Source organism: Quercus lobata, chromosome 2 (assembly GCF_001633185.2).
Source record: "Quercus lobata isolate SW786 chromosome 2, ValleyOak3.0 Primary Assembly, whole genome shotgun sequence".
NCBI classification, from domain to species: Eukaryota; Viridiplantae; Streptophyta; class Magnoliopsida; order Fagales; family Fagaceae; genus Quercus; species Quercus lobata.
The window spans coordinates 64,157,905-64,300,762 of NC_044905.1; the positions used below are offsets into that span (position 1 = coordinate 64,157,905).

Sequence of the window (142,858 nt, forward strand, 5' to 3'; positions counted from 1 at the left end):
GCATGTAGATGTCATACGTATCAGTTTGTACTCCAGTACGGTTCACGCACTGTTTATCTGTTTACAGCACTGTTCATACACTAAAAAATATTAAAAATGGATCCTACTGTACTATTCACAAATTTAAAAATTATTTTGCGATAGTATTTTCAGTTTCAGTAATAATAAATCAAATCCAAACGAACCTTTAGACTATTGGAAGATTAAGTGCCCGAACCCAAAAAGTTGGGAACGTAGACTACAAAACACTTCGAATTTTCTGTTAAAAAAAAGGCCCAAAAACCACGACTTTCCTTTTATTTTAATTAAAGAGAGATTGGTTTTCAACCAAAGCGAAGAGTCTTAAACCCTTTGAAAGTGCGCTCTAGGCCCATTAGAGCCATGGCCTCTTGTGAATTGTGATATGAGTTTTTTTCTGCATACGTGTTCACTTTGGCCACCTCATCTAAGTCGGCAAAGGAAAAATCCAAATTATGGAACAGCTGTGCCGAAAGTTGATAGATAGGTTGGCGAAGCGAAATAGAATCAAGGAGACCGTGAAATACTTTATGCGTGACACCTCCCCTTTTTTGGGACTCGGTATCCAAAGTACGAACGAGAAGGATTTTGTTGTACCAACCATTCTTGTTAATCCCAATCCCGATAAGGAAAGGGGATAATTTCTAACAAAGTTTTCGTTTTTTTTTTAATTCCTAGGCGTAGTGCTTTTTCTCCTATGCCGCCTATTGGTACTAGTGGAGTAGAGTTGGCTTACAATAAAGAATCCATAAGTGTAACCTTTCGCTCAATACTAAAATCGACAATGGAAGCATCTAAAGCTGCATTAATCGAGAATACACGATAGAAGGAATTGGTTTATTTACAAACCTGAGATCGAAGTAGAAGTGCCTCAAATATAAAAAACGTGATGTTTTTGTTTTTGGCTGTGTTTGTAGGGTTGGGTCTGTAATTAACATTTTTGTTGTGTTGTTGTATTTCTGAGGTCATCAACTTAGTCCTTTCCTTTTCGTTTGGTTAATAAATTTCAGTCATTTTCATAAAAAATTTAAAAATAAAAAGTATACAAAGCACTACAAATTTTACAACGGTCTAAGATGAAAAATTATTAATTGTAAATAATAATTGATCATCTATAATGAGTTCGTCTCATAATTAATAATAACCTATCAACTTAATAATTGAAATTTGTTATGAAAATTGTTGAGTCTATAGTGATTGAGTGGTTTGTCTCTATAGGCAAGATTCACAACTTGCATCGTTAGATTGCTGATAATGACTTGACCTTCTCTGTCGGTATACTAAATTGGGGATCCTCCAATTTAGGTATTGTGTAATATTTTTGGATCCAATAAAAGCGAAGATGGAAGAAACAACTGTAGAGATTTGCCGTTGTAGAAGTTTTGTCAAAATAAATTTGACACTAAAAAAAATGTATTTTGTTAAATATTTTGTGATAAATCTCACCACACTTAAATAAAATATACAAAAGAGTTATCAATAAAATAGAAGTTTTTGTGGATTCTAGTTGGTTTAACTGGTAAAGTCTCTGATAGTTGAATAAGAGATCTGAGATTTAATTCTCACCTACACTAAAAACCAATTAGTGTTTTGGTCTAATGATAAAGAAATATTATCAAGAGTAGACGCCATAAGTTGAAACTATCTCAAAGAAAAAAAATATATATATAGAAGTTTTTATTGATACTTATTACAGGGAGGTTTTTAGTGTAGGTGAGAACCTAAATGGATAAATTTAAGTGGCCTAATTCTAACCAAACTTAAAAAAAAAAAAAAAAAAAAAAAAAAAAAAAAAATCAACACGCCTCCGCTTCACCCATATTGTAATGGATAAATTTTCTCAGACTCCAACAGTCCAACGATGCTGGGAAGTTGACGGAGATGATTATGGTCCTTTTCAGATTTTGTTGTTTTTAAGCTCTAATAAATGTATTTATTCCCAAAAAAAAAAAAAAAAAAATCTCAGGTCTCATGTGCCAACCATCTTGACCAAACCTAAAGTTTGGTTTGTTTCAATTACAAGCCTTACATGCACCCAAAAGTCGTACCTAAAATGTTACAATGAGTTGCCAGATTCAGCTCACTTAAACCCAAGACAATGTGATTCTTAAAAAGAAAATAATAATAATAATAATAATAATAAGTAAAAGGAACAAATGAAACCGTCTATGCATTAGTTTTGGCCTCAATCTAAACTCGACCCGCTCAGGTCGGGTGGAAGAAGAAGGGACCCGCAACCGACTGCAGACCACCACGGGTCAAGTCAAATCGGGCTCAAGAGAGTGATCGATTGGTTTGGTCGGGTCCAATGAGGAGCGATGGTGGTTGAATTTGAGTAGATCTTAGCTAGATTTGAGCTAGCGAAACTAAGTGAAGGAAGGCCAAACGCAGTCAGATCGAAGCTGAAGAGCACCAAATTGTCACCAGATTTAGGTAATTTAGCCTGATTTAGCGTTTGTTGATCAGGTTAGGTGGCTCGAGTTTTAGAGAACGAAACCCACCGAAGTCGGTTTGGGTTGTGACCCATCATTGACCGCCGGAGGTGTCAAATTCAACTATGACGGGTCGGTTTTGATCAAGTCTCTAGGTTGCTTGGACAGCCCTAGTTGCCACATTCATTTAGGTCATTTTACAACTTGTACAATCCTAACTATAAGAGCAATGCTACATACACTCCAAAAAAAATTGATAACATTTTTTACCCTTATTGATGTGACAAGCTTGTATTAGTTCTCATCTAAGCTCATTACATACATCATTTTTTTACCTACCACTAACAATCTGCCACATAAGCGGGTGTTAAATTTTTTGTGTCAGTAAACTTTCTCAAACTATAATTGCATCTATGAGTTGTCAATATTCAACTGGATGATCCACTCACGTGGCTGACTCGCCGTGTGGGTTAAAATTGAGTGAAGACTTTGCTACCGAATTTGAAGTACATTACTTTCACGCAGTTAGAAAGTTTTGGTTTTGGCATTTTGCTCATACCCACCACTCCGCCAGTTGATGATGCAGTAGCATGTGACAACCCCCAAAGCCACCATGCAGTAACAACAACTAAAATGGAACATCAATGTCATCTTTCTGAGAACTCACGTGGCAACCCCCAAGCCTAGCAGGATGATAAAAACTCACAACATATCTCTCTCTCTCGATCTGCTATAAATAACAGTTTGGATCTTGGCAAGATTCAAAGAGCTTTCTCGTAGTTAATACAAACTGTTGTGCGGTGCCTTTTTTATTTAGAAAAGATGGTAGTGAAAGTGTATGGTACAGTTGAGTCAGCGTGTACACAGAGAGTGATAGCTTGCCTTTTGGAGATGGGGGTGGACTTTGAACTTGTACATATTGCTCTTGATGCCGGAGAACATAAGCGACCTGAGTTCCTCGTCCGTCAGGTAATAATAATAATAATTAAGATTGCTGATTAGAATTTCTGGCTCCCAATACTTCCACTAAAGTGTGCATATATATATATATATATGTGTGTGTGTGTGTGTGTGTTGGAAACCCATTTGTTTATATTACAATGTTGATAAAAGTACAATCATAAAATATGAGGTTGTTAAAAATTATAGACCGGAAGACTTCTGTCTTGCCAAACATATATTAGACGCTGCTTGTATTTGTCCGTGAAAGAAATAATATGCATAATAAATTCTTATATGTATATGTATATGCATGAACTTTGTTTTGTCAACTAAAAGAAAAAGAAAAGGCATGTAGCCTATGTAAAGAAAAGATTAAATTAAGTTCCTTCACAATTTCACAACAGATATGTAGTTGTTTGTGAATAATTTATTTAGTTTTTTAATTGAAAGTATGTTAAAATATACTTATATTTAGAAAATATGAATAAAAAAAATGTGAGATTTTAAAAAACTGTATATAAAACTAAAAGCTAAAAGTTGAGTTAATAAACTTGGTTAGCTTGTTTTTCATTATTTATTTGTGTATAATACTTTAAAGTTTTTCTTTTTTTAAATACAACTTATATAGAACTTCACTTATTAAAATGAGTTTTTATCTTTAAAAATAAACTCCCCAAAATAAGCCATCATGACCGACACAAAAAATAAGTAATGGTTAGAGCTTAAATAATGGACCCCATAATAGATTATGGGTAGAGCTTAAATTTTGTTTCTTAAGGTTTATTAATGGTTTTTGATATTAATTATAAAAATTTTAAATAAAAAAAAAGTTTATTGATTGGAGATGTTCTAATTCTTTGGCACAGCCTTTTGGACAAGTTCCGGTCATAGAGGATGGCGACTTCAGACTTTACGGTGAGAACCCGGATCATCACTTTCACAAATATAGATGCATACATGGTCCCTTAACCTTTCTTGGGAACAATATTTCATTATTCTAAAGAGAAAATAATATTCCGAGCTTATAATAAATGTGTACCAACATATTCTCATGTAACAATAAATTTTACTGTTCATGTGAGAGGAAAATATGTATTTATGATATTGCAAAAGTATTATTTTATATTTATATATATATTAAAAAAAAAAAGTATTTCCTAGAGGAGACAGACCACACATTGACAGACATATGGCTACTATTAGACATTAATTATAAATTACATTGTTTCTTTAAAACTTTATCTCATTTTCTTGTGTGTGTTAAAAATACTTAGTATTCTCAAAAAAATTATCATCTACATTGAATGTAATCTAATTAAGTTCACTACCAATTTTTATTCCTCAAAATCTCTTCATTCATAATAAGAGATATGAAAAATGTGAAAAATACCAGGAATTTTGCATGTAGTCTTACAAATTGATGATTGTGATTAATGGAGTGAAACACACAATAAATAAATTTTTGATTTTTGATTTTATTTTTTGTGACTAGCAACACGTCAATTTATAAAGACTCTTAAGTCGTAATAACATACTTATTTAGAGAAAACTATATATGAATGTTGCCTCTTTTTAATTTTCCCTTTTTTGGGTTCAAAAAAAAAAATCCCCTTTTTTATTCTCTTAAAGGTGTTGTCATCATCTGCTAGATGAATAAATCTTTTTTCTGTATAAGAATATAAAGGGAAAAAAATAGTAATGTGAAAGTTCTTCCAAAATGATTCTTAAATTTTCCTCTTCTCTTTTTTAATCTTTTTTTTTTTTTTAAGTAAAGATTTAATTCCTTAAACCTTAAAGTCCAAACTTTCCCCATTTTATTCGTTCAATCCAACTTTTGCCCTAGTTTTAATTTCAAGTTTAAAAGTAACAATATATAAAAGTCCTTTCTTGAGACCCATAAAGGAGACAGCGAAAACCACTACAAAGGACGGCAAAATGCCCACAAACAGGACAGAGAGAGGCTCACACTGAAGCACAGCTCACAACAAAACCTAGGAGGTTCCAAAAATTAGCCATACCGCTATATGATTGATCAATTTACAAAAACATATAAATGGTTTAGTTTTGTTTATCTAGCTATAAACTAATATATATATATATATAAACTAAAAACATCTTTTGGTTGACCTCCTAATATATTGCCACATAAACTTTTAAGCCTTCAGAATTTTATAATTCATTATTTTAATTTTGTTAATTAAGTTTAAATTCTATTTTATATTTAAATGTTTGGTTAAAATCATATTATATCATTTTTTTTTTAAAATGGTACAATAGATTGTTCCATATACACTTTCTCAAAAAATAGGATTGTTCCATATACAAATACAGTCATAATAAATACCTATTAATAACAATCATAATTATCAAATTTCATGTTTAGACAAAAAAATTTATATTTTAATAAACTTTCTTGTGCATTGCACTGACTAGTTATCTAACAAATTTACAAGTGAATCTAATATCTTTACACCTATGTCATGTTAATCTGGCAATTGAGTACCATTTTAAATATTTTTAACTGCCTTTTTTTTATTCCCTTGACTTTTGTTTTTGTTTAACATGGTAACAGTCATACTATAATCCAATCATAATCATGTTTTTAAAGGATTTTGGTCCTTCTGGAGGGAGGAAAATGGATAAAATAAAAAAAGCCTAGGGTAGTTAAGAGATATTCTTTCCCTTATCAGAAAGTCTTGCAGGAAAGAATGAAATGGCTATAAATAAATGCTCATTAAAATTATGAGATTAAATTTTGTAAGGATGTAGTGTTAAACCCATATCTTATCCTTTCAATCCCAACATGTCACATTATCTTATGAAATATTTAAAAATAAGCACAATTACACTCAATCAATTCTAATATCCATATATAAATCTAACCAAATTGGAAGTTTATTGAGATGTTATTAGATATGGTAGGATATATTGAATATTAAGCGAAATGCTGATGTGACAATCTCTTATTGGATAGTATAAAACATGAGTTTTACACCTCATCCTTACCAAATTCGAACTCTAAAATTATATATTTATTTCCTTTGCATTATCTTCTTATGTATATATTTATTACTTGATTCATAATTTAGATGAAAGAATTATTGATTTTTGATTGTCTTGACATTTTATAAAGATGGAAGATATAAGAAAATAATAAAATGGCTGAAGATAAAAAATATATTCAATAAAAAGTTATTAAGTTAATATTATATAATATTAAGATTCTAAAAAAAAAAGTATAATAATATTAGATTATATAGCCCTAAATAGTACAACTTTAGCTCAGGCAGTGATGGAGAGTTGGAGAGGTGGAGTCCACGCAACACAAAGCTTATCTGATGAGAACCAATACCCTAATACAATTCGGATCTTATTGAAAGTCTCTAGCTAAGATTTTGGATCACTTGATTGAAAATTCTTAAGTACTTTTGAAATATGGAAAAATTGTGCTATCTCATTTCATATCTATGGTGGACTCCACCATAAATTTAATGAGTAGACCCTATCATAAATGTGAAAAGAAGAAGCACAATTTTTCATACTCGAGAAGTATCTAAAAATTACTCCATGTGAATTGTGATGCAACCCAAGCCCAACCTCCGAAGTCCGAATTGATTGAGCACTTAAAAATGGACATCTTTCCCTTTTTAGCCAAATCAATAGAGGATTTTTCTTTTAATTTAATAATTTTATGATATACAATGTAACTTATCTTCAAACATAAATAAATTTATGGATCTATTTAATTACGTAACACATCATGTGTCACATCCATCTCTAATTACAATATTGTTTGTAGTTATAAATATACAAAATAGATTAGTTGGAAAAGAAAATTGGATGGGAAAATGAAAATCTAGTTTTCTTTTCTTACCCGAGTGGCTCTAAGAAATTTTTTTTGGTCACAATTTTGATATAACAGATTGTGAGTAGTTGATTATCATTTTCATACAGACTTGCTTTTTTTTTTTTTTCATTATTCACAATTTGCTTCGTCACAAGTGTGAAAAATCTTGTTTTTTTTCTTCTCTTGCATATGGTTACTCTTTTTTTCATTTTTATTTTAGAGTCAAGGGCAATTATAAGGTACTACGTGGCAAAGTACGCGGACCGTGTTCCCAGCCTAATGGGAAATAATTTGGAAGAGAGAGCTATGGTGGATCAGTGGCTGGAAGTGGAAGCACACAACTTCAATGACCTGATTTTCACACTTGTGTTTCAGCTTGTGATCCTTCCACGGATGGGAAAGCCTGGGGACTTGGCCTTGGCTCATAGCTGTGAACAAAAGCTAGAGAAGGTGTTGGATGTGTATGAGCAAAGGTTATCAAAATGCAACTACCTTGCTGGAGACTCTTTCACTTTGGCTGATCTTAGCCATCTTCCTGGCATTAGATATCTTATGAATGAAGCTAATATGGGGCACTTAATCACAGAGAAAAAGAATGTCAATGCATGGTGGCAGGACATCTCAAACAGACCTTCTTGGAAGAAGTTAATGAACCTTGCTGGTTACTAGTTACCTCTTGAACCTTGCCCAAGATATAATGTTGGTCCCAGAATTGTTTCATGTGTGGTGCAAAACATAAAATAAAGGACAATTTTTTTTTTTCACTCTAAACTGTCACCCGGATTACGCTTGAGCCTCTGAACCTATTGAAACAAACGATCGACTCCCCAATTCAGAAGATTCAGTATAATTGGATTGATAGTTTATAATAGATAAGTGTAATTTGTCCTAAAATAAGAAAGTGTGCAAGTTTGATTTCAAAAGGGATCTGTCATATGTTTACTGTAATCCGATGGTGCTACTTAACTATTATTAGCAATAGCATAATTTAGTTTGTTTGGATTTTATTTTTAATAAGTTCAACCAAAGTACTTCAGTACTTTCTATCACATTGGTCAAAAATTGTTCATGTGCGGTGCAAAAAAATAAAATAAAAATGGTGTGCAGATATAATTTCAGAAAGGCATCTCTTTCATTCCCTCTCCTCCCCTCTCATTTTCCTTTTTTTTTTTTTTTTCCCCTTCCCTCTTACACCTTGCCAAACATAGAGTTAGTTTTTACTTTTTTACCACCATTCCTTGATATATGGCTGCAGCATAAGTGGCATTTCTTGTGTACGTTTTAGCCCTTTTGTAGGATTTAAGGAATTTAACAACAAATTTCATCTTAAAAAAAATTACATCTGACTAAAGTATTCGATTATTAAACTATAATTAGCCACCTTAAAGATTGTGAAAAATAAAGGCTTCTGGTTTAGTGATGTAATTGTGGGTTTTTGGCCCGATATTCTAGTAAAGTGAAATAGGTCCAAAATCGTTTTGGTGTAGGAAATAATTTGTAAAGACTACTTATGCTTTTTTTTTTCTTTTTTGGTGACTAGGTAGGTGAAATCCAACGAGGTTGGGACATGTGGCATGTTGAAAAAATTGTCCCTCAACAATGGAAAACCATTTATCTCACCGTCCTTTACTACTTGGTCTAGCTGAGCATGTAGGCCCTCTACCCAAAATAAGAATAATTATGGAGACATCGAGTCTCCTTAGCGTAATCCTCTCGAGGGATTGATAAGTCCTTAGGGACTCTAACATAATAGAGGGTATAATCCTTTTCAACCTCTTAAGCTTCATTTGTTTTGAAATAAAATATTTTTTGGAAAATGTTTTCCCATTTTCAAGTATTTGTTTGCAAGTAAAATATGGTCAAACTAGTAAAATAATTTCTATTGACCATAAAATCTTTTATAAAATGTGGTAAAACGTTTTACCTTTAAAATTTTGGTAAAATATTTCACAAAAACACACAGTGACTTTTCTCACCTCATCTGGTGGCTAGGTCACTGGTCTAGTAGTCCGGTGGCTGAAGCCACCACTTTGATGTCTAGATATGCTAGTGTGACCGATGCTAGTGGTTTGGTGGCTAAAGTTGCCACTTTAGCAACTTGTGTCAGGGATTGATGGCCAAATTCGTCTCTCTGACAACTGATGCCCAAGGTTCAGTCATTGGAGCCACCGCTACAACGATTGATATCAACGATCTAGTCACCAGAGACCCCTTTTCAAACACCAGTGCTAGCTGTCTAGTGGTCAAATACACTACTTCGGCCACTAATGTTGGCTATCCAATCAAGACACCAATCTAGCAGAGATCTCTAAAGCCACCGTTCACCAGACCTCTAGCACCAGTGGCTCCAATGGCTATAAGACATCGATTTTAGTGGTTAACTTTAAAAAAAAAAAAAATTTAAAAAAAAATTTACTTGTCATACCAAACACCTGAAAATGTTTTACATGTAAAATTTTTTACCTGTAAAACATTTGAAGATATTCTACTTCAAAACAAGCGAAACATTATTAATCACTTTACTAATAATATTATAAAACATTACACAAGCTTATAGCCCGAATGTTCGTTGCCTTTTGAGGACTTTTAACTTTGGGGTTAGGGTAACAAAGGTATGGTTTATGGACTTCAAAATATTTCTTAAAAAAAAAGGATGTAATTTGGATTCTAACAAAAAAAATTAAATAAAAGAAAAAAAAATAAAAAAACTGAAAATGGGTTAATAACATATGTTACAAGGAAAATTAAAAGTTATGAAAAGTGTATGATAAATATTTTTTTTTCTCTGGAAATAGTTTTTTTTCCCTTTTATGACAACTAAACCTCTAAATCTCTTCATTTCAATATCATTTAAAAAATTGAAAAAAAAAATACCTGTAATTTGAATTTTGTTAGAATCCTCGAAAATCAAATTATTTACAATAGTGGCAAGTGGTTTTTTTTTTTCACAGGATTGGCCCAAGACTTTCTATGTTGCGTGTAAAGTTAACGTTCAGAAAATGGCTTATTTTGTTTTGCTCAATTTCCGTTTGATTAAGGAATTTAGCTTTCAGAATCCAGAAACTGCAATTCTGAAGTATAAATTGAATCACATATAATCTCAATCACACACACACACACACACACACACAAAATACTTAAAAAGGGTGGACGATAGACACTAGCTGCAAATATAAGATTTCATAATATACAATTTTTTTTACAATATTTTTCCATGTATAACAAAGTAGTAGAATTTTATACAATGTTCAAGATTAATTCATGCCTTAGTCAACAGAGACAGTGTCGTTGATGGTGGGATGAGAGCTCTTGTATATGCAATCGGCAAAGCAAGCAACTTCTTGCCTTTGCTTACATAAGCCCTCTTGGTGAAGTTGTTGTAGTCATTAGCTTCAATCTCATCCAATATTTGGCTGTACAATAGCAAGGACGCCCATACCTGCAATATACAAGACCATTATGCATTCATACGGTACAATGGGAAGCTCAGAAACAATCTCACACACAAAGATTAACCCAACAATCCTTTCCAAACATTTTATCGACCAGAGACATAAATTAGTCTTTTTCGTTTCTTTCATATGACCAATAATGGAGGAAAGGAAACTTTTATAAAAATAACTATATAAACCAGATATCAAAATAACTCTTAAAAGATTTCAAGAACATCATTATTTCAACCCACGAGCCAATTAGCCAAGCTTAGACAAATTCTAACATAATCTCTTGAAGAACTTCATTTCCTGACCTCAGATAATTTTGATAGCTAAGCTTTTGCATGGCAAGGCGACATGCCAAGTTTCCAACACATTACATGTAAAAATATTGTCATTCTAACATACATTTATAAACCATCATAACTTTTATATGGTTAATAAAATGGCATAATATTATCAGTTTATCATATACATAAATCAACATAAGACATTTGCTAGTAAAACAAATTGGCTTTGTGTTAATTTTTTAACATGATCGCAAGGGATTCCCTTCTACCTTATTCTATTAACTATATAAGATAGGGAAAAATAGCGAAAATCGGTTATCATAAAACAACCATTTTAACCCCCTTTCTCCATTTGTTTTCTTGGATACCAAAATGAACTTGGTGGATGTTCCACTGCATATTTTCCTATTAATAAAAGTTTTAGATTGTTTACCGGCCATCTACTAGCTGCACTCAGCTCTTTCACCCCTTTCTCTGCAACGTCAAAGAACATCCTTGCCCTCTTTATTTGATTCTTCATGAAGTTTCTCCATTTGTCTGTCACCTTTCCAGCAAATATGTCCTCATCTGAAAGCCCTGCCTGAGCAAGCTCATCCTGTGGTAGATAAATTCTTCCTCTTGTAGCACTGAATAAAGATAAATTCAGGAGAAGATGATATGAAGAGAAGTGTCAGATCATTACTAAAGATAGAGTAAGTAGCTTCCATCAAGAGATGTTTATTAAAGCACCAGACATTTAATTGATGTTCAATTTGATTCTCAAGAAGACAAAGGAAAATAAAATTTGTCCCCAGAGTAGGATTAAAATTAAAAAACAAAAGTACAGAAGAGCAAGTAAAAATTTACTATAGAATGGCTGCCATAAAATTTCAAGTTGACTTTAATCACTGCTAGTCTTCTATAGGGAACTAAATGGAGCATAAGCATATATTAAACAGACTCGGATCTAGATCACTTCAAATATTCAATATAAATGTAAGGAACCTCAAAGGCCAGATTGGACTAGGCAGCCTGGTTGAACAGCATGAACCAGTTTCAATAAAAAAATAACAAATAAAAAAAGTTGGAAATTCCAGTTTTGCAACTAAGCTAGGTGCCATATAACCAGTTGAACAATATATGTCACTTAATTATATACTTCACTGGATAAATTATTTTTACTATTTCAAATATTTTGATATTACATTTTCAAAACATTCTAATACTTTTCAGAATATGATTCTTTACAACTGGATGCCCCAACCATTCAAGCCAAGGATCAACCTCTGCGTTTTGAGCATTTTTGTTGTGATAACATTGATAATAAGACAGAAAAGTTGCAGCATATCCATTTCTAAAGCACTGCACTTACTCTTCTCCAACGTCCCTGAGTATGTTGGTTAGCTGATTTGCAATCCCTAATGCCAAGGCAGCATTATATACACTCTCTGTCGTTGCTTGTGACTCAGGTGCAATGCCCATAACCGGAACACTCATTAATCCAACGGTCCCAGCAACATAATAACAATAGAGATAAAGATCATCAAAATTTTTGTATCTTGACTTCCTTAGGTCCATTCTCATTCCTTCAATCATATCTTTGAATGGCTGCAATAATATATATCATACAATTGTGTTAGAAGATGTGTAACAATAAAAGCCACAAACTTCAAGTGCTATATATTGTGTCAAGGGTACTATCAGTAAAATGGAAGATATCAATTAAACCTTAAATGAGATTGAGTATAGTAAGAGTAGCCGTAGGCTACAAAGATGGTGTTCCCAAATACCTTCCCCCTTAACCCAAGAATTTTTGGCTTGTTAGAGAATGCCAGACCCTTTGTGGGTGGCAACATGCTGACCGAACCTCAGGGTTCAGCTCCAAATGTCTTTGCATTTGGCAATGTGTGGGTTCAGAGTGAAAGGTAATAATGGTCAACTTAATAAAAACATGGAAAAAATAGAATATTGGCTGGATTGTGAATCAACGATGCAAATGCTAAAGAAACTAAAGTATGTAAATTTGGCATGTTCAAGAACGTGTTATGAAGAATACAGATGGATGTAGGAATCAAATCGAAGAGGGCAGGGCAAGCCTAACTAAAGACTTTAGTTTTATTATTGAGACCTGATCTGATGTTTAATGTATTTCTCAAAAGTAATGTCTAACCTGGATATCAACAGGGAATTTGGCAACTGTATCTGATAAAGCAGCATCAAGCATATCAAATGGGTGACCTTGAAAAAGATCTTCCAACCGTGACTCCCATCTATCTAAAGCTGTTGGTGTGATGTGTGAAGCATTAGGTCCATCAACAAGCTCATCTGTCCTCCTACACCACACTGTATGTACAAGCACCATCACAGGATATAAAAAAAGTCAACTCAACTTCGCTAAACCTTAATAGATGGAACAACTTTATCTTTCTTTGTATTGGATTCACATACATAGAAATTGCTTACAAACGCATGGATTATAAGGAAAACAAGTAACACTCCTGTTCACCTATCTGGTATATTGAATAAAGCCAAACAATGGGCAGATGTAAAGGTGATACAATTTATTCTAGGATTGAAAGAGAAGCACTAGAACTTCTCTCGCAGTGCTGGTAGCAGTTGTCACAGTCTTGGACACTAGAATAAAATTCTCATTTTGTTGATACATTTTCCAATTTGTTTTCTAAATTTTCACCAGAAGTAAAAACCTAAAACTTTCCTTCATCTTTTAATGAACCTCCAAGCTTGCTTCCAGATATCATATGGTAAAAACTGTCCTCACAGGCTCACAGCAATAGCTGGGCCCATCCTTACTGAGATTAAATCAATTAGTGTTGCCTTTTTATTTTAGTTTGTCTATCTGAAAAGACCTTAAGATTGGATTTATAACATGTAAAATAATTTAAGATTTGAAAGTAATTTACTAGCACTCATCCAAATATTGGAGAATGATTATGGGTATCTTCAAGTCCTCATGTCCTAATAATCTTTACGTTTGTATCATGATGAGGACCTACTTTTATGCTAAATTAACTATTAATTAGGAAACACAATGAAGAGAACTAAAAGCTTCTTTGGAGGCAAGACACTACTTAATGATCATCACCATCTCATATATTTGTTCTTAGTAAAGGAAGAACTATATGCGTTTAAAACAGTAACCAAAGGTGCCTAACTTCTTCTTAAGCAAAAGGGAAAGAAGTCATAAACCAGATAGTTACAAAAGTCATTCAGAACAAAAGTTAAAAAGCATGAAATGTCAAATAGTGGAACTAATCCATGGGCATCATTGTGTTAGCTTTGACAAGTATTGCCGCAAAAATTTCATGCAGATATTCAGAACATATCTGGCAATCATCCAATGTTTATGCGTTAGCACAACTAAGAACAAAGAAAGCAGTATTACTCATGTTTCAGAAACTAGACTTAAAGATTGAGTATGAGCCCCACCTGGTGAGGAATATTATATGTTTTTTACTAAAGCAAGATCCTTTGATATAACCCTTGCAGAAAATCCACCAGAGTTTACTATTATAATCATTGCCCTCTTAACTTCTACATTCCTATTAGAGTTAAAAATCAGTAAACTATTTCTACATCATAACAAGAAAGATGTTTTCTGATTAAAGGTCACCACCACTCACCATATATTGCCCAGATAGCCCTTCGCCTTTCAGGGGTCATTAGCAGAGTTCCTGAAACAGCAAAAGCAAAGAAGAATTGAATTTCAAAGTACTACTGATTCCACATTTAAATCTCAAATTGAACCTCAAAGTAAAATTCCTTAAGTTAAATGATAGATATGAGAAGACTAACCCAGGTAAAACGTTTTTGCGTACTCTGCGCAGATTTCTCCACAACGATCATAAGCTTCACTCAACAAGCTCAGATTTCCGGGAAGTACAATATCCGGTCTCACATCAAGATCCACACTAGACCTCAATTGCTTCTTAACCAGGGCTGCCTGCTTCAGCACCACATCATAAACCTTCTGTTCTGATGAGATTGTCATTTCTCCTGCAGTGTTGGCTACCATGCTTGATAATACACGGAAGTTGTTTCCGCTCTCTAAGCCCGACTCACCAACACATGAATACTTCAAATCTGTACTAAGAGAGCAAGACCTCCATTTCTGTTTCCTACTCTTCTTTGCTCTAATCGATCCCCAATCTCGGGATATAAATCTTGATGACCCTAAAAGCCAGTTTCCATCTCGGACTGAATCGAAGAAACCAAAGCAATTGGATAGCTCTACATTTGGGGTGACAACCCATAGTAATGCTACTGACATGATTAAACTTCTAAGTCTCAATCACTTATACCCTGGAATATACTTCTCCTTCTTGCCTTCCTATTTCTCCAACCTTAATTTAAACTAAACCAATTATACTATATGTTCCTTGAAACAAACATAGTTCAGCCTGTAGGAAAAGGATCAAAAGAAATCAGCTTGTCTATTGAAACCACCCACGGAGGACAACAATTCAGTTATTGAAAAACAATGAAAGCTCAGCCAAAACTATCTGTAATTGAACAAAAAAACAAAGTATAGAAACACTTAATACATATCAAAGAACACGTACACTCAATGTTACAAGAATATCATATTACCAGCATCTATAACTCACAAAATGGGATCTTTAATAAGTTCAGCTAACTGCTTGACATTATTTCTCTTAAAGTTTTCAATTGGGTTTACCTTTTTTTCACTCTCAGTCTGACTAAAACAAAGATTTTCCTCAGCAGTTCATTAGAACTTTGTTTTTTTTTACATTCCAAAATCAGAGCAGAGACGAAGGACTATACAAAAGAAAAAAAAATTAAAATAACAATCTTGCATTGATATATACAAAAATAATGAAAGAGAAGCTTACCCGCAAATTGCTGTTGCTATAGACCCACGCACAGGAGATTCCAAACTAATAAAGACTCTTAAGCTCATGTCATCAACATCATGGAAACAAAAACAAACAAATGAACTACCACTAATAACAATATCTGACCCCCCCACTTCCACTTCTTCCACTCACACACACACTCACACTGAAACCTTTTTGTTGTTCTCTATTCTTCCAGACTCCCTCTAATCTAATTATTACAATGTTTATTTTTTACTTTTGGTTTTGTCCCTATTCTTCTTCTTTTTTTCTCTGCTCATAAAAATGTCATATTTTTTGTTCTGTTTAAAGCACATTTTATTCATGGCTTTTGTAAGTTTGTTTGAATTGGGATTTGGGTTATTTTCAGTTTTTTCCTATTTGGCTTTTGGTGTGCTCGTTAATTGCAAAGTTAAAATGGGGACTGAGATCAGCGCTGGACAAGCCTGACAGGACTGGAGACTAGGAATATGATCCTACGAGTGTAATTCTTGAACCCGCCCATTTTACAAAGGTCCATACGGGTAACCCGGATATTCTAAACTACTTTGAACATTTGTTTGTTACTTTTTGTATTTTTTTTTCCCTCTTTTTTTAAATTTTTTTAAACTATAGGAATTCCACATCCAAAGTTAATAAAACCTAAAAAGAGGATGAGTGTCATTTTATTTTATTTTTAAAATTTTTTTAAACTATAAAAATTCCACACTCAAAATTAATAAATCCTATAAAGAGGATAAGAGTCATTTTATTTAATTTTTTAATTTTTTTAAACTATAAGAATTCCACACTCAAAATTAACAAATCTTAAAAAGAAGATAAGTGTTATTTTTCTAAAAGCTTTAAGAATTCCACACTCAAAATTAATAAATCCTAAAAAGAGGATAAGTATCATTTTATTTAATTTTTTAATATAAGGAAGCTGTGCGTAATCTTGATGGAATTTGGATATGGTGCAATAGCCTGCAATACTTCCTAATTTACTCACGAAAGTTTGAAACATTTTCATCTTTTTATCTTTTGTAACTTTTAACTTTTTTACTCTTTTAACCACTTTGATCTAATGGCTCATATTAAAAGTAATCTTCTTAACTTTGATGATTATAATCTTTGAGATTACTCCTTTTGAGTTCATTGAATTTATCGCTGAAATTACTTTTCTACCCTACCAATAACAACTCGTAATAACCTACCACATAAGATTTGTTAGGAAAATGTTGTAAAAATAGCATTTTTTTTATATGATTGAATCTTCCATTTGGGTGTTCCCATGGAAATTAATAGGTGTCATTGGTCATTACATTACATCATCGTTTATTAATCATTTAAGGCATAAAATTAGCTATAGTTTTCTTTATTTTTTTAGAACAAAATTTAGGTACAATGTCTTAACTACTATTCTTTAGGTTTTCCTCTTAAAATTCAGTCATATGGTTTTTTTCCATTGATGGAAGTATATTTTAGTTAAGTACAACCACGTGACTAAATTTTAAAAGGAAATTTAAGGAATAACATCTAAGTTTTACATTTTTTTTATTGATAAAATAATTTGGGTTTAGCTTACTTCTAATACTTTTTTAATGGGGAGTCTTCTTTTGTTTTAAAATACAATGACAAGTAATAGTGGGTTTTAATCTCCACATTTTATTTAGTTAATTGGTAATGTGACATTTTCTCATTAAAACAAAAGTAGATTCTAATTAAAAAAGTACCGGAAATAAGCCAAACCCAAATAATTTAAGGAGTGAATAAATTTTAAGAGAAAATTTGAGAAATTTATAATTTTTTTTTTTCATTTTTATAAAATTTTCCTTATAAAAATAGTATTTATTTTGAATTAGGTAAGAAATAAAGTTGGTAAAAAATACTCCGAATAAAAAGGGGATCCGTATCCGAGGAGATTTGAAGGGAAATCTCAAATCCAAAAGAAATCAAATAAGATAGGACTAACTCTATCTAATTGGAAAAAAGAAAAGAAAATCCAAAGAGGATTACAGGTGGAGAAAATCAGCCAATGGGTGAAAGATAACGTTATCACAGTAGAATGGCGGTGGAGGTCAAAAAAAGTGTTTGGGTGGGTTAAGTACACGTGGCCAAAGGTGAGTGAAGGTATGAAGGAGTCCCGGAAGGTACAGATTGGTGGAGTTGAGTATGGGACCCACGCAATTTGATATTGGGGGAGAGAGTTTGACTTGACGGTTGACAATTTTGAGGTAGACACGACCCGACATGACACGACAGCAATTTCATTGGTTAAAGTTCGATTTGGTTCGACTATAGGGTATTGTAATGTAATTGGAGAGAATTACGAGTCGAGTCCTACAGTGTATGTTGTCGACTACTCCACTTCCCGCTTTCTTGTTTTTGTTTTTTTGTTTTTTTGTTTTTCATTCTTGTCTTGTCGTTCGTGACTCATAAGAAAGAAAGACTAAAGAGAGCACATGGTTCAGTGTACACTCTCCATTCCACTCATTTCATGGTCGGTCAGCTCTTTGACACGCAACCCTTTTGCGCTTCCCCCCACTTTAAAATTACCCCCCAAAAAAAAAAAAAAAAAAAACTTATGCAAAATTTTAGTTATACTTTAGCATTAAAAACTTTTTTTTTTATATACTATTTTTTCGAAACAACTCAAATCTTATTATTTATTTTACATTATATATTAATAAAATATCATTTTTTTCTTGATTTTTTTTATTTGTTTATATTTTTTCACTCACAACAATCACAATTTACTTTCTCTTTTTCATTATCGGAATATGTAAAGAAAAATAAATAATGTTAGTGTAAAAATATATTGTTACTATAACAACCATGTATTTTTACATAACTTTGCATGTCATTATGTGAATGAATTTTGGACTTAATTCAGTTAATTAGCCAAAATGTGATACATTTTCTATCCTACAAGCATTGATGTGAGTACTTTTATACCTTTATATATATATGTGTATGTGTTTTTAATGTTGGATGTAAGAACTGTAATTAAAATGTAAATTGTACCTTCTAAGTTTAACTGGAATTTATTTCAATCTTCTAATTTTACTTTCTTTCAATTGAGTTCTATAAGTTTTAAATTTATTCAATTTGGGCTTTTTGTCCAATTATGTTTAAAAAATTCCATTAAGTATGCAATTAACTAATAAAAAAAAATTCTCTCATAAAAAACCTATATTATATTTTTATTAATTTTACAAAAAAAATTTCTTGTGAAAATAATTTTTTTAATCGTAATTTTTTAACAAAATTTGACAGAATACCTTAATTGAATAAATTTGAAATTTAGAAAACTCAATAGAATAAAAGTTAAGTTAAGGGACTGGAATTAAATTCAGCTAAACTTAGAGGGTGCAATTGCATTTCAGCCTAAAAAAAGAGTAATTCTTAGGTACTTCCAAAGCATGACAAATGATATTCTCTCCTCTCACATTCATGATTCTTAGGTACTTCCAGAGCATGACAAATGGTGTTCTCTCCTCTCACATTCATGGTAAGGTCCACCATAAATGTGAGAGGAGGGAGCATCATTTCACTATATTTCAAGAGTACCTAAGAATTTTCCCTAAAAAATAAGTTGAGCCTAGGGTTATTTAGGAGCTTGAGAAATAATTTTATATCTTACTAAGCCCTTAATTAATTGAGAGTTTGAACCACTCATTCAAATTACATGAACTTGATAATGTACTTGGGTAGGATCTTGAGCTTGGGCTTAGCTTGACTATAAACTAAGCCAAGTCAAGCTTAAGGTTTTGAACTTTCTGAAAATGTTGAGTTTAAACATTGTTCATAGGCTTCGTTTGAGCTCAAACCAAACTTGAACATTTTATTTTTGTTATCAAGTCAACTCAAACTTTCATTACTCAACAGAAGTCAGCTCATTTATAGCCCGAGCTAAATCTACCAGTTGAAAGTGAATGCCAAAATGTTCAAAAATTTTAAAAATATTTGGATTAAATCATAAAATTTTAATAAAAAATGATAATTCAAAAAAATATATATTAAAATATATAACTAAATTAATACATTAAAAATAAAATTAGTATCTTTTCATTACTAAAAAAATCTAAACAAAAGAGAAAACATGAAATAAATGTTTCATACTACATCTCAAGTCAATCATTTATGGGCTACCACTATGGAACTCAACGTTGTTCTAAATTGAAAAAATCATCTATGATCGACTATATACTAAATTTCAGAGTAATTTTCCTTTTAATATGCAAAATCAAACAATCCATTACAAAATCATTATGCTAATAATGGTAAAGTCCCATTTAAAATAGTAATTGTTATGATCTATGATTTTCAGATCAAAGTCATCAAACTTATTTACCAAATAAATATCATTAGTTCCTTTTTTTTTTTTTTGTTGGTAATAATATGTCTTTCAATTTTTTTTAATCTCAATTTAATAAAAAATAAAAATCACTCGTTGCCCCGAAATTTGGAGGGTTTTTTTTTTTTTAATTTATAGTAGAAGAGGTGGTATATCATATATCTAGTGCATGTATCATCCTCTTATACAGGGATAGACCCCATGTGAGAAGGGGAATACATATATTAGGTACATGGTATATACATGGCCTAGGCCTAGGTAGGTACATGGTATATACATGGCCTAGGCCTAGAGCTGGCTCAGCCGAAAAGACAAGAAGTTAAAAACTCATGATTGCCCTATTGCCCATAAACCAAATACACTACTGAAAAATCACATTCTTCCCTTCCTCACATCACTCCACTCAAAAAACATTTCAATGAAAAGAAAGACGCTAATATTGGGAGGACCAAATCCAATGTTCCTTTAAGCTAGTGATCAACAAATAGACTTGGCCAATGCACCCTTGTGCACAGTTGGCCAGACTTTCTCCCCTCCCATCATTAATAAAGTTCGTGTCTATAATCTGGAAACCTGATGGTTGATCATATCATTATTTGCAGTTTCTTTACCATTGGATTTATAATTTTACTGGTACCCTATCACATGACACTCGTGACTATATTAACCGTTGGATCTTTATTATCTTGTTTTTCTTGGGTTATAGGCCTTCTATTTCTTCTGGGCCAAAAAGTGCAAAGGTAGACATTAGTCTTCATTGGGTCGGCCTCAAATGGTTAGAATGTGACCGCAAACCAAAAAGACCCAACAGGGTTTTAGTGGTGTCCAATGTCCATGATGTTCTTGATGGAGTTCTTAGACTTTATAATTATAAGTACAATATGTTTCTTTTTAAAAAAAGTATAATTACAATATTGAACAATAATACCTATACATCAATAGTAATCTGTCACATAAGTAATAATAATAACAACAATATAATAATTTGTCACACATCTTTTTTTTTTTTTAAGATAAATTATTTTTAAACCTCATATTTTAAATCTTAAACACTTGGAACAAATGTCAAGTGGTTAAAATGTTTTATTTAAACCTTATAGTTTCATATAGTTTACATCTATATTAGATTGTGTGTGACAATTACATTAGCATATAATTACTTATTTATTTTGTTATTAATATTGAATATTTTTTAAGGTTAATTTAACTTTCAACCTCTTATCTGTTAATCTTGTTGTCTGTATACTAAAATCCTGACTCTATCATTAATCCATAGAAGTAGCTTGGTGGTAGAAAACTCTTGTAACTCATCACACTTGTGAGTTTGTATAATAGCAAACCTGACCATTGCGCAAATAGTCCCACGCCATGCATGATAGGATTTAAGTGGGCTAGGAGAGTGACACACTTGCTAGTCCTTTTTTTTTCAATTATAAATTTCAATCATCTAGTTTTACTTTTATTGAGTTTTTTAAATTTCAAATTTATTCAATTTAGACCTTCCGTCCAATTTTTATGTGAGATTTTTTTTTTCAAAAAATATTTTTCACTAGTAAACTACATACTTAATTTTAATTTTTTTAATGAAATTGAAAAAAAAAATCCTAAATTGAATAAATCTAAAACTTAAAGAACTCAATAGAGGGGGGAATGGGTAGACTAGCAGTATGAGGAGCAACTATGTAGTAAGTTAGGCAACGTTTGAAAGAATAATGGAAAGTAGCATCTCGAGTTTTAGAAACTCGAGATCTACTTTAAAAAGCGAGTCTCAAAGACTCGCTTTCTGCTTGCTTTGTGCTGCTAACTTGGACAAATGAAACACCTATATCTCGAGTCTTAAAGACTCGTTTTGCACAAAACAAAAATCGAGTCTTAAAGACTCGATTTTCTTAGAGAAAAACCTCTTACAAGTAAAGAAAGACTCAAGTTCCACTAGGCAAAATTGAGAAACATGCTTCACTTAGCAAAGAAAAATCTGATGAAAGATTTCAAGGAACTCGAGTCTTAAAGACTCGAGTTCCACTGGGCAAAATTGAGAAAAACATTACATGCTTCACTCAGCCCGTATAACTAAAGAAATATCTGATGAAACATTTCAAGGAACTCAAGTCTAGTTCCATTGGGCAAAATAATAAAAATATTACACGCTTCACTCAGCTCGTATAACACAAGTGCTCATAGATAGCTCCTCTACACAGCCTTCTCACCCAAAAACAGAGCATCCTCACTAAGTCTCCCAACCTCACTAACTCTAACCCTCACTAACTCTCTCACTCACCTATAACTCTCACACCACATTTCCTCTCACTCTCACTCACCACACTGCCTCTCTCACTGCTCTTCCCTCTCAACAAATTCATATCTCAGGTAAGGGTTTGCATAATTTGATTGTCATTGTCATTGGGTATTAGTTGTCTATGGGTGTGGGTTGAGTTTGACTATTTATTTTGTAGATAGTTGACATAATTTAGTTAATTTTCCAATATTGTGAATTATAGAACTTTGTTTTGTTAGTGTTAATTTTTTGAGTATTTATTTGCCCATTCTGTTATCAAAATTTTATTCATCATTTCTAGGCTTTTATTTTTATCATCATCTTACAAGTTTTTTTGACTTTATTCATCATTATTTTGGGTATGAAATGGGTAGTGAATGAATGTAATGAATGGGTATCATAAAGCTTGAACAAGCCATTACTTGCCATTAATCAGTTAATGCTTTGGATAAAACTAGATGTGAGTAATAGCATCACATGTATGGTGTCAAGTAACATTAACTAATGCTTTTGGGGTTGCTCCACTAGATATGTTTCAAATTTTGTTCTGAAGCCAAACTTAGAACCATGGGTACCACAAGTTATATAATGGCTATAAAACTAGTAATTACCTATGAAAATTCTGGCTTGAATATGTTTAGCCTTAAGATCACATTACTTTTTTTCCCCTACTTTACGACAATGTGATTTAAATAACATAGTATCTTGACTTGAACAGGTTCACAATGCTTGAAATTGATATAATCCTATACCACGGTGGTCCGCTTAAGAATGCTAATGCAAACAAGGGATTGTCATTTGAAGGGCCGGGTATAAAGACCTATTATACCCAAATTGATCGTAGGTTGAAGACCCTTGACAAATTGAAGAAGATTGTCATGGAAGAGTTGTGTGAGAATCTTGTTGTGCACAACATACAAATTACTTATCGTATGCCAAATGAAATCCTGAAGCACCGGATTAATTACAAGTATATGGCGATAGAAATAGACAAACATGTAAAGATCATGTTTGCCAAGTTGGAGAGAATAGCTGAAGTAACTAACATTGAGTTGTACATACAGTTGGAGCCTCGTGCAGTCTGGCAAGAGGATATCCAACAAACAACCGCAAACTTACAGGTTACAGTTCCGAATGCTCAATATGAGTATTCTACACATGTAGAGGATGATGATGTTCATGCCGATGGTGATGTTCATGTCGATGGTGATGATAATGATGACGACGACGACTATGTTGATGAGACTACTGCCGTTAACGGTGAAGATTTTGTCGATATAGATGAGTATGAAGACATGATTGGTAGAGGGGACTTTGGGGACTTTGAGAGGGACATTGATGACGATGAGACATTGGATGGTAGTGAACCTTATGCAGACAATGTTATTAGTGTCCAAAACATTACGAACACAATCCCTACCTACGCACCTCCTGCATTGTCATTCTTTGCAAATACTTGGGAAAATATGGTTGATCCTTCACATATTAAGATGTCATTTGTGTCTACTTGTGAATTCTTTAGCCCACCAAAATTTTGTTGTCATTCTCTGGAACTTCAAAACCAAGCAACTCTGCGCACAGTTACCTCCAATTCCCATCCACCACAACAGTCGGCCCAACCAAGACCTCACCGTCTATAGGAAGTCTGAGAATGACCTTCACATCTTGTAGGGTGATTGACATCTCACCAAGTGGAAAATGGAACGTATGAGTCTCCGGTCGCCATCGCTTAACTAGGGCCGATATTAGGCAATGATCTATCTCTCTGGAAGGGTCCCTAAACAATCCTTCTAGCCCTACCAACTTGATAATGTTAATGACCCGATTATCTTGTATCATTATGTTTGCCATCTCTTTAGCGCGACCACGGCATGTAAGTGGGCCCGAGTACTACAAAATCGATAAAAATTATAATGGTTGTTAGAACTAGATATACAACTTTGAAAAAACTTGCTAAAAGTCAAAAACAACGTAAAAATTAAAGAGATTGTTAGAACTAGATATTTCATCTCGCCATTCCAAATGTCCTGTGATCGATGATATTGTTGTCGCGTCAACAATGAAGGATTGTCTGGACCAGGGCTTAATACAATCTCTGGCTCCTCATCGATTTGAGGCTCCATACTGCAAAGAACAATATGTGTCAGCTCATATGTGCAAAATTTCACTTCTTTGCTCTTTATTCCATGCTTAATTCACTGATAAATCATTCTGTAATTTATTCAGAAAGTTACCAAATAGTCCATTCCTGAACAACATCCTATCTAATTACACTATACCTAAACAAAAGTTAATATTTTAAGTAATGGTTACAAATATATATCACTAATTAAAAGTTCCAAGTTTCAACTAATTTCGGTCAATACTCTAGCAGTCAACATTTATATATTTAAACTATTTTTCCTTAGTTTAATAAAGGTATGGCAAATAAATAACTTTTTTTTTTTAATAATTCGATAGTTACAACAATGGGGGAGGTGGGATTTGAACCCTGAATGTCCCACATAATTCATAAAGGAGGAGAGCCAAAGTAACCAAGCTACAAGGCTCTTTGAAGAACATTATTGAAATTGCAACAAAGTTGTAAGCCCCATCACATGACTTATATTACAAAAGAATGTGACAAATGAACAAGTCACATGCAATACACAGCAAAAGTTTCTCAAAGATGCTAAAATCCAACTACAAAAGACAATGTCACAGTGACTTAACCATATATTTGGTTCATAAACTTTAATATATGTTTCAAGATTTATTTGGCCATCCAACAACACACATAGCAAGGAATACCCATGAAGCTTTTTATCACTAAAGAAAATTAAAATTTGAATTTTTATTAAAAGCCCATAAACACAATCATGATTCTTGAATGAGAAACAAAATAAAGAAAACTCCTTTATACATTTATTCTCAATCCCACCAAAAAATAAAAAACGACATTCTGATTTCAATGACATCTATGTCTACAAATATAAAGCAATTTTAAACAAAACCCAAATGGGCACGTATCAAAAGCAACTGAAAACCCAAGTAAATCCACAACCCAGAAACAAAAACAACAGCAGCAACAAGTCCTTCAATCAAAATAAGTTCTAACATTTAGATTTCTAACAATGTCTAACCCAACATGCAAAAAGCCCAAATCTATAACATAAATTCAGCAAAAGAGGAACGGAGAATTCTTACCTAGCATGCGAGATGAAGAACGGATCACCCATGGAGACTGACAGAACAGGGTAGCTGATTTCGGTGTAAAAGTGACTAATTTTGAAAATTTAGAGTGACTGAGTTTGAGAGCACGGAGAGTGAGAGTGTGGAGTGTTTGAGTGCAAATAGGTTTTATGCAGTCAAAACCGTGTTTCTGAAACTCGGTTTAAGAAGGTTTAAAAAAAAAAAACGTTAAATAGAAATCGAGTTTTAAAAACTCGATATCTACGTGGATTATTTGTCCACGTCATAATAGGAAAAACCCCAAAAACGAGTTTTTAAAACTCGAGTTTCAGTTTGATCTCGAGTTTTAGAAACTCAAGATGCTAGTTTCACATTATCTTTCAGAACCGGGTAACTAATAAAATTGTTAGAAAATTATTGTTATTTATAAAGGGTGTTCCTCAATAGAGATGGTTCTATTTACACTTGGGCCTTAAAAAAGTATCGGGCCGGACATGGCCAAGTTGATGAAAGGCCCAAGCCGGCCTCTGAAGCCCACTGATCCGAGTTGGAAATTTGAGTCCTGAAAGAGCAAAGAGCAAAAAAGAGAGAGAAAAATGGAGGAGCAAGAGCAGGAAGAGGGAGTCATTATGGTGGAGCTGGAGAGGTTTCTGAAGTGGGCAGCAGACCTTGGAATTTCAGACTCTACCAATGATGATTTTGATACACACACTGACACTCGTTCTTGTGGCTGTTTGGGCCATTCTCTGTCCCTCTCTTATTTTCCTCAAGCAGGAGGTCGAGGTTTGGGTGCTTCGCGTGATCTTAGAAAGGGTGAACTCATTCTCAGAGTTCCCAAATCTGCTTTCATGACCAAAGATACCCTTTTCAACAAACTCTCTCTTCCTCTCCAAAAACTCAACTCTCACGCTTCTTCTCTCTCCTCCACCCAGGTAGGACAGAATTTCATTTCCATTCATTCAAACACAATATTGCTTACTTTTATTTATTTGATGGAATTGAATTCTTCCTATTTCTGATACAGATATTCACTGTCTGTTTATTACACGAACTGGGTAAAGGAAAGAGTTCATGGTGGCACCCTTATCTCATCCACATGCCTCGCTCTTATGATCTTTTATCAACATTTTGTGAATTCCACGTGAAAGCTCTGCAAGTTCTGTTTTTTACTCTCCCATATTTTAAAAATCTTCACAAACTTATTGTGTTTATATTACATTCATGTTAACTTCAATGATTAAAATGGTTGGTTGGTTGGTTGCTAGGTTGATGATGCTATCTGGGCTGCTGAAAAGGCCATATCAAAGGCTAAATCCGAGTGGCAACAAGCTAATCAACTCATGGAACTACTTCAGCTTAAGCCTCATTTTCTAACTTTTAAGGCATGGCTTTGGGCTGCTGCAACTGTGAGAATACTTGCCCCCTTCTGTTTCTAATCATATAAATGAAATGCATACTCAAATTAGTTGCCCCATTTGATGATATCTTCATTCTGGTTTTTGACTCATTGAGCATTGTCTGAAAATTTATATGTATAATAGATATATTGACAAATCTAGTTTATGGTTAAACATCCACTGCTCATTTTTTCTTTTTCTTTTTGATAATTATTTACAACAATGAGGGAGGAGGGATTTGAACCCTGATGTCTCCCTTGGAAACACCAGGAGGTGCCAGTTGAACTACAAGGCTCTTGGCAACATCCAAGAGCTGCAAAATCTACTGCTCTTTGTACAATAGTATACCAGCAAGATGCTCTTGGGCTATGTTTACCAATTTAATAGTCTCTATCTGTTTATTGATGCACTTTGATTTGGTAGTCCCATCTGTTAATTGGTGCATTCAAGAGGTGTAATCTAATTTGTTACTTTTGGGACTTATTTACATTATATACTTCTACTTTGCCCTTGTTTTTAATTTGTTAGTAATCTGAATCTTTTGTATCTGTTTCTGTTCAAAGATATCCTCACGGACGTTGCATATACCATGGGATGAAGCTGGATGTTTATGTCCTGTGGGAGACTTATTTAATTATGCTGCACCAGGAGAGGAGACATTGGATTCTGAAGATGTAGACAGTCGGATGTGTTTCTCATCCTTTCAGGTCGCTTCTTTGTCAAATGGGGACTGTACACATAAGTCGGATGTGGTGCAATTCGATCCTCATTTTCAGAGGTTAATTGATGGTGGGTTCGAGGAGGATGTTGCTGCATATTGCTTCTATGCTCGGCAAGATTATAAAAAAGGAGAGCAGGTATTGCAAGCTTTGCATAATTCAACATTAAGTTTGGGTTTCATAGTAGTTATTGGCTGATCAATATTTCATATGATTTCATGACTTCTTATATTTGCTTTAATGCTTCTAGCTTCATTTTTCTATATCTTAAAACCTAAAATTTTGAAGGGACTTTCATGTTTTTTTTAAAAAGAGAACCCATTATAAAGTTTGCTTAGGAGGCGCAAACCAAGTATACAAGTTGTTTACAAGAGAAGCCACCATAGAGTATTAATTAAGAATTAACAATGCAACATATGAAAAGTTCTAGAATATAATGCTCCACACCTTTAAAATGACTTCTGTTTGCTCTCCAGTCTCCTCTCAAAACTCCAAAACAAGCACATAAAAGTAACTCTCCAAACTTGCAATGTGAGTCATGTAATTTCCAAATCTACCATGCTAGCTAGAGTGAACATCAGAAACACATTGTGGCAAAACCCCACCCTGAACCAGGGCAGAAAGTATCAGAGCTCCCTAGCCACTAATCCAATAGAAGATGGTTCAGTGACTTATAATTAAATGTCTACATTCAAAATCAATTAACAGAAAGTACTTCATTTTTTTCTAGATTACTCATAAAAAATGAGCTTTTTTTTTGGATTATTAGTAGTTAGGCTCTTCTTAGCATAGGAATGAGAGTCAGAATTGATGTGAAGAAAGCAACTGTTATAGAAGCCTTTTTATTTATTTATGTTTGTAGAGATAAAAAGATAAAAGAACTTGTAGAAGTCTTTAAAAAAAAAAAAAAGACAATACTTGAAGCAATTGTTGCTTTTCATATACTACACCTCTTTACAAAATAGTTATGTATTCCCATGCATTGCATGGGGTTGCAACTAATTACTCTAATAGGTGTCATAGGTTGTGACCCCAACATATATTCCTTTAGAAATAACATTGACATAATTTAATTGAATAAGACTTGAGGGGTGGGGGTAGGTGATTCGTGTTGTTTTGGCTTCTCATCAATGTCTAAAAAATTGAACCTTTAAAGGAGTTGGAAAATTGAGAGAGTCCAGCATAAGAGTTCCATAAAATCCCCTAAACCCTTAATATAAAACTGCTAATTCGTGCGACATTAGTGTGAACAGCGACTTATATAGTAAAGTGCAACTTCTTTCCCTTGTGGTGAAAATAACTGGACCACAGCGAGAAGACATGGATAAATAGATTTTCTTTTACTCTTTTGTTCAAAATTCCAGGTACTTTAAGTAGCATTTTTGCCAAACCACTGGATGTTCTAATTGATAGTGATTACTCATAATACAATTGGACCTTCTTCATGTCAAGAACCTCTTCAGTTGTATCATTAGGCTTCTTTGGTAATTGGTCACTTCAATCTTTGGCTTTTGATGCTCTATATATTTTGTATATAGTATTTTATCAAAAGAGGAGAACTCAAATGATAGAGCCTACTAAAGAATTACAATATGAGATCTAAAAGATCGTGAAATCAGCTATAGAATTACAAGGTACCCCACCAATCGAAGTACAATATTCAAGCAAAGAATACAAAAATCTAGATTTAGTCTGAAAACCAATCTCTTTACTCTTTCAAAGGTTTGATTTTCCCCTCTCCAAATGGTCCGCATAACAAAATGAGTATGCCCGACCATTCAACCTTTTCCAAGTAGCATAGACATCACCTTCTATGGCATCACTCAGTTGATCCCATATGTAGAAAATAAAGAGGGCCACATCTGTTAAGCAAACGAGCAATGTAGCAACAAATGATCCTGAAAGTCACAGCGATACTTACAGATACAACACCAATTGTCCATGACCACATTGCATTAAATAATATTATCCACTGTCAGAATTTCACCTAATGCCACAGTTGACACACCTTCCGTCCCCCACTCCCCACACCCCCCCCCCCCCCAAAAAAAAAAAAAAGGCCTACACTAGAATACAACAAATCCATTAGGCAACCTACTACCTCCAGTTCCCAATCATGAAAAGCCTGTATGAGGCTTAGATTCCAATAACATAGTCATTCTCCCCTCTTGAATTCAGTATAACAAATACAGATGCATCTTCAGTTTCTACAATCAGATGTAAGTTAGTTAGGGTATAAATCTTTTAATGCACGTCCTCCACACATCATGTCAAAAATGGATTCTTTTACCACCCTCTATAGCAAAAGGAATATTGGCAGAAAATTTCAAAAAAACCTGTTAAATCAAATTTCAAAGCTTGGTTCAAGGAAGTCAACTTTATCACTCTCAAACCACCTAATTTTATAGGGAAACACACCATGTTTAAATCTACCAAATGGAATTTAACAAAATATTCCTTTGGATCATCTTCATTCCATTTGCTATGTGTAGGTTTAGTAGACAAGGAAAGAAAATAGGTTGGAAGGCTAGATAGACTATTAATTAAAGTAAGATGACCGCCCTTCAACAGATATAACTTTTTCAAACCAGTCAACAGTTTCTCCATCCTCTTTAATATCGTAGTCAATGCTAGAGTATGAAAGCATATGCAAAGAGGTCAGGAGTAATCCCACCTTACAACAGTAATGTCCACAACCCCTATTGGGACCAATTTACTCTTATGCAAGTTGATGTTCAGCCCTGAAATTGCTTCAAAACATAGAAATGTAGGTTAAATATTCAAGCCTCGATGGAGCAAAACAGTTATTACTGGATGGCTGGTCCGTGTTTTGTCCCATCAAGGTAACGGTAAACTCAAAAAGTTGGTTGTATTCAATCCTAGCCACACTATGGCCCCGGTTCCAACAACCTTTCCCCTTTTGTTCAGATGGGCTGCACTCTATCGCTTTGGCCAATCATAGAGTGTAACACTTTACTCCTAATCTGCAATTCCACAGCTAAAATGACGTCGTTAGCTCTAGCAGAACCAATTCCATAGCTCCCAATCCAAAATGCTCTAACATTTGAGATGGATCATTTCTACTCCCTCGAATTGTTTTTGATATATTTTGAGAAATACTCTTATCGTCTGTGACTAAACAAAATTCTATTTTGGCAAGATCAAAATGAAGAAGCCCTTGTATAAAATAGAACTTAACAAATGGGAGTCCATGAATTGCTGCAAAAATAAGGGTCCATGAATTGCTGCAAAAATAAGAGTCCATTCATCTCTTTAATGAATGAGAAATGATAAAAACTTGATTTTGTCCAGAGCATAGGTTTTACATACAGATCTTACAATTAATTTAGTAAATATTGTTTTTCGTTTACAATTAATTTCTTAGTTTAAAATTGTGACCAAAAACCAACACAGGTTATTGGGCTTTTATTTGGACATGTTACCAAATGAATTTCTAAAAACGAGGTGACCTTATAAAAGCGGTGATTCCTTAGGCCTAGGGAGGTTTACAATTGACTTACATTTTTTACCTTTATTTGGTGCATGAGGAGATATGGAACTGAGATGGTACTTTATTCTCTCCAGGTTCTTTTATGCTATGGGACATACACAAATTTAGAGCTGCTTGAACATTATGGGTTTATTCTAAATGAAAATCCAAATGACAAAGTGTTTATTCCCTTGGAACCTGAAATTTATTCTTCCAGTTCATGGCCAAAGGAGTCCCTATATATTCATCAAAATGGAAAGCCATCTTTCTCCTTGTTGTCTGCTTTGCGATTATGCGCAACCCCACCAAAGAAGCGGAGATCTCTAGGACACCTTGCTTATTCAGGCTCTCAACTCTCAGTAGACAATGAGATACTTGTCATGAAGTGGACAGCAAAGAAATGCAATACCATTTTGAAGAACTTGCCAACATCAATTGAAGAAGACAGTTTGCTACTAAGTGCTATCAATGAGATCCAAGATCTCGATACTCTTTTGGAGCTTGGCAAGGAGTTATCCACTTCTAGAGACGAGATTCAGGCATTCATAAAAGCCAATAATTTGCAAAATGTAGAAACTGGTAGTAACTTACTTTTGTCCAGGAAAACAAGAAGGTCTATGGATAGATGGAATTTGGCTATCCAGTGGAGACTCAGATACAAGAAAATACTTCTGGATTGTATTTCTTATTGCAGTGAAATCATTGATTCTCTCTCGCCGAAAAATATTTCTACCTTGAGAATTGAACAAGGCTGAGTTTGATGCTCTCTCTCTCTCTCTCTCTCTCTGGATATCAATGAACTTTAATGGCTTGGAAGAGTAACCATAATATGCCCAGATGCATCTTCTACTTTAATAACTGATTGGTTGTGAAAAACTACTGAAATCTAACTAAAATTCTTCAAACCACAAGCCCTGGTGGCGGTGAAACAGGCGAGTGTGAGAATCACCTCTAATCACAATACGACCACAGGCTTGGCATACTGGAACTCATGGAAATACACGCCATAAGTGGTATGGTATGGTTGGGGTCCTTAGTCACTGCAGATGAGAGAGTACACTTGATATCACTCTAATTAATGATTTTATTTAAAAAATGAAAAAGAAAAAAGAGGACACAACTTGTGTCACACAAGAGGCCCAACCGCAAGATTGTGTGCACTATTCCAAGAAAGTATATTATCTTGTTGGAAATTTGATTACATTCACTGCATCACCTTCTAAAATTTATCATCTGCATCAAGCAAGCTTTGGGTGTCTCAGAAATCAGGCAATACGAAAAATATTTGGGTTTGCCCTCTTTGGTAGGACGGATGAAAAAAGCTAGCTTTAATTTCATTAAAGAGAAGGTGTGGAGGAAGTTTCAAGGTTGGAAGGAAAAACTTTTGTCTCAAGCTGTGAGGGAAATCTTGATTAAAGTCGTAGTTCAAGCTATTCCTATATACACAATGAGTTGTTTCAAACTTCCTATAGGTCTATGCAACGAAATTGAGAATCTCATAAGAAAATTTTGGTGGGCCAAAAGGGGGATCGCAGGAAATTCATTGGGTTAAGTGGGAAACACTCTGTCAACCCAAGTCTGAAGGAGGTATGGGCTTAGCTCTCTTTAATAATGTTATACTAGCAAAGCAAGCTTGGCGACTTCTACACAACAAAAATTCCCTCTTCTATTGGGTTTTTAAATCAAGATTCTTTCCCAATTGCTCTTTTATGGAAGCCTTTGAATCTATCTCTAGATCCTATGTTTGGCAAAGCATCTTGCGAGAAACGGGTGAGCTTAAAAGGGGTACTAGGTGCAGTGTATGATGTGGAGATTCTATCAGCGTTTGGTTGGACTCTTGGCTTCCGCCTCTTGATCATCCTCATATTCAATCTCCAGTGGTAGTGGGTTTTGAGGATATGAAGGTGAGTACCCTTATAAATTCAATGACTAGAAGCTAGGATACAGAATTAATTCATGGTTTATTTGCCCCTCAAGAAGCTGAATTGATTGAAACCATCTCTCTTTGCCAACCCATTGTGGAGGACAAGTTGATTTGGCCCTATGTCCTTTCAGGAACTTATTCAAGATAGATATTTTCAAAAATTCTAGTTTGAAATTCTGAAAAATGATGCTCATAATGAAGATGGGAAAAGTATCCTATAACAGAACATCCAAGATTTTGTTACAAAATTACTACAAGATCCATGACTGCTAAGCTCAATTCAAAAAATGACATTTGAGCAGAAGGAATCTCTCATCCACCAGAAATTCATTGGCTCACTAACCGAAATGACTCCCTCCATTTTACACATGGACACCACATAAGCATGTTGTCAGAATGCTCTTAGAATAACAAAATCCTTTAATATGGGAACTTTATCCAAAACAAGATCAAGTACTCTAGAAGCTTACAAACAACAATGGCCAGATGAAGACGACCCTTGGAAAATGCCCAATCCACTTCAAATAGGCCCCCCTTGACCTATATGATGATAATCATGACTTATATGCTGACTTCGATGAAGATTGGTTTCAAGGAAGAGATAGATGAGATTAAGTATGTTCAACACTTAAAAAAATAATAATAATAAAAAGGTCCCAGAAATATCCTAAACGAGCTTCGCTCAGCCTTATCCATGCATGTCAAATGCACTTAATGTTCTCTGTAGCAGCCTTATCCAGCAAAAGCTTTGGCTTAACCAGGCCCATCTCTTCAACCACTTTTCAACCACAAGCAAGGCCCCTACCATCTCATGCATAATCGGACAAAACTGATTGTAAATTATAGCTAAGTTGGTTTGAATTCCATGGCCTACGAATGGCTACTTTGTAACTATGGAAAGGCAAAACTTAGAATCTCTTAAAAATCCTTCCCTCATGTCTAATGTAAAAGCCATGTTTATATAATCTTTTGTTCTAGTTTATGTCTCCAAGTAATGTTCTATGTTTAATTAGTAGTTTACTTTCTTAACCAGCTCTTATAAGTATCTTCTCACATAAATTTCAGATTAAGGAGGAATCTGTAATTGTAGCCCCCCCCAAAGGTGAGAAATTTTCTATGGAAAGAGTGTAAGGAAATTATCCCAGTGAGACAGTTTTTATGGAAATTTTTTATGGAAAGCGTGTAAAGAAGCTATCCCAGTAAAGAAGAATCTGTGTTGGCGTAGAGTTCGTTTCAAAGACAAGTGTGATCACTGCAAGCAATATTCTGAGGATATTACACACTGTTTGGCAGAACATGTATAAACATCACCCTAGAAGAACACGCAAATTTGAACTGAAATAATGACATAATCGTGACTACAAGTTATGACTCCGGTTCATACGTGAGATTGCTTGGTACTTAAAGTGCAAATCACAAAATTAATAAACGAGTTGATTAAACACAAATAAAGTCCCTCTCAACTTGTATTTTCCGGCAAAACCAACAGTAGATAGATTATTATTTTTTGAGAAACCAATAGACAGATGAACAGTAAATTAAAAATGATAATATTGATTTACATCTCTGAGACTAGAAACAACTGACTATGGCAATCACCTCTTCAATTAGAAAAGATTATTACAAAGGCAAGAAACAACTTTAATAACACCGTAACATCTGCTTCTTCTGCCACAATCTTTCCTTTCAAGTAGAGATAGAACAATCTTCCCTTTCAACTTTAATGACACCGTAAAATCTGCATTGCACCGTTACGGTTTTGGCTCAGTGCAGTGCTAAAATGGCCCAAAACTACACTGCACCACAAACACCCCTAGCTAAAAGTCATTCTCTAACACAACTTCGCAAATGCTAGGGTAAAAAAATATTACCAAACAGCAGCAGTGTTATATGGTTCTAACATAAAACTTTCCAATATATAGTATGTATGGGTTGAAACCAATCTTAGGTAGCTAGCTACTGCAAATTTTTAAGAAATCAAACATTGATTTTAAAAAGGGAAAAGAAAAGCGAATAGAATGCAAAAGCAAGAAAAAATTAAGCACGTTAAAAACAATAATTTATAATTTTTGACGTCTCAAAAGTCCATGTTATACACTGGCAAATGAAAAGCATAAAACCATAAATTGTCACATGAATATAAACTTAAAAAAGAAACTAATGATCCATGATTGATGATTAATATAGAGATGGATCAGATATTTGGCTTGGATTCTCAAAAGAGAGAAAAAAAATCGCTCAGTTTGTTCAGCTTCGATCATTTGGGGAAATAATCATCACATCCATCTCCATTTAATCATCTCAAAAGAATTAATCACATACAAATTAACTGTATCCAATGAGCAGTTGTGTAACATTTAGCTACCTATTAGAACAAAAAATTATAAGACTGAGGAGTATTAACACAAGAGAGGATTGAAAAGTACAAGCTACAAGCTCAGGCAAGACATATCCTGAGCAGTGAGCAGGCAAAGCTAAAATGTTTTGAAAAATAACAAGCTAATGGGAAGAGAACAATTTATTCAGCAATAACAAGCAAAATTGTCTTATAAAGACCTCAGACATCCAAGGAAGGAATGAAGCAGCAATAGCTCTCAAGCCTGGCGAAGGCGAAAGCTCTTAGGCGGCCCTGCGAATGTTTTGAGAAACAAGCCTTAGATTTGTCATCATCGGACATTAGAAAACATCGTCCAATATTCATGGCATGTTACAATTCAAATAAACCCATTCCCACCCAACACATGACAAAAACTTACATACAAAACAAAACTACATTACTTTTAACTATAAAAACAAAAGCAGTCTAGTAAATCTAATGTCCATGGCAGTTTAAGAATATCTCATAAATGTAGCCAATCACATAAGGAATACAATAATTCAAAGAGACAACACCCTTTCGCAACTACCAACTGTGACCTCCGAAACGCTTAATTACAAAAATGCAAATGAATAAAATTAATAATGCTTGCCAAAACGATTTAATTATATTATATAAATAAACTTAAAAACAATTTTTTTTAAAAAAAGAAACAAAAAATCAAATTAGTTAAAAAAATGAGATGGATCAGAACTATTGGCTTGGTTTCTCAAAGGAGAGAAACAAAAATCGCTCAGTTTGTTCAGCTTCGATCATTTGGGGAAATAATCATCACTTCCATCAAAATTTTATTTAATCTTTAATTTCCAAAAGAACTAGGAAAAAAAAAATTAAGATTTCTTATCTCACAAGCTACAAATACGATTTCAACTAAAGTGGAACAAGTTATACATAAAAAAAAAACCATACAAGTAAAATGCTTGCAGAGACACAATTTCTGAAGAGATGCACACAAAAAAAAATGTTGTATAAATTGTATTTCTAACAAAATAATTATAAACTAGAGATGGATCAGAACATTTGGCTTGGTTTCTCAAAAGAGAAACAAAAATTCGCTCAGTTTATTCAACTTCGATCATTTGGGGAAATAATCATCACCTCCATCTCTAATATATATAACATCTATTTTCTAAACAGATATTCAGACATTAACATTGAACAAGTAAAAAAAATCAGAATCTCTAAAAAAGAAACAACATAAGACCTCAGACATCCAAGGAAGGAAAAAAGCAGCATTAGCTCTCAAGCCTGGCGAAGGCGAAAGCTCTTAGGCGGCCCTGCGAATGTTTTGAGAAACAAGCCTTAGATTTATCATCATCAGTCCATACTTTCATAGATATTAACTAATTATCAAAACCAATCACAAGCAAAGTCACAATTCAAAGTTATCAACATGTGAAATAGCAATTATTATATGAACAAAGAAAGATGGATCAGAACTGTTGGCTTGGTTTCTCAAAAAAGAGAAACAAAAAAATCGCTCAGTTTATTCAGCTTCGATCATTTGGGGAAATAATCATCACTTCCATCATGTAATCACATATTAATATGATTCAGATCTAAATGAATAGAGAACAAAGAGAAATAGAATTTATCCAGATCTGCTTGTACATAAAAAGAGAGTAGAAAGAGTCTCTTTTTACTGTGTAGATTTGCAGAGACGGACCAACTATTGGCGTCGGCTCATACTCAACGCCCACTGATATGAGCGCCGGTAATCAGTATAACGACGCCGCACTTTCGTTTCAGAGTTACTTAGTTGAAACTTAAAAAACCCTAGAGGCTGAGGCTGAGGCAGAGAAGCAAGAAAGACATTTGAGAGAGGTTTAAGAATATTTTTAGGCTCAGAGAGGCGAAGGGTATTTATATATAGCTAGTTGCTCTTCGTCTTCCATCTTCAAAACCCTAAACCTAAAAACCTCTTCTCTTTTTATTAGGTTTTAGCGATCGACGGGTGCCCTTTTGCCACGTGTACGGCTGTAAGAAAGCTTAAATATAGACATAAATACTATGTAAGAGCATTCTTATCAAACATGTCAAAAAATATAGCATTTAGCATTTCAAAATCCAATTTTATAACATATAACACACCACTTTAGAATACCACCTATATCAAAACTTCTATTTTTTTTTACCATTTCATTTAAATAATGTTTCTTTATTATTTTTTAATAATTTTTTATTTCTCCTCTCTCTCCTTTATTTCTTCTCAGTGAACCCCACTGAATAAAAAAATAATATATGGTTTACCATTGCTGAACAGTGCAGTCTCAAATATGAGATTGCACTGTCCATCAATTGCAAAAATTATACCATTTAGAACATTTGATGGAGCAAGCTTTTGGGTTAAAAATGCTAAAAAATTAAGATTTTTAGCATTTGAAAGGTTTGATAAGAATGCTCTAATAATTCACAGTTTGGTATAGTATATATATAAGTATAATATGATTTGATAATAAAATAAATTTTCCGGAAAAAATAAAAAAGTGCTTATAATGTATAAATTAAATAATTTTATAATTAGTATCATTATTAATTGTTCAAATTTTTTATCTCCATAAATGTATTAAAAAAAAATACTTGTAGCATCTCCCATAAATATAAAATTGTAATAATAAAGGATACATTCACCTGCTTAAATAAATTGATTATATATAAGAAAATTTTGATTTTTTTTTTAAGAAACATGTTTGATAAGTTAATACATATATAAAATTGAAATATATATATATATATATATAGGGAGTTTGTAATTTTTTTCTTAATAAATATACCATAGTATACTCTGATTAGGCTTATACTTGTCTATAGTTTTTTAATTAAATTATTATGATCAGTAATTAAGTTAAAATCTTCTTCACAATTTAAAAAAACTTCTAGTTCATTGTATTATTGAAAATTTTTATTTAATTTATATATGATTATTGATTAAGCTGTGCATCATATGGACATAATACTAATTGTATAAAATATTTGGACTTTTATAATAAGTTGTGGAGGCAATATTTGGCTGCAAAAGGAGAAAATTTTATAATGTTAGAATATTCATGTGTGAGTAACAGAATTAGTTAAGAAGTGAATTCCCACGTTAGAGAATAATAAGAAGAGTGCATGATTAATATAATATCGTTGAGTTATACTCATTAGGCTTAAGCCTTTTGGGTTTTTATATGTTATATTAACTACTCAAAGAGTCTTTTCCAGATGTTTCTCTCCCCAATAAATGGTATAAGAGCTGATGCTTAAAAGGCAAATGTTCATTAGTGGGTTCCATTGAGTAGAACGAAGAAGACTCCAATGCCTCCACCCATTTTGTGTAAGGATTTTACTAGTGGTGAGTCAAAGTAATTGTGTGTTGGTGACTCTCATAGTTGTGCAAGGAAAATTACCATGTTCGCCCTAAGCATAGTTGAGTGAAGGGCACACTATTGGTATAAGTGATGTATGACACTTGGACTGTTAAGAAAAAAAAACTTATATTTAAGGGGGAGACTAACTAAAGTGCCAAAAATGAGTGACTTGATAGAAGACTCACGTGTGAAGTGAGAGATTTGTTGGAATATTCACGTATGAGTAACATAGTAGTTAAAGAGTGAAGTCCCATATTGGATACTAATGAGAAGTGTGATTGATTAATGTAATTTAGTTGAACTCATACCCAAGCAGTCTCTCAAAATGACACCAATGTGAATATTAAGTGGTATTTTAATGTTATAAAACACATAAAAATATTATATAATTGCTATTGTAGGGTCCTTGGGCCTAGAAGTTCATTATGTATTCATATATTGGGCCTGTGGCCCAAGCCGAGAACGAAGATTTGCCGGAGGAGGAGATGTCTTCGTTAGAGGAGATTGCGCTGATGAATAAAAGGTGGGGTTTGGTCCTAAAGGCTTCAGAGAGTGTGCCGAGGATGAAAACTTCCTCGGCCGAACTTGGCTGAGGTCCTAGAATATGGATTGACAGCAAGGATGACAACCCTCGAAATTCATTTGGGGCGGACAAGCATTGTAGAGATATAAGATAAGGATGAACCCCAAAATATTTGGGGAGAAAGCTGCTACCTCTGCATTAAATGCACTGCAGCTAATCCCCTAGTCGCATTAATGTAGAAGTGATACCTGAACATTGTATTTCAGCCTTACAGCTATTACTTGAGGACTTATGAGAAGGGCTGATGGGACAAGTATTAGCCCTAACCATCTAGCATACAGGTGGACAGTGGAGGTGAAAAAGGGGGAAAGTATAAAAGAAGAAGGAGGAAACAAGAGAGGGGAAGGAAAAATTGAGAAAAGAAATACTGTAGCAATCCATAATCAAACTTGTAATGTTATCTAAGAGCATTATATAAGAACTATTGTCCTCGAACTTTGCCAAGGACGTTCTTTCTTCATTTTATAGTTGTCCATTTTTATCTTTTTATCATTAAGCCTATCTAGATCATTGTTTGACCAACTAAAGCCCAGTTTTCGAACCCATTCCTCTGCAAATTCATTGTTTTGAACTTCTTGGGCCTAAGTCTATCCACGTGCTGGACAAGGAAGCCAAGTCAGGTTCTTACAATTGGCGCCGTCTGTGAGAAATTACTGGTGCGATAGTGAGCTAGATGCTAAATGATGGTAGGATCAGGTCCAAATCCAGCAGAATCTATGGGCTCTTAGCATCAAGATCATTTCCTTGAACTTGAGCGAAAGAGAGAGCGGGAGGGAAGTGTGTGCATTACACACACTAGCAAGAGTTAGTCTCGAGGTAAAAACCATATCTCTCATGAGGAAAATACCAGAAACATGCAGGAGATTGACCACCTAAAGAGAAGCTTACGTCGTGAGCGCAGAAGGCAAGCTCCCTCTAATTCTAACTACTCTTCCGATGATGAAGAGGATTAAGACTATAGGCAAAGGTCAAGAACTCCCCCTAATGAATCTTTCGTGTATGACGAAGATGACTATTGTAGACGCAGAAACAACAATTCATCTTCGAGAGGCCTGGTAAATGATGCTATGAATAAAGCACTCAACCAAGTTTCTAAATCCCTCTTCACCCATTGGATTGAGGAAGGAAGATTTCTTCGATGGTTCACTCAACCCACTTTCACTTTGTATAATGGCAGATTGGACCCTGTTGAACATGTTAGCCACTTTAATCAAAAGATGGCGGTACATTCTAAGAACAAAGCCTTGATGTGCAAGGTTTTTCCATCCAGTTTAGGGCCTGTGGCGATGAGGTGGTTTGATGGTCTGAGGGCAGGATCAATCGGTTCCTTTAAGGAACTCACCCAGACGTTTGGGTCCCGTTTTATTACGTGCAACAGAGCGCTTCGTCCTTTGGCTTCTTTGCTATCTCTGTCCATGAAAGAGGGTGAAACTTTCAGACCGATATTGGGAGATGTTCAACGAGATATAGGGTGATTTTAAGGACGTGGCCATCACTACTTTTAAGCTCGGCTTGCCTGCAGAGCATGGTTTAAGGAAGTCTTTGACGGGGAAACCTGTTACCAGTATACATCAACTCATGAATCAGATTAACAAGTATAAGAGGGTTGAGAAAGACCAGCTGCAAGATAAAGGGAAGGGTAAGGTTATTCCTCAGGAGAGGAGGGATTTCAGGTCGGAACGCTACAATAATAACAAACCCCAGCGAGATTTTGCCGGACAATCTGGACCTGCAGCCCCACAAGTAGTAGACATCGTGTTCCGAGAACTGGTGCATCAAGTTTTAGAGAAAATCAAGAACAAGCTGTATTTTAAATGGTCGAACAAGATGAGTGGAGATCCTACAAGGCGTAACCAAAGCCTCCATTGTCAGTGTCATCAGGACCGAGGACATACCACTGAGGATTGTCGAACATTGTGGAACCATCTAGAACAATTGGTTAAGAAGGGCAAGCTGCAACAATTTCTGTACCGACCTAATGGATAGGGAGACCAATCAAGGTCACATGGCCAGGGGAGTGCTTCTTCAAGGCCCCCATTGGGCATAATCAATGTCATATTTGCTACGCCTAGAAGGACTGGCTCTCAACCTGCCAAGGTGATGTCTGTGGCCAAGTCACCAGCCGAGGACCCAAACTCCGAGCCGAAGAGAGCTAGGTTAGAGATCCGACTTTCATTGAGTTTCTTGGATGAAGATAAGATCGGAACTATCCAACACATGGTGATGCTTTAGTGGTCACCCTTGAATAGGGGGTATGATGTGAAAAAAGTAATGGTGGATCAAGGCAGTTGTGTAAAAGTCATGTATCTTGACCTGTACAAAGGATTGAACTTGAAACTTGAAGACCTGATAGCTTATGATTCGCCTCTAGCGGGTTTTGATGGAAAGCTTGTTGCCCTAAAAGGTCAAATTAGGTTACCCGTGCAGGCCGGTACAGAAGTGGTGGAAGTGGACTTCATAGTAGTGGATGCATACTCCCTTTACACGGCTATTGTTGCCAGACCTTGGCTTCATACCTTGGGTGTCGTTTCTTCAACTCTACATCAGAAGGTTAAGTATTTGTCCAGAGACTGGGTTGATGAGCTAATAGGAAACCAAACTATGGCTAGGTAGTGCCTCGTGTCTGCAATTTTGCATTAACCAGCAGCTGAGTCCTCGGCCATAGTCAAAGAAGGTTTATAGCAGTCAATGCCTTCGAAATTACCAACGAGGGGGCCTGCCGAGGATGCCAAATGTAAGGATTTGGAGAAATTCTCCATTGGTGACGATCTAGAAAAGTTTTTTCAGGTTGAGGCTCAGCTTCCATCTCAAGAGAAGGAAGAGTTGGTAGTTTTTCTTAAGAACAACATTGATGTATTTGCTTGGAATGCTTATGAGGCTCCGGGAGTGGACCTGAGCTTCATTTTCCATCATCTGAATGTTAATCCATCTGTCATCCCCAGGAAACAACCACCTCGGATTTCATCCAAGGAGCATTCGGATGCTGTAAAGGATGAGGTGATGAAACTTAAGCGGGCTAGGGCTATTAAAGAGGATTTTTTACCCTGAATAGCTGGCTAATACCGTAGTGATTAAGAAGAAGACGGGAAAGTGGTGTGTATGCGTAGATTTTACAGACTTGAACAAAGTCTACCCAAAGGACCCATTCCCTATGTCTCGGATTGGTCAATTAGTGGACGCCACTGTGGGCCACCCTCGAATGAGTTTTTTGGATGCCTTTCAAGGATATCATCAAATACCTCTAGCCTTGGACGACTAAGAGAGGACAACTTTTGTCACTCCTATAGGAAACTATCATTACAAAGTGATGCTCTTTGGTTTGAAGAATGCAGAGGCTACCTATCAAAGGATGATGACCAGGATGTTTGAACAACAGTTAGGAAAATACATTAAGATTTATATCGATGATATGGTAGTAAATAGCAAGGCAGAGTCCGAGCATGTTAATGATCTCGGGAATATTTTTGATATCTTGAGGAAGCACAAACTATGACTTAACGCTTCCAAGTGTTCTTTTGGTGTCGGGTCAGACAAGTTTTTGGGCTACATGGTTACACACCGTAGAATTGAAGTCAATCTCGACTAGATTAAGGCGATCAACAACTTGCAACCACCTCAGAATCCAAAAGAAGTCCAGAAGCTTACGGGAATGACCACTGCCCTGAACCGGTTCATCTCTCGGTCAGTTGACAAGTGTAGACCTTTCTTTAAATTGTTAAATAAGTGGAAAGAGTTTGAATGGACCGATGAATATGCCCGGGCTTTCCAGCAATTGAAAGAATACCTTTCTCAGCCACCAATTATGTCAAGGCCTGAGACGGATGAGGTTTTGTTCGCTTACCTTATTGTGGTCCCTCACGCAGTAAGTCTAGTCTTGATTCGTGTCGACTGTGGCATGCAGAAACCAGTCTATTACATAAGCAAGTCATTACATGAAGCTGAGATCTGGTACTTAGCAGATTCAATTTGTTTTAATATTGATCATATTTTTGCGTAAGGTACGTGTTGTTACTTAGACGGATTGGTCACTCAAGATATATCCCATCATAATAAGCAAAATTATAAAAAGAAAATCAGCAACTTCCATTAAAGCTTAGGCCTCTAACAAAGGCAGCTAAATAATAAGGAAAAGATACTATTATATTTTCATCTTTATTACAAGTTTTTCCTTTACATCTTTGGGAGGCTGGGTATTTGCTGCTGTGGGGGGTACTTGAGCCTTATCCTTTAGGTCCACTTTTAGGGGTATGGCAAGGGTTGCCAACACCAGCTCCATGCTCTGGGAAGTTTCTTTTTCTTTGAGGAAATCCCTTGGAACAGTTGGAGCTAAGTTAGCGCCTTGGCATCCCCAGTTTTTGTAGTGTCCTCGGCCTGCTCCCCACCCTCAGAAGAAGTATCAACTGTAGGAGGGGCTTGGGTGGACTTCCTTGGGCTTTAGCTGCTTTCGAGGGCGCTGGGTCGACCTTAGAATCTGAAGAGCTCGTAAGGCATATGGTTGGCGGGTAGTAGACACTTTCTGCCCTCCTGAGCATGGAAGAGGCCTCAACCCCAGCCTGGTTGAGGGCTTCTTCCCACGTCTGGGCGCAGTAAGTTCTGCAAATGGCAGGGACCTCGGCCTTAAGGGCGTCCTTAGTCTCGGCCATGCCTACGTTATAGCCATGTTGCTCTGCTTCATTTTTGGCTCTCTTTGCCTCCTCTCGGGCCTTCTTGACGAGACCTTTGGCCTTCTCAACCTCTTCCAGTTTCTTTTTTAATGCAGCAATCTGAGTTTTGGAAGAGGCCAGGTTGTCCTCAGCAGTATGTAGTAGCAACCTTTGGCTTTCAACTTGTTTTTTAGCACTCTTTAGGGATGCCGCCGCATACTTCCTTTCTTTCTCCTCCTCTTGCAGCTTTTTCTTAAGCTCCTGGATACTCTTCTCGGCCACATGAAAGTTGTCCACAACAGCATTGCGCCTCCCTTCCTCCTCCTTCATTTGTCGATGGCAGGAGTTGGTTATCTCTTCAGCCCATAAAGATGCTTGAATAGTCTGCCAAGGAAAGAAAAAAGAATCAAAAAAGGAAAGTGAAGAGAATAAGTTAGAAAGAAAGGAGGGGGACGTACCATAGCCAGATATCTTTTGAGATTGAGAAAAACCTCATGTTTCCTCATGTCTCATAGCTCGACCATGTTCTCAGGGAGCAGCAAAGCTTGCTCCACTACGTTAGCCACGTAACTGGCTACTTTTCCTTGAAAATCGTGAATTGAGGTGTTAGCAAGGAGAGGTTCCCCATTCAGCATTAAGGTAAGGAGCCAGGTTGGAGGCCTAATCTGGGGATCGCTCCTCTTCTCGGCAACCCTCTCATTGTCCCTCTGCCCTGTTTTGGCTTGTTTGGACGTCTTTTGAACCTCTTCCTCGCGGAGGGGAAGGGTTTGTCCAACTCCCATCACCTCCTTCCCTTTTGACTCTCTCTTCCTCTTCAGTTATGCCGCTTAAGATGGCAAGGCAGGTGAAGGAGTGGGAATCCTAGTCTAGGATGGAATGGAAAGCTTAGTCTGGGCAGCCTTCCCAAGTGCATCCCTCCTAGGTTGAGACTCTATTAAGTCAAGCAAACTGGACTTTGGTTTGCGCTGTATCCCCATCTCGTCGATTATTGGTGAGAATGGAGGGCCGAGATCAGGATTTGAAACTTCCGGGGACAATACTCGGTTGAAAACTTCAAACTCGGCTACTCTTCAAAATCGGCTACTTCTACCACTTCTTCTTCTTTTATGTTGGGGGGGGGGGGGGTAAGATGAAGTGGCCGCATTGGTTGTCTATTGTAGCGACGAGGCCCCTACCGTTGGTATACCTTCAGGAATGGGGGTTGTGATTTCTTCGATCTCTACTTTTGGACCAGGAAGAAGGAAACCTGGAGCAGCTACACTTATCTGATGTAGGCGGGGGTCTCTGGCCCTTATGACGCACTTCAGAGCTTGAAAGCTAGACGAGATCGACGTGTATCCTAGGATCAAATGAGCTGCTCATAACTGGCCGTTTGAATTCACAAAGACCTCGACCTTAAGGATTTCTTCTAGGCTATCCTTGTTGACCAGGTTGAAATTCGGTTCAGCAGCACGTCTGTCTACAAATCCATCAGTGAAAATAAAATTTTGTCAGATATAAAAATTCAATAAATCAAAGAAAGGACTTGTAAATGAATACCCTAGGCCTAGTACCCCACCTCGTTCTCCTTCTCTCGTCGGGCAAGGGAGACCATCGCTTTACTCCCTTAACAAGATCAGGAAGTCTTTGTTCAGCCCCTTGTTGGATTTGGGGAGGCATTGAATGAGCCTAACCTCAGGATACCTTGATTTCAAGTAGTATCCCTGTCCCTTTAGGCGGTGAAGGTTATAGACCTAATTGACATCGTGGTGGGTTAGACCTAAACCCATCTTTTCGTTTAGGGCATCCACGAAGCCTAGGATCCTAAACATATTAGGGGCACACTGAATGGAAACCAACCTATGAGCTCTAAGGTAGTCTCTAGTGACTCCATCCATGGGGATTTTCATCACTCCTTCTATGAATGCAATCATCGGGATTACTACCTCCCCGACTTGCCTATCCTCGTGCCATTGACTCTCATCACAGTATTTAATTCCTACTCTTGGAGGGACACTATAACGAGCCCTAAAGCTTTCTATCCCCTACTCGGAATCTACTAAACTCTTAAATCTACCAATTTCTAGAAAAGGCTGGGAAAACTAAAGAGATTGAGAAAGAAAATTAGAACCGAGGAGAAAAAGAAAGAACGTGAAGAAAAGAGGAGGATGTAGAAAATTAAAGAACAAAAGTTTAAAAAGACTTACGGTAAGAGTAAAGGTGTCCTCGAATAGGTTCTTAGTATTTGTAAGGGCTTAGGAAAGTTGAAAAAGTGTACAGGTTCAAGGTATGAGCACCAGAACGAAATGAATGCTAAAGTGAGGAAAAAAGTTGATTTAATAGATATTTATACCAAAGAGAGAGCAGAGAGCAGGAAAGTTCCCGCTTAACTCCCAACGAAGCCCTCAACCTTACGATTCGCATCATGCCCTAAAACGTGGGGGACAAAGAGCTGCCATAATTTAATAAGGACATGCCTTGAATGCTGCAGCGCCAGGAGCGCGTCTTGGGTAGACAAAAGGGCGTCTTCATAAGCAGAGGAAGAGCAAAATAGGCACGAAGCTAATTTAGAGACATTGAAATCCTCCTTTCTTCCTGAGGAGCTAGAAAGGGGAATCTCGAGGGGCTATTGTAGGGTCCTTGGGCCCAGAAGTTCATTGTGTATTCATATATTGGGCCTGTGGCCCAAGCCGAGAACGAAGATTTGCCCGAGGAGGAGATGTCTTCATCAGAGGAGATTGCGCTGATGAACAAAAGGTGGGGTTTGGTCCTAAAGGCTTCAAAGAGTGTGCCGAGGATGAAAACTTCCTTGGCCGAACTTGGCTGAGGTCCTGGAAAATGGATTGACAGCAAGGATGACAACCCCTGAAATTCATTTGGGGCGGACAAGCACTGCAGAGATATAAGACAAGAATGAGCCCCAAAATATCTGGGGAGAAAGCTACTACCTCTGCATTAAATGCACTGTAACTAATCCCCTGGCCGTATTAATGTAGAAGTGATACCTGAACAGTGTATTTCAGCCTTACAGCTACTACTTGAGAACTTATGAGAAGGGCTGATGGGACAAGTATCAACTCTAACCATCTAGCATACAGGTGGACGATGGAGGTGAAAAAGGGGGAGAGTATAAAAGAAGGAGGAAACAAGAGAGGGGGAGGAAAAATTGAGAAAAGAAATACTGTAACAATCCATAATCAAACTTGTAACGTTATCTTAGAGCATTATATAAGAACTATTGTCCTCGGACTTTGCCAAGGACGTTCTTTCTTCATTTTATAGTTGTCTATTTTTATCTTTTTGTCATTAAGCCTATCTAGATCATTTTTTGACCAACTAAAGCCCAATTTTCCAACCCATTTCTCTACAAATTCATTATTTTGGGCTTCTTGGGCCTAAGTCCATCCACGTGTTGGACAAGGAAACTAAGTTAGGTCCTTATAGCTATATTGTGTTCATTTCTTAAAATTTATTTTATAAATAAAAGATAGTGTTGTAATTTTTTTTATGATCAAAATTCTACTTATAATATATTGCAACGATTTTTACTTACTAGATAAACCTTAAGGATAACTTTTGTTAATTTTTGTTAAATTATAAAATTAATGTTGTAACAATTTTAAGTTATATTTGTAACCATTTGTATATCTATAACTTTAGAGTTCAACTTAGAACGAATATCAAATTATGGAGTTTATTAAATATTTTTAAGTTTTATGACTCATATATTCATTTTGATAAAAATATAAATAAATAAATATTATTTTATTAAAAATTGACCTCTTCACCCTTTAAAGGTTTTTTTTTTTTTTGGGGGGGGGTAATTTTTGTTTTAAAATCTTGAATTAAAAAACGTTTGCTTCTTTATTATCTATTTTTTAAAATCCTTTTTTTTTATAGCTTTAAAAAAAGAAAATTAAAAAACACTAAGTAGAAACCTTTTGTCTTCTACATTTTTCAATTAAACTTGACATATAAAACATATTTAAAGAAAATGAAAAAGAAAAAAAAAAGGAAAACTTTTACATTTTTCGATTAAGTTTTACATATAAAGCTTATCTAATGAAAACATTTTGGCAAAAATACAATGTACACCATTAACTTTGTCCAAAAATCATTTTAGAGCTTTTAGTTTAAAGTTGCTCACGTTAGTCTAATAACTTTACCCCAAATCATTTTAGTCTTTTAAGTTTGAAATTGTTAATTTTACCTAAAAATAATTTTAGTCTTATAAGTTGGTAGTTTTGAGTGATTTTTGGGTAAAGTTACTAGATTAAAATGACCAACTTCAAACTTGTTGAGAAACCGATAAATTTCAAACTTAAAAGACTAAAATGATTTTTGGGCAAAGTTACGAGAATATAATGAGTCAATGACTAATTTCAAACATAAAAGACCAAAATAATTCCTGGATAAAGTTAGCGGATGTAAATTGTATTTGGATAAAGTTAAGAACATGAAAACCTAAAACAAAAACTAACAAAAACCATGAAGTATAGAAGGTGGGGTTTGGGTGGGGTTGAGTGGCAATTGCCTTCGCTTAACCCCTAAGGAGGTATATCATGTATCGGATTTACGAGTTCTCTCCCTTACATGAGAGTGAATCCCACAAGTGTGGGGTCTACTTTTATATGAGAGGAGGGACTTATGCATCCGAAATATAGTGTATTTTTCTTGACCTCTTGGCTCCGTCCTTGTTTACAATACAATGAAAAAAAAAAATTGTTAATTCCATATGCACAAATTAGAAAGAACTTCTGGTACTACCAAAAAACGAAAGAAATTATGAACTTTTGGGAATGATACTAATGTTTTCCAGATATCACGTGAAAAGAACATATCCCAATAGACAATGTACAACAAAGTGAGGAAAAGGTCATTGATGAAATGAAGATCCAAGGGAAAATCCCCGTTGAAGGCAAAGTCTAAATTTTATGTTTACATATCCAATTTACTTCAAATTAATCAACTTCATCCTTTCCTTTTAATCCATCTCATAATTCCACATAGCCTAGCTAGGCTGCCTTGAATGGGTGCATAATGAACCACTTTGACCCAAGGAAGAAGTTGACGTGAACCAGTTGAGTTAAAATCCAACATGGAGAATTCCAATTTTAATGTAGTGTTTGATACAGGGAAATCCACATTATTCCTGGCATTTAGATTGTGAATTCCTAGGAATGTGATTCCTTACAATCTAGATGCCTAAAAATGTAGCTATTTTTATGTTTGGTTTCATTCGGAATCTCTTAAGATTCCCAGGGATTTGAGATGATAATGTTTGGTTTATTCCCAGGAATCTTAAATGAATCTCTTAAGATACATAAACTTTGTTTTTCATTATTTATTTAGTTGAGGACCCCTTTAAACTTTTTTTTTTCACATGTGAAACCTAAATAGAACTTTGTTAAAGAATATATCAACAGAGTTATCTGTCGTCCTGTTAATGTTATTTTGGCGAGAAAAGATAAAGACAAGAGAAAATATATTGATGATTTCTTTTATATTTTATCTTAATTGCTTAAATGATAAGGCAAAATGGTTAAAATTGTCAATTTATAAAAAATACAATTTCGTTTAAGCTTAAGAATCTGGATATCCACATGTTTTAAAGGGAATCTTCATTCCTATTAAGAGGGTTTTAAAGGGAGAATCTAGATTCTCTTAACATCTAATTCCTTAGTGTGATTTGCAACCAAATATGAGAATCTTCAAACATTTTTAAAAATCATAAAAGATTACACCAAATGCCATATAAAGGTTTGCAATGATACAAGATATGGTGTTGCCTTAGAAATGACAATTTTACGTATTCTTTCCTATCTTCACAAACAACATCAGACATTCAGACAGAGAAATAAGGAAAGAATGATACCCATTACCCAGTACTTCGCGTGAAAAATAATTTCCATGGTAGCTTTGCTTTTTCACTAGGAATCTCTTCCTACAGATACATTCTTTTCTTTTCCTACCCTTTCTTTGTGAAATGTTCTTTCTTTCTTCTTGCACCAATGCACCCTTCTTTTCCAGCTGGAGAAAGTTAAAAATCCAAAACGTTGACGAAACTCAAAGCAAGCTATCATGATGGACAAGTTAGCCATGTATTAAATACAAAAAAAATCCTAGCTCCATAGACTATAAAAGCAGAATCCTATCCACTGACCAAGCCAAACTGGTAATTGATTTCCACAATTCAAAACCTTAACAACTTGTCTTCTGAAATGGCTTCAGCTGCAGCAGTCTTACAGCGTTCTGAGTCAATAACTGATAGCTTGCCCGAAGCCTTGAAGCAGAGTCGTTACCATATGAAGAGGTGCTTTGCTAAGTATATCGAAAAGGGAAGGAGGATAATGAAACTGACCCAACTAATGGAAGAAATGGAGAAAGCCATTGATGACAAGAATGACAAAACTCAGGTCCTGGGGGGATTACTTGGTTACATATTGTGTTCTACACAGGTTCTTGTTTTTCTTTGACATTCACTTTTTTTCCCCCTCTTTGGCTAACATTGTGAAACCAAGATGATAGGCTTGTTGAAATCAAAATGCTATTTTTTTTTTCCAGGAAGCTATTGTTATACCACCTTATGTTGCCTTTGCCATAAGACCAAATCCTGGATTTTGGGAATATGTTAAAGTCAGCGCTGATGATTTATCGGTTGAGGGAATCACCATTACAGATTTCTTGAAATGTAAAGAAATGATCTATGATGAAAACTGGTATGTTTTCTCTCTTCATTTAGCTCTGATTGCTTGCTTCATGTGATTAACATAGCACCAGCTAAATTTAAATTCCATGTTTCTAAAATAATTATATATCTATCTAACGACTTGACAGAGTATTTTTCTTTTAATCATATTCCTAGAATTTTTGGATTTGTTTTCGAAAATCAAATACAAGTGGAACAGTACCACAGGGAAAAGACCTTCGCCCATTATTTCAATGAACAAATTGCTAGCTTCTCATGCACTTCACATGTTTTTGATCATCTGTATTACATGTGTATTTCCTGGCTTATAACCAGCATTGTATCCAAGCTTATAGCTCAAAGGTTGTGTAATAATAACTCTGCTTTATGTTGCAGGGCAAATGATCAAAGTGCTTTGGAAGTGGATTTCGCAGCATTGGACTATTCTATGCCTCGCTTAACCCTATCTTCTTCAATTGGAAATGGAGTCGCCTTGGTTTCAAAGTTCATAACTTCAACGCTTAGCCAGAAATTGGAGAATTCACAGCCACTTGTGGACTACTTATTATCACTGAATCATCTAGGAGATGTATGGGAAAGACAGCATTCAATCATTAAAAGAAAATATTATCCAAAAACATTGTTGAATTTTCCATTGTAACATCTATTAAATGGTTCTGAATACTTATAGTAATTTTAAATTTGCAGAATCTTATGATAAATAGCACCATTGATACTGCTTTGAAGCTTCAGATGGCACTGATAGTAGCTGAGGTGTTCCTATCAGCACTTCCCAAGGACACTCCATATCCAGATTTTGAGCTAAGGTGATCTATCTAATACTAAATTTTGTTATCAGATGCTGAAGAATTGTTATCTGATAAATCAAATTCCTTTACAGGTTTAAGCAGTGGGGCTTTGAGAAAGGGTGGGGAGATACTGCACAAAGAGTAAAGGAGACAATGAGAACACTCTCAGAAGTACTCCAAGCACCCGATCCAATTAATATGGAGAAGTTATTTAGCAGGCTTCCTACAATATTCAATGTTGTAATTTTCTCTCCTCATGGCTACTTTGGTCAATCAGATGTTCTAGGTTTGCCAGACACTGGTGGGCAGGTACAAGTTTTTTACTTGACCTTAGAAATCAAAGTAGTCTGCCTGCAGTAATTAACACTCATTATTAAGCTGACATTGCTCTTCCTCTACACTTAAAAACAGGTGGTTTACATTCTGGATCAAGTAAAAGCTCTTGAAGAAGAATTGCTCCTTAGAATTAAGCAACAAGGGCTTAATGCGAAGCCTCAAATTGTTGTGGTGAGTTTCATAAGGAGCCAGGAATGATATCTCAGTTACAGCAGTTAACTTTGGAAGCATCATGTAATCATGCTATTGATGATGACAGGTCACGCGGCTCATACCAGATGCTCGGGGAACAAAGTGTAACCAGGAGGTGGAAGCAATCAATGGTACCAAGCACTCCCACATTCTTAGGGTGCCTTTTCAGACAGAGAATGGAGTCCTCCGCCGATGGGTTTCTCGTTTTGATATATATCCCTATCTTGAGAAGTTCAGTCAGGTATGTGTTCCATCTATCTTTAAAAACATGATTTAAATTTCCTATAATGACATTTTTAGTGGGATTTAGTTCCTATCAATTATTCGTTTTTTTTAATAAACTATTACTTGTCCAAAAGCTTAAACTAAAAATAAATGGTGGATTTAATCATTTAACCATTTCTAACACTTTTATATTAACAGGATGCTACAACCAAAGTCCTTGACCACATGGAAGGGAAGCCAGATCTTATCATCGGAAATTATACTGATGGGAATTTGGTGGCAACTCTCATGGCTAATAAACTTGGGGTCACTCAGGTGTCTTTTCTTCATCAGTTTATTCAGCTATAAATTTTCTCTGTTATATTTACTAAACTAGTGCTCTTAAAAACCAGGGAACTATTGCGCATGCTTTAGAGAAGACTAAGTATGAAGATTCAGACATCAGATGGAAGGAATTAGATCCCAAGTATCATTTCTCATGCCAATTCATTGCTGATACAATTGCAATGAATGCAACAGATTTCGTCATAGCCAGCACATACCAGGAGATTGCAGGAAGGTTAGAGAATTACACACAAAGCTATATATATTTAATAGAACTTGAAGTAATATAACAGGCTTGACAAAGAATTAGAATGATATAGAAGCACAAGTTTTCAGAATCAAGTCAGATAAAAATTATCTGGTTTTTTTAGCAAAATTCAATATGGATGGAATATAACTAGTAATAAATGCACATACAAAAAAAGGAAAGAACTATTTGATGTATAAGTGATATAACTAGTAATAAATGCACATACAAAAAAAGGAAAGAACTATTTGATGTATAAGTGCAATTAAGTTTGTTTCATATGAATTTGATTGTTCTTGCAGCAAAGAAAGACCTGGACAGTATGAAAGCCATACAGCATTTACACTCCCGGGGCTTTGCAGAGTAGTTTCAGGCATCAACGTATTTGATCCAAAGTTCAACATTGCTGCACCAGGGGCTGATCAGTCCATCTATTTCCCTTACATTGAGAGACAAAGACGACTCACATCATTTCACCCTGCCATTGAAGAATTACTGTATAGTAAAGATGATAACAATGAACACATGTAAGTTTGGAGCCTCAAAACATGCATGTACTTTTTTACTGCTATTATTATGGATCATGAAATTTGTTGAAATTGCCTGACATCTTCTATGAACTTTATTCGAAAACAGTGGATATCTAGCAGACAAGAAGAAACCTATCATCTTCTCGATGGCAAGGCTTGATGTTGTGAAGAACATTACTGGATTAACTGAGTGGTATGGGAAAAACAAGAGGCTGAGAAATCTGGTTAACCTTGTTGTGGTTGGGGGCTTCTTCGATGCTTCCAAGTCAAAGGATAGAGAAGAAATTTCTGAAATTAAGAAAATGCATGCATTGATAGAAAAATACCAACTTAAGGGTCAGATAAGATGGATTGCAGCACAGACTGATAGGCAACGCAATGGAGAACTATACCGCTGCATTGCTGACTCAAAGGGAGCTTTTGTGCAGCCTGCTCTGTATGAAGCATTTGGTCTAACTGTCATTGAAGCAATGAACTGTGGATTACCCACCTTTGCAACCAATCAAGGTGGCCCAGCCGAAATCATTGTTGATGGGGTCTCAGGTTTTCATATTGATCCCAACAATGGGGGTGAATCAAGTAACAAAATTGCGGATTTCTTTGACAAGTGCAAGGTGGATGCCACATACTGGAGCAAGTTTTCAACAGCCGGTTTGCAACGTATAAATGAATGGTAATCACAAACCTGAGTATTTCATAGCTTTCCAACTTCAGACTATTTTCATTCATTAGGCCTCACTTTTATCAGTTTGTGAGGATTCATTACTTATATATCATATGGAATTTGAATTATTTTTTCTCTCTTTGTAGCTACACCTGGAAGATATACGCAAACAAGGTGCTGAATATGGGTAGCATTTATAGTTTCTGGAGACAACTGAACAAGGAGAAGAAACTGGCAAAGCAAAGATACATTCAATTGTTCTATGGTCTCCAATTCAAAAGCTTGGTATGTTACTTCACTTCTAACCTATATAATATTGCGTAACTATTAATTGTCCCGATTGATACAAGTTTCAAGATCACTAATTGTTGTTGCACATTCTAAGTTACACACTGCCGCACACTCTCAAAACATGATTTCAACTGTATGCAGTGGCGGATGATCAAAGGGACTAGAGGGGGCCTAGGCCCCCCAAATATTTTAAAAAATATCTATTTTAATATATGACATAATTATATTTACAAGTAGCTAATTGGGAAAATACAACTTGACCCCCTTTATTTATTATTAAATGTCTAAATACTTTTTAATGTAAGCATAGTCAACAAATAATTAAGTAATAATCCTCTCATAATATATGTTAAGAGTGATGATATATGTGTGTGTATTAGGTTGTAAATAGCATTAGTGTTTTTTTTTTTTGGTGTGTAAAATATAATAATATTTTTCCAAGTATAATTTTTTTTTTATTCCATGTAATTTTCAATCGTTTTAACCGCATATCTATAATTTATAATTGATTTAATTACAATACTTGACTGCCTGCAAATTGTTAAAAAAAACTGTATTTTATTTAATATTTAGATGACTTCTAAATTATAGAGTAAACAATATACAATGACATAGTATTCTTTTACATTTAAATAAATAAATATAAATAGAAACATGAAATATAAAATGAATTATTCAAAGCATTTTAAATATAATAATAATGATACCATTTTTTTTTTCTACTTGAGTTTTTTGTTGTTTAGATATATGGTTTATGTTAGTTGTGGCCTCCCAAATAAAACTTTTTGGATCCGCCATTGACTTTCTGTCCCCCATTCAGTGTATAACTATCACGACTCTTTCGAGATATGGGTCCCTATTGTTTCTCACATCATGTCATTAATTGTCACAGGCAAAGAACGTACCTATCCCAAGTGACGAAGCTCCACCAGCGCCAAAACCAGATGTCAAGCCGCAGCCCTCAAAAAGGCATGTTACTGGACCAAAAATATAGAGGGAACTTTGTTAATAATTACTTGATGTTATAAATATGCTTAAATAATAGTATATTACAACAAATTCTTGTTCTTTTTTTACTGAACAAAATTATATTTGAATGGAAGGTGGATCATCTTCCTCAATATGATTAATGCATGGTCTATATTATTATATGAATGAGAAGATTGTTATAATTTTTATGATTATTTTTTTAGAATAAGATTGTTAAAATTACGGGGTGCCAGAACAGTGTTCAGCTACTTTTTATGACTCAAAGCATGTAAAATGGGAATCCTTGATAAATTATTGGAACCATATTTAGAATTAAATAAAAAAAAACCTCGAGTAATGAAGTGTTTGGAGCTCTTTAATGACAAAACTAAACCTTGACCACATGGTAACTGAAATTAGTCTCGAAGTTATACCAATGTTCTTCCAATTTCACATATTTCTTCATTCATTCATTGTGTCATTTTGCTTATTAAGTTAGACAATGAACTTTCTTAAAAACCACTTGTAAAAGAGTAATATTAGGAATACTACAAATGTTACTACAAAAACTTTATAAATTGATGGAAAAATGCTAAAGTCACAAATTGATATATCACCAATCACTAAAAATATAATTCAACATTAATTTATTATGTAATTTAAGTAATACTAATTACATTCATTGTTAAGCCACTTTCTAAGTCTTTTATAATAAATAAAAAAATTTGTAACCATTACAACACTTTCCTTTTTAAAAAGAATTTTTATTTTTATTTTTTAATTTCACAAACAGAGAAAACAACGCAAAATAAAGTTATCAAATACGGAATGATGTTTTTCTACTTTTATTTATTGGTTTATATAAAATAAAAGTATAAAACCATTGAAATAAACCATTTTAAAAGTTAGTCATTTTATGAAAACACAATCAAACTGAAATAATTCTTAGATATAGAGTTTTATAACATATTTTGCTTATATTGCTGATAACTCATCTAATTTTCTTTCTCTTTTATTTGTTTCAGATAATATTTATTCTTTCAACAAAATAAAAATGTTTACTTTTCACTCAATATAAAATACAAAATTTTGTTTTGTGCAGCCCAAAACGCTCTCAATCTCGACTACAAAGGTAAGGCTTCTCCCTTATTGACTCATTGGCATTGCTATGGATTATTTTGCACTTTAGCCACCTAACAATTCACTCAAACCAATTTAACTGACTTTTCAGGTTGTTTGGATCTTAAATTGCACCTCAAGCCTTCAGACATTGATGTTGCATGTAATTACAGTGTTGTGTCTTCATAAAGTTCCATTTCTTTTTAACATTTGTAATTAAAATTATTGGGTAATGATTGAGAATTGGAGAACTGGGTTTTATGATATAAACCAGTTCTAAGTGTGTATGAACCAGATATTGTAAATGTGACTCTTTTAATTTTTATAAAACATTCTATTAATTTATTTCTTCTGTTGAGATCAATTTCTTGTTGCTGAGATGTTTTACACTGTTATTATTGATGGCTTAATTTGGTCAATATAGGTGACAGATTCCTAGCAATCCCAAGTAATCACACATATTATGTGAGAAATCTCATAAGACTATCTCGTAACATTCTATTTTAACTAAATGGTTTTATCCCTTCTAAAAAAAAAAAAATTTCATATGTATAGCCATCATTTGTAATGGGGCATGCATGTTCGTTTTGGATCCTTATTCCTTAACTCCTTATCCCTAGGTATTTCAAGAGACCAATAATTTCCATTTGCATAGACATCTCACTTGACTTAATTGATGCTCTTCACATCATCACGGTTGGCTCAAGAAAGTTCGAGGCCTGAGGCAACAATTTTAAGTGGATTTTTTTAAGTATTATTTATTTAATTTATATATACACACGTATATGTATTAAAAGAATTCATTTTTCTTACTTTTTAATATGCAAATTACTAATTAAATTTTAAATAAGTTTTTCTAATGTCTAGATTTCAATTGAAAATATGACTAATTCACTTAGTTTGCTTTTTTTAATATGATTGATTTTAAGTATAATTTAAAAATTTTTAATTTGAAAAACTATATTTCAGTTGTATTATTTCATTATGTTATAACTATTTTTTTTGAAAGATTTTACATATAAGTTTTATCTTATATTCTTAATAACAAATTTATTTAGAGATCTTATGTGAGATTCAATTCAACTTCTCTATTCGATGCCAAAAGCCTTGTAACTAAATTAGCACCTCCCCATGCACAAAATGCTTGGGGGTCTAGGGGGAAAGGGTTCGAGGTGCGAGATTAACAGTATGTTGTAATTATTTCTCAAAAAAAAAAAAAAATCAACTTCTCTATTCTTCTCTCATTTTTTTTCCTTTAAGTTTTTCATATCGAGAATGATATTTCTAATGTAGATTTATAATTTTAAAAAAATTAACAAATAAAAGAAAAACTATCTACAACTTAAAATGATAATATGACAAAAATAAAATAAACTTTAAAGCGAATAACATAATCTACTTTATCAAATGCATTACAACTTCATTTAGGGTCTGTTTGGATACTGCTTATTATTGAAAACTAAAAATACTGTAGTAAAATAATTTTTAAATATGTGAATAGTACTATGAGACCTAATTTTAAAGTTATTTTTGTGAAAAAAAAAAAAAGTACTTGCAACCCCATAAACAATACACAGGACCCACCCAAAAAACGTTGGACGCCTGCTATCCAAACAATAACTTAATAACATAATCACGTAACAATCTTCTTGGAGAGAGAAAGATTATGTGTCATGTTAAAGATTTGATGGTTAACATTGACAAATCGAGAAAGAGACAAAAAAAAATAAAATAAAATAAAATTTTAAGTCTTTATAGTAAATTTTAAAGACATATCATATGGGCCCATCATAGGCAATATCTAAAGTGCCGACTGTATATTCGTGTGGCCCTTACCTTGCTGCTTTTTGTGAATATTTTTGTACAACCAATTTTTTTTTTAATAAAAATTTAAAACTTCGTTTTTGTAGGTACAAAAAAAAAAGAAAAAGAAAAAAAAAAGGCCATAGTATGGTCGCATGTCACGTGATCCATTCCAAACGGTCTATCCACAGGGAAAGTAAGTAAGTAAAAAGGACCGGTAGTTCCGCTAGTGCATTGTGCTAAAGTGCAACCAACAAACAAACAACTCTTTCGCTAATTTGCGGTTCTCCTTTCCTCCCTCCTCTTTCCCAAACCGTTTTTCACACCCAATCCAACCCCTAAAATCTCTAGTACCATTCGACAAAGTCGGCATAACTTTAATGCGATAAAATGTGAGCGGTTGAGGAAAAAGAAAAAAAAAAAAAAAAGGAGAATCTATATGAAAATAATAGGGAGCCGATTGTACATTGCCACGTAAAATAATTATAGAGAAGTTATAATAATAGTTGTAGTTCTAGAAATAATCAACCTAATTCAATCTAATTTTACTCTTTTCATTTTTTATATATTTTTTTAATTTTTATCAAACATACAAAAAAAAAGAAAAGAAAATTACATATCACCCATCCTTACCTAAACAAAAAGTTTCTCCTTAAAATTTAACCCATAAAAAACAGAGTGGTGTCGGGGTTTGTGTGAAGATGTCTAGCAGAGGAGCAGCCAGCAGCTCTGGGGGCCCCCAACTGGGGACTTCAGATTCATCCAAGAGGATTTCCAAGAAACCCAAATGTCTGTATTTCTTTTCTTGTCCTTTCTTTTTTCTTCCATTGTTAGAAATGCAATGCATCTTGATCTTCATTACATTACACATTGTGATTTCCAGTATTCCTATCCTATCTATGCCCCCAATGCCATTCATCTTTTCCCATGTTTTTCTCTATTCTCATTTCCACACATTTTTGTTTTCGAGTAATGTAATCTAATCTAGAATTTGATGAGCCATTTATCTTGATGGGTTTTTGTTTTTGTTTTTTTTTTTTAATCAAAAAGTTTCTGTCTTTGCCATTGAAATCTCAAGGACCCAGATGTTGGATTCTGAACAATGTTTTCTAAGATTGGGTTTTAAACCTTAAAGTTTGATTTTTTAAGAGATCAAAGTAAAATGGGGTTTTTAATCTATGTACACAACAAAATTTCACAACATACTTACAACAACCTTGTATTGAGTTGTTGTGAAATGTTGTAAGATTTTATGATGGCCTTAGAAGAACTCTTTTTGATTTGCTAATCTTCTGCCAGGAAATAGTTTTTTTTTTTATTTTTAATTTATATAATTAAATGATAGATGGTATTGTTTTGTTTACTGCAGATTCTAGGTTCACACAGCAAGAGCTTCCTGCTTGCAAACCAATTTTAACACCAGGATGGGTATAGCTGAACAAATATATCTCTTTAATCTTTATTTGTTTATTTATTTATTCAATTTTACATTGCTAGAGCTTTTTGTTTCACTTATGTTACTTTACATTCATCAGCTATTTATTTATTTGTTACAAATTTGGTTTTCAGGTCATTGCAACTTTCATCGCTGTTGGCATTGTCTTCATACCGATAGGCCTTGCTTCTTTATTTGCATCACAACGTGTAAAATATTTCTAATCCTTTTTATTTATTCATTATTTTGCATCAAAATCTAGTAGTGTTAGCAATAGCAATGGGACCGATATTGAGCTTTGAGCATGAGGAAACTATGCTTTCTTTGTCTTGCAGGTTGTGGAAATTGTGCACCGCTACGATGAAGAATGTGTTCCTCCTATTTTTAGCGGCGATCAGCTTGCCTTTATTCAAAGTAGTATCACTAACAAGACGTGTACTAAGAATTTCACTGTTAGTTTTCATTTCCTTCACCACTCATGTGTTTGATATAGCTTACGCATTGGTTTTGCTTTACACATTATGCCTTATTATCTAATTCTAAATGCGTGCATTAATTGGATATTGTGCAGGTTCCAAAGCAAATGAAAGGTCCCGTCTATGTCTATTATCAGCTTGATAACTTCTATCAGAATCATCGTCGGTATGTTAAAATCACTGAGCAAATATTTTATTTATTTTATCAAGTTAATGCGCTTGGAGGTATTATAGGAATTAAAACTTTAAACATCTTGCACTCATAATTAACTGTTTATTTTTTCTTTTTCTGAAAGTGGACCTTATCTTGGATGTGAATTACTGTTTCCAGATATGTTAAGAGTAGAAGTGATAAACAATTGCGAAGCAAAGCAGGTGAACTTGATATAAGTACCTGTAAACCTGAAGCTACAACAGGAAATAACTCTCCAATTGTTCCTTGTGGCCTTATTGCATGGAGTTTGTTTAATGACACATATGGGTTCTCAGTGAAAAACAAGGTGCTAAATGTCAGCAAAAAGAACATAGCTTGGAAAAGTGACCAAGAGCATAAATTTGGCTCTGATGTCTATCCAAAAAATTTTCAGAGTGGAGGTTTGATTGGGGGTGGCAAACTAAATGCGAGCATACCTGTAATACATCTTCATCTTCTTCCTTGCTTGTTACATCTTTTCATATCCCCACCCCCAAATTTTTTTTTTCCTTTTTCGTTATCCCTTTTTCCTGGTTATGTCCTTGTTCTCGTATTTTGTATTATATTCTTTTATTTGCAAAAGAAGATATAATTATGATTGGTTCTGCATGTAACAGTTGAGTGAACAAGAGGATCTTATTGTTTGGATGCGAACTGCGGCACTGCCAACTTTTAGAAAACTATATGGGAAGATAGAGACAGACCTTGAAGCTAATGATGAAATAACAGTAGTTATACAGAACAACTACAACACCTATAGTTTTGGTGGCAGAAAGAGGCTGGTTCTTTCAACCACAAGCTGGATTGGTGGCAAAAATGATTTTTTAGGAATAGCATATCTTACTGTTGGTGGATTCTGCATTTTCTTGGCTATTGGCTTCTTACTTCTCTATGTGATCAAGCCAAGGTGAGGAAATGGTTCAAAAATTTTATTAGTCACTATGCTCAGCTGAAGCTAGTTCCTGTTTTTGTTAAAGAAATTTCTGATTTAATTTTGTATAATGGAGAATATATGGTTGCTTAAACTGCCGTCTAGATTTTTTTAGGCTAATAGCAGCATGTTTAAATACCAAGTCCTCCCAAATTTTAGACGTCCATCAATGTTGATAAGCTTTTGGTATTTATCAACCCATATTAGTACTTGTACCTCCTTGTGTACTTTTCCTGATTTTGGGGGATGGCATGCAAAAATTTCTTGGAATCGTCCTCTTACTCAATTTCTTCAAAGGTGGTATCCACCCAGATCTAGGTTCCAACACCTGAAGGGTCCCACAAACAAGATGCAAGTATAAAACTTAAGCTGGTTCTTGTAAGGTGTCAATCCTGTCATTTTATTGGTCTTGTTGAAAACAGGCACTTAATCTGTGTGATTCATAGCCTAGTCAATGTTGAACTTGTACCTTTATCTGCCCTGGCATGTTCCACTATTTCTTCTTTTACATTTATAAAGAAAATCAAATATGATTCCACCCTGGTTCATACATTGATGATTAGAATGGTTCCTTGAATTGTAAAGCATAGGCCATTTGTTAAGTTGAGTCTGAATTTGTAATTGCTTTTTATGCAGGCCTCTTGGGGACCCAGCCTTCTTGTCTTGGAACAGAAACCCATCAGGAATAATGAATTAGGCTTAACTTTTTAAGATATGCTCTATCTCTCATGTGCAAATGTTTTACTATTAATGTTTTTACAAGGCTGAGCCTAATTTATGTTTGCAACATTCTAATTTGAGTGTATAGAAAGCCCTGCTGTTATCAATATTTATCTTTTTTAGTTAGCAATGGCACTGTTTTAATTTGGTGATAGGATCAGTTTTGTTATAATATTTTTCATCTTACTTTATACTTTGTTTTCTCCAAAGCAAGTGGGATTACAGGTTTAAATTCAATTCCCTTTGGGTTGCCACAATGGGCATAGTTTGTGGACTATTGTGTGCATTCGTGATAATTAGTCTCAACTCAAATGGATTGCAAATATCCTAATGTAATTGAAAGAAAAGAAAGAAGTTGGACTGAACCTTTTTTATGGATTTCTTGCCTAAATTATTAATGTAATTTTTGTTGCATGGCATTACTGTTCATCTTCCATGTTTTTTGTAGGTATATATGTGGTTTCTGTTTACCAATTATGGATAGTGGATTAAACACTACCCTGTTAGTCCCATCAAGTTCTCTCAACCTAGGACCAATTAGACTCTGGTTGTCTAAATTAGTTTGTTATGAAGATTTTAATGCATCATGTGACTTCAACCTGCTCTCTTCTCTAGCTAAATCTCTCTCATACATTAAAATCAGTCATGAAACAATTCTTTCCTTAAGAAATATAGGAAAGAATTCTTTAAGAGAGAAATGTAAAATGTTTCAAAATTGTCTCTGGCATGGGAGTCCAAGCACCCCAGAAAATTCATTGCAATATGGGAAAGAATTCTGCAGTGAGAAATGTTTCAAAATTTGTCTTTAGAGAGTTTAATGAGCGTTTTGTCTAGTTTGCATGATTCTTGTGAATCAGTTTCATAGCCTCTCAAGATTGATCTTAGGCAGGGCCACAGGGGAGTCCCAGCCCCATGAGCAAGCCAGGATCAAGAATACAGAGATTAAAGGAATTTACTGGATTGGTTGATGATAGTCCAAGAGATTATGATAGAAAAAGAGGAAAACATAGGAAGACAGTAACCAACAAACAATATATTTTTTTTTATTTGGTTTTCACAACCGACAAACAATATGTTAGTTCATTGCAAAGATTTTTTTTAAAAAGAAAAGTTGGTTTAGGTGGGCCCCATTAAGTTGATTTGTAGGGACATGACATGAAGGCCTTGAACCAATTTTAAGTTTGGAACTTATGATTTCCCTCCTTTGGAGCATCACTTGCAACCCAGTAGACCCAAGGGATCTCAACTGAACAAATGGGTCCAAATCCAAAGCTTTCTAAAGCAAGATCCATCATTTTATACGAGTCCACTTAGTAGGAGAACTTAAAATCTGTAATGATGTCTTCTTGGGCCAACACTCTTTCATGGTAGTGAGGCTAAGTCCAATATAGGTAAGGCGATACCTATCATGCCAATAAAAAAATAAGTTGTTGAGCCTATGAAAGTGGTGTCTTTCACATCTCAGAGGGGATATCTTCAAAGGGTTATTGACGAGAATACATTAGTTGCATAGGGATAGGCCTCTCCCTATGCGCTTGGTAAAACATTGGGCAGCCAAAAAATGGCAGTATGCCATATAAGATTTCATTTTGCTAGGCAATGACTTCTAACTATTCAAATGCACTAGTGACTCTACTTGCAATTGCATTAGTATTTTAAATGGAGGGTCTTTCAGTGTTCTAGGAAAGTTAATGGTCCTCAAGAATTGGAACCCTGGAATGCCATTCAGTCAATGCAATTCAAGATGATATTAGTGAGGTCCTTCATTTCAATCTTCTCCGGCTTCAAATAGTGATGTAGCTAAAGAAGAAAATAAGAGAAATTTAATTAATAAAAATTAATCAACTGAAAAAGGGAAGAGAAAATGGGGTCAAAATGTCTCCAATATCATTATGAAACTTCCTTAGAAACTATAATTTTCCAAATTTACAAAACCTCCTTAGAAACTATAATTTTCTAAATTTACCTTTATTATAAGTGATTAATCATCTTGTGTTTGTAAAGCTTGGTTCTTTTCAACTCTTATGGTCTGCTGGGTTGGGGTGAAATAGGAAAGATAGAAAATAGGATAGAGAGAAGTGGAGAGAAAACTGATTTTATGGATATTTGATTGGAGAGAGGGAGGATGGAAAATTGGTACGGCTCAGGTGTTTTCTCCCTTGGCTCACTCAATTTCTATTTTCCCAATTTGGGGAGAACATAGAGGAGAGAGGATTAGTTGCAGTCAATGACTAAACTACCCCCCTCCTTCTCTTACGTGAACATGCTAGTTGCTCTTTTTTTTTTTTTTGGCATGATTTTGCATTTTTAATAAATGAGCAAGACTTAGGTACAGTACTTAGGTACTGTTCCTTAGGTTCCCCTTTTAAAATTTTGCCATATGGATTTTTTCTCATAGGATGGAAGAGTATTTTTTAGTTAAGTAGTCACATGACTAAATCTTAAGAGGGGAATCTAAGGAACAGCACCTAAGGTACTATACCTAAGTTTTGTCCTTAAAAAATTTGGGTGATTGCCTTTTTTTTTTTTAGGTGGTTGTTTGTTACTTTTTTTGTTTTAATTGGACATCATTTTTTAACAAGGGCATATGAGTAAATTTAGTGTCTGTTTGGGAGCAGCTTATTTTGCTGAAACTGAAAACTTTTTGTTGAGAGTACTGTAGATAAAGGTAAAAATTAGCTGAATAGTACAATGAAACTCATGAATAGTACCAAAAAGGGTAGTGCGACCCATAAATAGTAGCAAAAATAAGCTGAAACTTTCAACTTGTCCCAAATGCACACTTATACAAAACTCATTTTTTTCATCCCTCCACTTTTCCACCTCCAACCAAACACAAATTAGGGAAACTAAAATCTCTTATATTTTCCCACTTTTTTATCTTTTCCTCATTTTCTAACCTCTTGCATTTTCATCCCTCCAACCAAACGAACCATTAAGTAGTAAGGGATCTTGCTTCCACATGATGGAATAGTAATTTCTATGCATTAGGATCACACATCATTAATGCTTGTTCTACGCTTTTTTATTTTTTATTTTTTGGGTATATCTTTACTTTCTTTGAAATAAATTTATTATAAAAATGAAAAATAAAAAAATAAAAATTGAGGGGACAAGATGCCCCTACCTCGACAATGTGCCATTTTGTTGTCATCCCTTCTTTTATAAGTTTGCATTTCAATTTTCTTTTTAAAGAGTAGACCACATAGGGAAAAAAAGATAGGCTCTTCAAACTTCTCATATATCTTTTTTTTTTTTTTTGGGTAAAATTTGAAAATCTAAAAATTTGAAAATCTAACTATGTTATTCTATGTTCCTTATGTTCTTAACATTTATATCAAATTTCATTCAAATCGGATGTTATTTACTATTTGATCAATATACTTATTTTTTATATACAATTTTAGATTACAAAAATTTGAAATTTTAACATTTGTTTGATAACATAGCAATTGATCTTTGATTTTCTTAAAATTTTGCAAGCATGAAAAATATAATAAGAACATGCAATCCAATGGTTAGATTTTTAAAATTCACACTCATAAAAATATATGAGGAGTTTGTAGAGTTTCTCTCCAAACTAGCTTTGTTCGGAAAAAAAAAAAAAATGAAGAAGAAGAAGGAAATACTACTTTTATAAATACATTCCAATTTTCGTTTTAATGAGTAGATCACATAGCAGAAGCTCAAAAAATTTACAGGCTAGTTTTTTGCAAATATAAATGCTAGTTGAGAATATCTACAATATACATGAAAGTTCATAAAAAAAGTAATTAAACACATTAATAAATAAAAAGCTAATTAGAGTTCTAGTAGAAAAGATAAATTTAATTAATTAAAATTTATTTAGTGAAGGTCGAATATAATGTAATAAGAATTTGTTTAGTTTAGCATTGTTTTATTAAAAAATATAATTGATCTTTTCTAAATAAACACACAACAAATTAGCATTTTTTATGGCTCTAAACATTGAAATCTTTGATGAAAGCAGGGCTTTCAAAAGCTAATGTTGCTGCAGAGGAGGAAGTCCTAAGAATCAAATGTAATTAAATAAACATTTATTTCAGGAGACCAAAAGTAATTTAATTAGAGTTTGTTTATTGTTAAATTTCTTTGTCCAAAAAAATATATAAATTGTAATTAGTTTCAACTGATATGTAACAATGTAATATTTTATAGCTCTGAAAAATTGAATCAATGCAATTATGAATGCTACAAATATTATGAAAAACTAATTAATAGAATTATATCCTTGTGTAGCCTATACCATCAAATTTAAGGAATACTAAACAACCTTGAGGACAAATAATTTGAAATTCATTCTAAAAAATAAAATAATTTGAAGCCATATGAAGCATTATCCGCAAGCTACTATGGTGGGCTGCAATGCTACGGAGGTATCCCTGTCACACATGTTAGCACTGATGCTTATTACTCCTTCTTCCTGCATGCCAAGATGTATAAATTTGAAGCATGAACCATAGAGATTCTTCAAAAAAGAAAATTTCCTTTTCAAAATAACTAATACTTTTACCTTTGCAAGGTTTCTAAAATGTGTTGTAGTGTAATTTCCTGTAGGAAATAAAGCTTCAACAAGATCTGCTAAAACCAACTGGGGTTGAGAGACAGCTCCATCAAACCAATCTTCACAAGAAAATTCATGAAAAGAAAAAGGATTAAACAAACTACACATATATAGTCATCAACTATAAGTAAAATTTATCACAGAACATAATAACATGCAGAAACATGGTAGAATTGAAGGAATTATATGTTGATGAATTAGATACACCATTTCATGTGGGTTCCAGGTTAGCTCAATTGGTAAGCGGACACTACAGGTTGAAAATCTATTATATGCTAAAAAAAAAAAAAAAAAAAAAAAAAAAAAAAAAAGGATAAACGATTTCATGTTTCCTTTATAACTGCCTTTGACAACTTCTGCTTTTAGCAGTTAATTACTAAGAAACCGAAAAAATCTTAGCATTACTATGAAAAAACATCTGTGAAACTGAAATCTAGAAAATTAAGTGGAAGAAGAATTTCATTTTGAAAGTACTTACCAAGAGTAGTTGAGTTGTAAACTCTTTTATCATATCTCCATAAGCTTTGGTTTGTAAGAAAAGCAAAACAGGAGTGATCTTCAATATTTACATTCTGGAGAAAAGCTGCTAAAGTGTAGCCAGATGGATCAGCAGTATATGTTTCGTCAATAATGACATCCACAGTCTACAAGGAGAATTGAATTCAAGTAAAAATGTGATCCCTATCGATGAAAAAAAATTTATCTAAGATCTAAAAATTAATTTAACACATTTGGCTCTCAAAGATTCATAATCATTTCATATTCAAAATTCATTTTTATTTGAAGAAGAGAATTTAACATTAATTTTAGATCAAGGGTAACAAGATTTCATATTCTTTATGTAAGAAAAATATATGGACCAATCTCTTTCTCTTTCACATCCAAAGAAAAAAAGGCATAAAGAGAACAGAGGACTCCCCAAAAATTTAAGGAAGAATTATTCACTGATAAGGATTGTTTCCAAGAATGCTTGTTTTTGATTTATTTGAACTATTACAGGCACAATTTGCTTTAGTACTAAAACATCAAACTATAGATAAATTAAAAAAAAAAAATTTAGGTAACTTACGTTTCAAACAAATGTTTTTGCCAAACAATTTATGTAAAGAAGAAAGGAATAATAAAAACAAACAATAGTTTAATTAAAGGATAAAATTGTTTCCATAGCTAAATTTTATAGTTTCTACAGTTGGATATAACATTCCAGTAAGTTAAAACTTGAAGAACAATTGGATTCATACAAATGTATAATTTTAGTAAAATATGTAATCTGGTAAGCTTTTCACTTCATTCGTAATTTTATGATTCAACTTACACATAGGATGGCATGCAATTCATCCAAATCATCAGAATTAGAGATGTTATAGCTCATCTTATTGATAGAGTTGTCCACATTCCCTCCACCTGCATCTTCTGTGTACTGCATCAAAAGTATAAGTACATACAGATCCATTCAAAGAGTTAACAGGATTGGCTTAGCTAGGTTGAAGATTTGAATCCTCTTATTTTCCATACTTTTTCGGTGCAAAATCAAGACGAGAATAAAGTAAATGCTAAATAAAATCAAAATACGAAATATAAAATAGACCTACAACTTTTGTTGGATTTCCATGTAGGTTTATCAGTAATATTATTATTAAGAAGTGGAACTGTGAACTATAAATTGACAATGGATAGCATGTTAATTTTGTTCAGAAGTTAAAGTTTATTAAACTTCTTACAGTGATTTAGTTTTTCTTATTTTCTGTCTCACAAAAATTGTTGCAATAAAAAGTTTAAAACTACTTTGAATCGGACAAAAGCGATGGCATAAAATTTTAATCACAATGATTCATTAACAATAGATCCATTCCTGTGTTATGCCGTTACGATTTTTATGGTTTGACATAATGAAAAATTGCAAAATTTATTTGGTACCTTCATCTTGTATGTTTCCTTTGTAAATGACCAGACACCCTGCAAAGGAATAGCAAACCTAAATAGTAAGTTGCATAATTTTTCTTTGAAAAGCAATAGTAAGTCGCATATTATTCTTCCATTTGATTTCCTTCATTTTTTTTTTCTGTGATTAATGTTAAAGGAACAATAGCAAGTAATTTTCGTTACTACTATGAAGACACAATTTATGTAGTCATATAAAGATTATAACTATAAAAACGAAATGGATATAGTTGGCAACAAGAATTAAAAATTACGAGGCAATCTAACAGTGTCAATGGAGGAAATAGTACATGGAATTACTAGGTAATAATGAAAGAAGAAGTTGCCTAAGGTGGTTTATAATATCACTGAATTACAAAACTCTATAGTCTTAAACTATATGTTAAGTTGTTGAGAAAAGATATATCACAATGATTTTTTTAATTGAATCCTATATTTCACTAACCCATTTGATAGCCACCCCAGAGGTTTTATCCAGGATTACTTTGATTCATGTATGGGTTATGCCTATATAAAAACACCATATTTTTCTGGTAAATTTAGAAACACTATTAAATAAGGTACAGACATCATAATATCCCATCCAGGCTACTGTTGGTTTGAATGATTTCTTGCTCGCCGCGACTTTAGTCAAGCACAAATAATTTTCTTTAACCTGCAAAGCAAAAATTATTTGTTAAAGCCACAACAAAAAAATCTTTGCATGGGTGTAAATATAATATTGATTCCAAAAGAAAAACAAAAAGACCTGTAATGGTGCACCACTTTCTTGTAATATTGTCACAATCATATATAAATATGTAATATATCATATACTGTTATACTTACTGCATCGTAGACTTGATTGGCTGTAGTTTCAAGATTTACAAAAACTCCCAAAAACTTGATCCACTCTGCCCTCTACCATTCAAAAACATCAAGGTCATATATATAATACTGCGATTCTTTCATACTCATTCGGGGCATGTGTGTGTGTGTATATATATCATGTGCGTGAATTTTTATTTATGAAATTACATGCATACCTGCAGAGGTGTCTCTTCTACAAATGGAGCAAAAGATGCAAAATTGCTAGCTTCTTGTTGATCAGTGTTGGTAACAAAGTGCACTGCAAATTGCGCAAGTTGTTGGGGCTCACTCTTGTTAATTATCTCAATTTCTCCACCTTCATACAATTTTAATACACATTGAGAAGCCACAGAATCTGATGTAATGCCCTTCAAGCTCCCTAGTAAGCCAAGAAGCTGTTCAAAAAGACATCAAGAGGCAAACTTTAAATGACTTAAAACAATTTCATTGAACATTTTTCTTTGGACGCTTCTATATATAAAACCAGAATTACAATTTACTGTAAGTCTGTGATCCTCACCTCGAAAAAGGAAACTGAAGTTTCACCAAAAGCAAGAGGAGAAGACACAAAGAAAAGGGTCAGATAAAATAAAGACCAAGGTAAAGGAAAGAGTTAAAATTTCTGTTCATTTAGATTGGGAATAATACACTAGAAATGAAGATGATGATGATTATTATGGTGAATGGTGATGAGTGACAATGCAATGTTAAATGAACAATAACAAAAGTCCTATTTAGTTGGGCAAAGAGAGAGCTGAACACGGTAGCCCCTGTCACGGCTAACTGTGCAGAGCTTCCCAAATCCCATAATTAAAGTCTTACTATGAAATAAATAACTCTGCCCTCCTGTCATCAATTGGGGATGCTTGGAAGGGGCCAAAATGAGGATATACCTCTTTCAATCAAATTTTTCAACAAAATGTCTCATGTCTGAAACTATTTAGAGATATGTTCCTATTTTAAACTCAATTTTCTAAAAATTGAATTTCAATGAAAAACTCGATTTGCTGAAAATTGAGTTACAGGCAATTAAACTAAAAAAAAAAAAAATGCATGGAACTCGAGTTCCATGCAAATTTTTTCAAGAAACTCAATTTTCGATAAATCGAGTTTTTCATGGAAACTCGATTTTTAGAAATTTGAGTTCCAAAACAAGGACATATTTCTAAATAATTTCAGGCATAGAGCATTTTGCTGGAAAGTTTGGTTGAAAGGGATAAAACCCAATTTTGGCCCTTGGAAGGTGAATGTTGCTCTGTAATTGGTTTAATGAAAGTTTTCTTTATCAAGAAGAAAATAAAAGAAAAGCACTCTTAGTACTCTATAACATTAAAGCTTTCTTGTTGTATAGAATAGAAGCTTTTGAATTTTTGTTAATTTCTTTTAATGTTATCACATAGGTTTTTAAAAGCTCATATTTTTCTTTATGTTATTCGTGTAATATACAAATTAATTAATTTTTTTTTAAGTTGAAAATAATTTCTAAATAATTAGAGCTCTTTGTTTTTTTTCAATAAAAAAATTAACATAAAAAAAATTATGATTAAATTAGATTTTGATTTTCTTTAATAAAATTCTAATTTAAATTAGGTAAATTTTTTCAAGAGAAGATCTTAGAACACAATTTTTATTGCAGCTTTTATGTAGTCGACCGTGAGTGATAAAAAAAAGTTGTGAGTTCAAGTGAAAGTAGTAAACAACTACTCACAATTGGCTATATAGAATTGTTGCAAAGGTTATAGCACAAAAATTGTGATCGTAGAATAATTGTTCTTTATGTTATTGAATTTAACTTTTTATATATCAATACTTATTAATCAGACATAAATGAGAGACAGAGTGATATATATGGGGTGGGTGAGCTATTATCAAGAGAGAGAGAGAGAGTAATATATATGGGTGTATAAGCTATTATCTATTCAAAAACTCAAGTATAACACCGAAATTAACGGAAACACTAAAATGTGTGGTGTGAATAGCTGAAGTACCTGCAAATAATTCGGTATCAATGGAATAATTTGACATTGGGATGACGAACGATTTGATCCTTGGGGTGCAATATTTTGTCCTTGCTGCCATCCTCGAGTTATCCTATAATTTATTTGTAAAGTTTGACAAAATAAGTAATCATATGTATTATTCAAATGTTTTTAGTAAAAAGATACTACCATCCTAAGCAGTAGAAGAAAAATAATGAAGGATACCAAATTACCATGGTGGGAATGGTTGGTAAGCGGATACATTATTCAAACATTGAGTTGGCTTAGTAGATAGCCTGCATTTTGGCCCAAAGTTTCGTTTGCTATTTTTTTTTTTTTTTTGAGACTAACTATTTTTTTTTAAGAGAGTTTCAATTTATGACATTCGCTCTTGATGATGACTATTTATATCAAATTAAGATACCAATCGGTTTTTGGTGTAAGAGTAACCACATCAACTCTTCTAAAAGATTTCGTCTATTTTACATAAAAAAAACCTACTTTTTCTATTTCACACCATCATTTTTACAAAACATAAACATCAGTTCATCTATTAGAGCATGCAGTGGTGCTAAATAGCTATATTCGAAAGGAGAGCTGCAGTAGTGGAGGTAAAGCTAAAAAATTTAGCTTTTCAGTTACAGTGCACATCTAAAGCTCAAAGGTAAAAAAAAAAATATATTTTAATTGATTTCTCTCTCTTTTATTAAATTAAGCTTTTTTCTCTCATTCTTTCTTTTCTCTTTCTTGTTCACATTGACTCTTTCTTCTTCACCGAACCAAACCTAACACTTCTCCCTTTCAAATTTTTTTTTTTTTTTTTTTTTTTTTTTGGGTTCCTTCCTCTATCCATTTTTTCTCTATTTTTTCTTACTACTTCACCTTTCTTTTTCACTAAACCCAACCCTTCTCTTCTCCACCTTCATTTTTTTATTTCTTTCTTCCTCCAACTCCTCACCACTTCTTACCCACTGCCCACCAAGCCGCCAGCGACCCAAGTCCTAAGCCTTTGCCGACACAAGTCCCAAGCCACCGGCGACCCAAACCTGGTGGTGGTGGTTTTTTTTATTTTATTTTTATTTTTATTTTTAAAATCAGAGTTGTGGGTGATGGTTGTTGAGGTAGGTTTGTGGTGGTGGTGGTGGGTTGTTGATTGGGTTGTGTTCATGGGTTGTGTTTGTGGTCTGTGTTCGTGTTGGTGGTGGGGGGTTGTCCCAAGCATTATTGTGGGCGGTTGTTGTTGGCTGTGGCGGTGGTGTGGGGTTTTTTTGTTGGTTGTCCTTGGGTTTTTTTGTTACTGGATTTGTGGGTTTGTTGAATTTCGGTTGTTTTTATGTGTGATTTTGGTTTGTTTTTGAGATGATTTTGTTACAAATTTGATGGATTTAGGTTGTGTTAATGGTGGCTTGTGGACAGTGGAGGTGGTTGTGGGTTGTGGGTGGGTGGGGTTTTGGGTTTGCTTACTGTTCTTTAGAATCTTCAGTTGATTGATGCTTTTTTTTTTTTTTTTTTTTTGCAGTGGGGTGTATTATTTTATTGTATTAGATATATTATTTTATTGTGATGTTTATATTATTTTATTGTGTTGAAAGCTAAAATAGATCTACTGCTGCAAGATGTTTTGTAAAATAAATAGGTAAAATAGATAAAGTGAGTTTTTGTGGTGCCAAATAGCTAAAAAAATAACTCCACTGCTGTGGATACTCTAAATGCACTATATTTTATATAAATAACATTTTTATGAGTTGAAGAGAAAGAGAGAGTAAGTGGAAGAGAGAATGTGAGAGGAGAGAAATAATACTAAAATAATGTATAGAAGAGCTACAGTAACTGTGCATATATGCACGGTTACTGTAGCACTTATGAGGCTAATAGGATAGCCAATTAGTAAAGAATAAAAATAATAGTGTTATGACTTATAAGGCTAATAGGATAGCCAATTAGTGTTAGCCTAACACCATGACCATATATATAAATATGGTTATTGTCTCTTTTAATTTTGTGCTATAAGAGTAATTACATCAGCTTGTGTATAAGATTCCGTCTATTTTACACTTAAAACCTACTTTTTCTATTTTACAACATCACTTTTATAAATCATTCACATCAGTTTATCTATTTTACAAGATATTTCAATAAAATATTCATTCTTCTCAATTTTTTTTATTATTTCTCTCAACTACCACTTTACATACGCGCGCCCTCTCTCTTTCTCTGCCCATTTTCTGATTTGTTGCTCTCTCTCTGTACCCATCTCCATCCATCTCTATACCCAGTTAGATCTCCATAGATAGCTTCACTCCTCAAACAAGACCCAATCTCCAAACAAGCACCGATCTCCAGTAAGACCCATCTCTATACCAACACAGATCAACTCTCCCTCTCGGTCAGATCTCCCTAGCTCCGATTAGGCAAGACCTATCTCGGTCAAGCTCCGTTCAAGCAAGAGCCCCAAGCTTCGATCGTTCCACAAGCACCGATCAAGACCCACGAGCTCCAGTCAAGCACCAATCAAGACCCACGAGCTCCAATCTGTCTCTCTGTTGGTTTGTCCGTGTGGGTTTGTTTGTGTGTGGGTGCGTTTGTGTATCTTTGTATTGATTTGTCTGTGTGGATGTGTTTGTGTGTGGGTGTGTTTGTGTGCATCTGAGGAAAAAGAAGATGAGGAGAGGAAAGTCACTGAGTTCATTGTTCATGGAGAAGAGAGAGAAAAAAAGGTGCGAACAGAAATTAATAAAATAATAAATACACATGCTACAGTAACCGTGCATATATGCACGGTTACTGTAACAATTGTGCATAAATGCACAATTATGCACAAGCTGGTGTGGGTGTTTTTTTGCTCAAATTGTGTAAAAATAGTTAGTTTTTTCATTTTGCACAATTATGCCCAAACTGATGTAATTGCTCTAAATCTCTATAAGAACTCGGTTTTTTTTAGATGGATTTCATGTGAAGTTTTTGGGTTTTCAGTTGGTACACGGATTTCAATCCTAAATCTGTTGGGTTTATTGTTTAGGGATTTTAGCTGATTATTTATTTATTTATTTTTTTAAAAGGTCACCTAGCAGGCCACATGGCAACATAGTTGGCATAAAATTAAAAAAATAATATTTTAATTAACAGTAAGTCACCTCACTTTTTTCTTCCATCATTCAATGATTTGGATTATTTTGACAAAAATATCAAAATGTTAGAGCATCCGCACTGGAAATTGTAAATGCCAAATCTAAGGAAATTTTGGCATTTCAAGCCTAAAAGAGTCAGCAGCTGGGATTGTAAAACTGAAGAATTGTAAAAAATTTTAGAATTGTGCTACAGTGCCATTCTACATATAGAATGGCACTGTAGCACTATTGTATAAATTTTTTAATCACTTTTATTCTCTCTCTCCTCTGTCTTCTCTTTCTCTTTGTCTCTGGGGCTGAGCGTCTTCTTTCTTTCTCAACTCTCTCTTTCTGTTTTCTCATCTACGCTCTCTCACTCTCTGACTCGCTATTGGTTGAAGCAAGGTCCGTTGAAGGCATGGCGGTGATGGCGTTTGCTGATTAGTGATGGCGTGGGTTTCAAATCGGTGATAGAGTATTTTCAACGGCTTGGGTTTCAACGGATCGGTGATGGCGTTTGCTGATCGGTGATGGCGTGGGTTTCAAATCGGTGATAGAGTATTTTCAACGGCTTGGGTTTGCTGATCAGTGGCTTGGGGTTGCTGATCGGTGGCTTGTGGAGATCGGCGAGTCGGCGTGGTGGGTTTGAAGTGATTTCCTCGAGCGTGGGTTTGAAGTGGTTTTTCTTCTTGGTGTGTTTCTGGCAATTTTTTGTGTTTCTTGGCAATTTCCTCGATCGGTGGTGGTAGTTTTTGGCAATTTTTTTGTGTTTCTTTTCCTCTTGGTGGTTGTTGTTGGTGGTGAGTTTGGTTGTGGTGGTGGTTGTTGGCCGTGGCGTGGTGGTGGCAAGGTGGGTTCTGGGTTTTTTTCTTTTCGGGAACAGGGTTTCTGGGTTTTTCTGAGAGGAGTGCATTTTGTTGGTTAATATATTTTAATGTGTAAATATATTATTTTAATGAGTAGAATAAGAAAATAAAAGTTGGGATGCTGGATGTATGGTAAAATGGTATTGTATAATTAATAAAGTTGCCTTTTGAGATGGTAAAATAGGATGAGATGAGAATTCCGGCTGTGGATGCTCTTAGAGACTCTATACGACAAATATCATATTAGGGACAATTTTGACATATAAGACAAATGTTAAGGACGAAAATAATAATTAACCCTACAAACTATATCAAAGTTACAAACCTCTCTCCTAGACTTGAGGGTAAAGTTTGGGTCTATAATCTATATTAGACCTATTGGGAGACCTACTGGGATGATGGCCGTATCTACTTTCGAGCACATATCATCATTTTGGATGCATTACAGCCCGAGTTTGAGTTTCTCCCAGATTAGTATCAGTACAGTAATACTAATAGACTAATAGTAGCGCGTAAAGAAGAAAGAAAAGAGTACCTGGATGAGAAGGTAGCTCTTGCCGTCAATGGCATTCTTGATGACTTTGAAGGTCTGGCCATAGTATATATGGAAATTGACGGCATCTTCCACCTTTGAAATGTTACCCACTTTCACCGTTGTTGCTGCATGAACACCATCAAGACACCCAACATTTAAGAAGACCACTACGCCAAGGAAGAAGAAGAAGAGTTGCACCACACAACAAGAGCAATAAGAAGCCATGCTAAATGAACAAGATCGAAAAACAAGACCCTTTTTGGCTTTTACTACTCTATAACATTTCTGCTGGCTCTTTGAGCACGCGCATGAATATATATCATATGTAACTATAAACACCCCCACAGCTATCTAAAGAGAGAGACAGATTTGCAGCTTTTAGAAATGGGAATGGTGGTGGTGGTGGTGGTGTTGTCAAATTAATTACATGAATATTGGGGCGGGAATCATTTTTTGGCATCTTGTGGACTGGGGCATATGTACTTCGTTAATTGGTCTGTGAATAGTATGTTACCCGTGAACCCATAAGTTGTCATTTTCTTTTCAACCTCTGCCATTTGTTCCCTATTTCCTACCCTTTCTGTCTTCTCCATCATCAAACCCATGTGGTGCGCACCACTACCAAGTCAAAATATCCAAATTATCATATGCTTTAGTAAAAATATGATTTTTTTTTTTTTCACATTATAATTTACACACTTAAAAATTTGGGCTAATTTTAATTTTACCCAATAAAATTTGAATTTACTCCATTAAATTACGTGTGTGTTTGTATTTAGCTTCTGTGTTTCCAAGCTGCATTTTGCCCCTTTTTTTTTTTTTTTTGTTTTCACGCGTTTTGGAGTATTGCGGTTACTGTTCATTGAACAGTAACTGCAAATGTTGACTTTCTGTAGTGAACAGTGCACATATGCACTGTTCACGAATCCACAAATTTTATTTTTTATCAATTTTTTCATTAAAAATGGGTCCCACAGCACTATTCACACATTTAAAAATTATTTTGCTACAGTGTTTTCAGTTTTCAGTTTCAACAAAATAAGTTCTATCCAAACACACCCTACATAACGTTTAGATTTAAGCAATTCTATCTATGTCTGTTGATAAGCTGACTCTTAAGTGCCATGTTTATGTACATCATTGTCATCCGGTAATGTCTTTGTCGTTGACATCATCTTCGGCAACTTAAAAGAGGCTGAGAGAGAGAGAGAGAGAGAGAGAGAGAGAGAGAGAGAGAGAGAGAGAGAGAGAGAGAGAGAGAGAGAGAGAGAGAGAGAGAGAGAGAAGAAGAAGAAGAAGAAGAAGAAGAAGAAGAAAAGTAGAGCAACGAGAGAATGAATGAGAACGAATGAACTTAGAATTTTTGTGTGTTGAGTGAGTTCATAAACAATGAAAGTAAAAGATTTAAAGGGCAAGGAGTGGGAAGTAATCATCTCAATCACTATTTGGCCTTAGCAGAGAGCAGTGGCGGAGCTAGAATTTCAAGTTTGGGGGGGCAAGATTAAAAGACAAGATTGAAGGTAGAATTAATCTAAGATAAATTAATCGATACTAAATACACACAATTTAAACATGTAATTTGGATCTTTAAAATAAATTGGAAAAATAAAACAATGTAAAAATATTAAGAATATAACAATATGCTTATGAAGTTCTATTCGGCTATATGCAACTTAATGCCATGAATGCTTCTAAAATTTCATATAGACATTTTTACTTTTTTTTGTCTTTAAAATTTGAGTTTATAACAAAAACTCAAGTTTGATATTGAAAAGGTTGATAACTAGAGAAAAAATTGTAAACTGGAAACCAAATGGTGAGGCGCTAAAGTAGGCACATTACACATAAACATAGATTTTTTCTTTCAAAGTCCAATTCAGTATTTTTTATTTTATTTTTTTCAGTCGTAGTTGGCAAAGTAGTGTGCAAAAAAAGAGTACTATTAAATGGGACCCATTATGTAAAAAAAGTGTTGCCATGTGAATGTAAAATTGTCTAACAATTGTTGACAAGCTAATATATATATATATATATATATATATATATATAAATAACAAAAAAAAGTAGATTGTCTTTTGTGTCAACTGTCAAGTGGAGACTTTTACTGCATTTTATATCACTAAAGCTTGAGAAATTTTGAGAAGGCTAGGGGGGGGCAAGTGCCCCCTCTCGACCCCCCCTCCCTCCGCCCCTGGCACAGAGAGAGAGAGAGAGAGAGAGAGAGAGAGAGAGAGAGAGAGAGAGAGAGAGAGAGAGAGAGAGAGAGAGAGAGAGAGAGAGAGAGTTATTTTTTGTTGTTGTGAATTTTAGTAATTATTTTATTTAATATATATATATATATATATTTTGTAAATTGTGTGACTGTGTTTTAATTGGGCCAATGGTAAAGATTGTAGGTTTATTTGGCATTTAATAAACACTTTATCAACAAATAAGGTTAGAAAGGTTTAAATCGAAATACTATATAATAATAGGAATGTGGATCCAAATTTTCAAATTTTATAGGATAAAATTAAAATTACCTTAAATTTTAATGGTGTAAATTGTAACTTAGTCTCTTCTTTTTGTTGTTGAGAATTTGTGTTCTTACTATGATCAAATGATTTTGAGATTTTTTGCAATAATGCCACAAACACAACTATTTTAATAACAAATTTCATAATTATTAAAGTGGTTAACTATAAATGAAGAAAAAGTAATGGATTTATGAGTGTCAATTGTGTCCATTACTACTCACAATCAAGTTCTTCGGTAATTGTAAAATCTATTAGGAGAAAAGTTGTGAACAAGTGCTTTATTATGAGGGCCTGCTATATAGAACTATAGATCGAATTTATTCACGGACCTCTAGGCTCTGGCTAATCCCCCTCAAGTGGATGGATCGAATGGGTGTAAACGAACCTTATATGCACAAAGATATTTTTTCTTTGTTTATTTTTAATGAACATAAAGATCTAATATATCTTTTTTTTTGGTTGATAAAGTAAAGATTTAATATATCAGTCCTTCACAGAAAAAGCACTTATATTTTCTGAAAGTTAAAAAACGTGTATAAATACCTTTGAACGTTTAGACCTCCAAATTACAACTTAACCAATTCAAGCAATATGTCAAACAACTAGTGTGCGGAAACTTAACATAAGCTATAATATGGAATTGGTAAAAACTATCTAAGCCGAAACAAAACACAATCCACAGCAGATAATAAAAAGGCAAAGATAGAGAGGAAGGAAGATGCAAACACAAAGACAACATGCGATGTGTTATCGAAGAGGAAACCGAAGCCTTCGGCGTAAAACCTCTCCGCCATCCTCCAAGCGGTAAACAATCCACTAGAAAATACAGTTGGGATACATGGACAGTAATAGACCCTCCAAGCCTAATCTACCCAGTGCACCTAAGCCCTCCAAGCTTCTTGCTCCAACGAGGTTGCGCCGAACCTTTTTCTTTTTTCTAGCTTCCCGGATTCCACTACTAGACCGTAACATCAACCAATGAAGATTGGTTTCTTCCTAACTGCTTCCCAGAAATCCAAACAGCTCTCTCACAGTAATGATAATGGTGAGAATTAGGTTTGGTATAATGCCTCTTAAGGATTTGACAATGGAGAGGAAGAGAGTTGAGGAATTTGAAGAGACTCTAATGTATAGATTGTGGGTGAATCAATCTTGTTTTTCTTTAGGGTTTCTCTCTCAAAATTCTCTCTGGAAGCTCTCATACAATCGTGGGTAAAAGGGGTATTTATACTGGAGTGAGAGAGGAATGTGAAACGTCAGGTTTTACAAAACAGGGGTGGCTCGCGGCTTGACCTCGCGGCTTGACTAAGTCGCGAGATCCAGTCGCGAGATAACCGTATGGCCAGTTGTCCTGTTTTGTCCTATAGTGCTCCAGCTTGCATGACTGTTCACCTTCCAGCATGCTTGACACGTGTGCTGCGTCTGGCGGCTTGCAGCCGCGAGTCACCCGCGAGGCCAAGCCGCGAGTCTCTGTTTTCTTGCACATTCTTGAGCAATCTTCACTCTAACTCACTCACTACCCTTACATCAAACCCACCTAAATACAGGGTTACTAAATACTGAATTACAAACAAATTTGACACGAAATAAAGCCAATTAGATGGTTGAATAAATTCAACCTTACATTTTTCTATTGTAATGACTAGAGAAATCAATATTTTATACTTTCTCTTTCTGAAGCTTAAGAGTTAAGACCATAGATGTGATTGGGTGGTTAGGCAGGTCCAGTCGCACTTTTGCAGTGCTCATCCAGCGGTGTGTTCACAAGAAGAAGCAACATAAAAAGATGGGTTGAGTTGAATAATATCAAATTGGACCCCATCTTCCCATGCATCTTAGCACCCGTGATGACCTTGTATATCATTATCATTATCTTGATATCATAGAGCTCAAGTGTCTTTAGCATGGGAACTGGGGATGTAAGAAAAAATGCCATTAAATACTCCTAAAAATCTTTTCAAAAGTTCCCTTTCCTTTTGGCCATAAGTTGTGTTAGACAGAACTCACAGAAGAGACTGAGGACTGTCGGGTTGTCGAACATCCCCTTAATACTTTCATGCCACTCATAAGCTAGATTTTTAAAGTCTTCTATTGGCAAATTTTAACTCTTACTTAAAAAGAAAATTTAAAAAAATAAAAACTCATTCAAATTCTGTTATGACCCAAGATAATGTGCTGGATAAATTATTATTTGTATTAGAAGTATTTAAATTTAGGCTTGGTGATAAATCTTTATCTGAATAATGTAATAGTAGATTAGTATTGTTATTTGCTTATATTTAAATTGATCCATATGTTTTAGGAAAGAATTAGTTCCTATGTTTTAGGATACATTGAATGCATTAATGAAAATTAAGCAGAAAATTAACTAAAAAATGCTTACTTCCTTTCTCAAGTTCAGAAGGCTAGTTACTTCGAATTGACTAATCTATCTTTCAATTATCTTGGTTCACAACATTTGGTATTAAAGTATTTCAATCCTCTCACAACCACTATAACACAAAAAAAATAAATCAACGAATGTATTTTTTTCTACCGAGCAGAAAACCCATCTTTCAAATCACAACTTACCAAACGACCACCATCTTACTCAACCAGCCACAATCTACAAGTACAACCCACCAAAAAAAAAGGGGCAAAACAACACTGGATCTGCAAACCCCAAACAACCCGTTCCATCAAGAGTCCAAGTTTCCAACCAGTAACCGTACAACGTCCAACTTGCTTTTTATTTGCCCCTGACTTAAAACCCCAAATAGTTCCTGACCCAGCCAAAAAAAACCCCACACACTAGTTCCCACAACTCACACCCAAAAAAAGAAAAAAGAAATATTTTGAAATTTAGTTTTTGCATCAAACAAAGTAAATCATGTCTAGCCTATATCAATGCTTCAATCTCGAAGAACAATGAACAATGCCAGAGCATGCAACCGAATGTTAGAGATTGTCAAGGATATGTCCAAAAGCATAGCAAGAATGGAAGCAATGATGCAAGATTTGTGGGATTAAATGATAGAGGTCTTAGATAGTTAGATGAACAATCCAATGTAATTTTGGAAATCAAAGAAAAATCAAAAGTTCAAGGATCCCATGAAATTTCGGAGAATCGAAGTGATGTATTCCAAGCATCACCAATAATTCTAGAGAGTAATAAGTCGGAGGATGTACTTGCTATACAAATTACATTTGAAGATCAAAGGATTAATGAAGTGGAAAAGATAAATCAAAGGGATCTTCTCATGATTTCGAATAAGCCTAGTCTAATTTCATCAATTGAATTTGTCATTCCCTGTGAGTTCAAGGATGTGAAAATCAAGGTTTTTCCGTTCACAAAAATGCTTAAAGAATTAGTGCAAATATCTATGGTCTGAATTCTTATCCTTCAACTATTTAAAGTTTGAGGTCGAGTATTCTCTAAACAATATGAGCAAGTATCAATTTTTATATCTCGGAATCTTGAGGACAAGATTCATTTGAAGGGGAAGAGAATGTTATGACCCAAGATAATGTGTTGGATAAATTGTTATTTGCATTAGAAGTATTTAAATTCAGGCTTGGTAATTGATCTTTATTTGAATAAGGTTGTAGTAGATTAGTATTGTTATTTACTTGTATCTAAATTGATCCCTATGTTTTAGGATATAATTATTTCCTATGTTTAAGGATTTGTTGATGAGGTTGTCTCATCCTTGGCTGTTTATGTACGTTGAATGCATTAATGAGAATTAAGTAAAAAATTAACCCAAAAATGTTTATTTCCTCTCTCAAGTTCAGGAGGTTAGTCACCTCGAATTAACTAATCTATCTTTCAATTATCTTGATTCACAACAAATTTGGTTTTAGTACTTGAAATTAAAAATCAGTAAATCTATTTATTAAAAAGTTTAAAAGGTATAAAATGTAATTTTATTCTTTGATCAAATTAACTCTAACAATGAAAAAGCTTCTTTGTCATCTCTGGGAGTACGAAACCGAGTGAGAATTCGAGGCTTCAATCGGTACAATTAATTTATTATAAATGAGTTGGGGTTTATAATGGGAGAACTAAAAAGGAAATCAAGCACTAAAGCTTAATAAGGACTTGAGAGCGAAAACCCCAAAGGAGTATGAACACAATAATGCTGATGTTATATTTAATCAAAAACAAGTGAACAAGATATTTCTCTCTCTATTTGTGCATTCCCTTAAGTTTTTTTTTTTTGGGGGGGGGGGGGGGGTTGGGGAAGGGGAATAAGCTCTATCTCCTCCCTTTTCACCTATCTTAGCAATGGATTTCAGTAGTGGGATGGATACTTGTTCCATCAAGGGTCTCCTCCACCTCTTACGAGAGGTGAGTATGTGTCAATAGCACTGGTCAGATTGGTCATTTTGTTATAAATGCAGCCTTGTTAATCAAGGGGGAACATCCATTTAATGTGAATGTGACCTTTGCCAAATCCAGGCGTTATCTTCTCCAATTCGTTGGAATTATTCTCATTGTATAGTGGGAGCTCCTCGACCATATTGCCTATGACATTGGTAATTCGAGATGAACTTGTCAGACAAGACACAAACTGTGGATACGTAATGAAATCCGAAGCCCCTAATTGGGCTCTTGGGCTTTTCCATTATCAATTCTAGTCGAGTTGTAACACAACTCATTGGGCCGGGCTTAATCCATTTATTACTATTTCCTTAGTCCTAAGCATTGTGGGCCCTTGTGTATGGGCCGATCTTCTCCACCCACACCATCTTTTCATGAAACACAAATGTTGAAGCCTTGAGTTGAGAGAGGACGATCAACTGTAATAAGTTCATCAACAAGAGATTTTACCATATGTAAAAAATGTGTAATAGAGAGTTCACCATGCATGCTTGAGACTTTAGAGTTGCATGTGAATACGAAAATTTTGGATGTTGCAAGCAGAAGCCAGCGAGGATTCAAGATTAGCTAGCCCAAATGTCTTGAGGGTTATTGAGACCAACAACAAGAGGTAGAGTCTCATCCAAGATATAAGAAATAATTAGAAGTTGATCTTGGCAAGTCTAAGAGATGAAGGCATGATTTGGAGTCGAGACATTGTGAACACATATCGTGGAAGGTGGACAACGGTTGGAGCCATAAATAAAACCCATAAGATCTTGGCCTTTGGGATATGGAATCACTTGAGTTATTCAATAAAGGTAATTTTTGTTGGTAAGTTTGAGGGATCAAAAATGGTTAGCATTTGACGAAGAAAGAACATATGTAGTTTGTGGAGAAGTATCAGTTGGTTGAAGTGTGGGGGAAGATGAAGGAGATGAAGAGAGAAGTTGGAAGCCATGAGGGTTGAGATGGCTCTGATATCAAAATTGAAACATAAGTTGGTTTGGGTTAATTGTTCACTCACTCAATCTATTGAGTGTTTGATGTATTTTATTTACATAATACAAATGATATTATGATAAATATTACAAGAATTCATAAATGCGTAAGTCAAATACAAGAGATGAGATAATGTCAATACTGCAGCCAACCTATCTTGAAACAGATATGTGAAAATTCTATAAATAGAAATGAACAATTAATTATCAAATAATTTAGAGTCGATAAGAAGTACAAGTATATTGAGATGTAGCTGCCTATAATATGGAGAAGGGTAACTTTTGCCCTCCCAAATTAGCAACTATGGTTAGAAATGAAGTAAAAAAAAAAAAAAATCAATCAATCAATCCCTAGGTATAATGTGGTTAGCCCACATGGTAAAAAGAGCCAAAGAAACGGTGAGGAAAATCTCTATTCTCTTGAAAAAAGCACTAAAGCTATTCCCCCCTTCTGTGTTAGTCACCACTGAAACCTGTCCCCTCTTGTCATTGCACTTGATTCTGCCTGGTATTTTCTTGCTTTTCCCATTGTTAGAGCAACCTTCTTCTTTCACACTGCCAGTTGAGCTAAAGCCATCCATCAATTTCTCTTCTTCCATATGCTCCCCAAGATACATGTGCACCAAAAGAAGTGTGACCACACACATGATTGCACATGGATTCACTGCTTTGGTGAATGCCACAAACTTCCCTCTTGCGAATGCCTTGAACTTTCTAAGGAAGGAAGCTCTATTCTCAGCTGTAATTTGTGAATCTTCTTTCTCTATTGAGAAGCTACTCACCAGCACGGGGTTTAGGTGGACCTTAACTGTCTGTGAAGGCACTATTTGGTGAAAGAATGTCTCGGCTACCTGGCGAGTTGAAATGAACATTCCATGATTAACTTTAACTTCCTCGATGACCTCGAAGCTCGGAGAGCTTGAATAATCTTCCAAGTTTCCATCATCAAGAAAGTTCTCATTTGGCTCATCGATGAATCCAAGTTGGAAGTTATTCATCTCTGAATCATTGAATTCCTTACAGCTTTTGTCATGCCCACTTTCTCCTGCAATTAAACGCTTGTTAATGTAATAAAGGAAAATGAAGTGGTCAGAATATAGAAAAGAAGGTAAAGAAGCAACTGCCATTTAGATACCTTGAAACTCATGCTCTTCTCTTCTTGGAAAGTTTGAAATATCTTCTATTGGAACGACCTTGTGTTCTTCAATAAAACTCTGTCCATTAAGTATTAAAAAAGAAAGAAAAAAACTATATACGTAAGGATCTATATTAAGCACTTTCATGGATCTGGTCGTGCTAAAGAACTAATAAATATACTTTGATGCGATGCAACTAGGGTGCACAATGATATTGGTTCCTAGTGCAAAGGCATTTTTTCTATTATATATGTATGGTTCCTTACTTGTATGCCTTTCCATAGTCGGCATATTTTGACTAGTCATCATTTTGAGTTGATGGTTATACTTTGTGTGTTTGTGATCCTATAAATTGTACTATATAAATCTTATAAAGTATAAATCACTAATTACCCAAAAAAAAAAAAATATATATATATATATTTATGTTGATCACATTTATTATTAGATCGGTTATATTTTGTAGTGACAATGTTATAGAAGTTTTAGCATTTTCCTTTTATTTTTCCTAACATTTTTATCAATTAATTTTGAGAAATTTTTTATAAAAGAAAACAAAACTAACAAGATAAATCCGCCATATCTATCAAATAAAATAAAGGTACCTTCTCTAGTTCTTTGTCTGACATTCCCACCCATCTTAAGTTCTCTGTCATCCTTTCTGTCTTAAAATCTTCATCTAGACCTCCAATCTGTATTGACCTTGCATTTGGATCTTCCCAGGGTTTGTCTATATACCTCTCAGCACTCACATCATTAACTTGATTGTAAGTATCTCTGCCAACCATAAAGGAAAAATCTTCATCCGGGGCATAATTTCCACCCCATGTCCCCGGAAAGTTATTTTGATTTGTCAGTTCCTGAGAAGCTTGAGCAACTGAAAGAATTTCCTGCAAAATATCAGTTTCGCTTGCACTTTCGCATATGGGTGTTAATTGTGACACTTTAAAGTCAGTGAATCCAACTTGAGGGAAGTCCTCCATCTCCAATGAAGGAAGTGAGAACCGATGCTGCAACCTTGCACACTCTAATGTTATATCTACCTGCAAAGGCATAAGAAAATAGTATGATCATGAGCGCATTTGGGCTTCTCAAATAATAATAATAAAAAAAAAAAAAAGGGAGCGCATTTGGATGTAACTTTTGCTGAAAATTCATTTGCTTATTCACTGAAGGTTTATTAAAGAATAGTTAAACCTAGAAAATGTAAGGCTTTAAAAGGCAGTACGTAACCAAATACGTTAAAATGCTTTAAACACAACATATGTTGATTAAAATGTCTTATATTAGAAAATTTTACCTTAGATGGAGGGTATGAAACGGTTCCATAATTTGAAAATGGTGGAGGTGTGAAATTAAATGCATCTTCTGATAAGAACTGCATCCATTTCCCATCTCTAGTTCCACTGATATCATGTGATGATCCAGCTACCATGTTGGGCGAGCATGAATTATCATATGGCATTCGATAATCCGTGCTCTCCAAGTCTTCACATCTTCCTTCGGAATACAGTTCAATGCTAGATGAATGGTCACTAGTTAGTTGATAACTGGTAGAAGGGATAGCATAATGCTCTCCTATTTTTGGACCAGTTGCACTCTTTTTGAACACACGACAAAGCGCATATGCATCCTGCAAATATTAATTTACAAATTAATATGTATTTGGTCATCAAGTGGTATGAGAATTATACACAAATCAAATGATTTTGAGGGCATATGAATGAGAAAAATAAGAAAACAGGTTAATGTACCTGCAAGCCTGAAGGAATTTCACATTCTCTCTCGTCTAGACGATATTCATGCATAACCCAATCTGTTCGAGCACCGTGAGGTGCTCTCCCTCGATAGTAAACTAGGGTTTTCTTCATACCCACGGCACGCGTCTGAGAGTTCACTTTTCGATCCTTCCCGGTGGCCTTCCAATATCCAGCTTTAGTTGCACGATTAGTCCTTGATCCATTCGGGTACTTCCGATCCCTTGGACTAAAGAAATACCACTCCAGGTCTTTGCTAGGCAATAATGATTTTCCTGTAATGTTTAGGTTCGTTAAATTTACAATGTCATAGCACTTGCAGTGACCGTGTGTAGGTAGACTCGAAAGAGAGTACTTCGTTTTTAGGAGCAACCATAATGAAAGCCATTAAACACAAGCCTTTGGTTTTTTCATGTTGTCAAAGAGTTGAACAATGAAAATGTGACAGAAATATCTTTCTATTAACTTAAAACTCAAAACATTTACAAATTCTGCATGCACCAACAGGAATAATTATTAAAGCATTGAACATATTACTAGGGTTCATTTCTTAGATATTAACATGGCGAGAAATTTAGATATAAGAAAATCATAGGGCTTCCGTGATCTAGAATCTGTAATAATTAATATGTTTATGTACCCTTTGGAGTTGGGAATTAGTCATTTAGCTCATGTTAGTCAAAATATATGTATTTAAAATATTACTAGTAAATTTTAAAGCTACAAAAAGCCTTGGTACATTGGTTGAAACTCATTATCTCGAAGACAATGCAATGCTTTTACTTTTTCCATATTGTCTTTTGACTTGGGTCACCCGAGTTGTCTCCCTACAATTCTTCATGTACACAACAAAAAAAATCTAAAAAGGAGGGACCATGCCTTAGCGTCCCAAGTACCATTCCTTTTTCCAGTGAAAACAAAAAACCAAGGTGGAATGAGCTATATTTTATGTTAAAGTTAAGATATTTGACTAGTATATAAAGCATGTTCAATGAGTTTAAGTAATTTTCATAAATAGAAAAATGGAAAAAGAAGCTAAATCGTGTCTAAAGCAATGGTTAGGTTCAATATGGGTGTGATCACCTTTTGAAAAAGGTTTCATGATGAACATCTTTCGGCCTTATCTTAGTCAGATTTCTAATGAACTAGATACGCACTTAGAGAAAAATGACCCTGATTATATATTATTCTCCAAAATCTTATTATAATTTCAGTGGTAGGTCATTTAGTAATGATGTGTAGTGCAAAAGCCAAGGAAAATTTTTCATATTATTTATGCAGTAAGGTAGGAAGAAGATCCAAAAGAGAGAAGGAGAAAGCAGCTAAGAATTATCATGCAAACCCTATTTAAGAAAAAAGTTTTTTTATCACACATATATGTAATTAATTAACTTCATAATTCGACAACTTTTCAAGAAGCAAACAATATTCCTTGATTTTTCTTTTACCAACCGCTTATTCTTTTCTTTCCCCAATTATCATTGTTATCAAGCAACATTGTGGATGGCATGTAAACCAAGTAAATGGCTCAATGAACAACTTCATAATAATAATGCAAAAAAAAGTTTTCGTTTTTCATTTAAAATGAAATAAAAATATGCAAAAAATTAAAAATAGAATAAGAAAACAAAAAAGAGGAACACTGGGAAAAAGGGATATACCTGGTAAGTCCCAAGGTTCACACTTGTATAGATCAACCTCAGGGATGATCTCCAAATCAATCTTACGGCCATTGATCTTTCTTTTGAGATAGTAAGCGACGAGTTCCTCATCGGTAGGGTGGAAGCGGAAACCAGGAGGCAATGAAACAGGAGCCATATTATATATGATCACCTTCTTAATTGGAACTTCTTCTTGTCCTTTTTTAAACAAAAATGAAAGAAAATAATGACCAGCCTCGTATTCAAAAAAACAAGACCAGCCCTTTGAATTCAAACAACTGTACAACAATTAAAACTGCACCACAACAAAAACAAAGCAAAACCCTGAAGAAGTTAGTAAGCACATTAGATAAAAACCATGCATGTTAATGAAACAAACATGCATACGTAGAGATAGATAGAGAGAGAGAGACCTTAGACAGAAGAAGATCCAAAAGAGAGAGAAGGAGACAGAGAGGAGAGAGTTGATGAGGAAAATAAAAAGGGGAGAGAGAGGTGGAATGTGGGAGTTGCTTGGGGTTTTGATAAGAGAAAAAAGACAAAAAGAAAGAGAGAAACAAAAGTAATGGGAGGCTGCCGCCACCTTTAACTTTTCATTTGTTTTTTCACAAATCAAACAATGATTCTTGTTATCTTTCTTTTGAAGCTACCATTTTAGCAACTTTTTCCCCCCCTCAATCTCTCTCACAAATTCTCCAATTATCCCATACTTCGTTCTTGTCCTTTCTCGGAATCAGTGGTCCACGTGGTAACGTATGATTGGATGCATTGCCGGCCTTTTCCATATGATTAACTAGAAACTGTGGAAAACGAATTTCGGCGGCATTCTAACTGAAGAATGTCATGTTCACATGCTCATTTAATCAATCTTCTGTTGTCAGTACTACGTATAGTACAAACAATATTACCAAACAAGCAACAAGGGTTAGCAAAACCATTATACACGAATTACAGGAGCCAATAGGCTTAATAATGACTGACAAAGGAAACCTAGAATAAAATCCTTACAAGGAATACTGCTATGGTCCTATGGATGTGCATTCAAATTGAAAACCGATTGGTCTTACCATTGCAACTTAAACGGACAAGCTTAATTAGGCTTTCTCATGTTTGGGTTAGTTTGGTTTGATTTCATAAATTGAAGGGATGGATTTAGTTTTAGCTTGGGATTTTCACAACCTGAAGAACCTCTTCCTTATGCTAATCTTTACAAGTTTACCATTTCACTACCATTCACCTAAACATTTTCTATGTGGTCCATATTTTTAGTCAATTTATGACTGCACCACAATCCTCAACCATTGTTCTCAAAATCCTTTGATATTTGAAAGGCACCATATTTCATGCATTTCACTTTTTCGCTCAATCACCATTGACTCTCCAAGGTAACTAGATAGGCTATCCCACTAATGCCTATCCCACTAATTGCCGATCTACTATAGGGTATTCCTTTCTTTTTGGCAGCTCTCGTCTTTTGGTGAAGTAAGAAATAGACTATTGTCACTTACCTTGAGACACTAAAAAATCAAAGCAGTGACATTGATATCATATTAAAGACTAAAATCTTATTGTATTGAATGTGAAACATTGTACAATCGACTGCCTCTTTATATAGCAAAGTATATATGTTGTACAAATAATAGAAATGCAATACAATGGGCCTAATCTTATGCAGCCGAAATTTTAACAATTCACTTTTCCATTCAAAAATAAAATCTAATTGAAAGTGTTTTAACAATAAGAAAAATTAAGGTTATTAGGGTAAATTATGAAATTTAAAAGTCAAATTCTATAAAATTAGAACACACATTTTATACTTAAATTCTATCTACTTTCGATTACTTTGATTTTTTTTTTTTTTTGAGAATCCGATTACTTTGAATTGGTTAACATTGGTTTCTTAGATCTTTTACCCAATATATTCAGTTTGAATGACAAATCTATATAAGACCTTCCTCTGCTTTTCCTACAACTAACTCATGATAACGATATCAAGAGTAAGGAATTATAAGTCATCGTAACTCTTTTTTTATTTTTATTATATATATACATATATATATATATATATTGTGGGTAAGTATAGGCTATAGCTAATTATTCAAGAAAAAAGAAAAAGAAAAAAGTGAGCAATTCTAAGATCATACTTTCATCACACATTTTTTTATAATTATTTTATATAATAAATTGTGATTAGTTACTTATTATTTTCACATAAATTTATTTTTTTTAAAATTATTTACAACATGTTACAACAAAATTGTGTCACAAAAGTGGGTTGAGTCCAATTTTTTTTTCAAACTAACCATACTGTCCCAAATGAAATCCTAATAAAACAACGTGAGAGGCAGAAGGTCGCGAGGAAACGAAAGACTACGGTCCAGTAGCAGGGGCCCATGTGGGGCCAGCTTTGGCCACGTGAAGTAAAGTTTCCACGCGGCAGAGCAGGATCACTTGTAAGTTTTCTCATCCTTTTCCCTATATTTCAGTATTTCTCTCTCTTTACTTTTCCTTTCCATCAATCCATCTTTTGGTGCTTTTCTCCTTTTCTGGGTTTTATGCTTCTCCAAGGTGTTTGACTGGTTGTCTTCTTCTCACATTATTATGAATATGCCAAAAATATAATATTAGTATTAGTATCATTATTAAGGTAAGGGTGATCAGATTATGCATTTGAACCTTTCGGGTTATTTATAAATTCGTTAATTAAAACCCACATTGATCAAACATTATTCCATGATTTTCGCCATATCCTATGATTGGGCTCAGGGAGTGTGTCAAGGCTAGAATTAGGGACAAATATCTCGGGTTTCATGCGTTTAACATAATGTGTCATCTTAGATTTTGCTGACATGCCTCACTGCTTTGGCCTTTCTAAATGGATCGAGTTGGGTAGTCTAAGACTTATTTTGCTCTCTTATTTGTCTTCCTTGTCCATCCTTACTTTGTTTGGTTTGGAAGATGTTGCAAAAATGGCTGTTTGCAAGTGCTTAAGTTGCCATTTTTTAGCCAAAATAAAAGGGGACTCACATGTCCTTTGTGGTGGGTCCGAGTTGGGACGCGTTTTTTCACATGAAAAGATATTAAAGAGTGAATGAGAAATTAACTCCTAAAAAATGGCTCATCATGGAGTCATTCACCTAAAACCATTAAAGAATGAATGAGAAATTAACTCCTAAAATGCTCATTTAAACATGGTTTAAAGTGGTATAATTTTTAAGTCTCACATAGAAAATAAATTGAACGTTGGATAGAGTTAGGTTTTGAGTTGTAAGTGTCAAGTATCAAATATAAAATCATGTCCAGGAGACTAGGATGCTCAAAGAAAAGGAGATTATGTGATCTAGACCAACTCTTGACTGACTCTTAATCAACTCTTGACTGAATCTTGATCGATTGAGACTCATGAATTCAATATTTTTTCCCTAACATGTTTTTATTTTAAGTCAACTGATGATATGGGAAATTGTAACCCTAATTACATAGTATATTTAAAGATCCATTAAGCACAATTTTCATAATGTTGTAGTGGCAAATAAGCTTGTGTTGTTTAGAGATGATTTTCAATGGTATTGATATTGCCATAGTGCAAATCAAGAGCTGAAGCCACAAAGTCAAATGCCAATGTTTTGTTATAGAGATCAAACCTTCAAAGTAGTCCTTAGAGTCGCATATGAGGTTCGTATGGAGAATTCCATATTAGTAGTGTCCAAGAGACTTAGAGCAATGTAGGATCACATCTATAAGTACTACTGGAGGTAATAAATAGAAATAAGGGTTTATTTCAATTGTATACGCTTCGATTTTGATAGTGAAATTTTTCTTAGGATTGGTGATAATCGTCAGTGTTTTTTTTTTTTTAATTTTTTTTATATCCTTTGGAAGTGTCCATTAGTTTTCCACTTCGTCAACAAATCACCTATGTCATTTAGTTTATTCCAATTTGATTTATTGTAGCTAATTAATGAGAATTCCATAATACCATTGGAATTTGGACATCATAATTGGGTAATGCAATAAAGTTGATTTAATCATGTTAAAATAAACCAAGAGGTCTAAATAGTTCATTTCATATGGTTTATATACAAGGAAATTGGCTATTGTGTTAGGCCCCAGTGGGCACCCAACTTTAATTAAGGGGGCAGAACCTAACCAAAAGAGCATGCACTTCCGCCACAAACGAGCATGCACTGCCTTCATCGAGCCAAGTCAAGTCAGGTTAGGTGGGCTTGGGTACAGTTGCGTGTTGCGTGCGCATTTGGGCTAAGCCCAGTCCAAGTAGTATTTAATTAATTTTATGTATTTAGTGTCTATTTACTATGAGTATCCGAAACGTAAACGTAGTGGAATAATATGTCTATTCGCTATTGCATCTTTTTTAAAACAGTGCAAGTGTGGCTATAAATAGGGAGTCTCTCATTTCATTTCAATCAGCATTTTTGCATTCATGCATTAGAGTCTTCAAAGAGGGATTTATGAAATGCCTCATGGTCGCAAGATGAACTTGCTAATTGAAACCAAAATTACAATTAAGAGTTTCAGATTTTGTTGGAATTAGTTAAAATAGTTTTGTCATTTACTTTTGGAGTTATCTTTAATGATCGAAGTGCAAAAGTCACCATACATGCTAGTTAATTGAGAGTAATGGTCTTAGAACACTACTTGAACATGTAGAATAAGTATTTGTGATTGACCATATAGTAAAATTGGTACCTCTCGTCGATGATATAGGTCATTCATAAGTATTGTGCACATGATACCTGATATGTTCTATAATCATTTAGAGAGTATACACACTCACCATGTTTTTGGATTTCATGGAGAAAAAGTATGTTGACAGGCTTAAATGGACTCCCTCACACTAGCAATTACTCTGGCGCTTAGGTAGCGACTAGAAATGAGTCATTGTGTAATTTTGTGCTTTGGAAACGTGCAAATTTAATATGAGATTCCTTTGATACTTGAGAATAAAAGAAGACGAGACATATACGTATAGATGTCACCTTAGTTTGGACTATAAGATGAGGCCACTGATATTCTTGCTGATTAAAATCGTGCATGGATAACCCACAAATTGAATCCATGAAACCTATCATAAGTCAAATGCAAGATATTAAAGGTCTGTTTGGATAAAATTTATTTTGTTGAAATTAAAAACTGAAAACTAAAAACACTGTAGTAAAATAATTTTTAAATGGATGAATAGTACTGTGGGACCCATTTTTAATGAAAAAGTTGTTGAAAAATGAGATTTGTGCTTCTGTAAACAGTGCATGGATGTATTGTTCACGGAAGAATGGTCAAAAGTTATGGTTACTGTTCATATACAGTAGCCGTAACAATGCATGAATCTCCTGAAACGCATGCAAAAAAAAAAAAAAAAACACGCGGACGCAGAATAATTTTGCACCCAAGGGGCCAGCAAATAGAGTACTCATTTTAAGCAGTTGGATAGTGTCAAGACAAAGATTGTACAATGCAATTCATACATGTGCCTTTTTGACCACTACAGGAGGCGAGTGAATATGTGAGTCCTATGAGACCATGGGTCATTATTTAGACCCCAAAATGCCATATGTTACCTTGACTACGTTACGAGATAGAAGAATTTAGTGATTAGCGTGCCAGCATGTTGTCTATGGCTATGAATGATGCAGTCTAAACTAACATGACTTTGAAAGCGATTGAACCAAAGCTAGCAGGAGGGCAAAGGAAGACTATTTGATAACACATCCATATTTTGTATTTACAGGAGTCAAGTTGTGTTGCTTTGTAGATGTTGCAACACAATCAAGGATACGTTACAATTAGTAGGTTTTAACATAACTGTAAAATGATTAAGTTAAAGAAAGACAAAGTTGTTAAATCCAATGTGATCAAATGAGTCTAGGGCATATCGAGACACTGATGAGGATGTTGCTAAACCAGTCTCTAACAATACTTAGTATAGTCTGCCTTTGCTCACCTGGACTCCACTGATGTGACTACTGTGAGATTGGTGTTGTAGAGAGGGAAAATTTCCGACCTATCACAAGCTGACACGTCACATTACCAAGTCCACAAAATACAGCCAATTACAGAACACCATGTATTGCTGCTAGGTTTTGCTATCACTATTCAGAAGCCAACAGAAATTTGCCAAGTGTCATGCAAGAGCCAATCACGCATCAGCGCACGCGTAAGCGATGACTCAAGCAGCCTCGCACGTGTAAGTGATGACTCAAGCAGCCTCGCACGTGTAAGCGATGACTCAGGCAGCCTCACACGTGTAAGCGATGACTTAAGCGGACCAATCAAGCTGTGACATGTGTCACCAATCAAGCTCCGCCACGTGTCGCTCACCCACCCCAAAACTCCTATAAATAGAAGCCTTCCTGAGACATTTAGGGGGACCAGAATTGAGAAGGGAAAAAGCTCTGCTGGAATCAAGCCCTGAAGCCTCCAGGAACTTCAAGAACTTCAACCCCAAAATCGGAGAACATTCAAAGCAGAATCATCTAGATCATCTGCCTAGATCTTAAAGTTTGCGGGAATCAAGCTCAAAGGTCCGAAAACATCAACAAATCATAAATCAGTGAAGCTCTACGGATTCAAGCCTCTAAAGCCCCGAAGAACTTCCACCACAAATCTTCAAATACAAAGAACATTCGAAGCAGAATCATCCAAACTATCTGCCTAGATCTCAAAGTTCACTGGAATCAAGCTCAAAAGCCTCCAGAAACCTCAAACAACCACAAATCAGTGAAGCTCCACGGATTCAAGCCTCTAAAGCCCCGGAGAATTCCACAACAAACCTTCGAAGACGACGAACGCCCGAAGAACACACGAAGAACACGAAGAACACAAAGAACACGAAGAACAAAGAATTTCTAACAAGCTCATAGCCAGAGATTCATTGTAATTCTGTTCCAAAGATCTTCGATCCATTCCTCAACCAAATTGAAGGATATCTTGTGTTCAAAACAAAATCACATCATCACAAATCCAATCAACAAATCTTTTAAGGAGATCGAATCAGAGGATAACTCTTTTGTAATCACAGAGAATTGTACCACACAATCATCAATACAAATTCGCATTTGTGAAACTATTTTCACTTTCCGATTTTATTTCCAAACCGAGAAATTTAGTCGCTTACAGGTGTGAAAAGTTGTGGAATTTTCGGTGCCCATAGCAAATTCCCGCAGTTTATGTCCAACTAAGCAAAATCTTACCTGACAATTGTTGGATATACAGTTTGTATGAGATGGAAAGGGAGAAAGGAAGCTTACCTCTGGGAAAGCCCTTCCAAATCCTATGTTAGTGGCCATCAAAACATTAAGAGCAGCTTCAGATTTCTCACAAGCTCAGTAAGAATGAGTTTGAACTTAGAAGCAGGCCAAATCGATCCTCAGAACATCTGCAACCGTCTTTTTTATTCTTCTCTTCCAGCAGATTTTCATATAAGGTCTAAAGCAACAGTTGGGGTTATCATGAAATCGAAGAACCATCTAGGGGACACATACTTTGATCTGCACTTCTTTCATAGGCATTGAGAGTTAAAGTGGGATTCCTATTCTGTTGCTCAGTTGTTACTAAAGTCATCATAGACATAGTTTTTTTTGCTAGTATCCTCACCCATCGCAGCAGTCACCAATTGTCAGACTCCCTTAGTCCTCAATGATGTCGTTTCACAATACGGTTCTTCAATCCAACACATAAGCAAACAAGTAATGACAACAGAAAACGTTTATAATAGTGGTTCCAAGTGAATTCTGCAAAATCTTCTTCTGCTGACACCCTTTGCAATTTTGTTGTAAGCTTTAAGAGAGAGACACACACACAAGAGAGAGAGAGAGCGAGAGAGAGAGAGAGAGAGAGTTGCTTTTTATTGAAAACTGTACACAGGTTGACAAAGGCAAAGGTACTTCACATATATGAATGACACCTACAATGATAGAAGAACTTTTCCATCCTCTGCAACTTCCTTGTAACATTTAACATTCTCCACTGGCTATGGAAGAAAGTAGACAATACCATCAACTATAAAGGGCAAGTTAAAATTATCTCTTCCTCTGATTATGATGAGTTGCTATATCCTTCAATGTCATATTTTTGATACACAATAACTTGGTTCTCCTCCCACCATCGCACAGCTTCCCTCTCAGTGAATCGCTTTCGGCTGCAAAACACAGCAGCAATTAGCACTGATATTCAGATAAAAACATAGCTAACAATGCAATCATCTGGATAGCAAGAGAAATAATACAGAAAGAACTAACAAAACTAAAAGTAAAATGACTGGAAAACAATGACAACTCGCAATAGGGTTTTTACAATAAATATCTATTTAAGGTCCCATGTCTAATAACTGTCAACATCATAAAAAAGCCCAATTAGTTTGATTTGCATGTAAGCACTTGTACACACACACGCATAAATTTCCATTACCATATGTTTCAAAACAACATCCTAGCTGCATGGAATGATCAACTTGGAAGCACTTACCTAAATCTCACTCGCTTCAGCCCCTTTTGCCCGCTTGGCAAACTTGTAAATGTGATATATACCCCAGGTTCATACTGTTCCACCCATTCAGGCTTCGATGCATTAATTCCATTCTTTGGAGATTCAGTTCTTGTGTCATGTGAGTTCTCAACTGATCTAGTTTTTTCATGGCAAATTTGTCTCCCATACTTGGATTTTAATGTATCAGAGAATACAATAGGTGTATTAGATAGACTATCTACTTGTCTGTCTTTTGATAATCCTACTTCAGGAGGCAAATGTGTAGCCACAATCATATGGTGCACACCCTCAATGCGATCTGCATATACTGGCGCGATTTGAGGCAGACTCACATGAATTCCGTCCTTGCCTTCCTTTTTAGAAGAGGCTTTCTCTGACATTGTATGAAGCTGCAGCAATAATATTTGTATCAAGTACTTCTCAAATAAAGACAAATGGGGCCCACTGTAATAATATATAGATCAATGAATTAAGTAAAGGCTTATAGGGTTATCCAGTAAGAGTTGTATTGGACAGTTTACTTTGTATGGAATGTGGGCAAATTCCTCAAACTTAAAGAGGGCGTTGCAATGGCAATCATTAGCACATGTAGAATGGTAGTAGTAGCAGCATGAAATGATAATATTTCATGAAATCATGAAAAATATCCCATGCAATTAATTTTGTCTTGAGCTATAATCCTACTTAAATTAAATGGACCCCTTCAACTTTCATGAGATGACCAAATGCACCCAAATCTATAGTTATACCATTGATTAACTATGGTGAGCCAGTAAACAAGTGTCTTTTTTCCAATAATGGAAGCCTTATAAAGAAGAGACACAAATAGAAACACTCAATTTTATTTATACCAATATATTGTTCATGTAAAATAGGAACCACCTAAAAAACCAGAATGATGATAACTAGATAGGCTTAAAACCTAGAACAATTATATCATAACTATATCAGAATCATTTCCATAAATCTAGCACTTTGCTGAATATAAATGACAAAACAATAAAATATGAGTAACCACATTACCGTAAATTTCATGTTAGATTGGGCATTGAGGCAGAATAAGTAAAATTGGGCAAAGCTTATATTCACGATAACAGCATAGGCTACAGATAAGTTGCACCAAGAAATGTGTTCAAGAATGTATGTAATATACATGAACATCTTAGTCAGATACAAATGATACAAGTCACCATTTCTAATTTATGTTGCAATCTAATCAAAGCAGGAGCAAGGCTAGTCTGCATAATCTCAGTGGAGCAGAGACAATTATAGGGTTGGTTCCTACTATACAAATATTGAATGCATACACAAACAGAGGAAATGCAAGAAGCAAGAAAGAAGTCTATTAGTTAATAATTAGAGTAACCAATATCTTAATCCTTCTGTAGCTTTCTTTACAAAATAGACAAAGCAAACCCTTTAGACTGTATTTATGACTTGCCAGTTGCAACAACAGCCCAAATAACAATTGACAGCACCATTTTGATAAAGAAGAAAGCCCAACTTTCCAGGACACAAAGTGATAAGAGAATTTGGAGCAAGCATTGTCATTCAAGCAAAGCCATTGTGGACAAGTCCTACCTCCGAGCAAAGCTATCATTTAGACCATGTGCTTTATTGATTTAGACATGTCGGAATTAGATAAGTTTGGGATTATTTTAGCATGTGGCAAATTCATTTACACGTGCTTAGTAATTAGTTAGTTAGGTATGATGACATATTACTATGATGTCATCATACCTTGCTTTGTCATATAAACATCAATGCTATGTCCTTGTTAAGGTAGCTATTGATAATTGAATGAGAATTTAATTTTTGTTTGTGTTTGAAGTGAGGAATAGTTTCACTCTTTGTTTGAAGGGACCTTTGATGTTACTGCATTACAAACCTCAACGAACATCAGTGCTTTCAATAACAATGGGATAATTTAATAAAAAGATCTTTAAAATTATATATTATTCTTTTACCTTAACAATTTCTTAAGATGGAAAGAGGATATAGGTAGGTCAAGTGATATAATCACAGCTCAAACATCCTTAAAAGTGAAATGAAGCTTAGAGTGGTGCTAAATTGGAAACTTGTATATGTATCAGAACTGAAGCATTCAACCAACTCAAAATAATGAAACATAAACAAATTTACCTTTAGTGCCAAAGCTTTTATGACCTCTTTTGCTGCCTTACACTTGGAAGCTTCTTCCTTTGCCAGGGACCAAGTTTCCTCAATTTGTTGTTGACATTCTTGAATCTTCTGGCTTCTAGTCTCACATTGCTTTTCAAGACTCCTAGCCTGTAAGAAAAAAAATCCATCTAAGCTTGTAAGGACAAAGCAATTTCAACCATACAGCCAAAATAAAAAATATACATATAATCAAGAGAATAAAAGAAGGTAAATACACACACACACACACAAAAAAAAAAAAAACCCTTATCTAAATAAAAGCTTAACACGATGCTTGCTTAGAAGGGAAGAGAAAAGACTCATTTTCCTTTGTTTGGTTAAAAGGAAAGAGGAGAGAAAGGAGATGTGGAGAAAAATGGTTTCCATAGGTCCCATCACTTTTTTATTTTTTACTTCTCTCTCCAAAGTCACTTTTATATCCTCATATGTAATTATTAATTTATAATTTACAAGGATAAAATTGTAAAATATTCTTTAATTATTGGAGTATTATTATTTTATTCCATTTCTCCCCTTTCTCTTCCCTTCTACATCCAAATACGCATAAAAAAAGTATTTTCTTTCCCCTTTCTTTTTCCTTTCCCTTTCCTAATTCTTTTCTCTCCTCTTCCCTCCCCTTCCACACAACAAAACATAGTGTAGAAGGAAGATATGAGGACAAATACAAGGAATGTCAAACAATTTAATCCAGAATGGGATCAAAGGACACGTCTAAAACACTTTGCTAAAGGGAGGGATTGTGGGAACCTTCCCTCCCCCCAACTCCTGACACTCCTCAGAGAGTATTTACATGCAGAATGTTATACAGCAAATACAAGCCTTTTGTTCTGTTTTCTGCTTTGCCTTCAAAACTTGGATAAAAATATATATATAAATAAGAGAAAAAATCTACATATACACAATATATCCAACCTATCATCATGAATATCATATGCCCCTTATACATTCCTTGTTATGGCATGTTCTTGGGAACATGATAGAATAAAAAACACTCAAACAAAAACACAAGACGATAAGATAATTATGTCCCTGCACAAATTTCATATTAACAGGGGCAGAACATAAAAATTGTTTTGTAGAAACAAGATGAAGTAGAAATTAGGCAGAGGCCTAGTAGATATTATGCCAACTATAAAATAACATTTTCAGCAATAAAACTCAACTTATAGAAACGCCTAGCACCAAATTTTAGGGGCGGATATAACAAGTTTCCTTTCGCCATTAGGCCCTTTGTGGGATTATATTTTTCATTTGTCATTAGCAATTGGACCAGCTTGCAGATCCTTAAACCAGGTACCAAGGAGTATATTCTCTATATCGAGTAATTTTTGGATTTTATAAATAATTAAATGTATGCTTTTCTTTTGCATATATATTTGGCACTGAATCAAACATTTAGTAAACAGTTGATTAGTTGAACCTCAAGTTTTCAACAGTCATACTTTTTAGTTATAAATCTCATTTTTGCTACAAAAATCATCTCAGAGTAACTTAGCTTCAATGAAATGTAGGTTTATGTTTCTTTTCTTCCAATGTTATTGCTTAGAGTAGTGCCACAGGTTCTTCAAATTTTTCTAGATTGAGCTTACAAACTAATGTGTCACCAATCACAAAAAGACAATTCAAATATTCATTTATGAAGTGGATGAGCCCACCAATCACATTCATTGCCACATCAATTTGAAAGCTTTATGTAGTTATACTTGTAGTACCTATAGCACTTTCCTCTCGCTTATTAGATTTGAAAGGAAATTGCTAAGATAAGAGGGGATTCTTTTGAAGTTGAGTTTGTACTATGTTTCTTCATAGACCAATTAATTAATTAGACGCAAGAGTGCAAGTGTGGCCATAATTGTTTTGACTTTGACAATATAAGAATGACTTTGACAATATATGAATGATTTTGACAATATGAGAATGATCTCTGTGTGTGTTTGTGTGTGTATGTGTTTAATAAGAATACATGTAATAAAAAGTGGTGAAAATCCGGATGAACTCAAAAAAGAAAAGAAAAAGAGACTGACATTGAAACATCTAAGCAAAACAAAGTTAATAATCACCTTCAAATTACATAATCAAGGGGTGGGCGTGTTTATTGCAATATGCATTGCTTCTTCAAATAATGTCTTCTGGATATGTAGTCTACTAAAAATTCTTCTAAAAAAAAGCTATCTTCTTTATAAAGATTATTTCTTCGAGAGAACATGTTATCTCTTATCAAATGTATTTTTCATTCACCTAGTGTCCTTATTATTCCAGTATACTTCATGATTTCCCTCCAACAATTCTGATGTCACATCAATTACAACCCAGCTGTTGGGCATACTTCTCTTATTGATTATTGAACCTCTTCTTGTGATATTGTTTCCAAATTAGAGCAATTTAAACAAAAACCTTTAATATTTATACATTCATATATGCAACCAGAGTTCATAATCCTTGATTGCACTGAAGTGAAATTATATTCTACACGAACAAATTAAGCTACTGTCTGGCTAGAGACCAAAATGTGTGCACAGGGCTAAAATAAAAGTGGTATAGGTGTGGCCAGTACTTTTCAGTTTCATCCACTTTCCTGGATGTATACAGATTAAACTAGTTTTATTTGTTGGCTGTATTAGTAATTTCAAATTTAGGTATCAGACATTGTCTTCATGTGTTCATGCACATACTGAAAAATGAGAAAGGAATATGCAATGCAACCATGAAAGAAAAATATAAAAATAAATGGAAAAAAAAATACCTCAGCCCTCAGCCTCTGCACTTCTTCCATGAGCATCTCATCTGGCTTAGATATACCTTTCTCTGCATTTAAGTCGCTGGAAGCAGCAGATACAGAATGAAGTGGCAAAACAGAAGATAACTGATTTTCTGCTAGAGGAATAATTGCTCCAGCATTTTTTGGACAACATGTTTTAAACAGGGGAGGGCATGGGACTTGCCCCCATTGTGGCAGCCCACCTGAAGAAGAAACAGGTTCTGAATGGTACTGGTTTTCCCCTTTGTTTTCTAATTTCTTCCTTCCACCATATTGGCTTCCTCTGGTACAAGATTGTCTAATTGACAACATCTGACTCCATTTGGGAGTTACATCTCCCCTTTCTTCTTTCTCATCAGTGAATACTTTTCGTTGGGTCAATAGTTGCCTTGGACTGCCACTTTCTAGTTTTAATAGCCTACCTGAATGTGTAATTTTCTGCAAATTAGTAAAACATGGATTACAGACTCGAAAAGCCTTGCTTGAATCAGGTGCCAGAGAGGCATTTGTAACCTTCTTACTACAACATGCACGGCAGAACAAGAGACCACAGTTATAACAGTTATGCTTCTTCCTTGTAAACCCAAAGGGCAATGTACATCCACTACAGGCTGATTGGTCACTAACAGAAACAGATTTGTGTAGGCAGATTGCAGCCGTGAAACTTGATCCACAAGAGATACTTTCCACCTTTCTGTCCCTCAAGGTCTCCACTAAAGTTGGTGAGTATCTATCTTCTAAATCACCTAATCCTAACTGCCCATTTGCACCTTTTCCCCATGTAAACACACTTCCACTAGATGTCAAGACAGCGATATGATTTGAACCAGATGATATCTCCTTAATAAACTCTTCTTTAAGCTTCCCTTCAACAACTGTGATTGATTTATCTTTGGCCTGTGGATTCCCTAACTGCCCATGAACCACACTTCCCATTGTATAAACTGTACCCAAATTGGTAAGCCCAACTGTCAACATTCTTCCACAAGAAATTTGAACAAAATCATGATCTAAGAGTTGTGTAACACATGTTGGTAAAAGCTTTCTCCCTTGAGTAGCATGCCCAAGCTTTCCTTCATCCCCATCACCCCATGTAAATAATTTCCCAACTTTAGCATTAAACTTGAAACGGTCAACCACGACATCAACAATAGCAGCTGTATGCCATGATCCACATGCAACAGATTTTACCCACAAACCTTTGAGAGATTCCACTTCTTTTGGTTGAGAAACACTTTGAAGATTACCATGCCCAAGAACTCCAAAAGTCCCATCTCCATATGTAAATAACTGCCCAGAAGTGGAAGCTATCGCTGTATGCCATTCCCCACAAGCAACATGTGATATATTTACACCCTCCAAAGGGCCAGAAAGTTTACATGGCAACCACGAACTTCTATTTCTCTCCTCACCCATTAAATCAGCACCACAACCATTATCACCCCATGTATATAGCTCACCAGAGTCTGTCACAGCACATGTTTGATATTCACCACAGGCAACAGATTTTACATGGAACCCTATAAGGGGTTCAACAATTTTGGGAAAGCTCACATCTATATTAATTTTGTGCCCTAGTCTACCCCCCTTCTCCTCACCCCAACAAAATACTTCCCCATTTTTGGTAACTAAGGCAGCATGTTTCCCTCCTAAAGATATGTTCTGCACATCAAACATCATGGTGGATTCCAACAATTTGGGTAATACAGCATCTACTTGCATTCCATCATGGTGACCAAACTTATCCACCCAACCACCAACAATCCCTCCTACTCCTTCACCCCAAATCATAACATCCTTCAAAATATTGTTCTTTTCTTTTTGCTGAGATCCACAAGGCATAACATGCCTATGAGGCACATTCTTTCCATATTCTGCATTAGCATGAATTGATCCTTTCTTGTTCATATTATCTGCTTCAATATACGGAGAATTTGGAACCGAAATAGCCATTGCATTTCGCATATTTGATAGGATCGACTCCGATGAATAAAAGCAATCAGAAGAATACGATAAGCCATCAGAAAAGCACCTCTCTGAAAGTGATAGACTAGGACTTCCACATACACTGCGCACCTTCAAGAAGCATAACAGTCATGAGATGATTGATACACGTCATCTTCTTTGGCTTGCCTAGACCAAATAATTCTTCTAAATTTGTGCATCACATTCTTGAAGATAGTTTAATCAAATATCAAAAAATAAAAATTAACTACACTCATCCATTTGGCATGTTGGTTAATTTACCATGCATGCCTATGTTATTTTGCATCTCAAGTAATGGGAGGACAAATGAGTTATTGTGACTTGCAAACAATCCATTTTCCCCCACTTATCCCAAGTTCCTCTATATACATGGCGGCTCTCACTTGTTCAGTTCAACATCTTATAGAGGCTTCTTTCACATCCTCTACAAGAATAGTAACAAAATCTTAATCTTGAGTCCTCAACAGACTAATTGAGGTCAAGCACATGTATTATTCTCCGATATTCTATCATATCCAAAATCACTCTTTCTCAACTCCTTAATTAACATTTACTTTTTTACTACTTCTACCAATGTTATTTTTAAGTCTTTTTCTACCACATTTTGTTTACTCACCTTGAATCAAATTACTCCTTACTAGTGGATAGAACTAGATGTGGAGTCAACGCCAAATTGGAAATTTTGAGGGATTGGAAAGGATGTTTTAGAATCTAAAAGCTTTTGGTTAAGTAGTACTGAAAATGAATACATGGAGTGTAAGTTAAGTAAAAATAAACCAAGATAAACCATAAATACAAGACCCCACAAGCCAGAACCATGTATCACGTAAGGGGAACTCCAAAATCCTAGTGGTGACTCAAACCTAGGATGTCTAGGTCTATAGCTCATCCCAAGCCTCCCACCACTAGGCTGCACCCTGATGGATACTATTTTAAATATATTTCTTTTTATTCCAGAACACAAGATCCATTTCTATCTATATAATTATATAATACACATATATGTTTACATATCCATGCAATATTGTTTTGTATATATACACATGCAATTAAGGAAATTTTAATGGAATGATTTACATATAAAACAACATGTCACATGGGATTTAATATTTAATATTATAGAATTTATATATCTTTACCTTCTGTGTCATTGATTCATGTACCAAATATTTTCATATCAATACATGCAATTTTTTATTTCAAATGGGATGAAGAACAGGAGCAAGTCAGAGACATTCACTTACAGTTTCTTGTTATGAAATTCAATCCAATATTAAAACTGAAGTTGATGGAACCCAAAGGATAGGAGGAAAGCCCAGTAGGACATGGAAAGAATCCATGAGAAGAGACACATATACCATAGACTAAATGATATGGACTTGAAACTAGGGCTTTGTTAAATGGAGTTGAATGCTAAATTTAGCATCTATAGAACACTTCATTACAAACTGTTTTTCACGATATGAGGAATTCTTGGCCAATTGAAGGTGCATATTATAACGAGTAACTATCAATTATTGTCCATTTATTAGGATAGACAGCTTGCCAAATTTGGAAAATCGTTTAATTGTTTTCTTGATTATCTTTTGGATTATTTGCACATTTTGTGATCACATTTTTTTTTTTCTTTTGGATAGGTTTTGTGATCACATTTAATAATTTACAAAACTTTCTTGCATAATTTTAAAAATTTCAAACTATTTTAGAAATTACTAATCAAGACTTTGTCTGGAAAGAACTATGGCAAGCAATAATTAGAAAGCTCAGTATTCAAAACCTGCGAAAGTTCAGTTGTATCCTCCAGAATTCCTAGATGATGCTTTCTCCGAAAAAAACCAGCAGGACTGTTGACACAAGTTTGTATCCCTCTGCGGCTCCTTGAACTGCTTAGCGGTCTTGGATGGTGAAACCTAGATATTACAGCTCTCAAGCCAACATACCAACAATCAGCCTGCAATTTGTCCTTGCATATCTATTTAAAAGACAATTAGAAAAAAAAAAAAAAAAAAAAATGAAGCAGTAAGTCTTAGCCTAAGAAGGATAACTCAAACTGGCAAAGTAAAATAACTTGTCATATATTAACCATGGATACAAAGATTACCAGATCAAGTGAGCGTTCACCATAGATAAGTGAAAATGACTGACATTCCTTTCCAGGTTGAAGCTGCCTCTGAAAGCTTACCTGTGACAAGCGGAGTTATCGTTTGAATAATGAATAGGGAAATATTTAATCCCCAAAAATCAAAGTATAACCAAGACAAACAAATACCCATTAGCATTTTGAACATACCTGTCCAGAAATTATGTCAGTAACAGAGCTCAATTTTAATTGTTTTTCCTTCTGGCTGGAATACCAAATCAAGTATTTCTCATCCTGAAATCCAAAAACAAATAGAAGTCCTGATTATCAACGACAAACAAAATTTTACTTGAAGCAGGGGAGAGAGAGAGAGAGTGTGTGTGTGAAGTAAATAAGATGAAACAACATGATAATCATATTTTTATGGTGTTTTGCATGGGAATTGGATGTTTTAGTTTTGGCTAGAGTACCACAAATATCATACAGAAATGATTTAGGCCAAAAAGGAAAACTAGCATTACAACTTTATTTTCCTCTGTTCCTCCAAAAAGTATGCTTAACTACTAAAAAGTTAAAAGCATGCTTGATTTTTTTTTTTTTTTTTTTTTAACATAACATTTCATTTCAACTTCAATGAATTGTATTTTGTTATAGCATATCAATTTTATATTGTTATTGCATATCATTAAATTATCAAATGTATGAGACAATTAATTAACCCTAGTTTATATGTCTTACTAAGGTTTATGGTTCTTATATTGGTTGGCCTGCATTACACTGGTATACGAGAACCCATGTAGAGCAAAACCACAATTATGTTCTAATAAGTTACATCTGCACTGCCAAGGCAAGAGACAAAGTTTTTGAAGGGGAGGGAGCCCCCAACCAACAGCCTCCCCAACAACCCAACAACCCAACAAATGGTTTTGCCAAGTTATTAAATAATTTGTGGTCCAGCCCACATTGAAACATTATATATATATATATATATATATATTCCACCAACAACCAAACAAAAAATTTTACATTTCTTAATTTCTTTCACATTTTTTTCTAATGAGTTACACTTATGCTGTTTTTAATGGGGCATCACTACATAAAAAATAAAAAATAAAAACAGAAACAAAAGCAGTTCATGGCATGGGTGAACTGCCAATTGTCATGAATAATACCTTCTTCTTTTTTAAAATTCAGGTTTTTTATTTTTTATTTTTATTTTTTAATTATTTTTACGATACAGCATCACCTTTTTAGGACTTTTTGTGCAACTTCTTAATAGAATCCAAAGTACTTCAAAATTTCTTAAAAGTTTGCAGGTATATTGTCAAACTTTTAATGATTGTACATTGATTTGTTTTCTTAATTTATTCTTAAGTAATCAAATTATCTGCATAAAGTTCTTACATTGGATTATTCTTTTAAGTTAATCTGTTGAGAAATATATGTTGATATTTTTGTTTAGATCTTCTAATTGACACTAGGCAAGAAACATATTAATATTTTTGTTTATATCTTTTAATTAACAGTAGGCATGATTTATACTTATGTCATATTTTTGTGTGAAAATTAAATTTTTATTTATTTTATTACTTATATTCATTTATATTTTCCAAAATATATTTTTTTTCAACCTTGTATTTTAATCTTGTCCCCCCAAACTAAAATTTTGACTCTGCTGTAAATACCTATGACAAATCATACATTTCATGAGCATAAACCCTACTTCATAAATTACATCTGCACTGCTAGGATATGCCATACATCTCAAGAGCATAAAACATACTTCCTACATAATAAACAACAAGAAGTAACATCAATAATTCTTCACTAAGAAACAAAGAACACAAGAGAGAAGCCAACTTTCTTATGCAGACAAAAGAAGTGACAGAAGTCTACATAATATATTAAATTTTAAGGATGAGTCATCATCACTTCATATCAAAAATTTGAGCATCATCAGTACTGTTGCAGCATCATCTCATGTTCTGCAAATATCTTACATCAACTCCAGATTGAAGTTATCCTGATAACGAAATTTATTACACATCTCTTGTCTTCATAATCTTTCTCAATTTTATTTTTTTTGGGGGGGGGGGTGTTTCTAAATCAGGAAGTTTGAACTACATGGAAGAACATTTCCTGGGTTGGCAATATCTAAGTCATGTCAGTTTTTAATAAAGCCATTGTTACCTGTATGGATATGTTACAGGACATTACTAACTATTTTGTATAATAAATCCCACACTTGGTTCAAGAAGCAAACTTTTAGAGATTGCAGACTATGACAAGATAGATAAGTTGGTTAGGTCGTTCACTCATACAGGACCATGCTGGTTGAACACAATTTATTAACACTAATCAAATAAATATCATTATTATTTAATGATGGAGTATTACAAACCTGTATTTAAAGTGAAGTACTCTTATAATTCTAAAAAAAGATACAGTGGCATGTGTACACACCGTGGAAAGTCTGAAAGGGCAAAGTTTGGGCTTCCCTCTTCTTCCACACTTCAAAAGGTGTGCACCCTTCTTTATGGATAAAATTGCCTGCACAAACTAGCACAATAAGGTTTCAGCAAGAGGAGAGAGAGAGGAACCATCCCCCAATTACTTAAAATTAACAGATGCCCTTCTTCTACCAAGCACATATTTTGGCAAAAATGAAAATTCTTTAAGTTTTGAAATCTTGGAAGACTCAGAAATGAAACAACCAAATAAAGCATCTCTATAAATTGGAGGGAAAATAAGGCATTTCAATTCCCTCACCTCCCCACCTCTTTAATTTTTTACATAAACTAACAGTAAGCTTTAGATCCTCTCATCTCAATCTCTCTCAATTCTGATCAAAAGTGGACTGTGTCAATTTCATAATTTTTAAAAATTATTGTGTGCACCTATAAGGCTATAACTAAAAAAAAATGACAAATAATTGGTCAGAAAATAAGTAAATACATCCTAAAAAAACATATAAACAGAGTCTGAAGTCAGTGACTGAGATTGCATCAAATTATACTCTTATGGTTGCAGATTATTTCATTCAATAAGAGGTGAAGCCTTCATCAATGATCATAATACTGTCATAAAAGTAAATTCTCCTGTGTGATCCCTGACTCCAGAACTGTTGACTGTAAGAATCAAGTCAAAGCTTTGGAAACCAGAACTATCAATTTCAACCACAATCTTTTGAAATATTAGAAGAGAAAATCCCAATTTTCTCAACCAGAAAAAAGAAAAAGAAAAAAGAGACAATTGCAATAGCACACGATCAGCATTTGATCTCTGGTTAAAGCTTCAGCAACTAAAAGAACACATCATTTTCAAAATCACCAGGAACATGTGAAATAATTAAGTCATTTAAACCAGCATTAGAGGATATAAAACAAAAAGAAGAGTACAGATTGTGAAATTACAAGTAGACACAGTAACAATGCACAAAATAAAAATCAGCAATATGGGATTAAACATAATTTAACATCTTTACAAATAATGCCAAAGCAATGCCTGATCATACAGACTCAACAACCCCCCATCCCCCAAAGAAAAACAAAAAAGAGAGAAAAGAGAAGCAATGCCTGTTGATCCACAAATTAGAAACTACTTTTTTCCAAAACAAAATTGGATCCAAAGTTTGAAACCAGTGATTGCCAACCAAAATTGGAACCACCAATGTGATCACAACTGCGAATTCAGTTAAGTTTGAGAACAGAGAATCTCATTACATACCAAAGATAATTATTTCATACAAAAATAATAGAAAAAACAAAAGATAAATATATACACTTTAATCACATTCAATAACATAACAATATTAAAAAACTATACCAACAAGATGAAAATTTTGAAATGATTCCAAATTAAACCAAAATGGGCATCATTTTTATTTATTTGTTTGGATTTCTCCAAGGGAAAAAAAATGTAAGAAAAGCCAAAGGAGACCTGTTCAACTGCTCTGTCAAAGGGTACTGTAGCTAAGGATGCTTCACCCATGTTTAGAAGAGAATTTCATGGCAGACAAAAGAAGCAGAATGGGAGAACCTTGGTTTCCCAACAAGGAAACCTGAACAGCAGAATGTGTGAGAGCTAAGCATGCAGTACCGACGAAGAAGAAGATGCTTCCTCTGCTGGTGCTTTGCGCAGAGCATAAATATTTTTGAGAGTATAAACTAGAAACTAGAAAGAAAGAAAGAAAGAGACTTTTCCTCTCTCTCTCTCTCTCTCTTTCTTTCTCTGGGGATACCTTTGTTTTATAATAAAGGGACTCTATGTAATGTGTTTATACTGCACTAGTAGTGAATCTGTTTCTTCCATCACTGTTTGTTCACTTCGTAAGTCGTGCAGAGAGAGAAAGAGAGAGACACACACACAAAAGGGGTATAAAATAAGTAAACAAAACCCATATGCACGTGTACTCCATATCACATGCGCTATTTATCTACAGTATTTGACAACCATTTTACCACATGCTTTATTGTCCTTTAGTTTTTACACTTTTCTTATGGATTTTTTTTTTTTTAATTTCCTAAAAATCCTACCCTTTTCTTATGTTTGTTCAATTGTGTTCAAAGTTTTTCTCAAAAAAAAAATATTCTTAAAAAAAATTAATTGCTTTAGAAAATATATTTAGAAACTTTTCATTTAGATTTAAAAAAAAAAAACTTTTTGACAACTTTTTTATATTATTCATGGAAGTATTATCAATTTTTTTAAAAAATAATTCATTAACAAATATTTTAAAGACATTCATTAACAAAATTAAAAAAAAAAAATGCAAGTATAATATTTATACATCAGAGCCTAAGAGTCAAGTTATTAATGATAGGTAAAAGACTGATAATAATTGTGAATGAAAACAAGAACCAATATCAGTTTGTATTTATGATTTGTTGTAAGACTATTGTGTGGATGGCACTACTAAAAAAAGTGTTATGTCCATAATATTTTCATAACAAATCTTATTTTTACAGGTTTTTAATTTAAATTCACCATTAAAATTAATTACTTGCCCATTAATAACAATCCATGACAACCTATCATCTAAGATTTGTTATAAAAATTGTTATCAACAAAAGGTTACAGTTTAATTTTTACCCTTTTTTGGGCTGGCCCTATGCACTGCTCAATGTACGGATGACCTTTTTTATATTATTACACATTGACTACTACAGTTTTGGAGGGAACTTAAGTAACTAATGATCCTTCTTATAATGATGAGCCAAAAGTTTAGGAACCCATAATTATAGGGATCCTATTTAGACATGAATAGGCAGAGTATATTTCGATGTAACATATGATTTTCATTTTATAAGAATAAAAACCCGTAATTTTGTGTTAGTAATCACAAGCACAACCTCCAAATATTCAAAGTGTGATCCTAAAGCTAGAGTCAAATCTACTTTCATGATTTTTCTCAGAGAAAAAAAAATCTACTTTCATGATTAGAAATTAGAATGTAGAAACTAGTTGCTGCTGCAAAAAACCAAAAAAATTAAATATGGAAACTAGAAAGTACTACTTGCTTCGAAAATATATTTTCATGATTTAGCATTATTTTCAAATAATTTGAAAAAGTCAAGAAACCTATAACTCAATTGACACTGCATAGTTTTTCTAACGTTCATAATTGAAATCTTTCATTTTTAACTATCAAATTATAAAAATAAAAATAAAAAAATAAAAATTGAAAAGGGAAATAGTTTTAAAATAATAAAGACATTGATACTTTTTAGATTGGAAAAGTTTCATTTCCTAATATTGCACCAGACTTTATTGTTCTTTTTCCCTAATATAGGTTTTATTATTATTTTGTGAACAGCAAGAACAACAAAACTGGTCCCAATATTTTAAATGTGAGAGTTGAAATCAAGCTATAAAATTAAACTCATTACAACTGACATTTAAATAATTTTTTTTTTCTCTTCAAAAAAAAAAAAAAACCCTCATTATAATGGGAAAATTTGTAGGTACTCTTGGAGTGACTATTCTCTGAGCTCCAAGAGTACTTAAAAATTACTCATTATAATATCTATAATGATGAAGATTTGTGAAAAAAAAGTCAATATATTTGGTGAGACTTGTAGAAGGATGATTCTTTATTCTTTATTTATGTATTTATTTTAAGAATGATCTTTATTCTATGAGATAAGTTCAAGTCACACACATGGTGTAACTTCAAAAGAGTTCTATCAATTTTAGGTCATCAATTTCTATGAGATCTGACGGTTAAAAAATGTCAATTATTCATATCATCATTAAACATTTATTGCTTACCACATCCTAGCTAAATTTATTTAATAAGTCATGCTAACAAGTGCTCTAAGGGCACTCGTTAAAAATACAGTTAAAGAAAGTTTTGACATCATTTTTATGAGAAATGAAAAAAGCTATCAAAATATTAATTGTTTTTTTTTCCTCCATAAAAACTTTCTTTAACTGAATTCTTAACCAATTCCTTAAGGGCACTCATTAGCATTTCCCTTAATTCAAAAGCTATTTTTTCCTCTGTCTACACATTCTTTATTACAATCTCATTTAAAGAGAGAAGATTATGAAATATTTATTACAACCTCTTTACATGTTTAGAGAGAGAGATTTATCACTAACGATTTTTTTTAATTATGAAAATATTAGAATCGATCTGTGTAGAAGATGAATTTGAATTAAAAACAAATGCTAATTACAAACATTGAGGAGTATATAGTTTTTTCTTCTCAAAAAACATAATAAAAAAAAATGATCATTTTTATCTTATCATAATATTTACAATTCGATCATTTATATCTTTATCTCTAAGGATTGGATTTGGTTTGAACTTTTTTTTAACGATTAAAATAATATTTAAGATTATTTCTATCTTTATCTCTAAGGATCAGAGTTGTGATTCTTTCTCAAAAAAAAAAAAATCAGAGTTGTGATGCTACACAATAGTCTCTATAGCAAGAAGGTTGGAATAAAAAAAAAAATCAAACCAAAACGATCCGGAGAAAATGTTGCTTAAAAGAACAATTACAATATATTCACAAAATCAATCCTAAATAATAATCAATTATTGGCTTATTGCTTGGACGGCTAGAACCGTGAATGAAATCAAAATCTAGACAAAAAAAAAAAAAAAAATTCTAATAGATGACCAATACGTACGTATTAAAAAAGAATAAGGCCATGCTAAAGAAGATCCGCAACTCAGAAAGGTTAGGAATAACACTTGTGCAAGGTCACGAATAAATTAATTACGGAGAGAGAGAAAGTAAAAAAATAATATAATATTTTCTAAAATTAATTCGGTTAGCTGTTGTGGCAAGTAATAAATGTTTAATGATGACATAGAAAATTGACCTTATTTAACCATTAAATCTCATAGAAATCTACTGTCTAAAAATCTCATAAAATATGAATACTTTTATTTTTATATATATATATATATATGTATATATATATGTATGTATATGTATATAAATAAAAGTATTCATATTCTATACTTATTCTTCTTCTTTTTTTGGTGGATTAAACTCTACTTATTCATTGATTGTCTTTCAATAACCTAGGGAACTTGACATAAAGAATCTAACCAAAGTTTGGTAATTTTAAAAAAAAAAAAAAATACTAAAATGCAAACTACACTCCTAAATTTTAGGGGTCTTTGGATTTTATACTCTAATTTGGATTTTATCCCTAAATCTATATTTTATTTGCATTAAAAGACCTTCTATCCAAATTTTTCGTTAGTGCCAAGTAAACTTGTCATATGTTCAAATTTTGAAACTTCAATGCCTATAATTAAAAAACTCCCAAACTTTAGAGCCGTATTTTGTGTGTACTTTGTAAAATGAATGATATTTTTCATTGATATAAAATCTGCTCCTCCAGTGCATTGAATGTGACTCGTCACCAATTTTAAACACTTATGCACTATACATCCCTTAATCAAATTTGGTAAAAATACATTTTGCTCCTTGTAATTATAGAGAGTCCACTTTACCGACTAGATTTTTCTAATTAATGTACACTTTACCAATGCAGATTTAGAGGGTGACTCCTAGACCATCTTAAAAGCCTTGTGCAACGGCAAGACCTGTTTCGCAAAGTTTGGCCATCTTATTAATGATGCTTTAGCTCTAGCATCATCCTTTCAATGGTTGCATTACGCCTATGTTCGCAGGCAGGGGAACATAACTGCTCACTCCTTTACTTAAAGAACAAAGTTTCATCCTGAATTTTTAGCTTGGTTAGATGATATTCCTCAAGATATTGATCATGTAATCTCTGTCGATATGACAGTTTTCCATGGAATTACGTGTATGCCATGTAATGTATGAAATAATTTAGGAACCCTAAGCCCTTAAACCCTCAATTAGTGGCTTTTCAAGACAAAATCAAACACATACAAGCAAAGTGGAAAAAAAAAAGAATTAGGAAAGAGTATTGTGGGGTCACACTTTAGAGCCTAGGCCCAACAGGTATGGGGTTTTGGTTCAAAGAGCCCCGAGACAATGAATTTATAGAGAGTGGACTATGAAACTAGGCCTAAACGAAGTGTATTCTAGCTAAAGTTGGGCCATAAAACGATTGAAAGTAAGAAAATCCCCTTCACGTCCATAGATTCTTAGTCCGAGGAGACGCGTGGAATGAACACGGGTCCTTGTTCAAAGACTATAGTTCTTGCACTGTTCTTCTGTTCTAGTTTCCTTTTTTCTCCGTCCTACTCTTCATGGGGACTTCCCTTTCTTATATAGTCTTCTCGAAGTCATCAGGACCTTACACTTGTTGATCATCTGGACCCTCACTTGAGTGCTTGTCCCATCGGACATCCCCCCCATCTTTCTGTGAGTTGTGGTAGCCAAGACAGCATTGTTCACAGGTCCTCTCCACATTAATACGGCCAGAAAAGTAGCTGCAATGCATTTAATGTGGCAGTTGCAGCCTCTCCTTGGACACCCTACGCTTCCTTCCTTTCTACGGGCTTGTGGGACTCATCCTTGTTACTAATGTCCGTTGGGGTGGGTCCTTCAAGCAGGCAGAGTTCATGTTTGAGCCATATTTGTTACGTCCGAGAAGACATTTCTCCTCGAACCGCCTTCTAAACATCTTCAGGCCCACAAGAGTTGGGCCGGGAGCCCTTTTGGCACCCACGTCTTCTCCTCGGACGTGGTCAATCTTCTCATACGGGGCCCAAAGCCCATTGTGTGATCTTGGGCCTTTGCCCTTACAATAGCCCCTCAAAATTCCGGTTTTTCCCTCTTATTCAAGGAGAAAATGTGGGATTTTGATACTTATGGGATAACTTATCATAATTTCTTGACCTACGCGTATGGGAGTACAGCCTCACATGCCTCATTATTGCCACTGGCGTTTCGTAGCCCATGAGGCACTATTAATTGCACCAGGCGGCTTTATGTCTTCCGCATCCAACAGTAGGGCATTTAATCAACGGTAGATATTTCCCCAATTTTTTGGGCAGGAGTAACCCTGTTCAGTTTCTTCTTGCTATATAAGGTTTTTGAGGGGAATTACTTCCTCCTTTTAGAAAAGGTACTCAAACATTCCAGAGCACTTCAGCATTTCCTCTCGCAAAACACTCAAAAGTCCATAGCCACTTCCGTAAGGATTTCTGGTGGGTTCTTGGAAAGCTTGGGAGGTTTAGGATCTGCGCTCCTGTAAGTGTTCATTTCCCCGTATTCCTTAACTTTTCTTCTCTGTTGTTCTTCTTGGCTTCCTTCCCTTAGTAAACCTTCTTCGTACCACCTAGGGTTAGTAGGATGGGTAAGTTTCAGAAACTGGTAGATTCTCCGGCTGGTATGGAAGGTTTCAGGACCAAATACCGTATCCCGTCGGGAGTGGGTCTAGAATACTGCTCCTCGGACCAGATCTTAACCAAGAGAAAGACGGGACAGGTCGTCATTCCTATGATCGCTTTCATAGAAGGAGGAATGACGGTCCCCATGGGAAGGATAACTAGAGATTATTTGCGCGGTCATAGGCTGGCCACCCACCAGTGCGCTGCTAACATGTTCCGGATCCTAGGGTGCGTAGACGCTCTAAACGAACAGATGAACCTCGGCCTCTCATGGCACGATGTAGTTCACTTGTACGAGTGCCATTGCCTCAATGAGTCGTATTACTTGAAATCCAGGTCCGACGAGTGAGGCTGATATCCTGCCTTCCCAAGTCCAACAAAGGCTTAAAGGACGACCATTTGATTGTCTCCGGAGCATGGCACGACGGTCTTCACTGCCTAGTTAGGGCAGGAACACTAGGTGGAGCACTATAGGGTTAGATCCCTCGGCAGGGATCTTAGTTCTGAGCTTTCCTTTCACTTATTTCGGTTTTGGTTTTGATTATTTGCCTTCTCGGACTGACATAACCCTCCCTTTGGGTATTTTGCAGACAAGGAACAAACAACTCCGAGGATAAGTTTGGTCAACGTCCAAGCCCTCAACTACCCTCTAAGGTCCAAGATCTTTGTGAGCGAGGACGGGCAATTACGTGCCACTCCTCTTATCTTGGACTACGAGCCCCTTTCTCGTGCTTTTGTGGACGTGGGTCAAGCAATAAGGGCTGGAAGTCCCTGATTAGCCCATATTGACGTCTCTAAACTAGGCTTCCTTGCTTGGAGAGACCTACCACCAGTCCAACTGCCCGTTCAGCATGTTCTCCAAGAGGTAGCCGCCCCAGGAGAGAGAATTGACTCCTCGCATTCATCTCTCGAGGCTGAAATCGACCACTTCCACTTCACCGAGGAGGGTGAGGTGCCAACAAAGCCCGTAAAGCTCTCAGATTCCGGTTCGAATCTTGATCATTTCTCGACGGCTCACTCTCCTAGCCTGGTAATTGCTCAGATTGACACGAGCCAAGAAGTCGAAGAGGAGGATATGGACTTGAAGCCAAGGTCCGGTCTGAGGGGGCTCTTATCCAATAGGAACAAGGGGCAGTCTTCCAAGGATGCCCTTAAGGAGTAGGTTCCAGTTAAACTCCTTCCTCCTCTTCCTCCTTCCACTGACCTTGCGCTACAACCCCTTCCCAATTTGAGGCAGAAGAGACCAGTGGAAGAGTTGGAGGAAGGTGAGGTCGGCCCTCAAAAGGCCAAACAACAGAAAAAGGGCAAAGAACCCAAAGACAAGAGGACAAAGTCCATCGATAGCCGAGAGGAGGCGGCTATTAGGAGGGAGCAGCGCACCTGGTCCCCCCATCTAGAGCTAGACGGTGCCCCTATCTCGTGGGACGCAACCCTTTGGGAGTCCCAGTGAGGGCAAGCGTCTTACCTTGCCGAGGCCCTGCAACAGCCCCTCCTTCTGCCTCGTGACATGGAGGGCCTCCGAGCCATTCGGCAACCGGACCTCTTCATGTCGTTAAAGAGAGATCTGGCCATGGTAAAATGAAGACTCTTCCTTGTTCAGGTTCTTTATTCCATACTCGTCTATCCGTCATTTTCATTTTAATGATTCTTCCATTACTCCTGTACAGGTCACCCAACAAATTTTTGTGGCTGAGAAGTGGGCGAAGAACTCATGGGAAGAGATGAACACTGAGGTTCAGTCCCGCCTTGCCGCGGAGAAGGCTGCGAGTGCTCTTAGGCTGGAAAAAGAGCACTTGGGCAAGGAGATCAAAGAGGCATTTAAGGCCCGGGACAATGCCGAGGCGGGCCTCAAGACTACAACGAAGTAGGCCGAGGACATGCGCCAGCAGCTTCATCTATCAGAAATAAACCTTGCGATCGAAAAGCAAATGGTTTCGGACCTCAAGGCATAGCTGCTACAGGCAAAAGAGACGGTTCGTTTGGCCAGGGAGGCGGCTGAGGCTGCGGTGGCAGCCTCCTATGAGCGCGGAGTGGCGGATACTGAAGCCAGGTTGAACGAGGAGGTGGCTGCGGTCTACAGAAACTATATCACTGTGTCCTAGGGGGTAGCCTTGGACCGGGCGGCAGTTCTTGCGGACTCCGACCTTAGGAAGATCGAGAATATCTTCTTCCCTGAGGATATTCGTGAGATTCTGGGTTTGGTTCCTCCTGAGGAGCCTCCTTCCGCCTCGACCACTGCTCCCGATTCCATCATTCCTGAAGGAAAAGGAGGGAACGAGGAGGTACAGCCACCAGCTAAGGACAAATCGCTTGAGGACGCCCTCACCATAAGGGACGTTGTCACGCAAGCCAAGGAGGCCGGACCCAAGCCCACGGCAGGAGGTGATCACCCCGAGGCAGAGGTCCCTGCAAAGAGCTCAGCCTAAGATAAAGCTTAGGACATTAGTGTAGGACTTTTCTTGTAGTTGTTTTGTTTTGTCTTTCATTTCCTTAACTTTTGTCAATGTTTGTAAGAAGATACATCTCGGAGCTTAATGAATGATATAATTTCTTCTTTGAATCTTGTTTTACTGCTTCCATTTTGCCTTCATTATCAATGAATTTCGACTATGTTACTAGATTTCCAAGGATAAACCATTACTCATAGTTTAAGTAATACGGCTAAGTATGAATGAAAGAATGGTGATTAATTTCCCCCAAGCCGGTGGTCCGAGGAGTCACGCAGGACTTGGGTTTTGTTTAACACTTAGATAAAAACTGCGTAGTGGTTAATTTCCCCCTAGCCTGTGGTTCGAGGAGCCACACTGAACTTAGGTTCTATTTAACACTTAGATAAAAACTGCGTAGTGGTTAATTTCCCCCTAGCCTGTGGTCCGAGGAGCCATACCGGACTTGGGTTCTGTTTAACACTTAGATAAAAACTGCGTAGTGGTTAATTTCCCCCTAACTTGTGGTCCGAGGAGCCACGCCAGACTTGGGTTTCATTTAACACTTAGATAAAAACTGAGTAATGGTTAATTTCCCCCTAGCTTGTGGTCCGAGGAGCCACGCGGGACTTGGGTTCTGTTTAACACTTAGATAAGAATTGCGTAGTGGTTAATTTCCCCCTAGCCTGTGGTCCGAGGAGCCACACGAGACTTGGGTTCTGTTTAACACTTAGATAAAAACTGCGTAATGGTTAATTTCCCCCTAACCTGTGGTCCAAGGAGCCACGCGGGACTTGGGTTCTGTTTAACACTTAGATAAAAACTACGTAGTGGTTAATTTCCCCTAGCCTGTGATCCGAGGAGCTACGCGGGACTTGGGTTCTGTTTAACACTTAGATAAAAACTACGTAGTGGTTAATTTCCCCTTAGCCTGTGGTCCGAGGAGCCATGCGGGACTTGAGTTCTGTTTAACACTTAGATAAAAACTGCATAGTGGTTAATTTCCCCTTAGCCTATGGTCCGAGGAGCCATGCAGGACTTGGGTTCTGTTTAACATTTAGATAAAAACTGCGTAGTGGTTAATTTCCCCCTAGCCTGTGGTTCGATGAGCCATGCCGGACTTGGGTTCTGTTTAACACTTAGATAAAAACTGCGTAGTGGTTAATTTCCCCCTAACCTGTGGTCCGAGGAGCCACGCGAGACTTGGGTTCTGTTTAACACTTAGATAAAAACTGCGTAGTGGTTAATTTCCCCCTAGCCTGTGGTCCGAGGAGCCATGCAGGACTTGGGTTTTGTTTAACACTTAGATAAAAATGCACAGTGGGTAGTACCAAGAATACGAGCTTTCATTAATAATAGTACCTTTTCAGATTATTTACATTCCAAGGACGTGGCACTAAATGTTTATCAAAATCTTCTAAAAAGTAGGCCCCTATGCCGGCCACCGAGGTGATACGATATGACCTTTCCCAATTTGGTCCGAGCTTTCCCCACGCGGGATTTTTTGCAGTGCCCAGAACTTTTCTTAATACCAGATCCTCAGGTGCTAGTGGCCTAGTTTCACCTTGGCATCATAACCTTGCTTAAGTTTGTGTTGGTAGTAGGCGAGTTGGACCATTGCTCTTTCCCTTCTTTCCTCGATGAGGTCTAAGCTTTTTTCCTGCAGCCCGTTGTTAGCATTAAGACAGAATGTGCTGGTCTTCAGCGTTGGAAAGTTTGTTTCTAGAGGAATGACAGCAGGACTTGAGTTCTATTTAACACTTAGATAAAAATGCACAGTGGGTAGTACCAAGAATACGAGCTTTCATTAATAATAATACCTTTTCAGATTATTTACATTCCAAGTACGTGGCACTACATGTTTATCAAAATCTTCTAAAAAGTAGGCCCCTATGCCGGCCACCGAGGTGATACGATATGACCTTTCCCAATTTGGTTCGAGCTTTCCCCACGCGGGATTTTTTGCAGTGCCCAGAACTTTTCTTAATACCAGATCCTCAGGTAGTGGCCTTAGTTTCACCTTGGCATCATAACCTTGCTTAAGTCTGTGTTGGTAGTAGGCGAGTTGGACCATTGCTCTTTCCCTTCTTTCCTCGATGAGGTCTAAACTTTTTTCCTGCAGCCCGTTGTTAGCATTAAGACAGAATGTGCTGGTCTTCAGCGTTGGGAAGTTTGTTTCTAGAGGAATGACAGCCTTAGCTCCATAGGTTATTGAAAAGGGGGTCTCCCCTGTGGATCTGCGCGGCGTGGTGCTGTACGTCCACAGGACATGGGGCAATTCTTCTACCCATCTTCCTTTTGCGTCATCTAACCTCTTCTTCAGCCCATTTACTATGACTTTATTGACGGCTTCGGCCTGCCCATTCCTCTGTGGGTAAGCCGGAGTGGAATATCTATTCATAATTCCTAACTCGCTGCAATACCTTCTGAAAGATTTACTATCGAACTGGAGACCGTTGTCCGAGATTAGGGTGTGAGGGACTTTGAACCTGATGACGATGTTCTTCCAAATAAATTTCTTGGCATCTACGTCTCTAATGTTTGCCAGTGGCTCGACTTCGACCCATTTTGTGAAATAATCAGTGTCGACGAGGAGGAACCTTTTGTTCCCCACTGCTTTAGGAAATGGTCCTAGGATATCCAAGCCCCACAAGGCGAATGGCCAAGGGCTGGACAGCGGATTGAGGGTCTCGCCCGGCTGATGTATATTTGGGGTGAACCTCTGGCATTGGTCTCACTTCTTCACGTATTCGTGTGCCTCTTTCTGCATGCTCGACCACCAGTAACCTTGGATTATGGCCCTATGGGACAAGGATTTACCCCCTGTATGGCTCCCACAAATTCCTTCGTGCAATTCCTCTAAGATAAGCTCTGTGGCATCTAGGTGTACACATAGCAAGTACGGTCCTGAAAATGAGCATTTATACAGTTTCAAGTCCTCGGACAGCCAGAATCGAGAAGCTTTTCTTCTAATCTTGTCGGCCTCGCTCCTCTCTTCGGGTAAGACGTCCTCCTTTAAAAACAGTATTAAAGGATCCATCCAGCTAGGCCCTGCCCTGACGCTGTGAACATGCATCAACGTGGCCTTCACCACCGAGGGCCTGTGTAGATCTTCCACGAGTATAACTCGAGGTAGGCATTGCGCCGAGAAGGTGGCTAGCGTGGCAAGAGAATCAGCATGGGTGTTTCCGCTCCTGGACACATGCTTTAGGCTAAAAGGGTTAAAACGCGTTTGCAAGTGCTTACCTTGAACCAAATACTCTTGCATTCTTTCATCCCTCGCCTCCAATTCCCCATTTACCTGTCCTACAACAAGCCTTGAGTCAGAGAACATGTTTATGGATTCCCGCCTAATTTCTCGACCATAGACATTCTGTAAAAATGTGCTCCCCCCTAGATCGAGGGTTTCCCCAGCGGAGTCGCCACTGTAAAAATGTGCTCCCCCCTAGATCGAGGGTTTTACATGGAGTCGCCACTTATTTAATTTAAAAGGAAAAACAAGAAAACCCTTAATGAAAAATACTTCTGTTGTATTAATGTATATGATAATTTACATCGAATTTTGTAACAAAAATTTACAATGCTTTTTGTCCTAGGTACAATCTAAGAAAAGTAAATTACATTGCTTTATTTCCTAGTTACATTCTAAAAAAGGTAAAATTGTATATACAAAAAAATTGTCTAGAACCCTTGATCTTGGTTCGGAGGCTAATTTACGAGATGGGAAGGGATTAAGCACCCATCTCGCCCGGTAAAACCGGTCTCCTAGGTTAAGGTGGCCAATGTCATGTCATGTCAAACAAATACAAAGAATATGTCATATAAACATGTGATTTGCAAGAAGTGTAAATAAATATATGTTAGAGGAATTTGACATGAAGAGAAATAAAATAAAATAAAACTTGTTAGATAACAAAAAAATGAAGGTAATGGCATGTTCATCCAAGAGATCAATATAAATAAAGAATTCCTAGCCTAGACATGTTCATCTAAGCATGTGAGGGAAAACAAAATTGTCATGTGATTTGACATCAACATAATTGCAAAGAGAAGCAAATAAAAATACAACCTTTAAGCATATTTGATCATCCAAGCAATTATGAAGAGAAGTAAAAGAAAAACCCTAGACATGTTTATCTAGGCAAAATCAAAATACTTTGACATGTTTGTTCAAGCATTTAAAAATGTAAAACAATTACCTAGACATGTTCATCTAAGTATTAAAGAGAAAGTTGTGTTTTAGCCTAGAAGTGCTCATCTAAGCATTCAAAAGAAAATTGTGTATTGGCCTAGAAATGTTCAACTAAGCATGTAAGAGAAAACCAAATAAAACATAGGCATGTTCATCCAAGCATAGCATAAAAGAAGTGAATAATGATTTGTAAGCATTTATTCTAGCATGTATAAAGAATAAAAAAAAAGTTAACTACTTACCAGCATAAATTAAAAGGGGAAATGATCATCTAAAGGGCTAAGGAGAAAGCAAGGAAGTACTCAACTACAACCAAAGTAAGAACAATGGTTGCTCAATAGTTTTTTTTCTGCTTTCTCACTAGCTCTCTAGAGGGAATTCGGGGTCCAGAGAATGGAAGATGTCTTCTCTATTTATAGGGGAAGAGATGGCTTAGCTTTAAAGCTAAATTATTAGCTTTCTTCTGAAGCTAAGGGAGGAGATAATCTGTTTAAATGAGCTGGGGACGGATTTGGTGTTGATCTCCATTCAAATTTTGAAATGATGCTGCACCTGCTTCGTATTTTGGCTCTAATTTTCCGCTCAAAATTCCAATTGATTCAAGATGGGTTTTTTTTGAAAGGAAATTCAATTATCTACAACTTTTTCAGAAATAGAGAAAGCCAAATTTCAACGTTATCCATGCCAAAAATGTGTTTCAAATTGCTGCTGAAAATAGTAACGTATTTTGAGCATTTTTGAATTTTTTCATAGGCTGTATCTGTTTCTTTACCCAATTTATTTTTCAAAAATATTTCTTCTGAAGCAAAGGGAAAGGATAAGTCTATTAGATAGGCTTGAACAGATTTGACGTTGAACTCATTTGGAATTTTGAGAGAAAATTGAAGATAATGCTGAATTTATGTTGTCTTCTGCACCTGTTTCGTATTTTGGCCATAACTTGCCGCTCAAAATTCCAATTGATTCGGGATTGATGTTTTTTGAAAGGAAATTTAATTCTCTACAACTTTTATAGAAATAGAGAAATCCAAATTTCAACGTTTTTCTGACCAAAAATGTGATTCAAGTTACAGCTGAAGATAATGACGTTTTTTTTTGAGAATTTTTTTCTCTTCTTTTTTTTTTAATTTTTCATGGATAATATCTCTGGAATTTTTTTCAAAAGAGCAGATAAGATGCCATAAAGAAAAACATTTTTTTAAAAAAATGAAATAAAATGAAATCCAATCAAAAATCACACTTGATTAATTTTAAATTAATTCTTGTGAGAATCAATCAAAATTAAGTGTTTAGAATAGGACGTGATCAGGCCCATCATGTAGGTAGGCCATGATCATTGAAAATTGCTTGTATGATAACTTTTGATCGGGTGGTCCGATCAAAACCCATGACATACCATTATGATCGTTAGAACATCAAGATTTGTTTTGTATCACAAATCTAAAGATCTACCGATTGGTTAAATGCAAGTTATAAAATTGGGTGTCTACACATTCCTTCCAACAGGGCCTCATATTCTGGCTCGTTATTCGTGGCTGAAAAACCCAACTTTACTGATTTCTCGATGGTAATCCCCTCAGGGGAAATCAGGACGAGCCCCACCCTAGAGCCTCTTTGATTTGTCGCGCCGTCAACGTATCCTTTCCAACAAGTGGGCCCTTACTAAGAGACTGTGTCAACCAGTTTTTCGTCTGTGCTTGATACCCCTCCCCTTTCTTCTAGTGAGGGTTTAGCAAACTCAGCTACCAGATTCGTGAGGACTTAGCCCTTCACAACGGTGCGAGGCATGTACCTAATGTCAAAGGCCCCAAGAATGGTCCCCCACTTAGCTATTCTCCTTGTGTAATCAGCACTTCGGAGTATTGACTTGAGCGGGAGTTGGGTTAATACAACAACGGTGTGTGCCTAGAAATAGTGGGGGAGCTTTCACGTGGCTTGTACAATCGCGAGGATGGCCATTTCCAGGGGGAGGTAACGGATCTCTGCCTTATGCAACGACTTGCTCACGTAGTAAACAGGCCGTTGTATGCCATTGTCCACCTGGATCAGCACCAAGCTCACTGCGTGAGGGCCCACAGCAATGTAGGCGAATAAAACCTTGTCGGCTTCAGGACTGGACATGATTGGCGGCCAAGCCAGATACTCTTTGAGCTGTTGAAAGGCTAAGGCGCATTCTTCAGTCCACTCGAACCTTTTCCACTTGTTTAATAAGAGAAAGAAAGGCCTACACCTATCCGCCGAACGAGAGATAAAACGGTTCAAGGTGGCAATCATGCCGGTGAGCTTTTGGACCTCCTTGGGGTTCCGAGGAGGCTGCATGTTGTGGATAGCTATAATCTAGTTGGGGCTGACTTTAATACCTCTATGGGTCACCATATAACCTAAGAATTTCCCTAATCCAACTCCGAACAAACATTTAGAAGCGTTCAGGCACAGTCTGTACTTTCTTAAAATTTCAAAGATATCGCCGAGGTCCCTCAAGTGATCGGACACCAACTTACTTTTCACCACCATGTCTTCTATATAGACTTCGATACTCTTGCCCATCTGTAGTTCAAACATCCTGGTTATCATCCTCTGGTAGGTGGACCCAGCGTTCTTCAAGCCAAAAGGCATCACCTTATAGTAGTAGTTTCCAACGGGGGTGACAAAAGCCGTCTTTTCTTGGTCGTCGGTAGTCAGGGGTATTTGATGGTATCCTTGAAAAGCATCTAAGAAGCTCATTCGAGGGTGTCCAACGGTCGAATCCACCAATCGATCTATCTGAGGCATAGGAAAAGGATCCTTCGGGCAGGCCTTATTCAGGTCTGTGAATTCCACGCAGACTCGCAATTTCCCACTCTTCTTCATCGCATCCACATGCTCTTTCAACGGTCGTCGAGGAGGTTGTTTATTAGGCGTAACGGCCGGACTAACATTAAGATGATGGCAAATGAAATTCAAATCGACCCTCAGAGCCTCGTAGGCGTCCCATGCAAACACATCTACATTCTCTTTGAGAAAATCAATCAGCTTTTCTTTCTCTTGGGGCGGCAATTCCGAGCCGACCTGAAAAAATCTTTTCGGATCGGAGCCCACAAGAACTCTTTCCAAATCCTCACAACTCGCCTCCTCGGCAGGTCCCCCATCACTTGGGGCCGGGGTTGTTAATTGCTATAAGCCATTCTCGGTAGAAGTAGAGGGCTCGATACTCGGTCGTCGCGAGATGGCGGACACCATGCATTGCCGGGCCATGGCTTGGTCCCCTATCACTTCTTTGACCTGACCCTCCGACGGGTACTTCACCCTTTGGTGTAAGATTGAGGATACAGCTCCTAGGGCATGAAGCCACAGTCTGGCTACAATGGCGGTGTAGGGCGAATATGTGTCCACCATTATAAAGTCCACTTCCACTATGTCTGAGCCTGTTTGTATAGGCAACCTAATCGGGCCTTTCGAAATAACAATTTTCCCTTCGAAACTTACTAAAGGGGAGTCGTATGCTGTCAGGTCTTCTGGTCTCAGTTTCAGCCCCTTGTACAAGTCGGGGTACATTACCTCTACGGCACTGCCCTGATCAACTAGCACCCTCTTCACGTTATATCCCCTAATCCTGAGTGTGATAACTAGAGCATCGTCGTGGGGCTGGATGGTTCCAACTTTATCCTCATCCGAGAATCTGAGTATGGGCGAGGCCATCCCTTTAGCCCTCTTAGACTCACGGTCGTCAACTTCAACGGGGAGTCGGGCCACTGACATCACTCTGAAAGGATGGGAGCCGGTTCTTCCTGGAGCGGCAAGAATGACATTTATCGTGCCAATAGGCGGTCTTAAGGTGCTTTGCCTTGCCTCGACGCTCGTCTACTTTTGTCGTCCAACGGGATGATGCAAGAGATGTCTCAGCTTTCCCTCTCAGACTAGCCGGTCCAAGTGGTTTTTCAAGTTTCTGCAGTCATCAGTGGTGTGCCCCGGTTCCTGGTGCTATTCACAATATAGGCTCTGGTTACGTTTCGCGGGGTTGCCTGCCATCCTACTTGGCCATTGAAAGAACAGTTCATTCTTGACTTTTTCTAAGATCTTATGTAATGGTTCTTGGAACATAGCGTAGACTGCCTGTGCCCCGGTGGATCCAGACCGTTCCGAGTAATCCCTTCTCGGTCGGTTATTGTTGCCAAATTGGTCCGACCTGAAGTCCTTCATTTCCTGAGGGACAACCTTCGCTTTGCCCTTTCCCGTCTATTGGTCCTCTTCGACCCTTTTGTACTTGTCGATTCTGTCCATGAGTTGGCGCACGTTGGTGACCGGTTTCCCAGTCAAGGACTTCCTTAAACCATGCTCTGTCGGTAGGTCTCTCTTGAAGGTGCTAATGGTGACGTCATCGTAATTTCCCTCTATCTCGTTATACATCTCCCAATACCTATCCGAGTAGGCCTTCAGGGTTTCTCCTTCTCGCATGGACAAGGACAGAAGGGAATCTAAGGGCCGAGAAACCCTGCTGCTCGTTATGAAGCGAGAACCGAAAGCTTAGGTTAGCTGCTTAAAAGAATTTATGGAGTTTGGCTTGAGGTTGTCAAACCATCTCATCGCTATGGGTCCCAAACTGGACGAGAACACCTTGCACATCAACGCCTCGTCTCTGGAATGGATGGCCATCCTCTGGTTAAACTGGCTCATGTGCTCTACGGGGTCCGTCCGACCGTTATATATAGCGAAAGTGGGTTGGTGGAACCGCCGAGGAAGTTTAGCCCCCTCTATCCTGCGCGTGAAGGGTGATTGAGAGATGCGGTCCAGGGCCTTACTCATGGCGTTGTTTGCTAGGCCCTTGTAAGACGGACTTTTATGGTCGCATTTGTGAGGTTGCTCTTCCTCATAAGAGAAGGTTTCACTTGGTGGGGTTCTCGACCTTCACCTGTACCCATTGTCCTCTTCATCGCTGGTGTCTGGACTGGGGGAAGGACGTCTTCGCTGCGCTCGGTGCAACTTCCTCTTCAGGTCGTCGATTTCTTGCTGTAGAGCCCTAGTATCGTCTCGCTTTTGGGATGCATGACCTTTCCCTTTCGAGCGACTTCTGCTCGTGTGGGAGGTATTCACGCTACCCTCTCGTCGCTTGTTTTGATCTCTTTCCCATTCGAGGTTTAGAAACTTGTCTTGCCGTTGGGAGTCTGCGGGTCCCGTTTAGCGCAGACTTGATCCTTCCATTTCTAACGGTCTCACTTGCTGAGGCACAAGTTCTTCCCACAAACGGTGCCAATTGTAGGGTCACAATTTAGAGCCCAGGCCTAACAGGTATGGGGTTCTGGTCCAAAGAGCCCCGAGACAATGAATTTATAAAGAGTAGGCTATAGAACTAGGCCTAAACGAAGTGTATTCTAGCTAAAGTTGGGCCATAAAACGATTGAAAGTAAGAAAATCCCCTTCACGTCCATAGATTCTTAGTCCGAGGAGACGCGTGGAATGAACACGGGTCCTTGTTCAAAGACTATGGTTCTTGCACTGTTCTTCTGTTCTAGTTTCCTTTTTTCTCCGTCCTCCTCTTCATGGGGACTTCCCTTTCTTATATAGTCTTCTCGAAGTCATTAGGGCCTTACACTTGTTGATCATCTGGACCCTCACTTGAGTGTCTGTCCCATCGGACATCCCTCCCATCTTTCTGTGAATTGTGATAGTCAAGACAGCACTGTTCACAGGTCCTTTCTACATTAATGCGGCCAGAAAAGTAGCTGCAATGCATTTAATGTGGCAGATGCAGCCTCTCCTTGGACACCCTACGCTTCCTTCCTTCCTACGGGCTTGTGGGACTCGTCCTTGTTACTAATGCCCGTTGGAGTGGGTCCTTCAAGCATGTAGAGTTCATATTTGAGCCATATTTGTTACGTCCGAGGAGACATTTCTCCTCGGACTGCCTTCTAAACATCTTCAGGCCCACAAGAGTTGGGCCGAGAGCCCTTTTGGCACCCACATCTTCTCCTCGGACGTGGTCAATCTTCTCATACAGGCCCAAGGCCCATTGTGTGATCTTGGGCCTTTGCCCCTACAAGTATAATTATTGAAAAACTGCAAACCTTGATGATTTGTGTTTATTTTGTCTTAAAAAGTGACCAAATCAAACATTTAAAGCCTCAGGGTTTCCAAATTGTGTCACATATGTGACATACACAGTGGTGGTGAATTTTTTTTTAGGACCAAAATGTATATAGTGTTGACAATATATATATTTTTTTCCTGTTAATTAAAGACAAAAAGAAAAGAAAAAGAAAAAGTTGTGGACATCTTGAAGATGTTGGACTAGACGGTGAATGGTATCAGATAATAAAACTTCATTCTATGCGACCCTTAAATGATTAATATGAGGAGGAGTATTAGAAATATGTGATTAAATTTATCATATCCCAAAAACTTGACAAACCCTATTCAATAATTGGAACAGTCGAAGAACAAATAATGAAGTTTTTTTAAAAAAAAAAAAAAAAAAAAACTCTAAAAAGGATACAAAAGTTGCTTAGCAAGATGGAGAAAATGAGACTTCATTGTGCAAGAGTAATACTACGTGCATAAAAAATTAACAACATTATTTATAATAGTTGAATTGGCAAGTTTATACTGACTTTTATTATTATTATTATTATTGTTGTTGTTGTTGTTGTTGTTGTTGTTATTTAATTTTATTTTAAGAATGGACTTTTATTTAAGTCCACCATTGATTTCATTTTTATATATCATTAACAACTTGCCACATTAGCACTTTTTTTTTTTTTTTTTTAATAGACCTTTTTCCTATGATTGCATTTAATTCTACGCGGGCTAACTAAACCCTTAGAAAGTTATGGAATCGTTTCTCAAAAAAAAAAAGAAAGTTATGGAATCGCAACAACTGGAATTTAGGTCTATCAGAGAATAAAGAAACGGTATATGCCTATATTATAAAAATAATAATAAAATTAGAGAACATAATTTTTTTTCTTAATAATTTATAGAAGTCTTACAAACTTCCATTAATCCAATATTTATAATGTGTCATGCATTTCGTTTCCCTCTTTTTTTTTTTTTTTTTTCTTTTTTTTTTTTTTTTTTAATTTGAAAAGCAAACAAGAATATACCAAACTTCAAAGTAGACTAAGTAGTCTCATTTATTTTCTATGTATGTTAGGTTGAAGTTAAAAGATCAGTTTCCTCTTGGCGCATTTACAATATTGATGACAAATTGAAATTATGGGTTATAATTAGCTTATTCAGTAAAGTTTTTTTTTTTTTTTTTTTTAATAAGAAAAGTATTTTATCTTTGCATAACAGATTTGAGGTTCAAATTCTGCCTACACTAAAAAATCAATTGGTGTGATTTAATGTTAGGTAACAATCATAATAGAGAGGACGCTATGTGTCTAAATTCTATCATATCTTTAAGAAGAAGAAGAAGAAGAGGAGGAGGCGGTCATCTAATGGATATCAAAACCATCACCTAAATTTTCTCCCAAAAAAAACCATTACCTAAATGGAAAGTACTTTAGGTAAAGATTGCTACGTAAATGGAATTAAAATAATCAAATGAGGGTGTTGATGCAGCGCACGAAAGGTGCTTTTGTTTTTTGGCTGAATAGAAATTTCCCAAAATAAATCAATAAATGGAAGCACTGCATGACAATATGAATATGGTGGGTAATCCCTATTTAAACACTACCCCCATATGAAAATGGAGGTGAACTTGAAAAGAACATGTCAACTACAACAGTTGTTTGGAGATGCAAATGTGGTTGACATAGTCAGTAATGAAACTTTTGTTTTTTTATTTTTATTTTTTATTACTCTCTAAATGTTTGTCATACCACACTCTGGATGTAGACATATATATTTTTTGTTAGTTCATTCAATTGACCAATTGAATAAAAAATTGCATGAACTGATGATGAATGATGATATTTCTATTGCATTTGAAATAAAATACTAAACGATTTGCATGTGGACTAGATTTTTTTGCCTTGGAGAAAGAGACATAAATTACTTATTAAACAACTGGAGATGACAGTTCAAAATTGTTATGGGTCTCATATACAGCTAAAAGTTGAGAGAGAGAGAGTTGGTGTTGTCTCACAATTTCAAATTCCCTCAGAAGTTAGGTTTACCAAAGTCAAAAGAGCCGCTGAACCCTGGCAATCAGCCGCTCATGTTCTTCCACAGTTCACATTGACTGTTAATCCTTCTTTCCCTTTCATTCTAAATTCAAAAGTCGTTTTCTCTTTAATGGCCAGGCCAAAACAATATGATATCTTATTATCAAAAATGAGAATATTTAGCATATAAGATAAGCCTGAGGACGATAGACTAATCCAAAAAGATTAAATCCAATAAGGACTTGGTATAAAAGTTGTCATTGACATCATTATAGACATTTCATTTGGCAACCTTACTTTAACTTCACCAAGGACAAAATTATCATTTAAGAATGTAAGAGTAAAATAGTAATTTTAACCTTTGAATTATTTAGTACTTAATTGAAAACAAATCTAAAAGTTCCAAAGATCAAAACGACATTTCTCATGCTTAACTTGGACCACCAAATTAAAAGTTATTGTGGAATCAAGATTTAACAGTCAATACATGTTCTTGTGATTTAGAGCAAACACATGTGACAAGGATGCACTAATAAGCATGAGATTATTTAATGGCAATGGATAATTAGATTATTTTTTTAACTTTAATTAAACATTTTAGAAATAAGATTTTTAATTAAAATAAAAAATTCTCAAAATATCCATTAATGTTATCTGATCTCAAGAAAGCTAAAATTTATGTTCCAAAGTCATATTGAAGTAAAAAATTGATCTAGAAAAACGTAAGTTGTGGAACAAATCGAAAATGAATCAAATCAAGACTCTAGGTCAAAGTGTTGATTGGCACTTTAACCAGATAATCAACTCTAACACATCAAAACTGTTGGTTTCCATAAGCCTATTGATTTGAACCATGGACAAATCTCACTTTGAAATCATTTTTTATATTAAAAAAATCATATCTTTTAAAGAATTTTTTGAAAATGAATTTTTTTTTTTAATAAAATATATTACTTTTTTAATTCCTGTAAAGGAAAATTATCTTCTTTAAAAGGGATTTTTTTTTCTTTATATTTTGAAATAAAATATATTTTAAAGTGGGTTTCAAAATCTCATGAAATTTTGGAGAAGGTATATTAAAAAAGATGCAATTTCTCATGATTTTTTGGGAAAAATGATTTTTTAAAGAGAAATTTAACTCTTTTGGAAAATTCTATAGAATTTGAGAAATACTAGAAAAACATTTTTTCCAAGGAAAAGTGAAATTCCTTATGTTTTAGAAATTTACTTTCAAGAGTAACAAATCTCAATTCATGAGAAAACATTTTCTAAAGGGGAAACCCCCATGATTTTTGAAAATCAATTTTCAAAGAGCAACCCCATGGTTTGGAGAAGACATTCTTTGGAAGGAGAAAATCCATGCGGTTTGGAAAACAATTTTTCAAGGGTCTCTTTAGAAAGCATTGCAAAGCAATATATCATGGGTTTTTGGGAAAAAGTGTTTTTAGTAATGAAAAATCCCATGAATTTCGCAAAATAACATAGTCAAGTAACCTTGCTTTTAGCCTTGAGGCAGCAACAACAACAGATTAAATGATTAATGCAGCGGTAGCAGTAGCACTGTAGCAGTCAATATATTTTTTTTGGACCAAACTGTAGCAGTCAACTTGATGCAGTCACAACTTGGAGTGTTAATCAGCATCAACTATTGGTTTAATCATGTAGTAGCATATGATTGTAAATTGTAATACTATCAGAAATAGTTATTTCTTTTAATAACAACTAGAGAATGTAGCTAGGACTTTTGTTACAGGATCTCAATTAATAGCCAGGGCTGTTTTTAGAAGTTTGTTCAAGTTAGCTAAATGGGTTAGTAGGTTGTGAGAGCTAGGTTGGTCTATCTAGGCCTAGAGCTATGTGTTGAGTTAGTTAAAGGCTAGGGTGGTTGGTACTTGATCACAACATGTATAAATAGTCCTAAACTGTACAATTGACTCAGTTTTGACGAGAATACAAATTCTAGGCTTTCTATCCAAAGTTCTAGTGTTCTTGAATAGTTGAATTTCCATTCTTGTGGTTCTAAACAATTTATCCTTTGATGTCATTTCAATTCCTGCTTGCCTTGCCTATTGCTTTTTTTGCATCAAGGCATCTTGTGGTTTCCTTGAATGGAATGATGCGAAAATGTCGATCTATTTCAATTCCCCTCTTAACTATTGAATCATTTTTTTACTTCTCCTTCTCAATTAAAAGACGGGTATTTTAGCCATTTTAGTATCGAACATAAAGCCAAGAGTATAAAAAAAAAAAGGTTCATGAGTCTTAACAACAAAGTGGATGACATTACACCATTTGTTTATTTCCATTACATTATTCTTGATCAGGGCACAGAAGATAGAAAATTTGGGCATGCCTAGCTTCACTTATATTTTAATTTTGCTTTGTTTTCAATCAACGCAGCACTGTACAAGGACATTCAACATTCCTTATCCATATTTCAAAGAAAGGACGATTATTCATAATTTGTTTTCTGTCTAGTTCTATTACAACAACCATATTATAATTAAAAAAAGTTAAAACTATATACATCTTATGTCATATTCATAAAAGACACCCGTAAAACACCACCTTTATGGTGCAATAATTTATAAATCAGATTGCGGGCTACCATGTAGGCCTAAAAAATCATTAACATGCTTACAATTGCTAGCTATAGCTTTTCTTCTTCTTATTATTTTTTTTTTGTTACGGCGTTACTTTAGGTAGCCGTAACACCGTAGCATGTGCGCGCCCACTGCCCAGCACAACATATTATTGTAATGTGTTCATCAAAAAATATATATTATTGTCATGCCATGAGCACTTATTTTACTTTATTTTTTTATTTACACGTTTATATATAAATTTGAGTAATATTAGCACTTTTGAGAGTTGAAGTGATGATTCGGAAGCAGTGACATATTTTGTGGTGTCTTATTTCTATTATTCAAATCCCGCTTAACTTATTTGGTGCAAAATTTTGACTGGTGCCTATTACACGCAAACCACAGTTTTGCTATGGATTAGTCTTCTTGTCCACACATTAGAGAGAAAAAAATCTGAGAGTGGAAAAAAGTTTAAACCACAATAAAGGTATAGCCGTATAGGACAATAGAAAAACTCTGTGAGTGGAAGAAATGTGTAAACCACAATAAAGGTATAGGACAATATCAATAAAGAGACGAGTACCAAAGTAGTTTTCATCACATGTGAATAATGGATAAGGTGCTTAGATTGTCATTGCCTAAAAAGTTAAGAGTTCAAAATGACAAAATTAAAGAGTTTGTTTGATTTGTTACAACTTACAAGTGGCAAATTATAAGTGTTTTTTTTCCTTTAAAGAAATTTTACCTTATTATAATTATTAAGTAATTTCTAATGTTTCTATATATATATATATATATATATATAAAAGTAGTTTCTAATGTAATTCTTGAAAGGAATTTGCTTTAACTCCCAAAATCCGTGAGAAGCAAAAATATATAAGAACACACAAATAACAATAACATGATACAAAAAATTTACATAGTTCACCAACATTCGGGTGGTCTAGTTGGTAAGATATCGGGCTAACAAGTCTCAAAACTTAGGTTCGAGCTTCAAAAAACTACATGTGTATTAGTGCTCCTTATATCCCATTTCTATCACAAACGGTTGACCTAAAAAATAAGTGAGTTTTCACACAGATCAAGAGTATGGGGTCTTGCCTGGGAGTAGTTAAGGTGCTACTAAAATCATACTTAGGTAATGAAGCCACACTAGTTGCCACCCTCTACTCATTTTTTATTTACCAAAAAACAAAAATTACATGGTTCACCACTAGGGCTACATTTAAGGAGTTGCATCGATTTTCACTATGTCAGCAAAGAGAATGATACGAAATAAATTATGGTTAAAATTATTGTTTAAGTTAATTAGATATAATGATTTTTGTTAATTAACTTATATATACAAATTATATTTAGCAACTTTATATTGTTAAAATTTATATATAATTTTTACAATGAAATTGATTATTTATATTATCAATAAATTAAAAATAATAATTTGATATTATATGAGCTTTTTTACAAACTTACACCATCTAATATAAAGTTTACATAAATAATTTTGTTATACATGTATGTACATAAACACGTTATAACATATATTATATTAAATCAAGTAGTTTGTTCACAAACACATATTATGATGATTGAACTTGACTCATGTAATAGTCAAGTTTAAACTTGGAGTTTAGCTTGACTATTTTGTTAAACAAACTAATACAAATAACTTTATTTACGAATTAAACTCAAATTATTCAAAAGCAACTTGATTCATTTAACATCCAAGATATAAGGAATACCCAAGCTAAAGGTTCACACACTCCTTGCATAAAAATTTAGTGGATTAGTGATTATTAATGCGAGCCCCAAACATATTTTGACTTCTTCTCTTTAATTTTCCTCTTAATAATCTTTGTCTGAGCTCAAAGATGTTCATTTAAGTTTAACCGAAGCATATAGGTCGAGTAGATCCACTGGTCCACTGGTTGAAGGAAAATACTCAAATAGCAAAGTTCAATGGCAAAAAAATTGGAGGACATTCTTATAGGGTTTGAGTCCCAAGGAATTAGCTGCTGTACATAAACTGAAACAAGTGCCTTTAAAAGTTCCTTGGATTAGCAAAACTCAAAGCAATACCATGTGAAGCTAAATCATTTTGTCCCATTAGTCATTACAGGAAGATTTTTTTTCAACTTTTTCATTTTTGAAGTATATAAATATGTAAATACGCGCTTCCCATATCCCGTACATTTGCTGTACATGGAAAATTTTAATTAAAGTTTGTTCATGGCAGACCGCTTTCATAGCAAAGTGATCGAGTTCTGAGTTTGGTTCTATGTTCCTTTTGGTTAAAAAGCAAATACAAAAGTGAAAAATAAACTGCTTAGGGAATCAAACAAGATTCTTTTTTCATTTTTTTGGTTTCATTTCTGTGTTTTGGCACAAGGGTCAACTTGATTCTCAATGCCATCATTTAAGACATAGCTAAAGTTGTTGCTTTTGGAAGAAAGGCCTTTAGTTTCAACCAAGACACTCGTGTTCTCGTAATTTTGCTATTTGAGGCATTTTTATAAGGTCACAAATATAGGTAAAGTTTTCTTTTTATGATCAAGGGTGATTGGACTGAAAAAGCATTTCTCTATAGAATATATTTTCGTGTGGATCTTGGAAGTAGCTGACTAACACAACAGTCCAAGATTTTGATTAGAACTAAGCATCCCCATTGATCAAGAAAATTAATTACAGGACTCATTAAGCTTGTCAACAGAAACGGCAATTGGGCTCAATCATTTAGAAAGAGAGAGAGAAAATTTTATTTGTATGAAGGTGGAAGTGGGATGAATGTGCTTCCTTGGACTAACTATAAGTTTTAGAATCATGCGGGTCCTCGAGTTCTTCTCTTTAATGTTTCATTGGAGAAAGTGACTTCTAGCTCTAATTTTTTACATTGAAGTTAAGTTTAAAGAAAAATAATACTATCAATGCATGGTGGGTAAAGTTTCCCAAGCTGAATTAAAAATTTAACATGGTATATATAGAAATACAAAAGTGTATTTTATATTAGATATCATGCTTATATGAAACCGTTTAATTTGAAGTCTCAATCCATTTTCATTATTTTGGACAAACCATTGATGAATCCACTTGGTAAACAACTTTGATTTTTGGTATAGAATATTCTTTTTAAATTTTTTTTCATTCTAAGCAAAAATTTATCTCTCTGAATGATTTTTTTTTTTTTTCTCTCTGTCTTTGAGGTTTAATAGCTGCCGAATTGATTTTTGAACAAGTCTTAAGTGAAACACAATATTTTATCAACACTTTCACACTATCTATATGCTTCATTACTGCCCAAAATAATGATGATGAATAATGAAGATAGGCAAAAGCTCCAAATTGAAATGATTTCTTAAGTTTAGGGTTTTAATTGACAATATTAAAAACCTGAGACCTAATCTAAAACTTGATATAAATTCTAGACCTTTTATGCAGTTTCTCCAAATAACTATTACAAATTAGAAATTAGTATTATTAGGAATGACATTGTTATTTTTATATATTCACTAGATGAAGGCTCATGTGTTGCATAATTTTGGTCATGAACTTATACTATATTTAATTTATTGACTAAAATATTGTATTTGTCTTTAAAGTTTGAATGAATTTTGTTTTTTGTCCTTAAACTATTGAAAATGTTTCAGTTTCTATCCTTAATGTAGAGGTATTGGGCTCAGGAGCTTATTATCTATGTATATATTGGGCCTAAGGCCCAAGTTGAGAACTAGAGGTTGTCTGAGGAGGAGTAAACATTATCAAGGAAGTCTGTGTTAGTAGATGAAGAATTCAGTTTTGGTCATAATGACATAAGAGGGTAGGCCGAGGACAAATGTCTTCTCGGATAGCCAAAGCTGAGGTTTGAATAGGTGGTCTGCCATCCAAGGGAATGTTCTAGGGAGTTTTATTGGTATGGATAAGCATTGTAGAAACATAGGACAGGGGGGAATCCTAAGATATTTAAGGAGAAAACTGCTACCACCGCATTAAATGCTCTACAACTAACTCTCTGGCCACGTTAATGTGGAGATGATACCTGAACAGTGGCTTTCAGCCTTACAACTACTACATAAAGACTTTAGGAAGGTGTTGATGAGACAAATATCAATACCAACCATCTGACTTGCACGTGGAGGGTAGAGATGAAAGGGGAAGATAGTATAAAAGAATGAGGAAGCAATGGGAGAAGGGGATCGAGAAATTAAGAGAAAAAGACTGTAGCAATCAAGAACTGCATTTGTAACCAAACTTAAGTGAAATATATAAAAACTGAACTCCTCGGACTGTGCTGAGGACGATTTTCTTCAATATAAATTTGTCTATCTTCATTCTCTTGTCATCTGAATCCACTTTAGAGGTTGTCTGATTCATTAAAGCCTAGTTTTCTAACCAACTCTCTACAAATTCATTGTTTTGGGCTTTTTGGGCTTAAGTCCAGTCACCTTGTGGGCAAGGGACTCAAACCTGGTCCTTACACTTAAAATTTAGAAAATATTTTTATCCCATAACTTTTGAAAAAAGTTCTTTCTTGTTCCTATTTTTGCCCCTAAACTATTGAAAAATATTTTTACAAAGTTTAGGGATAAAAAAGAAAATTCATGCAAACTTTAGAGATGAAAACAATATTTTAGCCTACTTTACTTGATAAAAAATAGCTAAAAGAATAATTATTATATAACTTCAAATTTATGGTATTCCGGAAGTACACAATAATTTCCCATCCAATGTACTGATTGTCACGACTCACAATGACATTGTGGTTGCTAGTAACGAAATTTTTGTATTTAAATTATGTATCTAATATAGCTACAATATAATGAGTTTTGTAAGAAAATTGTGATACATTCAACTAGAGACTTAAATACGTGTGCCTGAGGGTGTGCTTCATATGACCTACGTTAAACCTCAAATGAACTAATCTAAGTTACAATTGAGCTCCCTGTAGTTCTTTATAAAGCATTTATCAATCTATTATATACCCAATGTGGGACTTAGCAAACACACACGTAACTAATTCAATTTAATATCCAATCAATCTAGGGCATCACAATCGGGATTTTAAGGTGTGATTTGTCAGTTTTGTCTAATCAGTTTATTTAATCCTAATGGAATAGAAAAAATCGGGTTGTGAACATAGAGCCAAATTCAAAGATTTAATTATGTGGAGAGAATTCGTATGACAACTGTTACCTCCCTTTGATTATCTCTTGTGCGGTCTGCATAATGACTTGTAAATCAAACTTGTTGATAGAGGTGGATGTTCCAATTTTATTACACACATGTCAAGAATGATTCAGGTAAGTTGACGCCATTGGTTTTGTTAAGAAACAAATATTATCAAATTTCGTACTCCTAATTTCATCCTTTTGTCATCTTTATGTTTTTTAAAGCTTCAAGTGTGTCAACAGTAAAATACATTGGATATGACAAAATTGCCCACCAAAGTTGAGGTTTGGTTTTGTTTGGCTATGTTCTAGATCTCATTATCTTACGCAAAGACCTTATAAGCATAATAATGCAATTTGTTGTATAGCCACTTGGATTTTTCAATTTATTTGTGGGGTATTTTTATGATATAGACGTATCATCATGTTCATGTATATGCCTAATTATTCTCTATTCGTCCTTTTGTACGCATTTAATGCGTGGTGCCATATAAATACCACAATGCTCTACATGAGCTCATGCATGGGTATGGGCTTTCTTTATAGTCACAAGACTATGCCTTCTTACGTAGGCCCACTCGGGTTAGTTGTCTTCCCTGTGTCCACATGTATGCACTGCCATGAAGTTATAAGCAAAAGTATTTGTGTTTTGTCTAGTCCCAACCATAATAAAAACATGTATGGTAGTAATCACTTGGCCCTCTAGCCAGTCTTTTTATGTTCAGCCTTTAATATATATAGGGCTTTGAGTTGGGACTATCTACGAAAATTACTAGCTAGGATGTTGATCAAGATCGATGTGATTTCAAAGTCAATGTCTGGCAATTACGTACTTTTTCTATTTGGTTTTTGTTCAAGCCATCTACTGAGGTTGATACTTGATAGTTGATAGTACTAGAGCAGCATATTGCATATATGTGGTCATAAGAACATTAAGACAGTGAGTGGATTCAAACACATCGATTATATCTCTATGAAAAAATATATTAGGAACCTGGAATAATTCTGGTGAGGAATTTACGTAACTTCAAGCTTGAATTTATCACCAGCATATTAGAAATAAATGCTAGTTCCAATAGTCAAATTTGGAATCAATCATTCATAAAATTGATGGTACGCACTTTTGACATATCCGAAGAAGTTGAGAAGTTTATGAAAATGCTTCTTCTGAGGATAGTATATTTGCCTAACTGATAGCCTCTAATAGGTTACATCTGATGCATTAAAAAAAAAGTGTAAATGATTGTTAATGATCATCCTTTTCCTTAGATTCATATCTATCACGTAGGACTCACTGTATACGATCCACCATACATACAGCCCCCTCTGACAATAACCAGACAGTCATTTCAAGAATTATATAGGAATGCATTTTATTTTCCTTTTGGAACTTCACAAATGTCTATTACTATTACATGCTTCTGGTTGGTAAAACAGACCAAAGAAATAACAAAACAATAATGTGGAATGTGAGTCCAATGATGCAAATAATAACTAATGACACTGATTGAAGAATATATCTAAATAATTAGAATGTTAATTGCATATTACATTTGATGTTCCACAACAACTTTGTCAAATTTGACAAAAATTGTCTTTCTTTTTCATAAGCTTCCACATTGATTAGAAAATGGAAAATGTAGCATGCTATGATTGGAAGCATATGTTAAAATAATTTGGAATTTTACGTATAACCTTCCAAATATCGTAGGTTGGCCTCATATGGCGCATAATGACAGCAATTCCATGAAGCGAAAGTAGTTTTGGACCCATTTGAATGGCCTCTTTGTAGAGAACATGGGTTGAGTGAGTTATATCGATTGAAATCAAGAACATCATGGGGCAGATGTGGGTCATTGTGAAAGAAGTGATTTTACACTTCCCCAAGGGCCACCGAGCTAGTTTTTGACATTTCCATTCAACATGTCCACATGCCTATGGAAGATGTTGCAAAAAAACATTAGGTTTCCTAATTGACAAGCAGTACGAGACATGTTAGAAAGCTGCTACACCATCAACCATATGCCTTGTACTTGACCGCATGCAGAACCAGATGATCCCTTTGTCAAATCTTAGGTGAGTCCTAGCTGGGGTCTATGACTGCAAAATTGTCTGTTGTTGCATGACATTATTTAATCCCCTTAATCGCACCTCCTCCACTTTCATTGCGTTCATAGGGTAAAATATGAAAAATCCTAGGATCATAATCAATTTTACACTCATTTTCTTAATTATTTGATGTAGCTGATTATAAGTAGTGGAAAAAAAAATGATAAATTCATATACGAAAGTAACAAATAGTTAGTTATAGTTTACCATATAGAATAGTTGTAAAAATAGGTGTGAAAGTGATTGTAGTTCTAAAATAACTCATAAAATATTTTTTAATCTGGATAGTAAATTTGGCTTGAATGAGATTGAGAACGTGTGTTCTTGATTTATGCGTTCAATGATCAAAGATTTGGTATTATCTTTTTTTTGCTAAAAAAAGATTTGGTATTGTCTAAATTAAGAGAACATAGACCAATGAATAATGCATAAAAAACTTAGGCGTTTGTTTTGAAGGAAACATTCATTAAAAGATGACTTGTTTTCTAAAATACATTTTCTAGTGTTTGTTTGTAACTTTAAGAAAAGCTTAAAAACACGCTTAGAAAAAATTCTATAGGCATGGCTTTACTCTTCCTTTATATGTACTCCAAAATAACATGATCAGTAATTTAGCAATCAACACAACGGACTAAAAATTCACAATTTTACAATGTATGTGAGTTTCAGTTAGCTTGCTAAAATCTTTTGTCATCCAATAAGAGATATAAAATTCAAATGTCACCTACATAATGATCTTACTGGTATATTAGTTTGATGATAAAGACCAGTTATTAATAAACAAATGCATAAATTTATATCGTATGTGTAGGGACTCAATTTGTAATGACCCAAAATGATATTGGGTTCGCACGTAAAAAAGCTCAAACAATATCATTTGTAGAGCGTGAGTTTGAAAGGCTAGGTTTTGGTCACCAGACGGTGGTTAGTCGTGGTGTTCATACAGAATTAAACTATGTTCGCTCGAGGAGTCTTTCTCCTTGAGGCGGTCTGGGAGGCTTTGGTTCTTGGCCTTTTTTCCCCAGCCTCCTCTCTTTTGGCGCATCAACCTTCACATTATATAGCTCTTCTTGGTTGATCCTAGCCCTCCACTTGTTGATCAGGCAGGTGCCTACTTAAGTACCCGTTCCATCAGCTGCCTCCCCTTACTTTTTGTTAGTTGCGATGACCGAAGCCACCCTGTTCAGGCGTCTTTTCTCATTAATATGGTTAGGACATTTGCGGGCGCATTTAATGCGGAGGGGACATATTTACCTTGGACCAGTTCCACACCGTAGCCCCACGTGGGTCTCATTCTACTCGCCTCTTCTTCAGGGGGCTTTTTGGGGGCAGCCTTCAATGAGATGTTGCTCTTCCCTTTGAAGTCTTGGAATGCCGAGGACAGGGTCGTCCTCGGCTATGCCCCTAGGCATTTCGGCCTTTCCCTATTCGTCCTCAACAAATACCTTCCTCGGCACGGGCCCTGGGCCCTAGTAGAGCGTGGGTCGGATCATAAGTTTTCTGGCCCCACAATAGCCCCTCAAAATCCTGCTATCCGGCTCCTCGGACGGATAGGAGGGTTTTGATGACATCAGACATCTGTCAATGCCTGTCAATCCTTATCACTTATCGGTTCCCGAGACTTTTCGTCTGCCCGAGACACGTTCCTGGAGACTTTGGAAGGTGAAATGTGGCCTTATTAAATGCGGGCGGCTCTGTGTTACCCACGTTCTACGGTGTGATGGAGATCTAACGGTGGGGATTTCCTTGCCTTTATGGGTGGGAAAATTCGTGCAGTTACTCTCAATGGGAGGCATAAATGATCTTTGGAACGGATTTGTCTCTTCAGTTTTGCACTTAAGAGTTCTAGCGCATATACCCTGGGTTCATCTGAACTTTCGTCCAAACTCAAGTCTATCTCCAGCACAAAAAGCCTGTCCGAAGCACCTTTCCTTTTTTCTGTAAGTTCCCTGCCTCCATTAACTCGTGCTTTTCTTTTCTGGGTTTATTTTTCTCTGGTTCCCTTCCTTCTCCCATCACTGGTTGAGTTTGTTTAGTAACACGTAGAGATGGTTAAATTGAGACTGAGGAAATTGGTTGATACTGAGGAGGCGATGGAAAAGTTCATCGCCGACTACAGGATTCCTTCCAACGTGAGTCTGAGGCATTGTAAGATGGGGAAGTGGCACTTTCTGAGGAGAACGGGTGAGGTGGTAATTCCTGTCCTCGCCTTCATAGAGGGAGGTATGAGAATCCCTATGGGGCCGGTAACGAAGGGTTACCTTAAGCATTTCCGATTAGCCCCCACCCAGTGCACCGGCAACATGTTTAGGATTCTGGGTTGTGTGGATGCCTTAAACGAAAAGATGAGGCTAAGATTGACCCACCACGACGTGAATTGGTGCTATAATCTCCAAAATTTGAAAGGGAAATCCTATTATATGAAGACGAGAGACGAGAGGGTTCGACTAATTCAAAGCCTCCCTGATTCCAACAAGGGGTTAAACAAGGATTTTCTTATCGTATCCGGTGAATGGCATGATGGTGATCCGTGCCCCACGGTAGAGGGAGAACTAGGTGGGGTATAGAGAATGGAAGGGTGCCGATCCTTTGTGCCATTTTAATTTGATGTGGTTCAGTAACTAACCATGCGCATGTGTTTTTCTTGCAGATCCACACACTTTTCACTGACATTTTCACCTAGTTAACCGGGTGGACTTAGAGATTGTTC

General features: G+C 35.2%; 10 protein-coding genes and 6 non-coding genes across 18 annotated transcripts; 5 read left to right on the plus strand and 11 right to left on the minus strand.

The window, feature by feature from the left end:
* Window positions 1-3,206: 3,206 nt before the first annotated feature.
* On the plus strand, window positions 3,207-8,301 carry LOC115978147 (glutathione S-transferase F11-like). The gene is made up of 3 exons (XM_031100171.1): window positions 3,207-3,419; window positions 4,259-4,307; window positions 7,460-8,301. Exons 1-3 carry the CDS (start codon window positions 3,273-3,275, stop codon window positions 7,906-7,908), a joined length of 645 nt encoding a protein of 214 aa, XP_030956031.1. The 5' UTR covers window positions 3,207-3,272; the 3' UTR covers window positions 7,909-8,301.
* A 2,094-nt stretch (window positions 8,302-10,395) lies between these two features.
* LOC115976198 (phytoene synthase 2, chloroplastic) lies at window positions 10,396-16,262 on the minus strand. Of its 2 annotated transcripts, XM_031097347.1 has the most exons (8): window positions 15,814-16,262; window positions 15,639-15,739; window positions 14,756-15,360; window positions 14,584-14,634; window positions 13,113-13,285; window positions 12,315-12,550; window positions 11,397-11,589; window positions 10,396-10,678 (listed from the first exon to the last, which is right to left on the minus strand). In XM_031097347.1, the coding sequence occupies exons 3-8, from the start codon at window positions 15,228-15,230 to the stop codon at window positions 10,499-10,501; spliced, it is 1,308 nt and encodes a 435-aa protein (XP_030953207.1). In that variant the 5' UTR covers window positions 15,231-15,360; window positions 15,639-15,739; window positions 15,814-16,262; the 3' UTR covers window positions 10,396-10,498. The 2 variants fall into 2 exon arrangements, with proteins under 2 accessions (XP_030953207.1, XP_030953206.1); XM_031097346.1 differs by lacking the exon at window positions 15,639-15,739.
* Window positions 16,263-26,148: 9,886 nt separating this feature from the next.
* Window positions 26,149-32,034, plus strand: LOC115976199 (protein SET DOMAIN GROUP 40). Its single transcript, XM_031097348.1, has 5 exons — window positions 26,149-26,530; window positions 26,623-26,754; window positions 26,864-27,004; window positions 27,559-27,852; window positions 31,300-32,034. Exons 1-5 carry the CDS (start codon window positions 26,195-26,197, stop codon window positions 31,957-31,959), a joined length of 1,563 nt encoding a protein of 520 aa, XP_030953208.1. The 5' UTR covers window positions 26,149-26,194; the 3' UTR covers window positions 31,960-32,034.
* A 3,283-nt stretch (window positions 32,035-35,317) lies between these two features.
* On the minus strand, window positions 35,318-35,414 carry LOC115978530. Its single transcript, XR_004088799.1, has one exon. It is a non-coding gene; the product is annotated as a small nucleolar RNA Z103 (small nucleolar RNA).
* A 267-nt stretch (window positions 35,415-35,681) lies between these two features.
* Window positions 35,682-35,803, minus strand: LOC115978493. The gene has a single exon (XR_004088765.1). It is a non-coding gene; the product is annotated as a small nucleolar RNA SNORD14 (small nucleolar RNA).
* A 384-nt stretch (window positions 35,804-36,187) lies between these two features.
* On the minus strand, window positions 36,188-36,286 carry LOC115978428. Its single transcript, XR_004088714.1, has one exon. It is a non-coding gene; the product is annotated as a small nucleolar RNA Z103 (small nucleolar RNA).
* Window positions 36,287-36,511: 225 nt separating this feature from the next.
* On the minus strand, window positions 36,512-36,609 carry LOC115978429. Its single transcript, XR_004088715.1, has one exon. It is a non-coding gene; the product is annotated as a small nucleolar RNA Z103 (small nucleolar RNA).
* Window positions 36,610-36,706: 97 nt separating this feature from the next.
* LOC115978492 lies at window positions 36,707-36,828 on the minus strand. The gene has a single exon (XR_004088764.1). It is a non-coding gene; the product is annotated as a small nucleolar RNA SNORD14 (small nucleolar RNA).
* A 105-nt stretch (window positions 36,829-36,933) lies between these two features.
* On the minus strand, window positions 36,934-37,034 carry LOC115978531. Its single transcript, XR_004088800.1, has one exon. It is a non-coding gene; the product is annotated as a small nucleolar RNA Z103 (small nucleolar RNA).
* A 3,621-nt stretch (window positions 37,035-40,655) lies between these two features.
* On the plus strand, window positions 40,656-41,424 carry LOC115968298. Its single transcript, XM_031087652.1, has 2 exons — window positions 40,656-40,661; window positions 40,909-41,424. The coding sequence occupies exons 1-2, from the start codon at window positions 40,656-40,658 to the stop codon at window positions 41,422-41,424; spliced, it is 522 nt and encodes a 173-aa protein (XP_030943512.1).
* An 8,719-nt stretch (window positions 41,425-50,143) lies between these two features.
* LOC115976201 (sucrose synthase 5-like) lies at window positions 50,144-56,759 on the plus strand. The gene is made up of 15 exons (XM_031097350.1): window positions 50,144-50,518; window positions 50,625-50,779; window positions 51,145-51,337; window positions 51,457-51,575; window positions 51,650-51,866; window positions 51,969-52,064; window positions 52,153-52,326; window positions 52,509-52,625; window positions 52,703-52,869; window positions 53,184-53,408; window positions 53,518-54,084; window positions 54,222-54,360; window positions 55,259-55,335; window positions 56,438-56,467; window positions 56,567-56,759. Exons 1-15 carry the CDS (start codon window positions 50,282-50,284, stop codon window positions 56,580-56,582), a joined length of 2,529 nt encoding a protein of 842 aa, XP_030953210.1. The 5' UTR covers window positions 50,144-50,281; the 3' UTR covers window positions 56,583-56,759.
* A 2,117-nt stretch (window positions 56,760-58,876) lies between these two features.
* LOC115976202 (ALA-interacting subunit 3-like) lies at window positions 58,877-62,186 on the plus strand. The gene is made up of 8 exons (XM_031097351.1): window positions 58,877-59,046; window positions 59,627-59,685; window positions 59,827-59,901; window positions 60,028-60,144; window positions 60,264-60,334; window positions 60,500-60,800; window positions 60,979-61,268; window positions 61,929-62,186. Exons 1-8 carry the CDS (start codon window positions 58,959-58,961, stop codon window positions 61,987-61,989), a joined length of 1,062 nt encoding a protein of 353 aa, XP_030953211.1. The 5' UTR covers window positions 58,877-58,958; the 3' UTR covers window positions 61,990-62,186.
* Window positions 62,187-66,233: 4,047 nt separating this feature from the next.
* On the minus strand, window positions 66,234-76,340 carry LOC115976203. Its single transcript, XM_031097352.1, has 11 exons — window positions 75,875-76,340; window positions 71,376-71,478; window positions 69,908-69,921; window positions 69,564-69,782; window positions 69,367-69,438; window positions 69,107-69,193; window positions 68,515-68,553; window positions 67,913-68,017; window positions 67,076-67,241; window positions 66,547-66,656; window positions 66,234-66,456 (listed from the first exon to the last, which is right to left on the minus strand). Exons 1-11 carry the CDS (start codon window positions 76,097-76,099, stop codon window positions 66,370-66,372), a joined length of 1,227 nt encoding a protein of 408 aa, XP_030953212.1. The 5' UTR covers window positions 76,100-76,340; the 3' UTR covers window positions 66,234-66,369.
* Window positions 76,341-83,958: 7,618 nt separating this feature from the next.
* On the minus strand, window positions 83,959-88,819 carry LOC115978148 (NAC domain-containing protein 86-like). The gene is made up of 7 exons (XM_031100172.1): window positions 88,701-88,819; window positions 88,288-88,582; window positions 86,624-86,901; window positions 86,170-86,502; window positions 85,475-85,912; window positions 84,869-84,947; window positions 83,959-84,778 (listed from the first exon to the last, which is right to left on the minus strand). Exons 2-7 carry the CDS (start codon window positions 88,442-88,444, stop codon window positions 84,078-84,080), a joined length of 1,986 nt encoding a protein of 661 aa, XP_030956032.1. The 5' UTR covers window positions 88,445-88,582; window positions 88,701-88,819; the 3' UTR covers window positions 83,959-84,077.
* Window positions 88,820-96,133: 7,314 nt separating this feature from the next.
* On the minus strand, window positions 96,134-110,087 carry LOC115976204 (PH, RCC1 and FYVE domains-containing protein 1). Of its 2 annotated transcripts, XM_031097353.1 has the most exons (9): window positions 109,737-110,087; window positions 108,261-108,347; window positions 106,008-106,091; window positions 105,819-105,899; window positions 105,495-105,689; window positions 101,717-103,807; window positions 98,935-99,081; window positions 96,772-97,181; window positions 96,134-96,445 (listed from the first exon to the last, which is right to left on the minus strand). In XM_031097353.1, exons 1-9 carry the CDS (start codon window positions 109,785-109,787, stop codon window positions 96,343-96,345), a joined length of 3,249 nt encoding a protein of 1,082 aa, XP_030953213.1. In that variant the 5' UTR covers window positions 109,788-110,087; the 3' UTR covers window positions 96,134-96,342. The 2 variants fall into 2 exon arrangements, with proteins under 2 accessions (XP_030953213.1, XP_030953214.1); XM_031097354.1 differs by lacking the exons at window positions 105,819-105,899; window positions 106,008-106,091; window positions 108,261-108,347; window positions 109,737-110,087 and having other exon boundaries at window positions 101,717-103,799; window positions 105,495-105,582.
* Window positions 110,088-125,361: 15,274 nt separating this feature from the next.
* LOC115968305 lies at window positions 125,362-125,946 on the minus strand. The gene has a single exon (XM_031087664.1). It carries the CDS (start codon window positions 125,944-125,946, stop codon window positions 125,362-125,364), a length of 585 nt encoding a protein of 194 aa, XP_030943524.1.
* Between the last annotated feature and the right edge of the window lie 16,912 nt (window positions 125,947-142,858).

What these genes read in the sequence shown, in the direction of transcription:
- LOC115978147 (XM_031100171.1), top strand. Translation starts at nt 3,273, where the DNA reads ATGGTAGTGAAAGTGTATGGTACAGTTGAGTCAGCGTGTACACAGAGA. An exon ending in CTGAGTTCCTCGTCCGTCAG is followed by an intron (nt 3,420 to 4,258) that starts GTAATAATAATA and finishes TCTTTGGCACAG; the next exon opens with CCTTTTGGACAAGTTCCGGT. An exon ending in TGGCGACTTCAGACTTTACG is followed by an intron (nt 4,308 to 7,459) that starts GTGAGAACCCGG and finishes TTTTTATTTTAG; the next exon opens with AGTCAAGGGCAATTATAAGG.
- LOC115976198 (XM_031097346.1), bottom strand. Translation starts at nt 15,230, where the DNA reads ATGTCAGTAGCATTACTATGGGTTGTCACCCCAAATGTAGAGCTATCC. An exon ending in CGCAAAAACGTTTTACCTGG is followed by an intron (nt 14,635 to 14,755) that starts GTTAGTCTTCTC and finishes TTGCTGTTTCAG; the next exon opens with GAACTCTGCTAATGACCCCT. An exon ending in AATTCCCTGTTGATATCCAG is followed by an intron (nt 12,551 to 13,112) that starts GTTAGACATTAC and finishes ATATTATTGCAG; the next exon opens with CCATTCAAAGATATGATTGA.
- LOC115976199 (XM_031097348.1), top strand. Translation starts at nt 26,195, where the DNA reads ATGGAGGAGCAAGAGCAGGAAGAGGGAGTCATTATGGTGGAGCTGGAG. An exon ending in CTTCTCTCTCCTCCACCCAG is followed by an intron (nt 26,531 to 26,622) that starts GTAGGACAGAAT and finishes TTTCTGATACAG; the next exon opens with ATATTCACTGTCTGTTTATT. An exon ending in ATTATAAAAAAGGAGAGCAG is followed by an intron (nt 27,853 to 31,299) that starts GTATTGCAAGCT and finishes TATTCTCTCCAG; the next exon opens with GTTCTTTTATGCTATGGGAC.
- LOC115976201 (XM_031097350.1), top strand. Translation starts at nt 50,282, where the DNA reads ATGGCTTCAGCTGCAGCAGTCTTACAGCGTTCTGAGTCAATAACTGAT. An exon ending in ATAAACTTGGGGTCACTCAG is followed by an intron (nt 52,626 to 52,702) that starts GTGTCTTTTCTT and finishes CTTAAAAACCAG; the next exon opens with GGAACTATTGCGCATGCTTT. An exon ending in AAGCCGCAGCCCTCAAAAAG is followed by an intron (nt 55,336 to 56,437) that starts GCATGTTACTGG and finishes TGTTTTGTGCAG; the next exon opens with CCCAAAACGCTCTCAATCTC.
- LOC115976202 (XM_031097351.1), top strand. Translation starts at nt 58,959, where the DNA reads ATGTCTAGCAGAGGAGCAGCCAGCAGCTCTGGGGGCCCCCAACTGGGG. An exon ending in GATTTCCAAGAAACCCAAAT is followed by an intron (nt 59,047 to 59,626) that starts GTCTGTATTTCT and finishes TGTTTACTGCAG; the next exon opens with ATTCTAGGTTCACACAGCAA. An exon ending in CTCTATGTGATCAAGCCAAG is followed by an intron (nt 61,269 to 61,928) that starts GTGAGGAAATGG and finishes CTTTTTATGCAG; the next exon opens with GCCTCTTGGGGACCCAGCCT.
- LOC115976203 (XM_031097352.1), bottom strand. Translation starts at nt 76,099, where the DNA reads ATGGCTTCTTATTGCTCTTGTTGTGTGGTGCAACTCTTCTTCTTCTTC. An exon ending in CCTGGATGGGATATTATGAT is followed by an intron (nt 68,554 to 69,106) that starts GTCTGTACCTTA and finishes ATTCCTTTGCAG; the next exon opens with GGTGTCTGGTCATTTACAAA. An exon ending in ATTTTAGAAACCTTGCAAAG is followed by an intron (nt 66,457 to 66,546) that starts GTAAAAGTATTA and finishes CTTGGCATGCAG; the next exon opens with GAAGAAGGAGTAATAAGCAT.
- LOC115978148 (XM_031100172.1), bottom strand. Translation starts at nt 88,444, where the DNA reads ATGGCTCCTGTTTCATTGCCTCCTGGTTTCCGCTTCCACCCTACCGAT. An exon ending in TGAACCTTGGGACTTACCAG is followed by an intron (nt 86,902 to 88,287) that starts GTATATCCCTTT and finishes TAAACATTACAG; the next exon opens with GAAAATCATTATTGCCTAGC. An exon ending in CAGACAAAGAACTAGAGAAG is followed by an intron (nt 84,948 to 85,474) that starts GTACCTTTATTT and finishes CTTAATGGACAG; the next exon opens with AGTTTTATTGAAGAACACAA.
- LOC115976204 (XM_031097353.1), bottom strand. Translation starts at nt 109,787, where the DNA reads ATGGGTGAAGCATCCTTAGCTACAGTACCCTTTGACAGAGCAGTTGAA. An exon ending in GCCCTTTCAGACTTTCCACG is followed by an intron (nt 106,092 to 108,260) that starts GTGTGTACACAT and finishes TTTGGATTTCAG; the next exon opens with GATGAGAAATACTTGATTTG. An exon ending in CTGAAGCGAGTGAGATTTAG is followed by an intron (nt 96,446 to 96,771) that starts GTAAGTGCTTCC and finishes TGTGTTTTGCAG; the next exon opens with CCGAAAGCGATTCACTGAGA.
- LOC115968305 (XM_031087664.1), bottom strand. Translation starts at nt 125,946, where the DNA reads ATGTCAGTGGCCCGACTCCCCGTTGAAGTTGACGACCGTGAGTCTAAG.